Raw genomic sequence first — 144,179 nt, forward strand, 5'->3', positions numbered from 1 at the left:
AAAACCTGAATGAACCACAAAAACTACAAAAGTACTTTTGTGACCGCTCAAACGAATACTATGCATTCTGAACGAGCATGAATGAGCCGAATCCACAGCCATTAATAACTAGCCAAATATGGCCGGCCAGACTCGCTGGAACCGACGATTCATCCATAACAAACGATCCAAAAAAATGCACCATTATTTATCTATCCCGACTTGTCGTGTGTTCGGCACGATATTAAAATACAAACGCGTACAATGACACTTAATTGTTGAAAGACGAAAAAAGGTATAAGGAAATTTATATCCACCGCCCCCGAGCCACACAATGCGGAGAAAAAAATCGATGTAATGCAACAATGACGCATTCCCAGAAGCAACCAGGATCCCGAATAAGCTAGCGTGAAATTCGCGGCTTTCACCGACCTAATTCTCATTAAAGACACAGAAGTAGCTGGCAGCCACTGACGCCATTGTCAAACAGCCCTTTGTTGCTCAAGATGAGTTTAGAAATTGAAATTTAATGGAAATATCAAATGAAACTCACACAAGAGAACTCTTGGACGATGCTCCGATAATAGCAATTGTGACTTGAGACGGAATGAGTCGTTTTATAATCATTGATGCTCGCATCATGATGTTAAATTAAACTTTGTGAAGGCATAATGTAGAGTGTCATTCCCGACGGCTGTAATTGTGCGTCTAAGATTCAATAGATTGTTATTAAACATGAAGGAACGCGTCTAAAGATAACTCGCGAGCAGGCTATGGGAAAATACTGTTATTACGTTTGTGTATTTGAATACAAATTGTATTATGTAATTTAGATTTTCGAAAGTTATTTAAAATTTTCCGTGTCGGTGCATTATCCATTACGACTTTAAAGCAAACGGACCATGTAAAGCGGCATAATGATATCCCCGTGAGATACTCCTATGTATTCAAAATAAAGTATGATAAGATCATCAACATAGGCGATTTAATAATGACATCCAGTTGCCATCCTTTAAACGATAACGATCTAGAGAGGATAAACTTTGGGTTTGGCCTCAAAACTGTTTCCGTTTATGAATGAGCATACAAATGGCCGCACAATGCGGGGATTACACGAGTAAAGATTTGCTTAAGGACTGGTCAAACTTGAATGAAAATAATGGCGGCGAAGAAGAAGGCGATTTCTGGAAGAAACAAACTAATACTCCTGTTGTAAATATTTGTGAATGAACATAAAACGACGGTAGAGATGATTCTACATACAGCTTCATTCAATAAACAAGGCCTATTTGTAAAGGAAGTGCAGTAGAAAACCGAATAAAAGAGACAAGATATCTGAAAAGATGCAGCAAGGAAAGCAAATACTAAATCGGTTTTGAGTTTGTCTATATAAAAGCTAACATACAGATGTTGTCCGTTCACAGGTAAAAAGCGACCCCAGTTATTTATTGTATCAGAAAAAAGGGATAATTAATAATAATAAAAATCAACGGTCCACGTTGGTCAGTCCCGTAACTCCTTCAAAGGAACGAAACAATAGTTATGGGGTAATCTATCGTATTTATCACTGTCCAGTCACCCCCTTCTTTAAGGCGACAGACCGTGACGGATCCTAAGCAAACGGCTTGCGGCTAGGATCAGGAAACAAGTTTCAATTATCCTAAAATGCATCGTTGCATCTCTTTTCTACATACGACATGTGACAGAGAGGGAAGGGATCGAGCGGTCTAAGAAGGAACAGGTTTCTAACAAGACACGTAGGTGCTTATTGTATTTTTAGTGGGCAATTGTTGGAGCCCTGTGGAAGAACCAGAATGACGGCTTTCGAACGGACTGTGAGGAAGAATAGTTCAATGGTAACCTTGACGTTTATCCTTATAATAAGATTCATTATTTGTGAATGTAAACAACAGTGATGAATCTGTTTTGTTAGTAGTAAGTTTTGATTCAGACGTTCTATTGTCAATTCATCGGTCAAATTATATCAAAATGTACTCCGTTAAGCTAATTGGAAACGTTGTCTTTTAAATGACAAAAAATACCTTCCATAAAACGTATAAGCAACAAACTCAAAACTTTATAACAGTATACAATGTAGGTCATTCACCAAAGCCCGTATTCACTCGCAAAAATGACCTCTCATCCTTTTCAACTCCTTTACAACATCATTTGAAGGCACTAACTGGACACCAAAGTTGCTCACACACCGTAAAATGCTGTCAAGTGCTCTCCAGGCCACAGAGGGTCTGTTCCAAAATGCTCCATGATTTAGCTTACCCGGATCAAAGGCAGTTTGTATGGCCCACTTGCCGTTTAGCTTTGACTCCACTATTCAATGGGCCTTATTGACGTTTGAAGCGATGTGAGCCTCGTTTATTAAGGATTTTGGTAATTTTGAATTGGAACTTCATATGGGATTAATCGTGTTTGTATTTGGAGTAATTGACTGGTTTGATGGCGAGTGTTTAAGCTTGGAAATACTTGATGAATAATAATCAGCTTGTTCACTTTCAGATGTCTTAGTTCTAGGGCAGTTAATAAAAAAAGGAGTCGAGGAAATGGGTCAATTTTAAAAATGCTGTTTTACTGTTCAAAATAAAGAGTTGATAATAGCAGGCATTTTTATAATTCCAATCTTGGTGCATTATCTGTCGATACAAAAAAGGTACACGATTATATCTCTCTAATGCTCGTCCCGAAACAGATGCTTCTGATGTTCTGATAAACCAGTATTGATATATCGCTCCATCAATTCCATGAGTAATTAAAAACATATTCTTCTACAGCATACTCAAAATACCATCGTTGGTGCCTTTCTGTCTGCGTTGCCAGACACCATGGCACCTACCTGGCTCGCTATCCCTCTTCCCTCCCGCTCACACCCACGCTGGGTACGAATAAAAGAAAGGGACAACAACAGCAATCTTTGAATGGAACAGTGAAAAAATATGGCGCGCGCATAAGGTTGTTTGTTCTAGCCGCCCGCGCTGACCCACGTCATTATGGAGTGTTATAGTCGATGAGGGTTATATTTTTAATGTTTTTTCTTCTTTTCAATGTGTGAGGAATGATATTTCTTGAATATATTGAGTATTAAACCAGCGCAGTATATGCTGGGTTCTCAGATCTGTCAAGGTGGAATTTCGTGGCAGACTGAGTGTCTCCAGTAGGGATCAGTGATGTTACAATGGAATATAAAGTGAATTTTAAACTTTTATTTCAGTTCAGATTATTTACGGCCTTACGTTGATGAAAATATTTGCTTTCTTTTTGAACTCATTACCATGTCCTCCTCTGAAGAGAAGATGGAGAAGGTTTATTAAAAAGCGCTCTTAAAAAATCGTCTACTAAAAGTATACCAGAAAGATTTGTCTTGAAACTTTAATCCTTCACTGTTGCTATAAAAATCATGTAGCAGATGAGTTTAGGTTAGGTTAGGTTAGGTTAGTAGTAATTCTTATTTATGGTAAAGATGTATTCGTCAATCTCGTTTCAAGTAAAGAAATGTACTGTTTTTCCTCCTTTACCCGTTAAAAGCTATCTTTTTCATAAGTGCCAAAATAATGGTCAAAATATTTTTGATCGATTTTAATTACCGTAATTATTAACTTAGTTGCTGCTGCTCTGTCTCAAACTTTTCCGTGTACTACGCCCACACCAGCGCCCGCGCATCGCAAAGTGATCAGACCCGTTTTTATTAAGGGTTTTATTAATGCACAGCGTCAGAGGCATTTTTATTTCCCCGCGGCTCCCGACGTGGGAAAGGAGCGCGGTGACTTAACAATTTTTGTATTGTGCTCCCCATTATACATATGGTCAGGATTTTATTTATCTCCGTTTGAATTTGGTCACTTGAGGATAAAAAGTTTGGAATCTAAAGTGGTAGGTGTGATTCACCCTGTATGTTTGAAGGAAATTTATTAAGCATCTACAGCTTTCATTCATTTCTGTCCCATCATAAAAAAGTTTCTGTACGAGATGGAGATGGGAAATAGTTAATTGGCAATTTAAGGGGGGCCCATTACACATTTCATAAAATGAGTTAGTTAGCCAAAATCTTGCTTTAAAGTAACATTATATTATCCGTTCTTTGACATTTGAAATACGAGTACCTATAACTGCTGCTAAAATTTTGATCTCAAACTTAAAATTTAAACCAATGTTTTGTTTAAATAAAATTGTTAAAATTACCCCAACAAATGCTCTTTTAAATAAGAATACGCTTCTTACAAAGATTCTTCGATCTTTTTCACTTCCCATGTTCATTATTGTAGATAGTAATTGCCTAATATTCGCATGCTTTTCACCATGTGTCACACCCTACCGGACAGCAAGAAAGGCCGGTACATAAACCGCACCTAATTAAACTGCTTCACAGTGTGACACAATAAATAATGCTCCTTTATTTATGAGTTCCTAAATCTTACTTTATGGGAACTGCGGTCGGCCGGCTTAGCGACGATTTAGCAGGTGGTTAGATACCCTGTATGTCCGGTTTGGACAGGGGAGGGTGGGGTCATACGGTGACTATTAGAAATGACAAGACTTTTTATGGGTTACATGGCAATAGTTTGTAAGTCAAGATCGTTGTATTTTAGAATATTAGGTGACAATGTTTGTCAAACAAATCTTCGTCTTCTATGCCACTTTAGAAAGTAGTGATCGTTAGCCAAGAATTGGTTAAGCGTGTTAGGTGAAAAAAAAACATAATTATAATAATTATTGGAATAATTTCGAAATTTTTGTAAGGCAAATGTAGAGTTTGCTGTGAACTAATAAATGAATGAATTAAAACATTGAGAAATTTCAGGGTATCCATACAAGAATAAGGAGTAACCTACACGTACCTACTTAAAATCTTATAAGACTGTATTACATATTTGTTACCAAATAAAAAGTCGTCATCTTAGCTTTTAGTTATATAATATTTAATCAATAGAGTACTAAACCAATTTAAAATTCAACCTTTACCGTGACTATGTGAGATTTATGATATTAATCACCTATCGATTTTATCATTCTTATAAGAAAATATTAGAATAATGTCTGGCAAGAAAACCTAATGACATTTTTAATATTTTATTCAAAAAGCAAAAATATCCCTTTTTTTTAGCCATTTCTATAATTATTTCTATACTATAATATAGCCCGTCTAAATAGAAAAGAGAAAAGGAAGATTCGTACAATAAGCGAAAGACAAATTTCCTTTTATTTCACTTACTGTGCACGAAACCATTATGTCAAAGAAGAAATATTATTGAACTACAATAACTGAGCTATATCTTCCGAGCTATTTATTAAATTTGACGGCCAGCTACGCCCACTTTCCCCTAATGCATTTCGGGACAAATCTACCAACTATTATGGCAACCCTATCGTCTGCCCTCTTTCTCCTTTCCATATCAATGAAAAAAGAGGTGAAATAACCCTGTACTAATAATGCTGTCAACGAATTTGCACTGTTGACTTTTATTGCGAAATTATACAGAAACACATCCTTGGTTCTCTTTTGTGAGTTAATGTATTGAATTATGGTTTATCTAAGTATAATGTTTGAATGATAGGTCTGTTCTGTTGTTAGGAAAAGTGACTCTATACGGCTTCTAACTAAGCTGTATAAACGACAATACAATAAAGTGTTTGTCTATTCAGTTATAATTCTTGATAGACTATTAGAAACTGTAATCCAAAAATATTGCACATTAAAATAAAATAAAATCATATGAAATTCAAGAAGTCATTTAAATTAGATATAAATCAGCAAATATAACTAATTAGGAAATGGTGCCGTTTAATTTGATCGCTACATTTGACATCCAATATCCGTCGCCAATAATTTTAATAAGTTGTAAATAAAACTAATACAATACAATTTTAATAACGTCTTCGACATTAATCGATGAATCTAATTATAGTGTGATCACACATTTATTAATCCAGGCCTATTTCATCAAGCCTTACTTGCAGTCTTTTAGACAGTGTGATAGACAGGGTATTAGAGTAATTTCTAATGCATTGCATTTATCCAAAAGTTTGCACTTGTACAGCATTTGTAATAATAATACTTCCATCCAATCCAATCTATCTTCGGCCTGGTCATCGCTTTTCATCTACTAGTGAGATGAAGGCCAATAGCTTCCTCGTTTTGGATAAAAAAATAATAATTGTGACTGTCTTCACGTCAAGACATATCAATATCAACCATAAGATTGTTTTCTATGCTTTTTTCTTTAATCATACTTACAGGGACACCCTGTATACATAGAGGCAAATAGTAAGGAGTGAACTAACTGCCAATATCTTACTTTATGTTTAATACATAAAAAACAAAACGAACTGGACTTTCTCTCGAAAAATTCCTAGAGAGTTATTACTAAACGATGTTCACACTATTAAAATGAGACAAATTGGACGCCGTTAATTAATATTCATTGAATAAGCATAATCCTATGAGGTATACTATAAAACAGAGAAACTATGATTAAATTATGTTATGAGATCGGTTGTTTACGACCGGTAGCTAATACAGGGTGTCCCAGAATGGGTGAATCAAACTGCTAGGGGAGGTAGCTCTACTAAAGTATTATCCCTAAAAAATATGTTTTTTTTTTTAAATAAAGTGCTCTAAATTCGAAGTCATTATTTTCAAAAGTTTGTTTACAGATAAACGAAGCGATCATGTACAATTAATATTAGTAAGAAAAAAGCAAAGCTGATTTAAATTCACTTTTAAAAAAAAATTTTTTTTGTTTCCTTATTCGCTTTATTTTTTTCATATTTTTTAGGGATAGTACATTAGTAGAGCTACCTCCCCTAGCAGTTTGATTCACCCATTCTGGGACACCCTGTATATCTGTGTTATGCTACATATATTCATACTTCAGTACGAGTAGCTGTGTGGTGTGCGACATTTTAAGAGAACTGACTTGCCGGAGCTGCCCAGAGAACTTCGACTATAAATGTGAATACACCGTAACGTCCACCAAAAATATTGAATTGATTTGACTTTTCCCTCGATTTTGGAAAGAGGTTACTTATTATGAAGCTCCAAATTGACTTCTGAAACAGCCCAATAAGATTCCAGACAACCACTTCTCCCAAGTAGTATACTTATTAAGTTTACCAGAAAGGGATATCGCGAATATAACTACTATTTTTTGCTATTGCTGAGACAAGATAGTATGATTGTCTATCCTTCTTGCAAAAACTTCTCAAACCCGTTTTTTAGACCGTCGTCACTTCAATCTCCCAAAACTATCTCAAAACACTGTGAAGAATAAAACGCAAAATCACTGGCAGCTATTGTCGTATCATCAAGACAAAAAACACGCAGAAAATCGTTCAATCGGCTCGAATTTGCTGCTCTTGTTTTTTTTTTCTTATTGATCGTACCCCAATCATACCGATATTAAATTTAAAACCCTTTTAAATACAATCGAATGATATTTATTGCGTTTTTTGCAACGAGCGTGTAATGCTCCAGATCTACTCACAATGGCGGAAGAAAAAGAAAAAATAATGAATCCTCGGGGTGCGATGGGTAACTTGAGGTCATATCGACTCACACCCCTGTACTTCCTGTTTTGGGATACAGGGCTGTCAACATTTAATTGTGTTTAGATACTTTTGAAATTACATAATATACAAAAATATATTATTAATAAAATAAACGTTGCTCTTGTTGTTAAAAAAGATATTTCGTTTGCCTTTGGTGAATTGTAGAGTCATTTTCCTACAGTGCAGCCTAAATGACTTGATGATGATTTTTTGATATAGATTCTCAGGATCCCCTATAATATTGCTCAGACCTAGGTACCTAAAAGTCATATATTCTTTAGATCTTTGCATGAGCAAAGCACACGCATCATCTATTGATAATACAGAACTTTCTTTGTTGAAATTCAAGACGTAGATATTTTGCTTCATATTTACCCGTAGTAGGCTGGTGTTTATTATTTAAATAGCGACAAAACGTATGAGTATTATAGGTACTCGTAGCTAGCCCTATCGCCAACCCTACCGCCCTGCGCACACGCATTTCGCAAGTACACCGACAGGGTGACAGGTCACGGCACGGGCTGTAAGTTCCGTGAGAATCGCGCGCAGCTGATCGTAACGTTACGTATTCGTTGGTTACTCACAATCGCAACGCGAGACGATGACAGCTATGTGATTGTCGATTGTTAATAATTATTCGCGATCACAATCGGTAGGGAAGGTCAATACTTTGTTCTCATAGTCGTAGAGACGTTTTCGCAAATCAACAATAGAGCTCACCAGCAGACGGTTAGTTGTCGCCTTAGATTGATAAAACTGTAATCACCTGTATGACGATTTTAAAACATTTTAAGTACTAGATACGTTTTGCAGATTAATAAATTATTTAAAATGCGGCCTATGTATGCCCAAATGCAGCATTATAATATTATAGAATCAATTTTCTTATAAGTATTTTTAGGCAAATTCGGCTCAATTCAATTATTTATTACAGATATAACTATGATAAAGGTGAGTTGTGTATTTGAAAAGGTAAACGCTCAATATTAATGTTAAGTGATAGACATTGATAAAATCACGAAAGCTGCATTACTTAATTCTAAATAGTAACAGATCCTTTAAACTCCTTACAGCCAGGATGCATAGCACACACAAAAATCCACAGCTCGTTTGTTGTACCAGGATAGTAAAGACAGTTTAGTATTATGAGAATTTGAATCCTTTAGATAACGTTCAGAATAAGAAAGTATTGTAAAATGTTACAATTTTGTTTCCATACAAATGAGCTTAACATCTTAACATCTGCTAGAACTTATTATGAAACCACTCGACTTCCGAAAATGTGGCCAAAGCACTCGAAATGAGATCAAGGAGGCACCGCGTCTCCCACACGTGAATGGGATGGACGCACGTCCGGACTTAACACCATTGTGTCATTTCCAGTCAACTAAACGAGTCCTCGTTTCCGCTCGCGTTGTACTAATCAGCGCATACAATGACATTTTCGGGCGTTAGTAGTAAAGCCTTTGGGTTTGAGATTAATTGAAAATCAACCTTAAGAGTGATGGATAGAGTTTGAATTAGATTGGTGACGGTTTTGAAAAATGCTTCAGATGTGGCAAAGGAATCTCAATCATACAGCGTACTTTAATAAAGTTGGGAATAGATAAGCAAGTGGAATGCTATTCCATGTTAATGACAAATATGAATAAATGCATCCGTTTTTTCCGAAAGCACAGCGTTTGGGAGCCTTTGTGGCATTGTGGTGTGCTGTAAGCTGGCTATACAAACCGAGTGGTTTCTTAATAAACTGCCGACTGTGTGTAACTGGCTTAAGTGTGCTTTGGTTTGCTGATTAGGGATGATTTACACGATTGTACGTATTTGTGGAATAAAATGAGAATAAAGAATACATACAAGGACTTAAATACGTACCTAGCTGGTTCATACTTTACTACCTACTCAAACTAACTATACATTAGACAATTAATATTAAACTCTTTTTATTGCCTCTGGTTCATCATCACATTTGAAGCTAACCCCAAAAATCTTAGGCTGGGTTTCACCATCTTACAAACGTCAAAACTCTGTCAAACTCCATACTAAAAATACCGGTTATCGTTAAAGTAACGGTCCAATTTAGGTGGTGCAACTCAGCCTTAGTAGGTAGTTACTTACAGACTTGTGAAACTGAAATTAAATATTTCATGAGCACAATATTATTGTTGCTAAAAAATAACGTTCCAATCGAAATCAAATCCGCCTGCTCATTTGCCTCCTGTCAAGTAAAAAAAAACAGGAAAAGAAAATAACGACGAAATAGTTAATTTGGAAAAAGTTTTCCCATGCATTTTTTTTTCTGACCAACCCCAAACCAGCCAGAACGCAATGATAATCGGAATTCTGCATTCTCAAATTAGATGCTTATCTCCTTTAATACGACTTTAAATGCTTTTTCGATATCCGGTAAAAACCGGTAACCCAACAATGTGGGAATGCAGCTCGTAATCCTTTTGTTATAAAGGCTATTTTGCCGCATTCAATTGAAAGGAACTTTTGTAAGTGATACAATATTTGTCGAGTCAAGAGGAAGGAATTACTTCCATTTCTTTAATGAAGTGCCCATGTAAAAGGCTTTCATGTTTCGATTGTCCGGAATTTGTACTTTAATGTAGGGCAAGAAGGTTTGTAATTAAATGATGGGTAATAAAAGGGTTTTTAATCAGTCGCGTGTTTGTAATTGTGGCCAGGATTTAACAGCGGTTTGTATGAATTGTATGGAGTTGTATGAAGCAGATGTGATGGGAAATGTATTCAAGGTATTAAGAATCCTATTTTCTAGGAAATAAATGTGGGAAAGGGATTGACCGTTACAGTTAGGTCTAAATGTTTGTACAATGTCACATCTGCCTTTAATCCTCCATGGCGGATACTAGTTGCTACATTCTTATTACACGTTGGATGCCGTGGTGACCCACCATAGACTTTATGACAAAATATTTTCTATTTTGTTCAGTTTCTTAGGGCTATATTTCACCGGGACACCATGGCGGCGCAACCAGTCGCCGGCTACCAACAAAATGTATACAGCTCTATAGAGAGTTACTCACCTGGTGTCCGTTTGGTTGCGCAAAGCTGTATACATTTTGTTGGTAGAACCGNCAACCAGTCGCCGGCTACCAACAAAATGTATACAGCTCTATAGAGAGTTACTCACCTGGTGTCCGTTTGGTTGCGCAAAGCTGTATACATTTTGTTGGTAGAACCGGCGACTGGTTGCGCCGCCATGGTGTCCCGGTGAAATATAGCCCTTAGAGTTCGTTTAGCAGTTTTGACTCTATGACAAAAGATCTATCTATTTTGTTCAATTTCTTAGCAGTTAGTTTAGCAGTTTTTCTTCTTATTTATAAATATCTTATCACATCTTTTCTACTTCGTCTATATCGTATATTATTATTTTCTACTACGTCTGTATATACATTTAAAATTTATACGCGCACTATTATTATTATTTATGTATGTATATTTTATGCAGTATAGGTTAGTGTCCGTGACTCTCACTCGGCATGGGGCACACTGAAAACCAGCGTCGTGGCTTCCCTCACCGGGGGCCACGGCATATGCTGAGTGAGGTCCCATTGCGATGGGCATCGCTGTGCGACAGGGTGGCACTGCTTAGTTTATTCATTCATTTATTGTATGTTTTATGTCACCTCTGTCTTATTTGCTTTTTTTTTCCATTTTACCTCTTCTGTCTTTTGTGATGTCCATAGCAATAAATGTTTCTTTCTTTCTTTCTTTTCTTTCTTATCTTGTTCATACTTATTACCACTGCCTCTTTCCCTCGACTTTGTCTAAATATAACATTTCAACAATTTGCTATTCTGAGGTATCAAACTATGTTTTAAAATAACATTGAAAGTTCCGTCTCTTAGTTACTGCTATTAACATAATTTATTTTCCTAAGTTTTCTCTGTCGATACTTAAAGATCGATTTTTCAATGTAACGGACTCTATCCTATCGAAATTAAACCTTCAGCAACATATTTTATTAAACTATCACAAATTCAGCACTACAATAAAAAAACTAATAACAATGACGACCTGCCCTTTGCCAAATCCCCTATCTACCCTCATTATGTCAGCTTCAATTAAAACGAAAAATACATTACCCGTGTTATCTCGTACAGGTTTCAGAGACAAACTTATGGTGGATTTAACACGCAGAATGGCTTGGCACACAATAATTAACAGATGAAAGATAATTATTGCACCTAAACAAATAAATGCATTCAATTTTGACCCTTTTCGGTTCTAAAGATTGGAACTGGATTGATGTTTGTAGACGTGAGTTTTATTAAGTGGTATCAATGCAGGTTTTGCTGTGGTCTAAGTTATGAGAACTAGAGTATAAATCTACACTTATTATAAGTGATTTGACATCTTCTTCTTCTTCGGTCCCTCACTGAAGAGGATCCTCCACAGACTCCAGGATTTGCCATAACACTAACTTTAAAATTGTATCTGCCAAGTTTTTTGTGCCAAAAGAATAAATTAAACTTATTTTAAGGAAAAGAAAACTTATTTTCATTCAAGAAAAACATGTTTCGCTTTTTTTATACGACATTCTTTTATTTATTTGCATTTTTAGACTTAACTTGTGACTTAACTTAATCAGCAAGTAGGTCTACCTACAAGATGCTACAAGTTATTATTTTTGACACTGGCCAGTGGCACAAAACATACGCCTAAGCTAGCCATGCGGAAGGAAAAAAAGAAATGAAATAATTGCATTTTTTAAAATTTAAATTAAGAACATCAAGCAGTCTCTTTCTCGTAACTTGGACCTCACGAACGAAACCCCATAATCGGTTGCAAAAGATCAACCGAGATTAAGGAATCTCCGACAAGAACCGGCTACAGTTGAGGGATGACGCAAAACCAAAACCGTGTGTGCTGATTGAATTAGCGGGTATCGTACTTGAGGTAATTCTAGGGCTGTGGGGATGGGTGACATCGATGATTTTATTAATTAAATAATAATAAATATAAATAATATAATAATAAATAATAATTATTATATTATGGTTAGGGTTTCCACGACAACCGGTCCTGCGCTGCTACATAGCTCGTAGAGCTGATGGCAGTTGGGACAGAAAAGTTCTCGAAACCAAGGGCCGGAAGACATAGTGTAGGCAGTCTTCCCACTAGGTGGACCGACGATAATGATTACTACTCTGCTACTACTATTTACCCGACTGCGCCAGAAGGAGGGTTATGTTTTTCGAGTGTATGTATGTTTAATTATATTTTTTACGACTTGATTGTGGCCGTACCTATTAATTATGAGTTTACTACATTTATTTAACCTTAGAGTAAAACATTTAAAAATAAATAGTTTGGCAACATTTTATTTTTAAAAAACCTATTAGTGGAACATGTTAGCTATTTATTGATCTCAAGTCATATTGTTTGCCATTCATCTCTAATCCACTCCCCTAATAATACCCACCCCCCTAATCGCATCAATCGCACTCCCACTCGATGCCAATGCCAACATCGATATCGAACAATTGATAAGTGGCTCTTCACTAGCGCCACTACCGTTTACTTGTGAGAAAAGTAAATATGTAATGAGTTTTGTGACATTTACGTCACTTGTGGCATTACTTATTCTGTGCTTGTGGCGAGTATTGTTTGTACAATCAGCGTCATACGGGACTATTCCCACCTCTCGTTCCCACCACTGCAACCCCTGTGTAGCCAGGATCTACAGCTTGACCGCCACAAAAACCCAACCAATGAAGGTCAAGTTTGTCCCGGGGGAAAGTTAAACTGTCGTTGGACCCGCAACGAAATTAATCAGAAGAACATAGGAGGAGTTCGAAATTAAGGTTCGACTTCCCTCCATTGCAAAGCGGATGACAGGTGACAAACAAAGGTTTAAAACCTTTAAGAAAAAGATCAACAATCAGCGTCAGCCTATCTAAGGTTGTGACGGATGGTATGGATATCCGTAACCGTAACCGAAACTGTCAGATTTCCGAAATAAAAAAATATCTGTAACCGTAACCAATTCAAAAGTTTCGGATAAAAGCGGAGTCTAAATCTTAATGTTTTTTAAATATTTGTTACTTGTCTGGCATTCCCTGGCACAATCTGATAATCCCCGCCTGTTTTACCATTGTCATGATTAGGTGCCGTCATAGTGATAAAGTGTCTATATGGGTCGCGCAGCATCTTGCTATTTGAAATTTACATTTTTAAAATTCTAATATCCATAACGAAATTATCCGAAACTTTCGGATATTTCGAAATGATTTCATATCCGTAATCGTAACCGGTATAATAATAATATTATTGTTATATCCGTAACCGTATCCATAACCGAAACTTTATATCCTTATCATCCCAGCTGGTTGTGACGCCCAAACTGGCCAAAAAGTTGACAACACAACCTTATGCCAATTGCAAAAAAAATCGTGTTGCTTTTTAGCTACCTACTTTGGGTGTCACGAACCTTTTGACGCCGCTGTACTGAGCCTATTGAGACAATTCGGAGGTTTGTGGTATTGTCTGAGAGCTTAGTGTGAGTTTACATCAAACGTCACTAGTGAGCGGGTAAAAAACGACATCAAATGTATGACGGATTGTACAGCGCCCCTAGCGGAAACTTTCAAGGACTAAAATTTTCATTTTTTTTAAGCACTGGATGCCTGCATGTTGGATTGTGCTAAGTAGATAACACCAAGACCGCTTTACATCAATGTCAAGTCAACTACCTACTTAAGTAATGTGTAAGTAGGTAGGTACCTATCTATGTGTTATTCTTTTCAGGTAAGCTCCTGTTCTACTCCTATTAGATGGACCGACGATCTGGTGAAGGTCGCGGGAAGAACCTGGATGCAGCGCAGGACCAATCGTTATGGAAAGCCTTGGTCCGAGGCCTTTGTCCAGCAGTGGACGTCATTTGGCTGAAACGATAGAAGCACCTGTATATGCTACACTACACATTTTTTTCATGATTTCCCAACTCGAGGCAGTGGTTTTTTAGGGTTCCATAGCCAAATGGCAAATAAACGGAACCCTTATAGTTAATGATAAAGCAGGTTTCATTGTAGGTACCTAACTTTTTATTAATACAATACCTTTTACCAAGTAAGTATATGGGTAGGTAGGTCCTACGTACTACATTAAGTTCCTACTTAATTGATTCCTATCACACGTAGGCAGTGCTGTTGGTAACGTAAGAACGACAAGGTCGGTATTCGTTATTCCTGTGAAAATATTACCAAATCGGTGAACGGTTGCAACAATTCTGTCACTCCATTGACGTCTATTGTATTCCAAAGATTTGTAAAAGCAGGAATATCAAAATGTCAAAGATCGGTGTCAGTAACATCTATTTAAATAATAATAAATCAGAATCATTTTATTAGATTGTGCAACGCTTGTCAATCTGAACAGCCTATTCTAATTTTAAAAAAGTCATTGACATCCAAAATGGAACATCGAAATTTGCATTTTCAAAAAAAGTACAAAATAACGACCAACGTCATTCATTGCGCACTGTTCGTTCACGCCCATTCATGCAATAAAAGAACCAACACGAAATTGTATTGATTATAAATCGATGCAAAATGGGATTTGCATGAAAATATTGGTAACGGATTTGCACGCTGTACAAAACTGGGCACAATGCGGGACAAATTCGCGAAATGAATTTCGTTTCGTATCTACGTCAATCGAATTACCATATCAGTACGTTCTGTTCGCATAGTGTCCTTCTATGGCGAATTGCGTTTGAATGTTAATGTTGCTTTATTACAGCCGCGCCGTTGCATGTGTACAAATGAAAATTATTCAGTGCAATGTGTATTTATTGGAAATCCTTATGTCGTACGTTACGATTAAGCTAATAAATGTCTAATGCGATTTGACTCGCATATTATTGCGCTCAAATATTATGCATCTAGCAAGATCAATTAAATTGACTCAAAATTATATTTATATTTACGTCATTGTTATTCTTAGTCGATGATGAGACGAGATAAGATTCTACGTAAGTTATTATTAAACTTGATCATAAATTGATATTTAATCCTAAATCGCAAATCATGTTAATCTCAAACTGAAGCTGGATTCCAGCTGCTGGAACAATTATTATTCCGCAATTACTTCGAACAATGTAGACCGACATTACGTGTCCAAATTAATAGTTTCATAATATAAGTTATTATAAGTAGTATCTGTAGATAAGATAAGAGTCAAATGATAATGCATAACAATTCATAACATCATTATGAATATTTTGTTTGACAAATCAAATTGAAATTTACATTTAGTATCTTCCTGACATAATGTACTCATTTGCGCGGTACTAATTGTATTTACAACACATTATCAATACTCAAATTTGTAACGGTCTGTTAAACGTCGATGCAAATCCTACAATCCAATTTGAATTATACAAGCGGAGCAATAATATTACAATGCAACCTGCATTTACACATGTTACGAAATCTACATAATTCCATAGTCCCGGTCATATGCAAAAATCATTTATCGACATTTAAATTTCCTTTATTCCGGCACATGTATAACGCGTCACGAATCGCTGAATAGGATTTTTTTATTGCCGATAAAAATTGAATGCGTACGCTACAAATTTGCGTATGTTAAATCGCAGACCGCACATTGTGATGTTCTGTCGAGCAGTGCGCCGCCCTTAGGGCGCGACCCACTGCCCTCGTGTCGTCGTTTCAAATAACGTTACAATTCAATTATCGAACGCCCTTTTGTGCCATATTCATAAACATATTTTTTTAATAGCTGCAATATTATTGGTAGCCATATCGATTTTTCGACAAACACCTAATTTGAATTTCAACGAACCGTATGACAGTTTTTGATTTTTTTCAAATTTAGAACGTCTTTTGGTATCACTTACCAATTTGCATGTCTTTTGCATTGTATCGTTATTGGATCATATCTTGCATGATAGACGTATGTATGCTAATTTTTTAACTATTTCTTTGTGATTTTAACCGTTGGCAGTCAAGTAAAAGAAGTTATCGAATATCCCTTGTTCGATATTCCAATACTTTTGATATGTAGTAGAATGTTATTTTTCAATCAGCCTTCTATTATGCATTAAGATTTGATACCTATTGATGTGAAAACTTTCAGTAGTAAGTGCCTTGTGAATTTCTGCACCCTCTCAAAGTATACTAACGGATATTTTTATATTAATAAATTCAAGATATTTTTTTGGGTAATTGATTTTACAGACTCAGAAACGGGAGCAGAACCCACCAGCAATTTTATTCAAAAACTTTGAAATTTTATTTTTATGTTGTTTAAGAACACAATGTAACTTAAACTGCCTCTATGATCTAATAAGTAAGACCAACTGTTTTGGAATCCGATTTCCCAGGTTTAATTCCCAAAGGACAAATTTTTCTGCTTGATTTGGCGGCAGTTTAGCTACTACATACCATCTTAACTAAGTCTGTCGTCATAACAACATTACTAACACTGATGGTTTCCGGCAGTTTTAGGTAAGATAGTTAAAAATCGAATCAATGTTATCTGAATTTAAGTAAGTATCTTAAGTAAATGCTAGATTATTATCATGCCCTTGCCCAATTTGTAACCTAGTTTAAGTTTGGATAAACACTTCGGGTAGGTACTTACCTTTATCTTTTGGAAAAATAAATGATTGGTATGGACTAAGCTTGCAATAATAGTGGCAGACTATGAGATGCTCAATTGGACTGTCATTAATTTAACTCCTTTGAAGCATGTTGATGCAATTCTGAGATGTCCGATAGGACATCACTTAGTAGAGTTAGATATAACTCTACTGACATCAATAGCACCAACCAAGTGATGCATATTTCAACCTATGTCCCATTTGAGGATCAAACCCAGGAGCTAGGACTCACTCATAAAATAACATTCCATAGTTTTATGCTTAATTTTCCTAATCAATAAAATTGATCTTGAGTCTAATGAATGGCAACTGCTATTGTTTGTTATAGGTAAAGTTGATCTTATTAAATGATTAATATCAACTACTTCCGAAGAAAAATACATTTATATTTTCCCCCTTTGAGCCATTATACTTATTACTATAATTTTAGGTATAGGTTTACCTATTGGTAGATTTTTTTTTCATTTCTACTTGTTTAAATCTTTAGGGTCCAAGAAACAAAAAAAAAAAGGTATTTCCTTCAGGTATTCCTTAGATGAATTTAAATGCCTACATTGAAAATGCTTAGTTATAATTACTTTTAAAATATCATAATCAACAATTATATTTAGTGGCTCATTGAATATCCAAAGTAAAAAATTGGGCATCACACCAAATATCTTGCGCAGCCATACGATTGCATTCTTATTTCATTCCGCGAGCCATCATAACAAAATAAGACTAAAACAACGCCATCCACAACAGAAAGAGACCACGCGACACAACGCGCGCAACCAATTTGCATTGTACGCCTGCTGGTAAACGTTTAAATTCTTATTTCGAATTTCGAACAGTTGGTCTCGTTCTGCATAATAACATCCGTAAGGCAATGGCAACTGCTTGGCCAATGGCGGCGCTCGGCGCGTTTTCGTGGGCGTATTGGGGCCCTGTGATTGGCGGAGGCGCGCGAGCTTATCACTCGATTTGTCGGCAGCGTCGTCACCGCAGTCGCGTCGCGCCGCACGATTGTCGATTGTCGCCATTGTGCAGAGCGAGCGGTGGACGCGCGGTGCCGCTACGAATTCGCGATTATTATCGTATCGACAACGCTAATCGATCGTGAAACAGTTGAACAATTAATAAATACAGTTGTAATTTCCGTGTAAGACAGTGTTTTGTTTTTCGTGCAGTGTTCAGAGGACTGAGTTTTTACCGCAAGTGTGAACGGCTTCAAGCTGGAGCTGGACTTACACCAACGTGCCAGCGGGCACTTCATGAGGTACCTAACATAAACAAAGTTAAATAACTTTCTGAAGGGGGAAGGAAAGCTGGCTTTGTGTTTTGTGTGTGTCAAACTTCACGGTGTCGATGAACTTGGTGATCGATTTGAGTTTGCTAAGTTTCCTGATTGTAATAAACTTGGGAGCGGGAAATTAGGCATTCAAGGGCATTGATATGGGTATTTACATAATAAAAAGCTCATGTACCTACGTTGAAAATGATGCTTTGCTGCCTTTAAGGTTCTGATTTTACCTAGAAATTAGCTATAATCATTAATTTTTAACTGAATGTAGCATGTTTTATCACTAACCATCGCTTGATACCTACTTTCTTAACTAATTAATAAATTACCCAACTTATCTTTTTATTTAAAAATAGAATCGATACTTACCTGCTTAATAAGAAACTGCTCATTCTTTACAGAAAAAATCTTATAAGATTTTGTTAATGTTAAAAAAAAGTTTAGAAAAGAGTTACCATACTATTACCCAACTACTTAACTTTATTGTAGGATTTGTTGATTCTTTTCTATATTTCCTTAAATTTTCACATTAGCTTTATCAAAATAAAAAATAATACCGTCGGCACCTTAAAATAAATCTATTAGGTAGGTAGGTAGGTAGGGTAAGTGCGCTAGTTTTCGTCCAATTATCGGAGTTGCCAACTTTGTGATGCGAAATGAATATCTTAAAATACCCTTACTCATATGTATCATATGTCATTTTAGTCCTTATATAGTCTACTTTACGTTAATATTATATGACAATAAGTAAATACCACGGGTTTTTTTATAAAAAATATTTTATGCAAAAGAGGCGATTTCACTAGTTTTCGTCCAAAAAAATCAGTTTTCGTCCTAGTGTACGCTAGTTTTCGACCACTGTGTAGAAAAAAGGATGCAGTTGAATTATTAACTTAAAACCAATTCTACAACACAGTAACTATGGATTGTGGTATATCATTTGAAAGGTAATTTTATTAGCTTTCAAATGATATCAAAAAGATTTAAATAAGTTTCTTAGCTAAATTTAGGAAAATATTTCAATAGGTCGAAGGACAAATGGACGAAAACTAATCTACAGGAATAGCTAATTTTGGTTTTCGTCCACCCCAGTGCTTGCTCATGACGTCATGGACGAAAACACAACAACGTTTAAAGCTGTTTTTTGTTTTCGTCCACATCTTTTTAACGGTTTTTATGGGTTTATCACTGTTGAAAAGTGGACGTAAACTAAAATGTTTAATGTGATAGCAATAAAGATCATATTGGAAGAAAAAACATTGTATTTTGTAGGTCCATTGAAGTAAAATGATTATTAAAAATATTAACTAGGTGTCAGGGTTTCCGTCCACGTGGACGAAAACCAAATTCTTGCAAAATTGTTATGCTAGTATTAGTCCACTTAATTATCTAAGATTTCTATACAAAAACTTTAATAAACCCTTAAAATAGTATTTATTATGCTAATAATTAGACATACGTGCCAAAAACATAACGTAATGTAGCTAAAACAGTAATTAAACATACCATGAAAGTTCCCTACCGGCACGTTTTTTTTCTGACTAGACGGCGTTTTCCATTCACCTGTGTGCAGCAGCAACTTCCGTAGATTTTTTTGGAGTTATTACTTGTCAAATTACATTTTCATGCAGGCAGAACTGTTACTTAGATATTATAGATTGTAACAAGTCCAAACTTGCACGGAAAGTTAGGTTTGTATTCTAATTTTCCGTATTTGTTTGTGGCAAGTCGGTCAAATGGACGAAAACAGGAGCTGGACGGAAAACCGGCGCAATTACCCTACATTGGACATTTTATACCTACTTTTCTTATAGGAATTTGAATTATTTACATTACTACGCTACGCCTAACAGAAAATTTTTATTGTCATTTTTCTCCTAATATAAGTGCGTAGTTATTTGTTGCTAAATCTTATCCTAACATTTAGGTATAATGGTTTATTAAAGTACCTACGTTACAAAATAGGTTTTAATACAGGTAAATACCTACCTACCTAATTAATTAAATAAAGATTAGCTCTCGTCTGACTAAAACAAAAGAAGATAGGTAACTAAAAGAAAATCAAAAATCGAACGCGCGAACAAAACACGCTCAGAAACCAATTAGGTATTTTACAGATGGCCTAATGAAGGCACAATCGCTGCATCTTTATAATGCCCCTTGTAAAAGACCTTTTATATTTTTTACACGTTTACAATAGTCGTTAGTGTTACCCTTTGATATGAGCCGACTTCCAGCGGCCATTTCGGTTTAATTCTAAGAGTTATTGACCTTAAACACAGGAGATTTGGTGCAATAACGGCCCACTAAACTCACGTGCGAAGTTAACCTATTGTTAGAAGACATAAGACGCTTATTTGTTTTATTGCGTGCGTTTGCCATTTATAGCATAATGATGTTTGACAAGAAGTCATTTTGTGAAATTACAGCATAGTAGCGTTGTTTAAAGTGACATTAAGAACTTTAAAAGTTTTAGGACAAGCGGACGTTTTAGAACAAGTACAGAAAAGGCGTGTAAGAAAATAGAATAGGGAAAGGAATCTTCAGAACCAGAACTATTGTTTTCCTGGCTAAGATAGTTTTTTTGGTCCAAAGAAACTTTACCATAGGCAGTCAATACATGATATCCTTGATATGAGTCAAATTTATTAATACCTTAGTTAGAGGTTGAAACTAGATGATCCAGTTATTAATAGACAATTCGCCTACATCAGAGTAAGCGCCGCTTCAGTGGGAAAACTAATCCTGATTCCATGATATTACAACAGTGAAAACAAATGAATGTGATGTTGCTCAACATAGTCACTAGTTTCTCTTTTCATGTAGGTAACTAGACACTGTCTTTAGAACAGGCCACGCACTAGGTACACCGATGATCTGGTAACGGTCGCGGGAAGAACCTGGATGCGGGCAGCACAGGACTGTGGGGAAGGCCTTTGTCCAGCAGTTCGTTGATCATTTGGCTGAAACGAAATGAACAAACTGTTTTTAGAATCATATGCGGACCTTGCGCACCTTTATGAAACGAATAGGTATCGTACTAATAAAAAACAACAGCGCATCAAGCTTGACACTGCGCCTTCTTACGTAGCCTACATTAGGTGCAGTTTTGCGACAAAATGTATAGTCTAATATGCTATCGACTGTACCTTTACTTTGAACGGTAAAAAGCAAACCAATGATGATGTACAGAACCCGCTAACAAGCCCGGCCTCTGTTCTCGCCGCCGCAAACAATCGATCATGATGCGTTTGCGCAGGCATTTAGCAGCGAGCGGTTTCACTTGTTTTCACAGTTAGACAAAAGACGGTTGGGTTTTGAGCGACTTCATGTTTTTTTTTCTTGTTTGAATTGGCAAAGACATAAAGTTATAGTTCTTTTAGAAGATCACGTCATTAGTTGAGTATTTATTTAGCCCTTCCCCCGCCCCGAACTTCATCATAAGCCATTCATTCCCAAATATGCTACAACCAACTTCAACGAAAATTCCAATTGGAATCTGCAAAGGATATTGTAAGATGGATGTTACAATAGATAGCAAGAAGGCAGTAGCGGACTTATTTTTGCTGATCGTAAAATAGCCCTTATTTGAAGTTTTTTTGAGCGGCTATTCTAGTTCGAAGGAGTTCTAGTATAACTACAAAGAAATAAGTTGTTAGTATATATTTTTTTCTTGTTTACGGGCTTGTATGAAAGTGGGAAATAATCCATGCAGCTTAAAAGGACGATATTTGTTTACTAAGGCTGAGTTGCACTACCTAACTTTAACGGTAACTACCTATAACGACAACCGGTGCGTTTTGTATGGAATTTGGCAGATTTTAGACAGTTGTTAAAGCAAGATGGATGGGCTGTAAGATGGTGCAACATAGCCTTATTGTTTGCATTACACTCATCTCCTTAACCAGTTAAGTTACAAAACCTATGACAATTCGCAACAATAGCCATGCAATTATTATAAATCACACCTTCTGACACATCCAATTGTCACTTCTGTCAAATCCAATGTGTTTTCCAAGATGCTCCTCCGAGTTCAAATGCCAATTCCGACATCATAATAAGAAAACAAACAGAAACGACAATGTGTGATCAGAACAATGCCCCAAGCACGAAAAAGTCTCGTAGGTAATAGTAGAGCTGTAACGGTCATTACAACGGATTGTTTGCTGTCACAAGAAAAGAGACAGTATTTTTATCAATTTGCGTATACTGAAAAAAAAGAGCGATAAGCTTTTGTCAAAACATTTTTTTTGTGTATTTCTGAAAATTAAAACAATTATTTTCTCTTGTGACAGCTAACAATCCGTTCTCATTATGACTATTAAAGCTCTTATTACTATACGATATCGAGAGATTTTCGTGCTTGGGGTACTCTGATTGGCTGCGGCCGATATACGAGTGTTCTACGTCCCACCGCTAAATGGTTGGGCAAAGAGCACCAATGTTTGCGTCGGCGCTCTACAGTAGCGTGTTGAGGAATTTGTTCCAAGAAGCTGCTGTAGTTTTGTTTTACCTTTTAAGGCATCAGAGAACATAGTAAATGTTAAGCACCAGGAGTTCTGATTGAAATGTCAAAACTTAGATTTTTCGTTCCTTAGAAAATCCTCGAAGAATGTGCCAAATTGAGGCAAAACACTCAGCCTATAGGCTAAATGTTTCTTAATGATTTAAAAGTCATTTAAATGGTTGGGCAAAGATCACCGATGTTTGCGTCGGCGCTTACAGTAGCGTGTTGAGGAATTTGTTCCAAGAAGCTGCTGCTTTAGTTTGGTTTTACCTTTTAAGGCGTCGGAGAACATAGTAATTGTTAAGAACCAGGAGTTCTGATTGAAATGTTAAAACTTAGATTTTTCGTTCCTTAGAAAGTCCTCGAAGAATGTGCCAAATTGAGGCGAAATACTCAGCCTACATTAATAGGCTCATTGTTTTTTAATAATACAAAAGTCATTAAAATGGCTGGGCAAAGAGCACCGATGTTTGCGTCGGCGCTCTACAGTAGCGTGTTGAGGAATTTGTTCCAAGAAGCTGCTGCTTTAGTTTTGTTTTACCTTTTTGGGTATTGTTGAAAACAAGCAGATTCTGATTGAAATGTTAAAACTTAGATTTTGTCGTTTCTTAGAAAAATCCTCAAAGAATATGAAATACTCACCCTATAGGCTCAATGTTTCTTCTTAATAATACAAAAGTCATTTCAATGGTTGGACAAAGAGCACCGATGTTTGCGTCGGCGCTTACAGTAGCGTGTTGAGGAACTTGTTCCAAGAAGCTGCTGCTTTAGTTTTGTTTTACCTTTTAAGGCATCAGAGAACATAGTAATTGTTAAGAACCAGGAGTTCTGATTGAAATGTCAAAACTTAGATTTTTCGTTTGTTAGAAAAAAATCTCGAAGAATATGCCAAATTGAGGCAAAATACTCAGCCTACATTAATAGGCTCAATGTTTTTTAATAATACAAAAGTCATTAAAATGGTTGGGCAAAGAGCACCAATGTTTGCGTCGGCGCTTACAGTTAGCGTGTTGAGGAATTTGTTCCAAGAAGCTGCTGCTTTAGTTTTGTTTTACCTTTAAAGGAGTCGGAGAACATAGTAATTGTTAAGAACCAGGAGTTCTGATTGAAATGTTAAAACGTAGATTTTTTCGTTTGTTAGCAAAAAATCTCGAAGAATGTGCCAATCGTTCCTTAGAAAAATCCTCGAAGATTTACTTATGCCAAATTGAGGCAAAATACTCAGCCTATAGGCTAAATGTTTCTAAGTCATTTAAATGGTTGGGCAAAGATCACCAATTTTTGCGTCGGCGCCGCTTACAGTATTGCAGTAGCGTGTTGAGGAATTTGTTCCAAGAAACTGCTGCTTTAGTTTTGTTTTACCTTTTAAGGCGTCGGAGAACATAATTTTTAAGAACCAGGAGATTCTGATTGAAATGTTAAAACTTAGATTTTTCGTTCTTTACAAAAATCCTCGAAGATTTACTTATGCCAAATTGAGGAAAAATACTTAGTTTATAGACCAAATGTTTCTTAATAATTCAAAAGTCATTTATATGGTTGGGCAAAGAGCACCGATGTTTGCGTCGGCGCTTTGGTTGGAATTTGTTCCAAGAAGCTGGTGTTTTAGTTTTGTTTCACCTTTTTAGGTGTTGGGGAACTTTAGTCAATGTTTACTACCAGCAGATTTACAACCTATACCTACCTATGTATTTGGGACAAGTATCCTAAACTGAATAAGGTGCTCAGGAATGAATCAGCAGTGTTTTTATTATCCTCCTTCATATTTGCATCGCAGTAACACTGTACTGACTGACCAATCAATCAGTCCCCAGAAGATGATGCCTCATAATTATGGCTTTATGTCATCTATTTATTATACAAAGTTTAGAAGTGCAGGTGCACTGTGTTTCACTTCACATCACTCCATGAAAATTTTACTCTTTATAAAAATCTTTTATATTTTGTTGATCTGACTGAAACCAATTTGTCTAGCAACATAGTAAAAAACGCGTTTTAATATTTTTTTTTGTCTAAACTGTACGTACCTAACCTACACGCCAGTAATACTTTTGGTCAGTTTTTGTCACTTGACATTATCACGCAGCTTTCGTCGAAGATAACCAAAAGTATTTTCAGCAGATTGTTAGCGGATTCTCATTCATCATCTAATTGCCTCAGCAAAGAGTGGCGCTGCTTGCGGCTCCTCTAAGGGCCAAATACTACAGTAGCTTGTTTGGCGTGTAAACGCCTTCCGAGAATGTGCCTTTAGCCCTTGTAGGGCTTTGTAGGGTCTAATGAGTCGACCTTTTACGGAGTTCATGACAGTCGCTGATTGTGGGCTGAGGCTTGGTAATTTTGGGAGGGTTTTTTAATTAGTAAGCACCTAGTTGAGTTGTTATTTACTTACATTTCGCTATGTACGATGCCTATGTCTTTGTTGTACTGCACCTAGATATTACAACTCACGCCCGTATTCACAAACATTACTATGAGGTCTCCCAGTGCGCGTGGACGCAAAGGGTGACGCACGAATTAATCACAGAGCTCCATTCAACGCTGTGCGTTCGATTTGCTGATTCACTTAAGCATGCATCGTTTGTAATAAGGGCGTAAGTGCATTCAACGATATCTGATAAGTTTTTGTAAAACCAAAACCTACAAAACGAGAAGAAGGGGCAACTCACGGGTCATGCTTAAAATAGAGAGAGACCTTGGGGCCGTCCGTACCTTTGATGAATCGTGAAGATAACTAGTACAGACTTGCACCAGGGTAAAATTTGAATACAAAAACAACTTATTCAGGAACTAGTCTTCTAATATTATAAGGAAAATATTCCGTTCTTTTAAGCGATTTTGTGAAAAATTATTGTTGATGTAATTAATTTATTGTCCGTGGTGCATATTTTTTCTTAAAGGTTCTAAGCCTTTCGTTTGTCACCTGTCATCCGTTTTGCAATGGAGGGAAGTCATGGATGGGAATTTATTCCCCAAAAAGTAACAGGGTTACTTGTTTTGGTGTGACTCTTCTTTCTTGTATTCCGTAAAATTACTTCTTCAAGATTTTAAAAACCTTCCATCCTGTTTTGTATGTCAACTAGTTATGTCAATGTTTGTACAGGAGCCACCGAGCTACTGTTCAAATGACGAACCAGTAGTTCTGTGTCAACAGACATTCAAATAATATTACTGGACCGGCGCCGGCGCAGGAGACAGTGTCGTAGATTTTAGAAAGGAAATCATTTGTTGCAAAGATGTAGTTTAATTTGGCTAATCTAAAGAAATTCTTACAGATTTGTTTCTTTAGTTGACTTTTATAAAGAAAGAAAGAAAAATGTTTTATTTAGTTAAGTCAATTAAAATGAGCAATCTTGTAAGATTCAATCTTGTAAGAGACCTGTAGGTCTCAACATAACTTTCGAATGTGTAGCAGTGACACCAGAAACTCGGTCACTATTTTCAGAAAAAAATACATATTTTTCTCATCGTAGAGTAGAGATACTTGTATATTAAAGTTTTTGTGGGTTTTTAAAGGTGGTGAGCAATGTCATCTCAACTACTAATAGTTGTAAAGTAAAAGTAGTGTAAATAACCACATACTCCACACCATCCAAATATGTTTTACACATTAAAATTATCTCCCAATCCAAACCTTACGTTTCAACCTACCAATACAACTTGGCTGCGCCCTTCCCCAGCCCTGAGGGAAGGGCTTGCGCATTATCTGTCGTAATACTTCACACTCGGAGCTCCCAATTAGTTAATTAAAATCGCGTCTGTCACAGCCTTAAATAATAACGCGGTTTCGGAGATTGGAATTTAAAGTCAAGGGGAAAGGGCAATATTGTTCTCGACGCAGAATGGTTGCAGGATTTTGGTTTGTTATGTTGTAATCTTAATACCTAAAGATATAAGGATGTATCAATTTGTCGAGAAATGTCTAATAATGATTACAAGAATACTTCTTTATGTTATGTGTTATTGGTGTGGTCAGAGTTTTTAAGGTTTCGTTCGTTCGTTCGTTTGAGCCAAATGACGTCCACTGCTGGACAAAGGCCTCCCCCAATGTTTTCCATAATGAACGGTCCTGCGCTGCCAGCATCCAGGCTCTTCCCGCGACCTTTACCAGATCGTGAGATCTGATTTTAAGGTTTATTCCACTGAATGTCTCAGTAGTTCAGGTGCTCATTCCTTCTTTTCAAAGTTTATACTAATACTAAACTGAGGTCATATGTCAGACTTGAACCACTAACGCATTTGTCATGGTGGTCCATGAGTCTTTCAAAGGTTCTTGAAGATTCAGATGCTTGTATATTTGTAAAAAATATCACAGAAATATGTAAGTGTAGCGAAATATATCCCCATGTTAAAGCGTACAGAAAGCTCAAAAAAGTGTAGCTACCAGCCAATTTGCCAACACCCCATCTGCCTAATATTAATATCTTCCGCTGCTCTGAGCAGTATAATTGTCGCTCATATTAAAACTTACACGTGATGGCGGCCCTTATAATCCGCTACACAATGCCGGTGGGGTGGTTATTAAAATCTATGGGGACTTGCTTTTGAATTTTTCCACGGAAAATCGTGGGCGAATCTCGAATATCAAACATCAAGTTCTATTGTTTTTGATCGAGTCGAATGAAAAGTGATTAGATAGACTTGAAATCACAGGGCTTCTGGCAATCTGGAATTAACAGGACTGACTGAAAAAAAAAAGATGATTCTTCTTCATGCTGAGAGTGGGCAGAAAGCAGCTTAGCTTATGTCACTGTGCCGGTCCGATTGATCTATAGATGTCAGTCTCTTGTAGTGACTCATAGAGGTTGACACTAAGGAAAAAGCGGCTTTTATTATTGTAATAGTTGATAAATTTATCCAACGGCGATCACTAGAAATCAGTAGGGTCGCCATCGCCATCGCGCACGCAGGCTCATCGCATCGCACGCACATTGAAAATCGTAAAAAAAATTCTAGGTTTTTGATGTCACTATCTAAGAGCCATTTCATCTCGTCAGCTTGATTTATTTTATCTTTACTTTCTTTCTATTACTGCCTTACAACTCAAACAGGCTCCATGCTTACACACATAACAAATTCTAACCTAAATCCCTTTGATCCCCAGTGCCGCTGGTGCGATGTGCGACCGGCCGAGCTTCGGGAGCACGATGGGCCACTTCCCCATGGGCATGTCGGCCATGGGGGCCATCGGCTCCATGGGCTCCATAGCCATGAACGGGCAGCAGCAGAAGAAGGTCCAGGAGGAGCACATCAAGCGGCCCATGAACGCGTTCATGGTCTGGTCCCGGCTGCAGAGGAGGAAGATTGCCCAGGACAACCCAAAGATGCACAATTCGGAGATCTCGAAGAGATTAGGTAAGTTTTTTTGTATCCACAACGAGGAAGCTCTTGACCTGTACTGTATCTCTTCTAACTTCATGGAAAGTGATAGTCAGGCCGAAGGTGGAAGCGAGCTTCACCCAAAATCCACAACCACAGGAAAACTAGCTAGCTATCTTACATTTAAATGCCGAAAAGTTGTGTTCTGGCAGTTAGAGGTAAGATAGTCAGTTTTTCTATATTACCTGTAACTGTTGTTAACAATATTTTTATGGCGACAGACTTAAGTAAGATGGTGGTAGCTAGTTAGGCGGACTTAGAACTTAGAACACAGACTTTAATCTAAGTATTTTCGAGTGTATTAGATTTATTATACATTTCTATGTATGGTCGATACAGTGCGATTTTTTATACTCTGACTGAATGATACGTAAAATACATTATGGATTTTCCCAGACAGTATCACACTTTGATAGTCTTTATTACCACAGATTTATTTTAATATTATTTTATGGTGTTTTCTATGTAGAGTAGGTACCTACTCGAGTCGAGAGTAATTAATCTTCATCATAATAGGTAATAGGTGTCCAAATAAGAACAATGGTACCTGTACATACTTATTAATATGTAATCGAGCACTACAATGTGCTCCTATTCCCATCCAGAGTATTCAGGATTACCTCTACACCGTTATTGTAATGCAAAATGACTTCGGCGTTGTCTATGGCTCATTTTGATTGCAAATTGATCATTCACCCGGCTGAGTAGATCTTGATCTTCATTGGGTTAATCAATTCAATTAATTAATACCCCGGCGAAGTTATCTTATGATACCGGATTGTTCCTTATTTTATTGGACGAGGCAGTTTGATATTTCGAAAAGGCGAAGCATCGTTATTATCTTTGTATCAAAGAAATGTTTGCAGTAATCCGATCCTCGTATTTTAAAGCTACTAATAAGGGTTCAAATCACAGCAACACACTTTTTGTTCCAGCATGTTTACGATACCAATCTCATTTCGGACAAAACAACCGAATCCTAAAACAGCGTTTTGTGTCATCGCCGAATAACCACACCGTCTTTGACCACTTAATTCCTTTTTTAAAGCTGCTAAATTTAATGTGGGCACAAAAAAACTGGACGCAATCAAGCGACGGGTGCGACACAGCGGGCTCCCGCCACCGAATTAATCAACGGATTCGAAGTTTAAAAATATCCAGAAACGACCAGACACGGCGGAAGAGCATGGAAAAATAAAAACGCCGCGCCCGCCATTCTGACGGTGACGCGGGAGGAAACGCCATTTTCTATTTTTCTTTTTTTTTAAGTTGCCAGCATGGCGGTTGTAGCTCTGGAAACGTGTGCTCGTTCGGGTAGACCCTTGTTAAAATGTCGATATTGAAAGCCCTTGTTATAACAACCTTATAACAAAATTTGAATTACATATATTAGGTCTGTACTGTAGTCAACTTATGATATTAAGTTCCGCGTATCATTAAAAAAAAATAGACAAAAACTCATTTACTAAGTTCAGCGATATTTAATAAGAGAGCCTTAAAAGAAAGTATGTAAAGTGTTTTAATAAAAAAATCACAGTGAAATGTTAAACAAATTACACAAATACACGCCTACATAATTCTTGGCGTCTCCAGCACATACAACTACATTTCAAATCTCACCAAACAAAAATACTATAGAAAAAAACACTTGCAATTGAATTATCCGTACCAAATAGCCCGAAGCAAATAATTTGCTCCGACAAACAAACTAGCTGGTATAGACATGAATAATACATGCGCTTCGACTGGACAAAGGCTGTGCGTAAACGAAGCCCCACCTCCCGCAAAAAGAAGACACAGTGCTGCCAAAAGCTGCTGTAGATTGGACAGTGGTGCTTAAATAACGCTTTGAGATTTTTAGAAGCTTTTTTCTGTAGTTAAAACATTTCAGGACATGTTTCCGTCTCTATTTTGTTTGCTTTCGCGGGTGTTTACTGTGACATTGTACAGAGTTAGCAGTGCGCGTGAATCATGCGCATCTGTAACTGAATGAGTTTTAACGTACTTTATGACGTCATTAAAATATTTCCATATTTCCCAATACATGTCATAAAGTCAGTACAGTTGCGCTGTACTTTTTTTTGCGTTAAAAACAGCCACGTAACTACTCCTAGAGATCCGCAGTCCGAATCAAGCAAGAAAAAGTCAAGTAGAGTCCGAGGTTCTGAGCTTAAACTTCAGACCTGAGTTTATTATTATGAATAAAACTATAAATTCTATTCTTGTGTGGATTCTTTAGGGTGTAATGGAAATTATTTGAATAGGCCATAAATAACAATATTTGAACTTTGCGTGCGAGCAGGTACGAGTATTACTATTAGTGAGAGTTTTTATTACGACAAGTGTACAATTAATTATTGTCATATTATCCTGAATAGTATTTCAGTACACATAATTTTTCAACAATTAGTCACAGTATAAAAAAGGAAACTTTAATAAAAATAACCTGTTCTGTTCTTCCTATAGAAGCATTAGCCACGGCTGAGCACAAACCACTCTTCCGTGACATAAGTTGGAGTCAAAACAAGTCGGTTCGATTCTGCTCATTCACTCCGATTATAGTCATTACAGCACAAACACAATCCGCAATACAGCATTCACGGATGGCGAACAAAACAATGCACATCTGTACACAACCTGTCGATGCGAGCGTCGCACCTTTGTTGCCCGTTAATAAATCGAAGTACAAAACGCGTTTTGTTCTCGAAATCAATCGAAATGTCGCTCGACAAATGCCAATGCGCATAACAAAGGTATTCGATGCACAATAGTGCGTACGCAACTTTTTACTGCGGACTGCGGGGACACACGGGGATGTGGAACGACGAGCACTGCGACGAACTTGTTGGTTTGTGATATATTTTAACTCGTCATCAACATTATGTTTTTTTTTACAAAGTAGCATTGCTTGATACTTAGATATCTACGTTCCTGTAATGTTCAATCGTGTTCATGGAATTGGTGTCTAAAATGGCTTTCAAAACTTTCTTTTAATCGGTCTTGCTTGCCTACATGCGTCGTAATTTACGTTTAATGGATAAACTACATGTTAGGTTAATTTCCGATGCATAATCTCCAACGCGAACGTGCTTCCAACTCTTGACCTTTATACATCTTTAACTTTCTATTTGGTATCTGGCACTTCATTAATGAAGGCACTATATTTCATCTATGTCATAGGAAAATATTGCTGTTTACGTTTCCTCAGCATAAGCTTGACTATAAATAATTTTATTTCTGAGATAAACATGTCCAGTATTGTCCAGTTGGTATACTCTACAGAAACCTTTTTACAGGACAGAACTGACAGACAGAACAGAAGTATCTAAAGAAGTACCTATTTAAAATAAGTACATTGTAAACTTTCGAGTACCATTACAGCTAAAGAAGTGAATCACAGGTGACATTTACAGCTTGCGGCTGTGTTGCTACCTCAGATCATAGATTTCTATGATCTGAGGTTGCTACAGACAGCCATAGTTAAAAAGTGGCAAAAAATGCCGCTTCACACCTTATTTTAATTGAAATAAGTGGGATCAAAAGTTCATTACTCATTTATCCTTTTAGATATGAAAGATATTTATTTAGTTAGACCTTTTAGATATAGATTCAAAAGTCTGTCAGACAAGCATATTCTTTAACATGCTCGCCAACCTTCACGCCTGTAAACCCCCTGTTTGTGTTCAGTGTCTGGCGCATCAATAATTTTGTAGGGGCGTTGCTCGTTGCCTACGCAGTTAATATTAATTAACGGCCCAGCCATTGTGCTTCTGTAATAGGTTCCTGCTGGAACACAGCTGTAAGTTGGAGGTGTGAACCTTGGGCTTGGGGAGACGATTAAGCTCGATTGCAGTTTGGAAGCTTCACCATAAATGTTAAAAAAAGAGCTCAAAAAATTTTGAATTTTCTGGTGGATGATATTTTTTTATGCATACAAGGCAGGTATTTGACCACAATCGCACCTGATATTAAGTGGGATGCAGTCTAGGAATAAATACCTACCAAAGTCAAAATAACGAATATAGTAGACGATCTCAGAAATAAAAGCAGGGTTCGAGGATATATGTATATCAAGGGATATATATCAAGATATATATCGGATATATATCCGATAAATATCCAGCCGGTTTTGATGATATATATCAACTTTTAAAATTTGTTACTGTATTTGTACTTTTTGACATAAGATTTTTATTTTTTTAGTTGATTTTGCCGTATTTAACAGAATATTTTATGTTTTTGCTTTATTTGTCTGATTTTAAGTTTAAAAACTATAAAAACATGTTTATGTAACACATATGCAATAGTATTCATGAATAATACAATAAAATAATACTATGGCTTTCATACAAAATTGATATATATCAAAGTTGATATATATCGGATATATATCATAAATATCCGATATTTTGATATTTATAATAAATATCGGATATTTTCGAACCCTGAATAAAAGTAATCAAAAATAAAGGACCGCGTTATTTAGACATAGCAATCTTGTGAATAGAAAGTGAAAAAGACTGAAACAGCATTATCATGATTGTTTCTGTAATTTCAACCATCATTGTTTCTCAATGCTCTTTTGCTTCTTTCGGACAGAGGTCACAATCCCGATGTCAGTCTTAATGAATGCCATAGACCTCTGATTTAAAGTGCACTTAACGATTTTTGAAAACACTGGAGGCAATTCGCATTCGTAACGTAAATCTTAATCGAGTCATGAGATTGCCATTTAATATTGACGCAGATTTTTATGAAAAACAAAGTCGTTTAACGCTCGCCATCTACTACAAATACTACAACCGTCTTCCGCATCCACACCATGTTTCCCATTTCCAATAATGCCCATAACGTTAAATATGGCGTCTATATTTTTTATTACCCAACGCGAAGTAGGTAATTATCGATTTATTTACCAAATCCGCCACGCAACAGTTTATCTACCACAACATATGCCAACCAACACCAATTTACCCCGATTTTCCTCGCTCCACCTTATGTAGCGAGGGTTTTTTCGCCCGCTTTTTCGTCCATTTTTTGTTTCAAACGCTCGCTCCGCTTTTTGTGGCCGATGCAGTAATTAGAGAACCGTAGATACAATGTACAACGCCATTGGCTCCAACGTGGCATAGCATGAAGGCATGCCCAATGGTAACACCGTACCAAATCGTATAAAGAACTCTTCTGTCGCTATACAAAAGTCGGATTTTTTCACGGACAAAGAAAAGCTTGTACAGTCCACAAAATAACCGAGCATTGTGTGTAAGGAATCTATTAAGGTAGACTATAGTGCGGTAAATTCTGATAGAATGACTAACTATTTTGTCGAATAGACCAGGAGCTGGTCTTACAAATGGGCTATTATTGCCGATGTATCGGTTACATAATGGTTTTTTGTCGTGATGAGGGGTTCAATGTGATATGTGATATTGCATTTGGCTGCAAACCAGTCGTAGATCGTAGTCTTGACCCAAATACACAATGTCATCGAACTTCTCATTGCAAAAGTTTTTATTCAAACGTGATTAGAGTCGTAAAGGCTTAAGGCGCTCTAATGATCTTCAATGAAGACGCAAAGGTTTTTTAAGTAACTTCTAATGATGTCGGGAAAATAAAATTATCAATTTAATTATGCATCTTGAAACGCTTTTTGTAATAACTTTACAGATACGATGATTGATGAAGGCTATGCAGTAAAGTAGACATAATTAACAAAATCAACACGACGTTGATGAGCATTAATATTTTTTCTAGGATCTTGTTGCTCTTTTTAATAATATTTCCTCTCTATTGTGGCACGTTTCAAAGGAAAATGTGAGTAATGTGCTCCTGTATTGACATTTTCCACTCCAATATAACCACGATCTGTTCCACCGTATGTACAGTGAGCTGTATATACCCTATGTACCGCTTATCGTCCCGTCGCAGGCTCCCCGCCGCACGTAACAAAAATACTGTTGTTTCCTTATTGTGTCGTCTCTTGTCGCTTCCCGTTTGTCCCGCTAGGGGCGCTTGTGTGCCCTTGTTTAATTACTAGACGGTTTTTGTGCGGTCATATTTTCGTCGGCCTCCCGGGCTATAATGCCTTTTTGTCGACGTTTTTGCGGACCGAGGTGTTTTATGCACGGATAATTTTAGAATATTTGTTCTTTTAACGTAAAGTAACAATTTTTTCGCATTTCATACGAGTAACAGAGTTTTAGGCCTTAAATACAATATCGTGGTAGTTTGATGTTAATTTTAACAAATTGTAAGCTAAGTCGTTTACAATTAATTTTAATTAACTTATGTAGGTAGGTACCTTCACCTACTTTTCGTTAAAATACATTAATATCTAAATCATAAAATACCACGTATTCAGAAGTTTCCAGGAAAGACGGCACAAATTAAAATCAGCGACTAATAAAATGGGATGGTTACCAACTACTAACGCTCGTATTTTCTAAGGCCCTCGGTAGGTACTGATCGAAACGCCTTTTTAGTAATAAGTGGTTATCTCTCAAACCCGTTACCAAACAAAAAACCTCACAAGAACTTCCCCGAAAAGACCATCGAAGTAACAAAAAACTGAATCTATTAGCGCTTAATAAAATTGTGACCTAAATAAAGTTTCTTACCATTTCAATTTTCCGGGCGAAAGGGTGGCGGGCGCTCCTTCGCTATGCGTCTTTGTAATCCCCCTACCCACCCCATTCCGCCATTGTCGCTCGGCACACAAGCTTTCAAAGTAATGAAGAGCATTTTCGTCCGATTCACGTACAATGCCCGCTTTAATACGACGCACAGAGAGGAAACTCCTTTGTTCGCTCGTAGTATTGTGCCTAACGCGTGTATGTAACGTGCTCCGTTGTTTTTTGTTTTTGTTTTGTTTTCGCGATTGTTGACGACAATGTACACGGCTTTGCGCTGGATTCGGAGGATCTGGAGTATCAAAGGAGTGGAACTACGACAAATCATCTGTTAAAGGAGTACTTTGTGAGCGCTCTTGATTGAGGTTAAGAGACCGAGTTCTGAGGGGATTTTAATGTTAGGAATACAATCTAATCGGTTATCTGTAGCTTTATTTTGTTATTTCTCAGAAGAGCTATTTCTGTCACCATCACGGCAAAAGATTTTACTTAAATTCACTTAACTAAAGAAGATTAAGGAATGAAAGATTCGAGGAAAACGGTAATAGCCGACTCACATTTAGTATCTAAGATTAGTTAATTTTATTCAATTACTTGAAGATGTGTTAAGAATTGAAGACATTTTTAAAGTGCTATTAAGTATTTATTGGTATTAATCTCTAGCAAAGGAGCTGCTTCCAGTTTATGTAAAGGAAGTTTCAAAAATAGCTCAATAACACCACTTAAAAAACTATTAACAGTTATTTACAACCGTCATATGCTCTACATTATTTAAATGTACTGCAATTATTAAATACCCAACTTGCCTGCAGCCGGACGCCATTGTTAGTGTTGCCAGCATTGTCTCGCGGCGGCTAGGAAATAATTACTGTAGAGTGGCAATACTTTGTTGTCGACACGTGTCTCGGTTCAATTGCTAATGGTGATGTTAATTAAAACAAGTGGGGGGTAGATGGAGAGGTTTTTCAGGAATCGAAACTCTTAGTTTGTGATGGGAAACAATGAAAGCGGTATTCGGCATTTTTTGACAAAAAAAAATCTTCAATCAAAGTGTAGTATAAAAACTGAAAGTGACATAATTAATGGTAAACTAATTCTTCTTAATAGGTAAATAAGCCCGAATCATGGATATATCTACATACGTTTAAGTTAACAGTCACTTACATGAGAAATTAACAAATTTTATGTAGGTAGGAATTCCCTAGGTAGTTTTTTCCCTTGCAGTATTCAAAACCGCAACCGCAGCAGCTGGCCTGTACGAGTAGATGGTTCTCTATTCTTTGACTGATATTATTTGCTTTTCATGTTGTTGATTATTGCAGTATCTATCTACATTTAAAAATATACTTGCTGGATCACAATGTTAAAACCTAATGCTTATGTCTCTCACATTAATTTCATCTGGAAATGCAACATTTCAGAATTTAAGATTTTAAAACTTTCGCGTTCCATTTCAACTAAAAATAGAGAAAATATAAAAAAAATGTCGCGTTGAGAGTGTTGAGACCCGTGAATTTCTATTTCAGAATTTATGCAAAGCATGCATTTCCACAAATTCTGATTGTTTATTAGCTAATCCTGCCCTGCTCTACCATCACTTCACTTCGAGAAAAGTGCTGAGAAAAAGTGGCGGTAGAAACTCAGCCACCTGATGATGGAAAGAAAATAATGAAAAGAGATGTCACATTGTATGGAGGCTAAAATCGTTAGTTCTTTTACTTTTTCAAATATTGCTCTAATAATAAACATGCTCTGGGCCGGATTTGAGACAACTCCTTTATGATGGGAAACTCTTCAGAACTCTTCTTCCATTAATTGTGTCGATATTGACTGGAATACATAAAAATCGTATAAGATAATATCTGGTGTAAGGTTTTCTCAAGAGCTTCCTCGTTGTGGATAAAAAAAAACAAATTTTCAATATAAAATATTGTACATTAGCAATTTTCTCTCTTTAATAGAACAACAGAGTGCATTAATAATAATACAACATCCAATGTCGTTGAGGCATTACCATCACAATCACGACATTGTTTTCAAAAACAATAGCGCAAGTCTCCGACAGGGCAACTGACACATTGTCGTCCAGGGTTGTCGATAATATAGGTAGGACTTAGGCCTTCTCCATTTCATCCAGAGGTTCTCCTCCATTTACTTTTCTGTATTGTATTCGACACGCTTGTATTCAGCAACTAAGGGAGAGTCCGCTAATTTGGACCAGTTTTTTTCAATCCCATTTTACACATAGTTTTCTTTTGTTTTTGCTTATGTCCATGGTATATAATAAAAGATACATTATTCAACTTACTATTTCATAAGTATTAATTAACATAATTGTTGTATATTTAGCAAAAATTAACAAAGTACGAGTTCAGAGCTTCGGTCCAATTTAGCCAACCGGTTCGATAATTTGTACCACAGGGTTACTAAATTGGAATTCAATAAATTTCAAGCCTTTAAAAAAACTATGGCAAAACATTATACGATACATTCTTAACAAATTAGGAAACGAAGAGGAACAGTAGTTAATAACATAGACAATCGATATTGTTTTACACGTTATCACGATTTTGAGTACAAGTTTTGTAATTCCAATTATCGTATCGCACACTTGTACCTAATCTACTTTGCCAGTCTTTTGCTTTCATTTATTGTTAGTCAAACATAACTACGCTATTATAACTTCAAAATATGATTTACTAAAAAAAAATTCAAAATCCTTTGGTAAAGTTCCATACAACTTGATGTGGTACAATTTAGCCGACTAGGTGATAGTGCTTTTAAAAAATCGGTAAAAAATATAGCTTATAAATACCGAAAAATGTTTCAAATAATTGTAATCCACACTAATTTACGCTTCTAAATAATATATTAGAAACACCCTGTGATTAAATTTAACAAAATTACAAACTAAACATGTATTGTCAAAAGTTACTTGAAAACAATGAAAAAATACTTTTCAAAATAAAACACACGTGTTTGTTGTCACGGCAAAAACCACATGGCCGATATTAATTGATTTTAGTTGTGTATCGCTGAGTGTTGCAATTACAGACATTCAATAAATACTTTACGAAATATGAGGGTGGTACAATTTACCCGGCGGTACAATATACCGAACTCTCCCCTACATATTACGGTGTGCGGGAAGACTGAAAGAAAATTCCTATTAAATTTCGCGTGGTTAACTGCTTAGAAAATCGCTTCAGAAGCCAGTGGGACGCCAATGAGTAACATGACCTTACTTGCATGTTAGTGCTGCCAATGACCACAACCGGTAGCCCGGTAGCCCTTTTCAAAAAACTATTGAACGAAATTGACTGAAATATAGTCCCAGGATTTCGGAAGATTTATAGATCTTGAAATCTCGATCTTTCAATCGATAATTGTGTAGAACCTTCTTCTACTTGTGTAGATACTCTTGTAACAATGTACAACACGGGCCTAGAGACTTACCGATTGTTTAGGTATTTCTTCAAGCCCTAGCCAGTATCTTCACAAAGCATTGTCTCAAATGCAAGATTGACAGCCGTCACCAGGAAAGCGACCGATATTTGCGTGTGCGCCTTTGTGGCCAGATCATGTTTGTTTTGAACCGATTCTGATGTAAATCGACTGACGCGTTGAGAAATGACGCCTTTTGTTACGACAAACACTTGCGACTTGTAAAGATTTATTGAAGATATAGTAAGGCCATAGATGAGGTGGTTTTCTTCGATGTATTGTGATTGTTATCGCTATACATGCTGTTCATTTTGATCAGTCTGCGTTAATTACTTTGTAAATGCAATACATACATTAAAAAAATACTATCTACATCAAAGGATTTGTAAATAATTGTAGATACAGATACGATTGCTATGGTAGATTTTATTAAACAAAAATGTGTATTTTTCATACATTTTCCCACGAGTATTTTCGGGTTAGATTTCAGGCAGGTACCGATAGCAATACCTAACAAAATCTGTAAAATTAGTTACACAAGATATAATTTCATGTTATCACAATCTAAATAAAAACAAATTTGCATAATATTCGCTATGCCCATAAAGTATACGGGTGAATGCAGGAAATTATCTACAGGTGTACATAAAACTCGTGTTCAACGGTCATAAATAACTATTATGGAAACCACTGAACGGCCCGCTCGTAACGATATTAAGCAATGCATAAAACATAACTGCACTATGATACGAATACAAAATGCATCGGAAACCAAAAAGAGGTAACTCAAAGCGAAGGAAATTACAAAGAAACTTCATTCCGATAAATCTTTTACTTTCACACCGCGACGGTTACATTCTTATCATTGTCAGTAAGTACGCGATCCTTATCATCCCAAACGACAAAGCGCTGAATACCCTCCCCGTAGTATCGACAGAATAATGAGAAACCGGGAAAAATTTCTGTTGAGGAATGAAAAGCGCAAATTCGTCATTAGGCGGCGCTTTCCGCCATTGTTGTTGCTGTCCTGCTCGCTCTAGCGCCGAATAGTGCCCGCGGGAACGGGACGGCCGATGGTTCTCCGAGCCGGATTGTTCCTTTCTATGTTGGAGACATTGTTTTCGCTTTTATGTCCGCCTGAATCGGGATTGTCTTGTCTGTTTGTATGGACGGTGGCGCCCCTCCACGGTATCAACGCAGCCTTCTATAAATGTACGGAGACAAAGGGTTGGTCTTTTGAATCGACTGGGAGACAGGTCGTTCGTGCCTTCGATTATATTGTATCGATTCAATGCCTTTGTCTATGCAATGAGGGATGGTTAGAGCAAATTACTTTTCTGTTTTTGTTACTCCCCATAATGGCTTATGATAGACGTTCGAATGCCTTCTGTTGTGGATAATAGTGCTTTGTTTTGTATGCTCTCTTAATCAATCAAGCGGTATCACGTCTCCTTACCCAGATAAGTAGATGGTAGCATTAGAGCACTTCATTATGGTTAAGACACATCTTTTCTTTTTAAGTGCACATGAATCGATTCTCATTTCAATCAAATTTTAACTTTCTTCAGAAGTATCATTAATTGCTTTCTCTAGAATTTACTATTTGGTGTAGTCCTAGCTAGTCACATGGTTAGGGTATAGCAGTCGTTATCTCTTACTTAGGCGAATAAAAGAGAACTTATCAGAAAGCCATGCGTCTTAATTAAATGCTATGTAGCGACTGTAGAACTAGATTATCGACTAATTCAGAATTCATTATCAAGGCAGGCATTCAGTCGATATTGGCACTTGACGCCATCTATCTTTCGCTCGATATTCAAATTTTACTGAAAATTTTACCTCCGCGGGAATCGTACCTGCAACCGCAGCTGGTGTATTAGTTTGACCGCGAAGACCCAGTTTCGACTGCAATGAAGTCTGTGTTTATTCCGTGTATTTTAAAAGGTAGTGTTTCAATCTTGTATAATATTAACACATCCAAACCTTCCAGGTGCAGAATGGAAGCTGCTCACGGAAGATGAGAAGCGGCCGTTCATTGACGAAGCTAAGCGGCTCCGAGCCATGCACATGAAGGAACACCCCGACTACAAGTACCGGCCTCGGAGGAAGCCCAAGACCTTGAGGAAGGAGGGGTACCCGTACTCGATACCGTACCCCAGTGTACCCATGGACGCGCTCAGAGCTGGTAAGTGGATACTGATTTTACTACTTAATATTATGCTGTTTAAAAGTCTTTTATTGAGTGCTAGGCTCAGACATCGCTAAATAAGGAAGGAGGGGTACCCGTACTCGATACCGTACCCCAGTGTACCCATGGAAACTCTCAAAGCTGGTAAGTCTATAGTTTTACTATTAACATGCTGTTTTAGTTGTCTTTTATCGAGTGGCTGTTGACAACTGAGGTTAATGATCTTAGTAGGCTCAATAATATTAAGGAAGGGGGGTACCCGTACTCGATACCGTACCCTAGAGTACCCATGAACGCGCTCAGAGCTGGTAAGTTGATAGTTGACGCATGACGTTGAAGCATTTTGTTTTAGACAACTTCTACCTAGTTGCTAGTGACAACTGAGGTTTATGACCCTACTTCTAGACTTAATGGTGTCATCATAAAAGGGGCCCCTAAATCACACTAACAACGCTCCGTAAAGTGTGACCATTTCTTTTTTGGACCAGGTTGATTCTAGCCTGCAAAAGAGGAACCAAAAGCTCGTAGTCAAGTATCTCACTCTACCAGTGGATCACGTCTTATCATCATCAAGTGAACACTTTTGAACACTTACTCTTCCCCCTATTCAGAAACCTTGCGTCTATATTCCCTCCCCTCCACCCTATGGAGGGTTGTGTTTACTATGTGACCTTGGCCTGGGTACTAGCGTCCTGAGATTTATGTTCAAGGTAAGTATTTTAATAGAATCAAATGAGGGGTTTTTCACTTCAACATCGAAACTTGTAGTTAGGTCTAGCAGTAGTAGTAGATTTCCTCATGAAAAAAAGTAGTTGAATCGACTGAGACGCTATTTGGTGAAAATATTTCTAATGTCTTATAGCATGCCATTGGTCGGATATTGTTACTGTGAAAAGTAGGCACCAATGTAACGCGAGCCGCAACTTTACGTCACTGAACGCATTGCTGGTTATGTAGCACACCACAATAATATGACTTGCCAAATATCAAATAGTCGCGGTCTACTTTGCCCGTTGATGGGTGAAAAATAAATATTTTTGTCGCGTAAAAAAAGTTTACTGTACACTGAACGTAATATTTTTATTTTTTTATTGCAGTTTACAGCGTCATTATTTTTTGTAATAGCCGAAGTCGTGATTCTAATAAATCTACAGAATAGATCCAAATATCACAAGAACTTTACGACATTATGCTGAAATCATAATTAAGGCATACTATTTAGTTTTTGACTTCTCATTTTCCTATTAAGTATGTAACATTCACCAGTATGGCCTACATACCTATTATGATAAATAATGCAGTTAATGCTTTAAAATGATTTGAAATTATGCACAAAGGGTAAAGAACATTTACCACGTAAAACAATTTGGCAAATGTTTTAGAGATATTATTCCGAACATTCGACAGCCAGTCATTATGTCCCATAAGGGTCTTTAGGGCCCATTACAATGATACGTTAGGACAGCCGCCATTAACATTATCATGGGCTTTGTAATCACCTGCCCTAATACATTTATCAATTAATTATACATATTCATTGTTCAGCTGAAAATTCTTACATGTAGGTTATACTAAAGATCTCATTTTGCTTTTTGCCCAATAATAAAATATTTCTTACGGAAAGCAATACTTAATTTACGTGAATACATTATGAATTCTCTTGACTGTACAAATAACGCTCTATGTAGGTATGTTATATTGAATGCATTTTCGGCCAATTATTTAGCTGTAAATTATCATAAGTATGTTCAAGTAAATTCATAACGTTTGTTCACATAATGTGAGAATGTCAGTGTGCAAGAAAATATTTGCTAGCATCATACTAAAGAAAGACCGTTTATGATGTACCAAGTCGGAAATATCATATCAAATCATTTATTCAGTACTTAGGCCCTTTCCAGTTCGCTTAGATACAATATAAATAAAATATATTAACTAATATAGGAACAGTAAAACTTGCTGGTTGGAAACTTCAGATTCCGAAATATAATTTACGAATTGAACCTCCGACAATCACGATTCGATTCCGTTACGTTCAATAACATTGCCCCAAAATAAAAACTGCACGAAGGGCTTTTCTGTATTGTAAGCTGTGCTCATTCGATGTTAAATCTCATTCAACTCATGCTGTGTTAAGACAAAAAGTCGGACAAGTAGACTGAACTCACTCACATAGGTAGTACCATGATGATAAACCATTGCAGAGGGGTAAATCGATTCATATGGGTACAATGTCACGTTTAAGTATTGACCCAGACTCGAATGACCGACTATCACATAGCTGAGTGAAAAAAAGAGGTTGTGATCCAACCGCTCGTTGGGGTAGGCTTGCTTTCAGCAGTGGACTGCAGTTGGCTGAAATTATCGGAACAATTTCGTGATTTGTAAATTATTGCGTTGGTAGAATTATTTCCTGATTTTAACCCAGGTCGCGGTCACGGGCAAATTGACACTGGATACGTTTCTACTGAAGGAAAACGTTGTCAGACGAGAATTCTGGAAATGGCACTAAGATGATGAATATTTTAGGCCCTGCTACCACTATTCTGAAAATCATTTTCCACGTACACCAAGACGCGTATACACAGCTAGTTAATAAAACAGATGTGACATATAAATCAACATCTGCTTAATTAGCGCTCCTGCACACGACGCCGCCACCGCGCCGCCGCCGCGCCGTCGCCGCGCCCCTACACTGTTCATACGCGCCGAGTAAAGCCGGTGGCACTCTTCAAAGAAAGCTTTAAATGTAAAAATATAATCGTCTAGTTTTAATGGTCTATATCAAAGAAACAACGCCCCTGATCAGTAGCCACAATTTAGGCAAAAAACACGGCTCACGATTTTGTCTCGTGACTCGGGCCCGACCCGCTGTTCAATTATTCTATGCCCAGTGGGAGATACGAATTTCTACACGTAAACGTTTTTATTGGCGCTAGTAATAGGTTAGCTTATAATACATTAATATTATAAATTCGTAGTGGCTTGATTTGTCTGTTATGTTTTCACGCCAGCTGCACCAATTTGGATGGATTTTGGCTCAAAGATAGAGACCATGTCGTATGGCCTACATAGGGTGAAATAGGGAATACATTTTATATGACGAATCTTATATTATAACTTTTGTGTATAAAATTGATTGTAGTAAATAAATGCCCATAGGTATTTCAGTCTTTTTGAAAAACCGACATCTAAACCACTGAACGATTTTTGCGAAAAAATATTATGGATATTTATAAACAAAACAATTAAATCTTATTCCTGAAAATTACTGTTTTTTACCATAAAAAAACTAAAAACTTTTAATAGTGGAAAGGGCTTTTTGAAGTAATTATTACACTCAGTCGAAGTCACGGGCCCCAGCTAGTTTTCTTCTAACGGATGTTTTGCAGCAAGCCCATTGTATCGGACCGGCCTATTTTATGTAACTTTGTTTTTTGTGCTTCATTTCTGAGACGTGGTATATAATAATAAGATATACATTTGCCTAACAATAAAAAGATACTTTTTGCTACTTATTATTTCGTTTCCTACAACTTTACCTACCTACTTTCTACCGTTATAATACCTACATTAGGAAAATGTGCCACATAGGAAATGTAGCATTTATGTTTTCTTTCTCATATAGCGTAGCTTATGCCTTCGGGTTATTATGCCTGCGTAAATTTATCTGTCAAAAAACATATTCATGACACTTAGGCCCAGAACACAACTGCAACTTCTAGTTACGCTTGCAGTTGCGTTTCACCGTGTGTTCTGGGCCTTACGAGTGTGTGTTCCTGAAATTATAAGTTTCCAATTACAAACTTTGCCAGTATTGAAAGACTATAGACAGACAGGCCGCATATCTCGCTGAAGTCATAGTTTGTTCTGTTAAAAGTTTCAATAGATAAAATAAATAAATATATATATAAATTATGAGTGGCACGCGCCACAGACTGACTAAGCTCGATGCTCCAATAATTGTAATCGATGCGGCCATTCGATTCAATATGTCCACTACAAAAAGCTCTCGATTACGGCTATTCGATGAAAGGCATTGATAAAATTCAGCATAGACGTGACAGTGTATTGTTGCCCGCGGAGTTTTGGCCGAATGCTGGATAAATACTTTTTATTAGTTTCAATGGGATTGCAAGTTACTAAAAAAGCTGTAATATTCTGTATTTATCGGCAACTGAATAACGTGAAAGAATTTATTTTTTACTTCTTGTTTTTTTATTAAAGAGGCTTTTTGTGTAGATTCACTCAAAAAGTTTGTACTTCCCTTGGCTTCGTCTGTATTTTTGGGCACGAAAATTATCGCGTATTCCACAAATCGGTGTTTACGGTCATGGTTTCCATGATACATAACATACTATAAAGTAAAGTAGGCGGGTAAATAGCTATCTAGAGCCTACGAGTATAAATTTCAAGGCCTATGACTATCACGGTCAGTAAGACTCAAAGCTAGGCTACATAGATTGTTATAGTAAAATATTGACGTATAAAATATTTAGCGCAAAAATCGTTTTTCACTTATTCTGAGCACGAGTAATATAGCATCCAGCAATACTACATCTGTTTACACGTAAGACTACATCGCCTGTAATAAACGGAATTATTCCGGCAAAACGAGCGTGTAATTTTGAATGGGATCTTCTCTCATAACTTTATCAATCCAGTTTTAAATAAGGCTCGGTGCACACCACCGACAATGGCCCTCTCAAGAGATTGAACGCCCACAGGGGCGCAACAAAAGACTCAAAACATGAAAAGCGTTCGAAAATGGAACGCATAGTTTAAACCGTCTTCGCTGCTTTTGACAGTTGACAGTTTTAGCTGTCAAAGCGAGGGGGCTAGTTTTGGGGTGCGTCAAATTTCACTCCAGCGGACTTTAGGTATTGACGGGCGATGGAATTATTGAATGTCGCGTTTTAGAGGGATGTAATGGTATTAAAGGGTTGTTTTGCGGTCTATTTTTGTTTTGTCAATAGAAAATCTTTCGGTTTATTTTTTCATCGATAACCTTTGATCTTGTTCAATCGAAAATATCAATGAATCTACAAATAGAGTTTAGTAAATGAGAGGACGTTTGGTCAAATTCTGGTCGTCTCTTTACCGTCGATAAAGATCACTCAATGTTTGCCCCTTCAGTATTTAGTAAGTAGATGACTAGGAAAATGCATAAGTACAGAATGTTTCTCGAATTCAGGTGTCTTTAGAGACTGTGGTCCTTTGTCTTATTGCTCTTTAGCAAACTAACTTGTATAAATGATAACATGATGTCAAAGATTTGTTGAGTGTGTGTTCTGTCCACATTTCTTTATGCAAGGTGCCCGAAACCCGTATCCAAATGTGAAGTCTGTTTATACGCACTTAACTTAGTTTCACTTTGAAACACGCCACGTTAATTTCCAAAAGTTTCCTTTGTGAAACTTCTTTGTGTATCACAAAGGACGATTGTTTGAATTTCGACACTTGAACATAAGTTCAAACAAAACCGTCGCCTATTTCGTTTGTTCCAACAATGTTTTATGTAAGATTAAAACAAAAAAGTGGGAACAATTGAATTCCCAAAGGACCTATTTATTTCGGAAAGTCATTAGCAGTCGTTATTTACTTCTTATTTGTCTACTTTCGTTAATGTTTTCATTGTGACTGTAATACTTCGTGAAGTTCATGAAAATGCCAAATGTCACGGTGATATTTACACCGGAAAATCATTACGTGTTCTTACGGCCTTTGCCATAGAAATTATATAATTTCTCATTTCTGTGGCTCTTTTATTCCTCTGGTGGAACCCACTTTAACCATTGCGCCAAGATCGCCATCCATATAATTATGTATTTTGCCGATTTTGTAGAAACATTTATCATCATTGTAGGTACCTGATTTTTTTCTTTTCCTACCATAATGAGAATAAACAGCAGTATCTTTTTAAATTTTTTTATACATCATCAATAAAAGACTGGGTTTTCGTATTCACAGCTTTTTAGTGATCATTTTGTGCAATGTATTTTTGGAAAATACAACACTGCTCAGTATTTCCTTGTCCGAAATGAGCATAATTCTATACATTACCTTCCATATATCTTAACGCATAAATCGAGGATTAAATTATTAGTCTCAATAACATGCCTCAACACGCACCGCGGTTAAAACGTAGGCGGGGCGCGCGTGTGTCGCGGCCCTTATTTAAGGGTCCCCGCACGCTTTCAGCTTAATTGTGGACGCGAATTTGTGTACGAATGAAACGAGGGTGAATAATTAGTGTCCGAAGTGCTTTTGGGAGTGGGAAATCGTTTTATAGTTGCAACTACAAAATTAAATTGAAAATGTGTGTTTTGGGGTATTTTATTATGTGATTGTATGTAACATACCTACTCGTAGTCTTCTATTTATTTAAAAAATATATCCAATTGTTGTAATATATGGGCATTTCTCTGTAAGCTCGTACAGGTCCCATACAAATGCTGTCCTGGCAATTATTTTTAACATTTTCCAAAAAACCATGATCCATTTCAAAGAAAATTGACTATTATTTTAGTTAGATAAGGAGTCCCACTGAAATTATTAATATTTTCCGAGTTATTAGCGATTTTCCAAGAAATCATGACAGGGGACTGTTAATTGAGACAGAGGACTGTTATACTTTAAGAAAAAGTCATTTTAAATTGATCAATTATTTATTATTTTATAGCAAATCAATAGTAAACTCTTGTCTAACTAAATATCTTGTCGACGAAGAAGCATATATTCAATGATGTCTCTGTGATCAACTCGGTCAAAACAGGAAGCGATCACCGAATGGTAAGAGGCACATTGAATATCAGACCCAAGCTCGAGAGATGTCGACTGATGAAGTCTACGCTCCGCCCAGTGCCCATCCAACTCCAAAACCCCGAAAGCTTTCAGCTCGAACTGCAAAATCGTTTCGAATGCCTAGGAGACTGCGGAAATGTGGACGAATACAGTGACAGGTTCGTGGAAATTGTCCAAACGACTGGGTCTAAGTTCTTTAAAACCCGTCGTTCAAAAAGAACCAAAAAGATTTCTGACCTCACCAATCAACTCATNCCCATATGCAAGTAATTAATTTCATATTGCATAGGTATGGGTACGAGTCTTCCTTCGACTGAACGGTCTGACTGACTTACATATTTTTTATAATGTCCGGATTTCATCACGGACGCAGGATTGCCCCGCATGCGTGACACCCGCAAGTGTCATTTTCATACAAGTACTAGCTTTTGCCCGCGGCTTCACCAGCGTGAAATTTAGTTTGTCACATATCGTCATAAATTGTAGCCTATATGTTATTCTCGGTTATAAACAATAATACTGTAAAGTTTCAACAACATCCGTTCAGTAATTTTTGCGTGAAAGAGTAACAAACATCCATCCAGAGATCCAAACTTTCACATTTATAATTTTAGTAGGATTCATTGTAATGCGTGGAATACGCACGCGGGTTCGGCGACTGGAACCGCGGGTTCAGTTCGAAGTGAGGTCAGTCGACGGAAGACTATAAGAATAAAAATTAAAAACATTACACAAATTACCTCGTAGTTCAGGTTCAGTCTTAAGATAAGCACTGGGGTGTGACGTAGAATCAGAGTTCAATGACTTATTTACAGAATGTGAAGTTCAATTAACTTAATTAATACCCTATTTAGTACACTACTACCATTGCGTTACTAACTTCGCTCTTAACCTTAAAATAGGCCCTAATCACCCAAAAACATCAACAACATCCAGGAAACACTTCGAAGTGCAAACTTATAAGGGCCGGCGCACACGCGGCGCGCACGTGGCGCCCTCTATAAAGGCGGGGACGCACTGCGACGTTTGGCCTAAGGGCGCGGGCGCACGCGTCCACCCCGCCCGACTAATGCCAATTGCCAATTTTGGGTTAAATCGAATGTGTTAATGACCTTTGGTTTGTGTACTATTTTGTCCTATAACTTCTCAATAGTTCAGCGAATCAGCTAACCTTGACAGGTCATCATCGTTTCAGCTATAAGACGTCCATTGCTGAACATATACCTTCCCCAATGATTTCCAGATTCACTGGTTGGTATCGGCCACAAAAACAGGTATTTGACCGCAATCACAACTGTACACAAGGTGGATCGACGACATCATACAGGTAGCAGGAAAGCGCGCAGCGCGCACGCAGTCCGCTACCAACCGGGCAACATGGAAAGCATTGGGGGAGGCCTATGTTCCGCAGTGGACGTCCTATGGCTGAGATGATGATGATGACACCTGATGTTAAGTGAAATGCAGTCTAGGATGGGACACACATACATGCCTTTACTTACAGCGGTTGTAAGGGCCTGTTCACTCTCACTTTGAAGATACCGGATTATAGTGTTCAGGAAAGACAGAAGCAGGCAGCGATTAAGGAATTATCATGATGGATGGATGACCCACCCACCCCTCACGTGTCACTGAACTCTACCTAATTGTTCTTCTACGAGTACTTAATCCAATGTTAGCCATAGGTCTATGTGAGGCTGTCATTGGACCAGCAAAGAAATTATGGGATTGACAGTTGACGACATTGACTAATGCAAATAACAGGAATGTTGTTTACATAGGGGTCACTTAAAAATTAGGGATTGATGGTGAAAACGGGCATAAGAAATAGAAACTAAGCACTGACCACTTTCGAGTATTTTGTATAAATTATAGTAAATTACGTTGCATTGTTGAACATTAATATTTGTGCTACAACAGAACAAAAGGTCCAACAATCCACTCCCGCGCAGATGCATGTGTTACAATATAACTAGGCTGTTTGCACACGGAATTCCACCTCGTGTGTGTATTATAATTTGGGAACAATGTCTTCGACGTCCCAATAAAACATGTTTAGTTTAAACTAATTGTACCAGACTTCGAAATAGGTTTAACATCAATTTCGTTACATAGCTGCATAATAGCAAAACAAGTTCGTTGATATTTTAGATAATAACGTTAAAATAATGATCCTAGGTATTAAAATTAACGTGAAATCTTACTGATTCGAAGGTATTTGTTCGAACTTGCTAGTATTATCCCAAAATTCATTTACAATACGACAATAACCACAGGGTTTGGCAAACCTATACCGTTTAACGCCTAAACTACTGAATGAATTGGGGATTTTCTTCTGTCGCAAAGAACAGTCTACTCGTATGACGTGTTTTAAAAAACGTGTCCCACAATGTTGCGACTGCCTGTACTCTACCGGGTCACTTGACACAGCTGAACCTTGTTTTACCGCCAATATTTAATTTTGTCCCTTTATAGTATGTTTGCGTTTCTATTCCTCTTCTGGGCTAACTAGGACTATATGGTTTCTTTACTGCTTTGAGGAAAGTATCTCCTTTCAACTTAAACGCTCGGTTACGTTTCATTTGCGTTTCAGTTTGTTTCCAGATGCCAGACGGCACGTCGCTGTGCAGATCACGTTTCAGCTGATAATTTTACTGAAATTAAGGTCCTATGTCGCCAATTGGATTGATAGATTGTAGTAAATTTTGAACTTTAAACTAAACATTTAAAAATCGTAATCCATCAGGCTTCTCATTTACGTTCTGACGTTCTGTCGATGTCGCCAAGATTGGGCAAAAGTAGGTACTTATCAAACTACAGGTGATCTAGTTTTCAGTGTCTTTACAAAACTTTTTGGATATGTAGATACCTCTAATAAATTCATGTGGAACACAATACCAGAATATAATAAGGTACAACCTACCATTAATTTCATTATAGAAAAACAATATTTCACCGAATATTTTTAAACATCTTAACTCATTTGCATGACAAATACAATAAAATAAACTAATATACATACATACGCGTCCGTTGACAATAAAGTATAATTTGTGACAAGCATTATTCCCTGCTTTATTTGATCAACTGGTACGTCCAACGCAAACAAAGTTGAACACACAGGTATTGTACAATACAATAATTAGGTTATTATTTTGCAATATCCACTCTTGTTTCAATACCTCTTACCAAACTATTGCTTGTCATACAAATACATATACATAGTTTGTGAAACAATGGCCGCTTCGGGACAATTTACGTGTGTTGCCTTTTCAATATAGTCTTCGTATATTGTTGTTCGAATATTAATAATGCTAATTGACGCAGAATGGGCCATTATTAGCTTGTGTTTATTCAAGATGTCTGCTACACAGGTTGAACTTGGAATTGTGTAATCAGGTACAATTAATTGGCTGCTGAAATACATATATGTTGTACCTACTCTATATTGGTAACTAGCTCTGCCCGCGACTTCGTACGCGTTAAAACCCGTTTTCGCAACATTTTTCATTATTGCTCTGCCCCTATTGATCGTAGCGTGATGTTGTATAGCCTATAGCCTTCCTCGATAAATGGGCTATCTAACGCTGAAAGAATTTTTCAAATCGGACCAGTAGTTCCGGAGATTAGCGCGTTCGAGTAAACAAACAAACAAACAAACTCTTCAGCTTTATAATATTAGTATAGATTAGTAAATACGAGTATAAGAAACTGGTTTTGTAATTTTGTTTTATGTGTAAGGTTATTCGATTCGATAATCCTTTGACTAGTGTGTTTCATCTTATGTAGTTGTATTGTAATATAATGTGGTAGGTACTTATGATGCCACAAAAAGTTATCTGGCGTGCTTTTGACTACGTATAATACATTACATAATTAAAAATGGACATAGGCATCTATGTTATGTAAATTCCCTCCACCAAAGCCCCAGGGAGATTCTCTGACACAAAAAACATATATCTGAGATAATTTACACAGCGCCTTAAGCCGCCTTAAGGTCGAATGTTAGATGTATAAATCGAATAATGTACTAGAATTTCTACCCATGGGTTAGCAAAATAAGAAAAAAGAAAAACATGCTAATTCTTGCCACTAATCCAAAACACCCTCGGCTAATCCATACAATATGCTAACAATAATCCAATAAATTGCCTCATCATGATTACCATATTATGTACCAGCAGTTTGTTACCGAACGGAAGTGACCAATCGCGTGCGCTGCCGGGAGTCCCCCCACCAAACTGCTTCCGGTCACGTGACGTCATTTACATGACAGTTGAACGTACGACGCTCGAGAGAACGGACGTGCGGACGTTTTTGTTTATGGTTTTGGGAAATGATACGTCATCTAAGTATGTTTTTGGAACAACCTAAAAAATCTTTGTCAATATTATTATTGATAGAATAGATAGTTCTTTTTTATCCACAACGAGGAAGCTCTTGGCCTGTATTTCACCTGATATATGTGTATAGATACTGGCGATTTAAATTCAGTACATTAATTTTTACTTTTCTTTTTACGAGTAAATAACTTGAAATATTTCTTCTGACTATGATGTGGGCTGCAATTACCGAAGGTTACCAATCCCTGGTGTCAGACTTCATGACTTCAGACGATCTGCGTCATCTTTACGACATTGAAATATTATTTTAAAACTTTTAATGGACAATATGTTCGATTTAATGATAAAAAGCACGGATTTTTCATATTAAACGAATTCCGGAGTCCAATAAAATCGCTCAATATAAACATGGTCTTGCATGATTTGCGAAAAGTGTAACTAATCTATCAATTTAACCACGGTTTGTTAGGTACGTCTGTGCTAGGGTTGCCATCGTTCTTAACCAATAAAAATTGGTACTGTGTTTTTTTTTTGGTGTTGATTTCCTTAACTTTACTAGCTTAGAAGCTTATCATGTTAGTTAATACCTAGGTACCTGCGGCTTGGTCTACAAAATTTTCTAAAAATTATAAGCATGTGCTTTTCTAATGTTTTCATTCAGATTTGTCGTGTAGGATTTGCTTTGGTGTACAAAGATCATTGTAAACTTGTAATCAATTTTCAATTAATCAGTCCATCCATATCAATACTCTTACTTACGGTGAGTAGATTTGAGACTATTGGCTAATACTTACTTACATGGAAAAACTTCAGTCATTATTGTCCTACTCGCATAATACGCACGTTGTTTAAATGATTTCAAGTAACGTAAGCTAACTGACCTTTATGTGAGGCCTTTGTCCAGCAGTGGACGTCATTTGGCTGAAACCAACGCAGATAACTGACGTCCACGCTCTACATTTTTGGACAGTTTGTATTTTAAGAGATATTGATACTTCACTGTCGATCTACATGTACTAATTGGCAGCCCTACACGTGCCCAGGGGTGCAACGCACTATGAAACTGCGAAAATTCTCGCTTGTCATTTGTTGGGATTCGGTGCCGGCGTGGAGAATCGCGGGCGCTTCGCAGATTACGTTCCCGGGCAGTAACGTAAAAACGCCATTATGGCCAACTGTTTTCGGCGGTTGTTTTAATCGTTTTACCTCAATTCGGGTAATTCGCCGGTAAATGCTCTGAGAATTGCAGCTTTGTGAAACTGGCCGATGTTTTTTAGTTATTTTAATTGTTCCAACAATCACAACAATCGAGCACCGAATTAAACAAGGCTTGTATTGACGCCAGCTTAATATCACAATGCACATTTTATTGTTAACCTTCATCGCATTTTTACTTGAATTACATTACTGGTTTTGGTATTAACTCTTAATATAACGTTCAAACTAAAACAACGCAGAAATTAATATGATAAACGTAAAAGCCTACACCGAAAATCCGTTACGAATCGAAACAACTTGCAAATCCCTTCGTTAAGATGTCGACAGAATGTTATTATTTTCCACGATTCAATTACGGCGATCAAATTGAAAATTGAAATTTCAATTCTGTTATCGATACTAATTTCGAATCGTAATAACTTAACAGTTAATCAACTGGCACCATTGACGAAAGGCTTGCACCCTCCGTGTCCAGAAGCCTTAGATCAAAGGGCATGGCCGACACGAACGTAACAAAAACTCAATTATAACCTTAAAGGGTTTAATTTACTACGAAACCGTAGATCCAAGCGAGGACTCTTAAAAGTCACGCTTTGTTCAAGTTTCAGTTGTAAGGATGCGTGAGACGATCGCGGTTATGGAACTTTGGAACGTATTTGGAATGCAAAATTGACATTGGCGAAATCATGGTTCTCAAAACCAAGCCGTCGCCAAAATAAAAGAAGAAGAAGAAGGAATGCAAAATTGGAATGTCAATTCGAAGTTTGATGAATAAAAAATAATTGTAATAGGTACCTACATGAGTAGGAATTATCAATGAAAAAGATAATTCGTAATGCTTTGTAAAAGTACATTATCTCAGCATTAAATGAAGAAAGTAAATTGAATTGTCGTATGCAACCTTGGAACATTCTCAAATAGTTTTTCAATTTCTGGCTGTCCCATCTGGTAATCGAACGACCTCCAAGTACTGAGTTGTAACAAATGAAACAGAGAACATCAGATCATCCATAAGCCGAATCTAAAACAGCTAACGGTTCGGAAAATGGGAATTTTCCGGGAAATTTAACGCATTCAAATGTACCCGCGGACGTATTGAAAAGGAAACCCAAATTTCCCATTTGCGCCCTGTGTCCGACCTTTTTACACAATGACGGGAACTGGGAACTATGTATATGTATTAGTATTATGTCGGGAAGCCGGCTTTGTGCCGGACAGTCGGTGCAATTCAATGCGGAATATTGTTGGCCAGATTAGAAAAATGATGAGCTCCCCACGACCGTACCTGGCGAAATATGGCAAGGTTGGAGCATTTCATTCAACTGCAAAAGGTTTTGTAAGCTTTGATTAATGAAAGTGCGGGATATGGTGAAGATATATCTTGGATAATGTGAAGTACTTTTATTTCTAGTACTATTTTGATTAGTATTGTGATTTTTCATTAATCCTGTCAAACCCCGATGTAGGTCAGTCTATTCAAATCCAAAATCGCGCCCATCAAAAATATTCGCTCTATATTTTATTAAATTAAAAAAAATCTCTTGAACAACTCCCAAAGTGAAATTTCCATCGTTTTCACGCCAATACCAGACAGAGACATCGGAAAATACCCACCAGAGATGACAGCGAATTTAATTATAAACATAATAAAAATTCTCGAACATCCCTTTGAATAAGCGAGCTACTTGGTGTTGACGAAAAATAAATTGCCAACCAACAACGGACCTTATTACTCGCTTAATAGGACAGACGCTCCCCAATGGCGTCGTCATCCGACTGAAAATTAAAAGTGCTGTCTACAATATATTGTAGATGCGATCGACGTCAGAATAAGGGTTTCTCCTATATTTTTATGTAAATTCAAATTGCGTGTATTTCACACGACAAGACATCGAGTGGACGATTTCGATTTGCTCATAATGCTAAACGGGTCCTTGAATTGCGATGACATCCTAATTCGATCAAAAGGTTCTTTATTTAAATATTTGTTGATATTTTATTAGACGTTAATGATCAATTCGAACGCTAAGGGTTTCAAAATCTCATTTGAAATCAAAACAGATGACGAGCTCGGAATAATCCGATTCGTAACTGAAAACAAATGAACTAACCCGGGGTAAGGGCGATTTAATAAACACCTCTAAGGAACTGACCGTTAGTTAATATTACTCGAGGGCCGGCAGATTATTCATGGCACAATGAAATAATTAATTGGTGCTCAAATCCCGGGTTCCCGGCGCGCCATTATGAGAGTTGTTGTTGGCTCAATAGACCTCTGTCCATACACAGGCCACTTGCGGACTGAGGTGTGAATTAACACTTCGGATTCCGGCGGGAACTATTTCGAATTTGGAACGCGGTGAGATTATCTGAGTTATTTTTTTATGGCCAGTAACTTAAAAATAAAATACGAAAGGTCGCGCAACATGTTACCTAATGATTTTAATTTTATGTGATTATGATCTGTTTTACTATTCACTAATATGACCTTTGAAACTCGTAAAATTCTTAAATGCACTATAAAAGATGTAAATCAATGCGCACGCAATAACAGTAATTTTTCGAAGTTGCTTAAAAAAATCATTAATTTTTGAAGAAAATTTAATTAATCTCGCTTGTATGTTTAAGTTTAATTTTTTTGGTCTACTAGTACAATAAAACAAATATTTTTATGTCGACTAGTTTAAATAATTAAGAAATTAGTAGGTGCATTAAGTCTTTTTTCGTAACATGGATTTGTTGTCAGTAATTGGAATAAGGTTGTGTTATCAACTTTTTGCCACTTTGGGTGTCACGAACTGTTTGGCGCTGACTGTACCTGACGCCAGTAGGTGCCAGTTTCCATATTGCTCTTTTTGTGTGTTTTTCTTTGACGATCGATGTGACGAGGCATGTGACGATCGATCGAGACTTAAGCTGGGTTGCACCATCTTACTTTAACTTTGACAAACGTCAAAAATCTGTCAAATTTCATACAAAAAACACCGGTTATTGTCAAAGTTACGGTCAAAGATAGGTGGTGCAACTCAGCCTTAGTGATCTTCTTTCGCCATGGCCGGCCGAGGAGGGTTATTTTATGTACCATCAAACTTGTTTTTGATAAACGATTTACCATTCTTTTTTTTCACCAGGCATGGCAGGAGGTGGCATGGGGCAAGCCATGGGCGGCTACTACGGAGCGGCGTATGGGCCGCTTGGAGCCAGCATGGCCGCCGCCGCCGCTGCAGCTGCCCAGCAGAACGCCATCTCTGCTGCGCTGACGCCTAACGCTCAGGTAAGAATTATCAGGTCATTTATTTATTTATTGATAAAGGTACACCAACAGCAATACACATTTAAGACATTCACAGTCTGTATACATCACATATTTTATTCTCCTCTAAACCCAGGTAAGATAGAAAAAGAAAAAAAAAGATATCAACATCAACAGATGATTTAGTCCCTACTGCAGGATTACTACGCTGTCTAATTTCATCATCATCATCACTAGCAGATCATTTATTCTCCACTGTAGGAGAGCGACCCTCTTCATTTTCATCGTCATCAAATGAGTTTTGTTTTTAAAAGTCTTAGTTTTTAACGAAATTATATTGTTTCCAACCATACCTTAGCGACCTCTATCTTCCTTTTCGTAGCCTTCGTTGGGACACAAAGGCTTATAATTATACAGTCAAGAGTAAAGCTATAAGTACGTAGCATTAGCATATTTATACAGGGTGAGTCTTGATGAAGTGCACATATGAAAATAGGTGAAACTAGACCTATTTTTATCGATGGAAAAATGACAAAAATCTCAGATATTTGTTGTCCTTCAATCTTCAATAAAAATGGGTCTAGTTTTACCAATTTTCATATGTGCACTTAATCAAGACTCACACTGTATAGCTACGTAGATTGTGACGAGAAGAGATGAGACCAGTACCGATGCACAAACAGGATACAAGAAGGTTTGAAAGTTTCTTTGTAAAATAACGTATAGCGTAGTACCGTAACTGACTAACTTAACTTCCAACCCTCGTTTAAGGGTAAGACAGCACTAAATGATTTCGTCAAGTATCGAGGAAGTGGCGTGAAATTCCACGGCGTTTAAGGGTTGATCCGTTTAGGCTGTGAAATTGGGAGGTTCGTGCGAGATGCGTTTCATTAGCTGATAACTAACAGGAATTTAATGCAGTGTAGAGTTGCCGTACTGATAGAGAAGATATAGAAAGATTATAGATTTTCTTCGTGCAATTAAGTTCATTTGTAGTGGAGCTTATTACTGGTTAAGTTAATCTTTTGCTGATTTCGTAGAACTGAGTTTAAGATAAACTAACTGGTACCTAATTATCTAGTAACCTCGTTCGTTTCAGCCGAAAGACGTCCACTGCTGGACAAAGGCCTCCCCCAAGGATTTCCACAAAGACCGGTCCTGCGCCGCTTGCATCCAGGTACCTCCCGCGACCTTCACCAGATCGTCGGTCCACCTAGTGGGAGGCCTGCCCACGCTACGTCTTCCAGCTCGTGGTCGCCACTCAAGAACTTTCCTGCCCCAGCGGCCATCAGCTCTTCGAGCTGTGTGCCCCGCCCACTGGCACTTGATTTTAGCGATTCTGCGGGCTATGTCAGTCACTCTGGTTCTCCTACGGATCTCCTCATTTCTGATACCTGTAACCTACTTAGTAGGTATCTATTGATTGATATTTAAAAATCAAACTTAGTGCAGAATATACCTGCTGTTCACTTTGGCAAAATAGACCCTGAAAAGTGCTGACACACTGCCTTAAGAAATATACCTACCCTCATTAACGATCACGCATTAACACGAGGTGGCGAGAAGGCGGGCCACCGAAATTGATAATAACCGTTTCATGAACTGCTAAATTAGAATTTCGTTAAAACTCAATATTTCAAAAGAATCTAATAATCATGTCCTCATAATTGCCGTGTCTTATACAGGGTGGCGAAAGCGAAATTTTTAATGCACCATAAAATAAAGTGCGAAAAGTATGAAAAAATGTTACGGTTATTATGAAATTAACCCGAACTTGCTATTAGCTAAATATGCTTACGCATGATCCTGATACTTAGTTACTCTCAAAATTTAATAATCACCATATGGCAGAGGGTTAACGAGCCGGAAAATAAAGTGCTAAATTAGTTAATTTAAGAAAATTGAAAGGTAAAGATTTGATAAAAAAATGTCGGCAACTTACAAAGGATGAAATGTGATAATGACCGTATGACGAAAAAAATTATTTTTCAACTTAGGTAGTTACAGTCAGTCAATGCTTCAGTATATTAACTGCACTCTACCGTTCAGTGCCCAAATTAAGAGAAATATAAAATCTCTAAATAGAAATCCGTCAAACCGTCCAGATTAAACAAACTCGCTAAGGCAACAGACTTACGAAAAACTTTCGAACAGCTAGGGACTGGAATTCGTTGCCTGCTGCTGTCTTTCCCGAAGACTATAATCCGGGTCTGTTCAAGGCGAGAGTGAATAGGCACTTACAGGGCAGATATGTACCATTCTAGACTGCATCCCACTTAACATCAGGTGCGATTGTGGTCAAATACCTGCCTTGTTAAGCATAAAAAAAACATAACCCTCTTTCGGCATTCGTCCAAAACACACTTCCACCACGATCTTAATCAAAATCCCACTTGTCACCTGACCATAGTAATACCAATAATGTTCCGCGACAGATGGCGCTGGATTCCCATTACTGGTGTCTCCGACCAGCCCCTGCTAATCATTTTGTGACGACTCACCGGCCCGGGTATAAACAATGCCTGGGGCTGGTAGGGCGGCCAGGGGTTGCGGAAAATTTGGGACAGTAATGAAAGATTTTCTGATTAATTTTATTTTTTTCTCAATAATAGTAAGAAAGTCCTTGTCACTCCAAATCAAATCAAAAATATTTATTCAATTTTGATCAGTATTTTGGCACTTATGACTAGAATATTAATGTAATGCATTCAAAATCGAGTCTAAGTTATAATCTTTCTTCTTAAATAAAAAAAGTATCGTGGCGCTTTATAAAAAAACACGGATTTCTATATTAAGATCAAGGAAATAGATTAAGGTAGCTCAGGGAAAAACACGTGTAAGAAACGAGTGTTGTACGGTGTGCGAAATACTCTATTACTCTATGTAGTTGCCAGTTACAAATCTCATAATAACAAAGTCGGGAGAGTTATTACTCTCGAATCACCGCTAGTGTGAATAGCGTAGGTACTCTATGTTTTATTTATATTTTCGTTGTCTGATAAATACGAGTATACACGTAACCTGCTAATAAAATGGCACTTGACTAAAACGTAGTATTTAATAAAACCTTTTTTTACGATTTTTTGATGATTTTAATAAATGTTCTACTCACTCACTTTTATTAGTACTGATGTTATGATGAGTCTTTCTAAGAACTGCAATTGTAATATTTTTATTTGGATTTTTTTTTGTGCTTATGAAAATAACTTTTGTTTGACACATTTCTACCTCTTAGATTGAGTTGCACCACCTAACTTTAACGGTAACTATGAATGATGATAACAGGTGCTTTTTGTATGGAGTTTGACAGATTTTTGACGTTTGTCAAAGTTAAAGTAAGATGGTGCAACCAACCCTTAGTTAATTTATAAAAAACCAAAAGGACACTGTTTGAGCTGGATACAAAACAAATCCACCATGATCTTTCAGAAATACAATCCCACACACAAAGTTAATGTAGGACACTTCCTGAAATCAATAAACCATGGAGACCCCATTGGAAACCGTTTGCCATCGCTCCCTTCCTCGCCATGACGAGTAATGGGAGGGATTGAACAAGCGAGGCTAATGTCGTTAATTTGTTGTACAACATGATCATTAATTTTTAATATCATAATTCAATTTCAAATACTGTTATGTCATATGTTTAAATCAGTGTCCATTAATTTAAATAAAGGTGACGCGCGGAGTTCGTCAACGTATGTTTTTTGGTTTAGTAATTGTTTTAAGTGATTAAAATCCTAGGCACAGACCATCGATTTTTCGTCGGTCGATAGTTTAGTCGGACAGTTGATCAGTATGGGCATGTATGGAAGTGCGCACATTACACCGATTCGATTTGGCCGATTCTTCAAACAATTTAAAATCGGGCGCAACTATCGGCCAACTAAAAATCGGTGGTCTGCGCCTAGTCTTAAGGCGATCGAAAGTTGCTACATCGAATACCTATCATGGTCGAGAACGCGATATCGTAAAACGACGCGATGGTACGTCACATCGAATGTCGTGACAGCGAATGAGTTGTGATATTTTTGAATAGACAGGTGTGGGTCGTTAAGAAATTAAATTACCGAATGAACACCCAAGATTTTGCATTGGATAAATTGGAGGATTTCACGCTCCGGTCCTCCGGTCCTCAGGAGTCCTCGAGTCCCGGTAGTCGCTAATAAGCCGATTGTAGCCCCGTCAGCTGTCTTGCAGCTCCTTGAGGCACGGTTATTGCACTTTTTAATGCCGCAATTATTTTTCTTTCAACGCACGTCAATGCGGAGCGTAATCCTTGATCCAATAACGCTGTGAGATGGCTTTTGTAGCAGCTGGTGTTGGGAATGCTTTGTTTATTTTAGTCCTGTTAGTTAGATATATTATTTTGTATATTGCATTGATTTTAACTGGGTATTCCCGAGCAATAAGAGTTATGTTAATTTCGTTGTGGCTCCAATGACAGTTTAACTATCCTTCGGGACAAATTGAGTACTTGACCTTCACTGGCTTTTATTGGCGATCAAGCTGTAGATCCTGGCTACACAGGAGTTGCAGCTGTGAGAACGAGAGGTGGGAATAGTCACATAAATAATATGAGTTATTTGGCTGCATATTTATTTCAAAGCGAAATAACTTCTCGATGCGTTGTTAACGTGTGATTTTGTTGAAAAAATATCGCTGCATAAGCACAATCATCTTTAAGGCATATCCTCAAGAGCAACTTAATCAAAATCAACACACAAATCTCAATCCCAAGACTAATCCAATAAATAACCCATAAACGGATCTTCAGATCCCCTGTTTAGCGCGTCTCCGTCACATCCACGAGATTAAACGTCAAATAAAGAGGGGAGTTTTAAATCGAGGGCGAGCCCTCCGACTTGTGTGTCAAGTAGTGTTTTAATTTGAACGGTTAGGGAGTTTGAAGGAAGAGATTTTGTAATTACGCGGGCAAACCTTGGGGCAAAAGAAGTCAAGCTATGATGTTGACTTTACGCGTTGGATGGGTGACCGAGTATTTTGACCTAGTTTTTATGGTACTTAATAGTCTTACTATCTTGTAGTAGGAATTTGGCCTTGAATTTGAAACTTGACCTTCCTTGGTTGGGGTTTTATGGCGGTCAAGCTGTAGATCCTGGCTACACAGGAGTTGCAGCGGTGGGAACGAGAGGTAGAAATAGTCCCGTTGTAGTAGTAATTTATTATTTAAATAACATGAAAGTGTATTCTTTTGTATCGGTATTTGCTTAATCGAAACTAATTACCATTTTATAATTCAAATCTTTATATTTTGCTATAAATTTCCCATTAATGCGCTTTTTACCTTAACTACAATTTAAGCACTTAGTTCCCTATTTAACTACCATAGTTAAAACATGCTTACATGCCCAGCAGTTAACTATCACTTTAACTACAACTATTAATAATGTACTTCACAATTACATGGCCACTTTCTACTATTACTGTAGCGTATCGTAAGTTGCTTTTATAATTTTAGAAAATCTTAATATCCATAAAATGTTCATTGCTTCTACTGTATCATCAATTTCTGCATAGAAATAAATAACGGTATCAATATCTTTAGTCAGAAATAGACGCCAATTTTAATGATTCTATACACATCAAGTTTATAACCGCTTCTAAATGGTTAACCTTTTATAAACTTAAAAAAGCCAATCGAGTGTTTAGTATACATGTTTATAGCACAAATAACATTCATTTATCATTCAGAAAGTCATTACAAAACGTTTTCAGCGCGTACGTAATTCTGACAGTTAACTCTTCACTTCACATTCAGCTGTCAATCTGACAGATGCTTGAAAAAGGTTTGAAAGTTTCTCAAAAACCATTGGCCATTTGGACACACTTGTCATTGTATTACGGTAAAGAAATATTACAAATGCTCAGTAAACAAAAGATATTTCGAAAAGGTTATAACAATAACATCGAAATATAATTGCGAATCAATTATTGAGTTATTGAATACAGGGGCACGATTCTGTAATTTTAAGTCTCTTTTTTTACTGACTCAATGGTAAGAGATCGAATTTCAATTTAATTTAATGAATTAATAAGTCGTATTAATTTAAATTAATTAAAGTGTCTTGTGAGTTGCATGTAATTACTCGTATACTGAATAACTCCTGTGTTTCTTTTATTATGAAATTATGTTCAGAAGAAACAAAAAGTCTTGCAAGGCCTTGTAAAATGCTTTACAGCTTTTCTAAAGCATATTATTGGTTTTCCATAATAACCTCTTATATTTCTAATGAGCCTCCTCCCCTTCTTCTTGTCGTGTCGACAACAAACCTACAAAGTGTCATCCCAAGAGTGGCCTCCTCCCCAAAAACAATAAGAATTTGAACATTCCTGTCTAGTTTATTTACTTACGCCCGATTCCCATAATCGATCCTTGTCCAAATCCGGATTACAACTGTCAAATTGAATTCAGTTTTAGATTATATTTCCAAAATGTTCGATGCATTTACACTTTAATATTGTTTAAATAGTCTTATAAACAATATAAAAATGTAAAAACATCAAAAACCGCAGTTATTTTGGACAAAAACATATTAAAATTTGACAGTTGACAATCCAAATCCGTATAATTTGGAATACTTTATAGAAATTTTTATAGAAATCCAGCATTATAGTCTATCCAATATAGCTTGATTAGAATGACGGCTGTCAAACGAATGTGACTAGTGCTGCTGTGTATGTTTCGTACGGTTCACATAGACGTATCGATAAGTTTTCGAAAAAAATATATAAAAATATGCACCCAATTTTTCTTCATATCTTTATTCATAAAAATGACAATTATGATTTAAATTTAAAGACAGTAAAATTTAAAATTCATGTCAAGGGTGTACAACCTAAGTCGTAGTCATTATCATCAGTGTTCTTCAGTGGTTTTTTCCTCTCGCTAGAGGGCGGTGGGCATCTCTTCTAGAGCAACGGTGCTATGAATACCCAAAAAATTACCGGTGATTGATTTCCGATGTTTGATTATTTAAGAATGAAATGTTTTTTGGTTTTTAATAGTGAACATTTAGAAAAACGTATAACTTGACTTAAATATGTTAAAAAATTAGTTAGAAAAAAAATTTGTTAAATATGTTAAAAAATTAGTTTTAATTTAATATGACATTTGTCGATATGTCCCAACACTAACATTTTTGTAACTCGAGATAACCTTGTAGAGACGTCGTTAATACTCTAGCTTGATTTTTATAATTTCGAATTACTACTTATTGGTGTAATTTAACGCTGCATTTACACGAAATTAACATTTTTATTGGAAGCACTGTCGTCGAAAATATTGTTTGTAGGTCAGACGTGAATTATTTCTTGTCCGCCAATATTTAGCTCTCATTGATCGCTACTACAAAGTTATGTCGTTACTTTTGATGGCAGCTGTCATTCTAATCAAGCTATATTGGATAGACTATAGTGGACACTGATCTTAGCTTTAGCCTAAAACCAGCTCAGAATCGGACCCATCATCGTATATCGCAAATCTTATTTAATTAATCCGAACGAAAGTTTAGGTTTCAGTCCCCTCGCCGATCCATCAGGCATTGTGCACGTAATAGACTCCCGAAGTCCCGACTATCGGATGAAAACGCATTTTTAGGGGTCAACGGAAAGAGAACCATTGTGATATACGTGACCGTATTAAGGTCTTTTCTTGGTCAAATGTTTGTATTTCAGGTTGAGTTGCACCATCTTACTTTGGACTTTATCAAACATCAGATATGTCAAACTCCATACAAAACACACCGGTTATCGTTATAGTTACTATTAAAGTTAGGTGGTGCAACTTAGCCTCATGCCAGTTTTCTTGGCCATAATTTTACAATAAGACGTGAAGGAAAATTTGTCATATATCAAAATGCAGCTATAATGCAGTATATTGTAGGCGTGAGAACATTCTTGTCAGAATAGATAGGTTTTACAATTATAGGGCATTATCAAATCAGTAACTTCATGAACATAATACTGGAGAAAAGTACTGATTAGGACTCTCATCATAATAGAACCCTAATTTTTATACCAAGGTTATAATTTCAAGGAGCATCATTTTCTTGACCACAAATTCATCATCATCATCATCATCATCATCTCAGCCATAGGACCACAAATTAAGAGTACGGAACCACCACACCTTTCGTTGCTTACATTATTGCCCATCGTTTTTCGATTAACGTCCCGATCGGACCCCAAACCCAAGAAAACAATATAATCAGCTACCATTCACGGTTTGTATTAACACGTTCACTGCGACCGTTTTGGTCCGTATTAAAAATAGTGATTGGGCGTTTCGCGCACAGAACTGACGCCTTTAACGAAGCATTGTGATTTTAGTGTTCGATTATGTCCGTAGGTGATTTATCGAATAGTAATCCACCGTGAAATCAGGTGCATGCGTTGCACGTTCGCTAATGGGGTATCTACCTACATCACGGTGGTTGTTGCAGGTCAAAATAGTGGAGTTCTTTTTGTATTTTTTTTTGGGAAAAATCTTTAGGCAGTTCGATTTTTTTTTCAAATTAAATTAAGCCCTTAAAAACTAGATATTAATTTCAGTGAATATGCATTACAAAATATTCATGTTTGTGTCTGTAGTAGATCTTAGGCTGGGTTACACCATCTTACTTTAACTTTAACAAACGTCAGAAATCTGTCAAACTCCATACAAAACACAGCGGTTATCGTTATATTTATTTATTTATTTATAATTTCGCAAAAAAAACTGTACAGTGGCGGACTTAATGCCAAGTGGCATTCATTGCCAGGTATAGTTACTGTTAAAGTTAGGTGGTGCAACTCAGCCTTAGTATCCAAATCAAGAATACCTAGTGTTATTCATAACAGTTTGTGTTAGTTACTTAACATGATAGGTATCACAAATAAACAACAATAGACGTTTCAAAGGACACCTATAACACATTACAAACAAAACGTAAACCTTATTCACGCCGCCACGGATGTAAATATTCGTTTATTGGTCACTCACACCAGAGACAACTTTCGATATGACATACGGCGTTTTGTCGTATAAGTTAGATGGCGTAAAATACGAGCGGGCCTAGGGTTGCCATGTCCAAAACACAAAAGGGACTCTGTGCTTCATTTGGCCGGACATTTTACCCTAAAAGCCGGACATGCATTTTTAACTAACGTACGATGCAAAGCAATTAGCGTCATAGCTCATGAGTGGGTCATCTTCGAACGAACATTATTCTATAGCTCGAGTTTGGACTGGCGCAGCAGCCACATAAAACGCCTAACAAAATCCGGACAGACCGGACAAGTCCCTAAAAAGCCAAACATGTCCGGCTAAAGCCGGACACCTGGCAACCCTAAGCGGGCCCGCAATAAAGCGTATAGTTGATGTCATCTTGTCCGGCTAATCCTGATTTAGCGTGCTAGCTCTGAAAGCGGACCGTACGTTATGCGCGCGCGCAGACTACACACGCACCGCGCGGACGGCGAGCAAATCTAAATGGTTTACGACCGATTTATGATTTTTGAATAGATTTCGATGGAATATTTTGAATGCGAGTGAGATTTACTTGATACATTTTAAAAAGATTGCCTACTGCCTACTGGGTGGGCAAAAAGTTACCAAAACTATAATGGAAAAATTGAGCTTAGATGTCATTTGACTAAATGAAAGAAACTTTTATCGTTTCGAATCGTTTTAACTAAAAAGCTTTATGATTTTCTTAGATCAAATCCTTAGAAATGTTAATGTTATTTTCATTACCAACGTGTATTTTTCCAAAATCTTAGCGGCTGTATGTATCAGCATCGAGTAATATTTTCCTCAGAATATTGTATAGGGCTCACTTCATTAAAAAATTTAAAACTCGAGCCATTATCCGAGTCCTTTGTTACGATTGATTTGTGTGTTTGTCCGTGTAAAACGCAGCATTATGCTTTTACCAACACAAACCATTTTCAATCTTGTCACCACTACATAAGCTTCTCATTAGAACAATGCAGTTCAACCAGATCCCATTGAAATGAAAACGTTAATAAATATTCAGTGAATTATTTAATTTGTGAATTATCTGAATGCTTTACGAGGTTGCATCATTGTTGATTAATCTGCGTTACTGTAAATACAAACACCTGTAACGCCCCTGGGTCTGCGGGTGTCTATGGGCGACGGTAATCACTTACCATCAGGTGATCCGTTTGCTCGTTTGCCTCCTATCACATAAAAAAAAAAAAACTAAACGCGTTTCAATGTAATTAATTTGGTTGTTTACTTACTGCTATAGAAAACAACCAGCGGCCGCCCGCGACTTCGTACGCATGGATCTCGTTTTACTCCCTTAGGAGTGGAATTTGTAAAATTCTTTCTTAGCGGATGCCTACGTCACAACATCTACCTGCATGCCATATTTCAGCCCGATCCGTCCAGTGGTTTGGGCTGTGCGGTTGATAGATCACTATATTAGTCAGTCAGTCAGTCACCTTTGAGTTATACATATTTAGATATAAAACAATATTACACCAAATGCACCGAATAATAGTGTATTAGGGGGCGTCCATAAATTACGTGAGACAATTTTGGCCATTTTTCAACCCCCCCGCCCCCCTTGGTGAGATTTGGTGAGATTTTGCCTGACCCCCTCCCCCACCCCCCTAATCTCACGTGATATTTAATAAAATGCCTATTTTGCAATGTCTATGCTTCGAGTCTATTAGATTTATATGAAAAAATCAGTAACCCAGTGTCGTGCCATGCGCAGTGCAGGGTTCCGTAGCTTCCCGTCGTTTAGTAAGACAAGCAATTGCTTCAACCTTGGACCAGTTTTTTGATTCATAGTTAAAATAGCTAATTGTTAAATTTTGATACTAATGGTTAAATATTAATAAAATGTAAGTAAACTAATAGTTAAAAAATGTACTAAAAGTAAAGTTAAACATTGTTATAAAAACATTTTTTTCCGTTATTTAACCACTTGTCATTTGACATCTGTCAAATTTGAGTATTGGTTACTTTAACTACGAATTAGTACGAATGCATAATATTTTCATACGTACATGTAATGTCATTTTTTAGGGTTCCGTAGTCCTGACAAGGAACCCTTATAGTTTCGATATGTCTGTCTGTCTGTCCGAGGTTTCGCTTGGAAACTATTGGCACTGGGGAGCTGTAATTTTGTGAAGGTATGTACACAGTATATATATGTGGTATGTATATTAATCACGCCGACAAAACGGTAAAATAAAATTTTGAAAAAAAAAATTCTAATGTGGCTCCCCTGCATGTAAAGTGGGGATTAATTTTTTCAAGGAAAACTATAACGGTTAAGATACATTACTTAGTTTAAGAGTAATAGTCATTTGACTCATGTATTATACAATTTCTTGACCAGTAAAAAATCCTTAGAAGAAAATATGAAAAGTGACTTTAGATGAAGTAATTGCTTGCTTCTGAAATATATTGTGGTAACGACAGACAACTACGGAACCCTACACTGCGCGTGGCATGACACGCACTTGGCCAATTTTTTACGCAATAGCGATGCCGATGACGTTTTTTTTTAATTTCGAATTTTATTAATTTCGACATTTATTCTGCATCTTTAGTGTTCACAAATGCAGATGGAGGCATTTTTAGTTTAATTTGATTAGACGGTTTAGAATAAATTGTCATTATCATCATAAAAAAAAACATTTTTTTTACTTCAATAATCCAGTTTTCTGGCAATTTTACTCTATTTCTTGCGGGAAAAATTACGTGATATTTTCCGAGACCCCCCCTCTCCCCCATGTGAGATTTAGTGAGGTTTTCGTTGACCCCCTCCCCCCCCTAAAAGTCTCACGTAATTTATGGACGCCCCCTTACTAGTATTCTCACACCCACGACGAAACTTTAATATCAATGGCTGAACACTCTTTATAAAATGTTTGAAATTTCTGCGTCTTCTAATCCTAATATAGACCATGATATTGAGGTACAACACAAGTACCGAAACGTTAACCGAAATGATTAAAAAACATACAACCGAATTGAGAACCTCCACCCTTTTCAAGTCTTTTTAACTAGAATTATAGAAAACATTCATCAAACCTTCTTTTGTTACAGGTTGGCTCATCAATGGACATGTCCAAATACTCGATCGAAGCGGAGAAGTACAGGAGCTACGGCATGTACGACCCCTCCCGAGGGTACCTGGACTCAGCAGCGCTGTCCAAGGCGTACATGTACATGGACCAGCAGCAGCAGCGCTCCTACCCCATGGACATCAGCAAGATGTACTCCGAAGCCTCCGCCGCAGCCATGGCCGGACTCAGCTCAGCCGTCAACTCCGCACCATCCAGTCTCTCGCCGCGGTCACCGGCTGAGTCACCAGACATGACTACAAAGACCCAAGACAGGCCTGAAGGCAGCTCCTCCTCAGGGTCAAACCCCTCGCCTTCTCTTCCGTACTACCAATCCTCACCAAGCATCTTAATGCCTCAGTACCCAGGACAGTATGCGCAAGCCGCGCAAGGAGGATCAGAATTCAGGAGGCCGCTAACGGTCATATTCTGACCTGACACGTAAGCGTTGTTGTTGTTAAACTGACTTTTATTGTTGTTTTTCGTGTTCGTGTAACTATCAGCGGGTTTTTAAACGCAGCGTTTTGTGCATAAACCAACTTGGCATCAGTGTTTAATGTACGCGGTTAAGGTTGCTGATTCTTACGTCAATGCGGATTTCGTTTATTGTTTAAGTAGAAATTGTTTAGTTTTTGATTATCTTATTTATGTTTTTATTTTCGCTTTAATAATCAGTGATTATTTTACTACTCACGATACCTTTCGTGATTTTCCAAAGTTCCTCTTTGATTTTCCTTTTTATAGTTTTAAGGATTAAGAAATATTATAAACAGAAGTAGGTAACGTTTCAATATTTGTAAAGTGTACATAGTAAATAGCTATCTAATAAATATTTTTAGAGTAAAATTGTAACTGAGCATTGCTGGGAAAAGGGTTTCACCTCCACTGACTTTTATCATTTTGAAATTAAAGATGATATTATCAGCATTAGAACTGCTTTTTACACTTTCATTTTGTTTTAAATCAGCCAAGATAATTTAATTTAATATATTTAATTTATTTTTGTTTCACTGCATATTGATTATGCTCTACATAATTTTCACAGCAAAGTTCAGTTATAGGATTTATACAAAAAGTCCAAATTAAATTACAACGACTATTCTATATTATTAGGTGTTTCTGTAAATATTCCGGCATGTCTCTTAAAAGTGTTCAATACCTACAATAAGAGATGTGCCACTGTATTATAATAAACGTAGATAACTATTTATTTTATGTTGCTTTTAGGGTCTTTTCAAATTTTAAAACGCGGCGTTTTTACGTTCGTACGAACGCGGCGGCCATAAAGTGCATTTATGTGTTGCCATAACAGAAAAATATTTTACATTTTTTTTTTCAAATTGACAGAGATTATTAATCTTGTGGGAAGATTCAATTTAATACTCAGGCTTTTTATCCTGTAAATGTAAGGTGTATTAAAATTCTACATATTTGTGAGCATTTTTCTTCGTGTACAAAATATTTTTTGTATGAAAGTCATACATATTTTATGTTTTTTAATGTCGATTGATGTTGACATGTAGAGCTTGGCCATTGGCCTTATTGTAAATTATATGAAGCTAATTAAAATTTGTAAATGAAACATATTTGTGGGAAGTCGATTGTTATGATGAGACTATTAGAACTTAATTGAAATATTATGCCTAAATAAATAATTAAAAATCTAATGGGGTTATTTTATTAACAACGAACTTATGCTGAGTTGCACTAGCTAACTTTGACGATAACCGGTGTTATTTGTATGGAGTTTGACAGAGTTTTGACGTTTGTTAAAGTCAAAGTAAGAGTCTTTGGTCCTCTCTTTGTGAGTTTTTTAACAAAAGCTGTTAATAATGTTAATAAAATAATGTTCAATTAATTTTATGTTTGTTCACAGGCGCCTATTTTCATGTTGCTAATTATTATTGTTGCAATAAAGAACAAAGTATTGTATAGTTCAAGATCTGTATTCAATTCAACAGGCTGCAACAGGCAATATTATTTTTATTAGAATTTTCAAATACAATGTGACTCAATCTTTATTTATTTTGTAATCGCCACCACTTTACTTTTACAGCTTTTTAAATTCCAAAAAATAACAACTTTCAAGCACTATCAAATAATTTCACCATAAAAACCCCCAAAATAAACAAACGCAATTCCAAACCTTATTCTGTAGGTCATAAAGGTCTCGTAATTATAACTTCAATCATACTGTACGCTTGAACACTCCCCTGTTTTTTAATAAAATATGCGCCTGATAGATATCACTGCGCAGGGGCAGTGATTTGGCATAAAATAAACAACTGCTGTCTTTTGTATGGCAAAATACGCTGGAATAACATAAACAATTGACGAACCCTCCGGTAATAGGTGGGAATATACAGGGTGTTGGGAAAGCGGTAAGAAAACAATCATTAATAGTAAGTATAACGAATTATTAAAGAAACTTGTCTGTACATTTTATGAATTAATGGTGACATATGAATCAATCACAGAGCTTTATTCAACGCTGTGCTTTCGATTGCTGCTGCTTCACTTAAGCTACCATCGATTGTGAATACGAGCGTAAGCCTACATATTTCTGAGATCACAAATTTACAATTAATCGATGGGGCAACAAGGTTCTGGAGTGGAGGCCACGAACTGGAAAGCGCAGCGTAGGAGTCCACCCACAAGGTGGACCGACGACCTTATAAAGGTAGCAGGAAGGCGCTGGATGCAGGCTGCTACCAACCGGTCATTGTAGAAATCATTGAGGGAGGCCTATGTTCAGCACTGGACGTACTATGGCTGAAATGATTATGAAGCAGGTAAAATATGTTTTATCAGAATCTACTATTCGCCCAGTATGTTTTTTTTGTTACATCGACAGATTTATTGCTACTACATGGCAATCACTAGGACTAGTGTAAATAACTCTGTCATTACTTAATCACAAAGAGGTTCAGTTAGAAAGAAGTAAGTGATTATTCGCCTTTTTCAAACAACTTTAGTATAAAACGATCGGACATTCAAAAAAGATAATTCTCAATACCCGATACCTCCTGTAGATACCAACTCGGCACCTCCGCCCCGTCATTATGACAAAACGAGGCAAAATAAACACCGCGTCGGATGCAGGGCCGATTGTTTTCAATGCAAACACAATCATGACTAATAAATACACCTATCCTATCCCACTACTGGCATGAGAAGGGTTTTGACAACAAATGAGAGTGAGACTTAAAAATCGGTGCGAGTTATGAATATTGTTTTTTGGTTTGAGAGGATGAAATAAGTTTTTATGTTGGTGACCAAAGATACAGGCTCTAAAAAGCTGGGCTAAACATACTTAGGCTGGGTTGCACTATCTTACTTTAACTTTGAAAAACTTTTTTTTTATGCATAACAAGGCAGGTATTTGACCACAATCGCACCTGATGTTAAGTGGGATGCGGTCTAGGAAACTTAAAAATCTGTCGAAATTCCATACCAAAAGGCACCGGTTATCGTTATAGTTACCATTAAAGTTAGGTGGTGCAACTCAGCCATAGTTGACCGGAGTAAGTAGATGAGAGATTGTACCTAAAATCATAACCCACCCTCCTTCTGGCGCAGTCGGGTAAATATTATTAAGACAGGCAATAAAGTTTATTCGATTGAAAAGCTGCATTTTTAAATTTTGGAACCCTGACAGGAATAATGATAATATTGGCCAAAGGTACCTACTATAATACTGTTTTGTAATTAAAATGGAAAATAAATTTAAATACCTATTTATTGGTGCCTAGTTAAATTTTTGTACTACAACAAAGAATAAAGATTTTGACCATCTTCTTTTAATAGGCAACTATTATTTAACTAGAATGTGTGTATGCAAATATAGTCTTCTAAAGTTATAGCTTAATACAACCTGATTTTCATTACGAAAATTGTCTTTCAGCCACAATACAGAGAAAATTACCCGCCTTCAGTAAGTATTCATTCGACAAACTTTCCACGTTTTCATCGTGAATAATTTCCCAAGGCTTATGTCGTAATTATTATTTACTCGCTCGAAGGGTGTAGTGAGTGACACCCACACACCATAATTACTGGCTAGACATTGTCACGTACAGTCAACATGACATCAGACTACATTTTATTGTAAAATCGAACCTAATACAACTGCTTAAGAAGCTACAGTGAGTACTTTGATTTGCCTTAGTAAGTAAGTATGTAGGAAAGGGTCTACGTGGTGAATTGTTGATTATAGGGTGGGTAAAGTGATGTTACAACCATACGTGGATAATTTCAAGACATTTTCATGTAGTTTCTTAGCAAAACAACGTATAATTTAAGCTTTGTCATAATTATTTCATAGATCCTGAAATGTAAACAGAAAGGATTTTCCTTTTTCAAATTTTCAAAGCCCGAAGAAAGCCAAATAATTTAAAAATGGAACTAAAATCAAACGTGAGTATTTTTGTTTTTCATTACTAAAAAGAGTTAAAAGCTTCGCAAATTGGCGCGTTAATTTTCCCCCGTATCACAGAATAAGTAATAGTACAGGTACAGAAGGATTACTCCGCAAGACGATTTAAATAAATGCGAGTCTTGCTACGACGCGATACAGTGGAATTCAGCTCGCACAGCACTACGTAACCTACAATTTTATTCACCTACAAGTTTTGTCTCTTTCTATCGCGTGCCTCTGAACTCTTCTTACGCTATTAGGGTTGCTGTCTAGTGAAAAAATATTTAATCTACTTATTTGTAATGACCTACGTATGTAGGTAAGTATGCATTCATTATGGTAAACCTTGGGAGAGGCCTTTGTCCAGCAGTGGACGTCATTTGGCTGAAACGAACGAACGCATTCTGAGCAGTAGTCATAGTAGGTTAGGTTTCTATACTATCCTAAGAATTATTGATTACCTACATGGCCAACATACCTTTCAGCATCTTTAGGAAGCAAAAAAAAAAGATGAATCCGGTAGATTACTTTTCGAATTTAAACACCCGAACGCCGCACAATATTTCTTTCTCTTTATGTCCATTTTTAAATAATACTTCGATCATAGAATTATAATCATACTACAACACACGCCAGCGTCCTGACGAGCGCGCGCGTGACACTCGACTGATATAATACCCGCCGGCGGGGCGCTTCGCTGTAGGTAATTATCGGATGTACCGCGCGGAGTGAGCCAGGCCTGCCCGTATTGCTGAGCCTGTCCACAGATTATAAAAATAGCACTGATAATGTAAGGTTGAGTTGGCGCGCAAACAGCCTAATAGAAAAAGTAAAAAACTTGAATGTAATTTAGGCAATTAAAATAAAATAATAAAAAGAGCCTAAAAAACTACAATACTTTAATTTTTTTAATTACCTACCTACAGTCACGTTCGGCTGTATAATTATGATTTTCTTTGTGTCACTAGACGATGAAATTTTTTTTGTGCTATAATCTGTGGTGTGTTGGTGTGGTGGTGTCATTTACGGTAAATTTTGAATTCCAATTGCAATGTCTACTTGACCCTCAGGAGAAAGTCAATTTGTGGAACAATACACTGACCGCTTGCCATTTTTCTCTGCCGCCGCTCAATTTGACAGCTCACCGCGCCTGACCTGTCAACTGTCAACTGCCACGTGCCGGCGCGTGCGCTTTAAACTGTTATCGGAGATTTTGACAGCCTCCTGTCAAATCCAACTTGTTTTTAGTGCGATAGTGACTCGGTTTTGTGGTGGTTAAATTAAATCTGAAATTGTTTTGTTAAAAGTGATTATTGTTCTCACGGATACTTGTGAAGGGCGGGCAGGAACTAGGTAAGTTTTTTAGTCTATTTTGTTTCCTGAAGTCAATATTGTGAAGGTTCCCACGACCCCCTTTAGACTCATAAGTCAAACTTGTTAAATTTGAAGTTCAATAATGGCAAGCGACATGTTTCCTCGATAATACTGAAAGAAAAATTTATCAATATTTCCTAGTACCTTCCTAACTAGCTAACTAAATTATAGGTTGACATTATTTATTGCTCCAATACTGCATATTTATACCAAATTGTAACCTTTCTGATGCCCATAAAACATGTTATACAAATGAAACGTTTCTACAGTTGTTGACATTACTATTCAGGTACTCTCCCGACGCTGCCGCGGAAAACGACGAGTGCGTAAAGGTAGGTGGAAATTTTTCGCATTGCAATTGATTTCTATCGATTTAACATAATAAATTGTCCAATATCTCTTGCACATACGAGGCTTGTTCCCACGGCAATCTAGCATGGCAGAATCCAGTATTGCAGGGTCCTGCAAACTGGGCTGTCGTGTAAACACACAGTTCGTTCGTTCGTTCTTTTCAGCCGAAAGACGTCCACTGCTGGACGAAGGCCTCCCCCAAGGTTTTCCACAAAGACCGGTCCTACGCCGCCCGCACCCTGGCATCTCCCGCGACCTTCATCAGTTCGTGAACACACAGGTGTGTGTGTGAAATTCGAATTCCAAATTTGAACGGTTCGGTTTTTGTCGGTTCAGTATTAAAAGTAGTAAACGGGATCCTGCAAAAAACGGGATGTCGCCGTGGGAACAAGCCCTCAACATGGATACTTGACTTCATCACGTTCTTAATCGTTCGCAGTTTATGTGAAATGGTTTATTCATAAGTTATGCAGATAGTAGGTAGATAGGCTCTAATGCAGTGGTTCTTAACCTTTAAGTCACGAGGGACCATTTTACCAAATTCCTATCTCGTCAGGGACCACTTTTTTTTTCAAAATCCTATGAAAGGGGAGGTCGATTTCTCGCCCACTGGGCGGCGTTTGCGTTGCGTTAACTCGACTCATCACGTCACGTCACTTGTTTATTACGATGTCTTCGTGGACCACTTGGAATGCCTCCAGGGACCTCCAGTGGTCCGCGGACCACCGGTTAAGAACCACTGCTCTAATGTAAGAAACCGTGAAAAAATATTTAGATAACATTGACGAAATATTTACGAATCGTTCATTTCATACACCTAGGACATTTGAAAATCAAGTAGGTACTTATACTCGTAGGTTATGTATTCTGTGGTATAGGTAGGTGCAACATCTTCGTTTCAACCAAATGACGCGGACGTCAAGCTGGACAAAGGCCTCCCCTAAAAATTTCCTTAACAACATCAACATCTTAAACATTTTAAATAAATAATTTAACCTGTTTTGAGACAAATAAATACTTTCTATCTATTTATCTAAACATTCCCAAGCAGCTGCACTCAGGAGGATTTGATGAGTGCTACTGACAACGCCACTCTTGTGGCGGAGTTTTGGCCTGACACTGTGTAGGTTTGTTGTCGACACGAAAAGAAGAAGAACATTTGCATTTCACTTATCCCACTTCCTACTAATATTATAAATGCGAAAGTTTGTATGGATGTCTGGATGTTTGTTACTCTTTCACGTAAAAACTACCTACTGAACGGATTTTGATGAAACCTTACAGTATTATTGTTTATTACCCAGAATAACATATCGGCTATAATTTATGACGATCTGTGACAAACTAAATTTCACGCGGGTGAAGCCGCTGGCAAAAGCTAGTTACTTCATTATTACTACATTATATATTATACATACATTATTATATATTAGTATAAGTACCTACTTATCTAATCAAATTAATGAATCAATTAAGATTAATTTTGTGTTAGTTTACCTTTAAAACTACATAGATTCAAGGCTGTGTGGCTACTTGAGTGGTGTTTGAAGATTTTTAATGCGTCAATTATCTCGTCACCGCTAATGAGACAAACGGACGGTAGCACAATCATAGTTTAGACATGAAGTTACTCTTTTGTACCATGTAAACAATTGTTTTTGCAAAAGTCAGAGATAATTAATAAACGGATACGAAATGCACAGTTATAGGCTTGTAATTAATTAATACTATTACAGTTTTTCGGAAGTCTTACGATAAGACCTTATAGAGTTTAAATTAGGGTTGAATATTTTGCCTACCTTCTTAATTACGGTGATAATTGGGGTTTTAAAAATCATAATACTGTATTAATTAGCTAAATTAAACATCATTGGCGTCAGATAAATATTATGGCTGAATAGGACCGAGAGCTTATACATAATAGGCATATAATTATATGCTTAACTTTATCTTCTGCTGTCTAGCAAACAAATTATGTAATACAAAAACAATAGATATAAGTACATACTCGAATTTGCTATTATTTTGACATCACTTGCTACGACTACTTAAACTTTCGCGACCGAAAACGAACAAATAAATCCAGAACCAAAACCACATCTATCATCCGATCCGCATTATTGGGACCGCATTAAAACACAGGAGCAGAAAGAGCAATAAATAAAGGCCCGACTTATTCTGCAACGACGGAGTTTTCAACTAAACACATATTTCAGTCTTGTCCTGTCAGTCTGGCTGGATAGTGATGTACCCGGTTTTGCGAATTTTCTAGAAAAATTGCTGTTACAAAAGAAATAGTATTTTAGATTTTGTAGGATGGTAGGTACTATTTTATTAATAAAGCAAGTAAGAAATTATTGGACTACGGTGTTCTATTGTCTCGGATTGCTTCTTCCTTGAACTGGTTTTTCTAAGGTCCTCAAAGAAATTTCCAGGCTTGTCACTTTTCTGAATATTCTTCGAGCAATCCATCCGTTTTTCTTCAGTCATCGTAAAGTTCAGTTAAGTCTGTATCGTTGATGAATGTAAATTGATACGACAGTAAGGCCCAGAACAGACAGTGAAACGCAACTGCAACGAAACTGCAACTTTCTGATGATTCTTTTGAATGAAACTGAAACTGAAAGTTTTAAACTGGTCGCGTGGTCTCTCAACGGATGCTATGGCAGAAACTTAGATGCAACTCAAAAGTAACTAGCAGTTGCAGTTTCGTTGCAGTTGCGTTTTGCCGTCTGTTCTGGGCCTAAAACTCTTTCATGAAATTTACGGGATATCATTGATATCTAACAATCATTCTCTCCAACCACGAAGAAAAAGTACAAAAAATCTGTGTCATTTTCCAACTTTAATTTAATATCCAACGTACTTTCCATTATTCCTTCCCCACTGGCAACACTATTCCACAGAGGGACTGCATGGAAAACAGCCATTGTCCTCCCCCATGGAGGAGTTTAAAACTCCCTAAGATTACCCTCTTATTGATTACGGGACAGATTGTTTGAGTTATTGACAGGCGTATTATTATTAACGAATGGAGACTTGTTTTCTTGTGAATATAAAAAGTTTTTTTCGTCAATGAATGGGGAAATGAGATATTTTCTTTTTAAGGTGGCCATGGAGAGGGCTTTGAATGTCTTGTATCTCTTGGTTTACGGCAAGCTCTATTGATTTGAAGTTTATTTGATAATATTTATTTCTTAAAATTAATTTCAGTTTTTCTTGAAATTAATTGCAAAGTTCGAGGAAACGATATATGTAGGTAGGTACACTGCCTGCATATTAAACTTAATATTTTGCACAATTATACTTACTTTAACTTAATAAATTAACTAAAATACAGTAGGATTTGGATTGAAGTTACCTACCTTCTTCGTAGATACAATGTTTGGTAATTAGTTACTCCTACCTAGTAAATTTACGTAGTTAAGTATATGTAAATATCTATTTGCACATTCACATTTCGTAAAGCGATTTTGATCTTACCTACCATTTTAATAAATTTAGAATAGTTCTGAGTCCTAATAAAAAAAAAAACCTGAAAAATTTAAAATTAGGTACACAAGTCTTACTTACGCCTACATTTACAGAGTAGATATCATAGTCCTTTCACAACAATTCTAATAAGTAATAATAATTATCGTAGAAATTAAGCTTCGTTTCTAAAGCTTTGCTCATCTAGTAGTTACGTATTCGATAAAAGTACAGCCTATTCTATCACACACAATGGCGTTACAAAATCATAACAATTGTATCACGATTGTTGTGGTCGGTGGGCGGGTGCGCGTGGGCAAGTGGGATTCTACGAGTTACAGAAGATGTAACGTAACTATGCTATCAAGGGCATGGGTGTGCAATGCTGTGTGTAAGCCTCGAAGAAAAAGCCATTCAAATTCGATATTTTGTTTAATAAATAACCTTGAACAAGGTGCTAGCAAGTGCCTACTTTCATCGTCATCATCATAATTTCAGCCATAGGACGTCCGCTGCTGAACATAGGCCTCATCCAATGGTTTCCATAAAAACTCGTTCGTAGCGGCCTGCAAACAGCGCCTACCTGCTACTTTCATATCTGTGGCTGAAATGATGATGATGCTTGATCTTAGTTTTTATCAAATATGCTTATGTACAACTACGGCATATCAAGCTAAACACTCTGGCTTCTAACAGTATTGATTGTTTTTGAAAAATTGTAGAGTGCGAGACGAAGGACGACCCAACCCAAGTGCTAAGTCCAAAGGAAAGTAATAATGTTTTTAATTTATAAAATATCAAATCTAGAGACGATTATGTCTCAGAATATCTAAAAACCAAGATAATAGGGATGATGACTGGGTAATGAAATCGAAATTCTATTTAGTCCGTTAGACAGATAATTAGAAAATATAAGACTTATATTTTTTATTTTTTTTCCATAGTCGAATAATTACAGTATTATATTGAGTTGAAATGTCGCGTGACGTCACTTTTGAGTAAAAATTCTACTCAAGCGTGACGTATCGCGCCATTTCAAGTCGATGTAGCACTGTTATTATTTAATTATGAAAGAAAATAAAAAATATGAGTCTAATATTTTCTAATTATCTGTCTGATGGACAAATAGTTAATTCAAATTTTGTCATCTAGCCTATTGCGTCTAATTTTACAATATCATTTGACAGTAAAAATGAGTTTACAGCTACGTAAATATCACAAAACAACTAAAATACTTACAATACAGACATCACTCGACTCGTCTTTTTAAAACACAATCTAATAAACATCGTTATTCAGTATACCCCGGTAGGCGTGATGCCCATAATTAAATAGTAAGCAAGCCGACGCACGCGCGCGATACGCATCTATACATAATAATGTATGTCTGTCCGGGCGAGATATGCACTCCTAATTCACGTGATGGACTATTGTAAGGTTTTAAATTTGGTTTTTAATAAACTTGCGAGGGAGAGGACAGTGAGTGAAAAGGATATTAGGTATTATTGTCATTTACATTTTGAGGTACCAACCGACTGTTGTAGAAATCATTGGGGGAGGTCTATGTTCAGCAGTGGACGTCCTATGGCTAAAAATGATGATGATGATGATGACATTTTGAGGTTGCGTTAGAGTAGGCGCACACCGTTGATTTTTACACTCGCGAGCAAAAGTATGGAATCACTTACACGAAGTTGTTTCCACGCGATCTTGTGTACTAACGAATTTGTTAAGAACATAAAAAGTGGCACCATNCCTAACAAATTCGTTAGTACACAAGTTCGCGTGGAAACAACTTCATGTAAGTGATTCCATAGTTTTGCTCGCGAGTGTAGTTGGTCGATAGTTGTGCCCGATTTCAAATTGTATGAAGAACATGCCCATACTGATCAACAGCCCGACTAAACTATCGGCCGACGAAAAATCAACGGTGTGCGCCTACTCTTACTGATATTATAGTCTTGAAAGTAATACGTTTTCTAACTTTGGAAGTGATAGTGGACAGAAGCATGCCACACAAACTGTCAAATAAGTATGAAACAAAACATAATAATGGTTCTATTATGAGATAAGAAGTTAGTAGTTTGTTTGATGCGGCGTTTTCTTTTAGCCAAATGTTTCTCTTGAAGGGCTGGTTATGGAAAAAAGCTTATGAGACATTCATGGGTTTTTAATGCTACGGTTGTAGGTTTAAATATATTCGCAGTGTACAAGATGAGTTTACTACCCTTATTAACCTACTTAAACTTACATTGTTCAGCTTCACACTACACACAAAACACCTCAGAAATACTTTTTACAATATTTATATGCTCCTAAAGAAACACACTACCTGCACGTAGAGGCGAGTATGTAAATAAAGTACGTCACACACATTCAATACCGTCTATCCATTCCCAGCTAAATTTTCAAGCGACGCTCTGTCTATTGCTACGAATAATAGGGCGGGAGCACACTGGGCGCAGTAAAAAAAACTCAAAACTCATTTTAGGCTTTTAGGAAGCACTTTTACACATCCCAGTATTAACCCTACCACTGCTTCAGGACAATAAATGGTTGTCTTTGTTCAAAAATATTTATTTTACAGCTAACTTCTACAAGATTTAGCCTTTTGACATTTGAGTTCTAACTTTTACTTAAAAAGTAGTATAAGTAAAAAGTTGTTTATTTGCCAACAAAAGGTTTACAAATAGTCTGTTCTTCTAGCGGCTGCTGCACTAAGATGTGTTTATGTCGCGGCAGCCATGAGTAACACGTAGTTACCATGCGAATGGTGAAGGTAAAGGCTTTCCTGGTTTTCCCAATTTTCTCGCAGCTAGGTGAAAGTTTCTTTAGGTGTATTCATAATAGAGCCCTATTATTCTGCTTTGTTTGTTACCTACTTATTTGACAGTTTGGGTGGTGGTACCACTTTCTGTCAACCATCACTTCCAGACGCAGTTGAGGTACCACTTTGGAAGCTCATAGTTATGTCAGGTGTCATGTCTGTTATAGTGTTACTGATTCATGAAAAATAATGGTTCATCTTCTTATTTTGGGAAAGTTCATTCTATCGTAAATACTTAGATCATACGAAACGTATCTACCTAATAGGCACCTTTCGTATGAACTTCGAAATGCTATGTTTTCTGTCTTGAAAGTCAATTTGATTCCTCTTTCCTTAAAATCGTGCCCCCTGGTGTACCGGTTTGATCGGGACAGGCCTCGTCCTGGCTGGGTCGGCACTATCGTGTCGTATCGTATCTTGAAAGTCAATATTCCTCCTAGAGCTTTTGATTTGTCGAACTTATACCTATCTCACATTTTTTATCCACAGCTTCTAGTGTACACCGGCCCTTACGCTTTCCTACCCTGAAAACGGTCACAGTCTTATACAGGACACAATAGCTGAAAACGATTTTATGTCACTAACAATAAGATTGAGTTTCCGACAGCACCACTTCCGTGGCCGTCACCTCTGTGCCTCGGGAATAAAGCCCGATTTCCAGTGGCAATGTGTGTGAGTAATGCCTATGTTTGGTAGACAGCATTGACGTTCACACACGACGGGAGCATTGTCAGTTTTGTAATATTATATGAGTTTCATGTATGATCGTGGTGTATTGTTTGGTAGCGCTTCTGGAAGAGACAGCTATGTTTATTACGTTGATGTGACTTTCTTTCTTTTATAAAATAAATTGCGATAGTCCTACACATAACGTTAGCCAAAAATGTTGGAAACAAAAGACTACTAAATTTTTCCTTTTCCTTTCATTCCCTTTAGTTTAAACTACAGGTACATGGTTTATGATTTCATGAAAATAATTTGTAGAGAAACTAAGATATGATATCTTACGCCCGTATTTACAAACATTACTAAGTATGAGGTCTCATAGTGCGCGTGGATGCACAGGGTCACACACGAACCAATCAAAAACACCGTCAATTTGCTCGTTTGTGAATATGAATGTTTAGTTTCACTACAAAATATTTTCAGATTGCGAATGAATTTTCGATTTTACAGTCGAAGTAACTGATACCTTTTAATGGTAGTTGAAGCCACTTGCGAGTGATAAGACCTTACTATACCAGTAGGCCTAAGATGCGCGCCGCGATAAGCGGTAATCACGCCATTTTATCGATTTTTCCCATACATTTTGACGTCGATAAAAATTATCAGTGCGCGCATCTTAGGCCTACTGGTGAGTGCAAAAATATTGTAGCCCTTATATTGCATGCTATCATCCATACGTCTTTTAAAAAGATTTATAATCTTTTTCTATCCAAAAATTTCACATCCAGCGTCTCTAAATCTCCGCGGCATTATATTGAATTGTGATGTAAAGCATTTGTGATGACGGTCTGAAAACGCTCGTCTGTAATGGAAACATTGTTTTATTGTGCGCCATTGTGCCACTATTGTCGCCGATCTGTACAGCCCGCTGATAATAGCTGAATGGCACAATTTTTGGGGTAGTAACAAGTAAATTTGGTGGAAATTGGAGACGGTTGCTACGCCTGTTCCACAATTACCTGTTAGCTAGACTGTTACGGGTATTATTGTGGATCCTTGTAATTTTCGTCAGAGAAGTTATTGCTTGATGGATATTAGTTACAGTCGTTGTTCTAATATTATACATCACATGTATACTAATATTATAAATGCGAAAGTAACTCTGTCTGTCTGTCACGCATAACTGTATGCCTAACCACTGAACCGATTTTGATGAAATTTGGCATAAAGATAGTTTGAGTCCCGGGAAAGGACATCTATTTATTTAGTTTATATCCCGGTTTTTGAAACGGGGACGTGTGCGATAAAGTTTTTCTGTGACAAACAAAATTCAACGCGGGCGAAGCCGCGGGCGGAAAGCTAGTTTTAAATAAACTCTGTTTAGAGATTCTTAATTTTTATAAAATGGATTTTACATTTGTATACTTATCTGTAGTTACTTTGCTGGTTACTGACACCATTTTTGTAAATGCTCAATCTTATATTTATGTTTTCTCACCTAAACCATCTACTAAAGTGGTGAAGATATTTTATGGGAGGCACCCTCTCTTGTTATCTTTAAAGGGGGGGAATAGGAAATAAAATCTTATTAAATAATAGAACATAACTATTGAAAACACGAAGTATTGTTTCCCTAAAAGAGATACTTGAAAGATTTTAACAGTGTTTTGCGACAAAACAATGAAGTACCTCATCATCATCTCAGCCATAGGACGTCCATTGCTGAACATTGGCCTCCCCCAATGCTTTACATATATTGCCCGGTTAGTACGGACCTGCGTCCGAAGGCCTGCGTCATGAAATACCTAGATATTTTTAATGAAAAATCGTACTTTTTAAACGACTTCAAAGACAGGAGGTTTTATGTTTGACTGTATGAGGTTCTATGTAACCTGTAGTCCAAAAAATAGAGATTTTAGTTGTTTCATTATCAGACTTTATCTCTCTTTATTTGAAGCCTTGCCTTGTTCAGAAATACCGAACTATTGCTATCGTTACCGAGTGCGCGACTCAAGCGACGCAGACGCGGATTTCCCTAACAAAGCGTCGCCTAACGCGTCGTCTCGCACTCTGGCTGGGGTGACAACACGTTAGGATGAATGCAGGACAAATTTTGGAAAAGTATTATGAATAAAGTAGCCTAGATACTTTAAATGAGTTAATTAAAGGCTGAGCTGAGTCTGAGGTCTGAGGCTGCTGCTCAGTTCGGCTGCTTTTGCAGTGAGAAAGATAAGGCAATTAACTGACATTGAAACGGCAAGGCTAGTATATTTTAGCTATTTTCATAGTATAATGTCATACGGCATATTGCTGTGTGGCTCAGCCGCGGACATTGAAACTGTGTTTGTTCTGCAGAAGAGAGCAGTGCGGGCCATTTATAACCTTGGACCCCGATTTTCCTTGAAAGATTTTTTTAAGGAAATNAAATCGCAGTAAGGAACCATAGACTTGGCACGACTTTGTCTAGATTTCATTACTTTTTAGAGATAAACAAGCAGCTCCATCGAGACTTGGCTAGTTTTTTACAGAATGTTTTTGGTGGGATAACTTTTTCATAAAATTGCGTCTTTTGAATTATTGTTTTTGCAACCTACTGACTGTGTACTTAAATTACAAAATAAAAAAATCTGTTGTTTGCTACTAAAAGAAGTCATGACGAACGTTGACTTAACACAAAAGTTATTTATTTCTTCAATCGATAGAGACAATGAAAATGTTAAGTCAGATAAAAAAGAAAAGCTTAGTTGCGTTTAGAGAATAAATGTAACATAATTTCCAGCAACTAGGTACTTGGTAGGTAATTGAAACTAACGAAGTGATCCATTGTCACCCTACAGGGAGGGAGGGGCCCTCCTCCTCACAATGGCCGTAATAATATAATCAGGACGACGCCACTTGCCATTAATTAAATTTAAAATTTTCATTGCGCCATTGTTGGTTGCGGTGGTTTCTTGTCTATGTACCTGCTGTGGATTTGGTATTTATTAATTGTGAATGGAAGTGTTAACGCACGTTGTTAAACTAGTAAGGTTTAATAAAGTTGTAAGTTATGTTAAATTAAGTATACAGGGTGTTAGGTAAATGGGTATATGAGCCGACACTAGCCCATGTTAATAAGGGCATATAAATGGTATGGTGAAGTCAGAAATTTGATATCATCATTTTATTTTTTTTTATTTTCATACAAAATAAATTTTATAAAATCCGATTTGTATGAAAAATAAAATAATTAAAATGAAGATATCAATTTTCTGACTTCACCATACCATTTATATGACCATGTTAACATGGGCTAGTGTCGGCTCATATACCCATTTACCTAACACCCTGTAGGTAAAGACGAGAAACCTTCAATAAAGAAAATTTACTATAATAAATCATTGTAGTTTAGATTCTTATTATAGATTGGGATTCTCTATTTCACTCTTCTTCTCGTATCTTATCTATTCACACAGTTCTGCGTGTACGTTGATTTATGATTGAGGGTTTTATTTTTAAATGAAAAGTAATGTAAATAATAAGTATTTATGTTCACAAATAACATTAATAATAAATATTACTCATAATACTTACTTACCTCTCTCAAAAGTCATAAAATCCCCGCGACTCTATATTAAAGTATCAAATTAAGTGAGCGTATTGAAACACTTTCACAATACCGAAGATACAATACAATAAGAAGTCGTAATTCTCTTTCAAAACTTAATCCTGCCGTCTATCAAATTATAATGACTCCCACTCACTGCAGCGTTTTAGCCGAGTCACCACAAACAGATTCTTTCACAAGGACATTTAGTTACGGGTGCGTAAAACACCAAAAAAGCCATGGGAGCCGAGAATTCCTTACCACCATTCATTGTCAATGGCTTTTTTTATCCAACCTCCTTCGTCCGACCGATTAGTTTTATACTTTTAACCTGCCAGACACAATTACGACCTGCTTTGTCAAAACGGTCCACATCCAAAAATTTAAAGTTCAAAATCGAACGCAAATTCAAATTCGGAACATCACCTTTGCGGTCAATGAAATTTAAAAAAATAAAGTCAAGATGGCCTCTGAGGTGTTTTATAGTGTTATGTTAGGGTTACCGAAAAAGTTTTTTTTATCACTTCCTCTTCTTTCAGAGGTTTTTTCTTTTACCATTTATAAATTGTGTTGCGATAATAAATGGGCAGGTGTTACGTTATAAAGTTGCAGCCAATGATAAGGCAAACGGTGGGTTGTTAGTTGCGTTTTGTTGTCAATGAAGCTCTTTAGGATCAGCCGACATTTTTTTTTTGACTGAACATTTTATGAGTATTTTATAAGGCTGTTTTTTGGGATTAATTAATATGGATTACATGTCACTGTTTGATTTATTTTATGTTCGCAAGGTTTAGTGATTATTGGGTGTTTTTATAGTGATTTAGCGTTTTAATTAAAATGTTCTTTATTACGAAATATTACTCCTATTTTTTTTAAATCTTCATCGTATAATTACGCCAACCGTGCCCATTATCAATGAAAATCTCTCCGTTTCAAAATCGAAAATCATTGTGAAATTCATTACTTTTGTTATATCGAGGCGTTACCGTCATGAATACTCTAACCGGCTGGAGCCAGTTTGAACCGGTATAAACAAGAGTTTCTTCGAACCGCGCATTTTCTGAATCGCCCGATTGGCAATTAGGCGCTGCGTCGCGGCATTGTCGTTCGAAAACTTTGATTGGTCCCAAGCCGGAGAATGGAGCCAATTATAATGAATATAGCTCCAATTATTCAGCGCTACGAAGTTTTATTGTAGTGCGGAACCGTCAGTACCAGGCCCGATCAATGGTCCAATAATTAAAAGCGACTCCTTGCGGGATTTGATTTTTAATTAATTGAATTGTCCCACTTTTCGGATTTGCGCGCGGATTGCTGTTTAGGTGGTGTTGTTTGTAGTTTTTACTTTGGACAGCTCTACATCACTAGATAGTTTTAGAACTCTTATTCTTTGCTTTTATTGGCAGTAGGTACTGTATAAAGTAGGAGGTTCGACAAATTAATTGAAATTTAGATCTTATTGAACAAAGTCACAAGTAAACCAAAATTTAATCCGCGATTCATTATCATTTTAGCCATTTAGCAGTTCACTACTGGACGTAAACCTAACAAGGTTTTTCTTATTTCATCTGAGCTGATCTAAATTCGTCTATTTTCAAATTAAAAAGATGTGGACAACAACTGCTGTAGCTCTACTTAATCTTAACGTTCAAAACATACTACGAGTAAGTAGGTATGTACTTGATACTGTAAAATTTCGTAACTAAAAGTAACCTACCAAAAATTATGCAATAAGAATGTCACAAATTCATAAAACCTCAAAATCAAATCGATATTACCTATTACCCTAAGTCGAATTTAACTCGCTTCACGCATAACCGAGCGGGGGTTCGAACCCTAGACTGTTGAATAGGCAACCGCACCTGTGAGTATTGATCTGCACAGGTTGGTGACAAATATTGTGGAGACAAAACTATTTTGTTGAATTTATTGACCGGTGCGGTGTACAATAGTTATTCAAATTTTTGCATCATAGAATACCTTCTGACCCAGCGAACTTCGTACCGCCTATGTTCATCATAAAAACCAGGACCTGTACTTTTACCGTGTGTCCTCCTCACTATATTTTATCAACATTGTTAACCCGTGTTACTTATGGCTGCCGCGACACAAGCACAGCTTAGTGTAGCTTAGCAACTATTTTAATTATTATTTATTTGTTTGTTTCTCTGTTTGAATTGATATGGTTTACGTCCATTATCTGGACTGTAAGGTTCATACTACGCTCACTCCTTCATTTTTCTTTCGCCGCCTGTCTTCCTCCATTTTGATAAGTCAGCTGGCGTTTTACTGTGCAAAAGTGCTATATCTTATTTGGAAATTGTACCTAGGACAGTCTTTATTCTTTATTGAGTCTTCCAGTGATTTGGCCCACCTTCAATGTTTTATTAATAAATTAAACACCAAATCAACAAAGAAAGTTAGAGTTGGGCCCAGTCACTGGAAAAAAACTATTTAAAAAATTCCAACCAGTACCTTGGCCCGTGGAGCAAGCTAAAAGTGGTCCAAGTCACTGGAAAACTCCTTTCTGTGCCTATGATTTCTGGATCAAGACAGTACGACTAGCACGAAAAACTTCAGAGTTCAAATCGTTTGCGTACTCGAATCGCCATCAAAAGATTTAGTAAGAAAACTACAACAGCGCCCTTGTGAACGTGTCGTAAAGTGAACTTAGTATGAGATGTGGTTGCACGAAACTTATTTTGAGAATCAAAATTGTCACGTTATCGTTTAATTCGAAGATTGAGTTTCGAATTTTATCGAATACGCAAACGATTCGAAGACGAAAGTTTTTCATGCTAGTTCTCAAACCAAAACCATCGGAGCCGTTCCACAATAAGATCAACAGCCTCCCTTAGAATTTTCCCTCCATCTTTCATCCCAATTTTATTATTCATATTTCAGCCTACCTAGCTACCTCCATTGTCGGTAATAGGCGCAAACCCCAACCCTGGGCTAGGCTGAAAACCTTAGCAACCGCGCCCACAATGCCTCCTTTGCTATAATACCTATTCTTCCCTTGTTGGCTTTTGTAGGGTGACCGTGGTTAATGAGAATTTTGGTGGGGCATCTTCAAAATTAGGCTCTTTTATAGGTCTGAAAGCTCCAACCGCATGCAAACTATTATCCACTATACCGTCTTGACTTGGCGGTTTCGTTAAGGTTAATGAATTGTTTAGACATGCAGAAAAGTAATGAAAAGTGAATAACATTTTAACTTTTGACACCTTAGTATTAGTTAATTCTAGTTTGCGAAGTTGAAGTTAGTGCTTGTAGATTTAGAGGCTTGACTCTACATGAGTTCTGATTACTTTTTCACGGTGCGAACCAATAGTCTTGTCTTGGCAACAGACATTTCACATGAAAATGTTTTGATGAGATGTTCTATTCCAAAATAAACTACCTATATTTTATTTTTATTCATCCACTAGGTACTTCTTCTTCTTCTCAGTCGGTACACTCTAGTCAGAGTGTGTTGTGAATGTTCCACGCAATACGGCGCCATTCCGCGCGGACTACAGCTTTCCGGGCAAGTGCCCTAGTACTAGAGACTGGTTTTGTCCCAGGACAGCCTGCCGTGTGGTGGCCCGTGCCCCAAATGTGCCGTCTCGATCGATACCATTGTCTGGCCCGCGTGCGCTAGGCTGTTCTCTGCCAATTTTATAGAAACGATTACATTTCGTTCGTTTTTAACGCGGGCAGATTTACAATTAGTTGTAAGTTGTAAAGGTGTGTGCCATAAGTGGGCCGATAGTAAATGTTTGATAGATTAGGGTTTGGGATTTATAACTTGTATAAAATTGATAGTTATTGCTGTGAATTCGAAATGGTTTTAAGGTTGTGTCACATGGTACTATGTAGATCTGCTAGAGTAGGCTTGTAGTGTCAAAAGGTGATTGAGTTTCTTCCGCCACTTCTTCTCAGCACGGCCCATATGTTATCCTGAAGTAGTGATTGAAGCCAAGCTATATTTGGGACGTATAAAGAGCCCTGGAAAGGGCGGGCCTATGTACTGAATAAACTAGGTATTTGATTTGATTTGAATAAAAAAATTGTCTTTAGTATGAGTAGTGTATGTGAATGTAAACTATGCTTAGATATTGTTTTGAAATAACAAAAAGAGACAAAATTGAACTATTTTCGACTCAAAATTAAATTAAATATGCTCTACATTCTAATATTTGCCCCCAATGGGATTAAAACAAAACTAAAGGCTCATTCTTGATATGACCGACGGATCTATTTATATGAATTTTATCTTTTTACCCGACTTCACCAGAAGGAGGGTTATGTTTCACTATCAGATAATTTTGCCCTACACATTTCAACTGCAATATCTTTCAGCGCGCACCCACCATTGGCCAAGACCGCGTATGCCAATCCCGTCCGCGATGTTTAGGTAAAAACAACGATTTTCAGAGCACCCCGCCCCTTCTTCCACCCACAATGGCATGTGTTCGCGAACAATGCCCCAACAATGCCCCGGCCGTCTTCCCATTGTACCGAACAATCGAAGCCCCGCCCCCAACAAAGGCGGCTTTGTTTCATCTCAAACGCGGCCCTCTGATTGGAGCAACCGCAACTATCCGTCTTGGCCACCCGCCGTTTGAAAAAAGAACGAAACACACATATCTTCGATCTACCCACTTAATTTTAAACGCACTCGATTGACGCCTCTAACCCAAACACAATACAATCGAATTTTGGTATCACGTATGAAATTGGAACAGATGCTCCTCAAGCTGTTGTGATAGGCATTAAATTGACAGTTCTTTAAATAGTGCAGTAGATTACACTTTCGTAATGCATAAAGGGCTCTATAACTGTGACAGTAGAGTCCAAGTTAATGATGAAGTCGATATGGAAACAAAATATCTTTGTCATACAGAGCGGTCGTCAAAGAGTTACTTTATAAAGGACATAATAATTAATGAAGATGCAAACACGTTTGTGAGTTTGTGACTTTATTTCATAGGCTTTGATTGCGTACAAAAACTAGAGCGGACAAGGTTCGTTATAAAATACCTTCTAATTTGGGGATTTTTTTATCGTTAATTTCATTTATTTTTTTCTCTTTAAATTATTGGATTTGTTTTTTCAATAGAGCGATAGGTAATATTCTATTACAAGCTGGTGCGTCCTACTGATCTGATTGCTCTTTTCCACTAATATCTGTCTCTCGTTTAGTACTTAGTAAACAATCAAATGACAAAATAATTATGAATTGTAACTTTTAAAATTGTTAATTATTATTACTGACGGGATTGCTACCATGTACCTTAATCTCACCCGCAAGTTTCCTCAGTTATTCAGTGACCATGGCGCTTGCAACAGTGTCGAAATATCGGAAACTCAAAATTAAGGTACATGGTAGCAATCCCGTCAGTAGGTAATAATAATTATATGAGTGATCATGAAAGTTTAAATTGTTATAATTGTTATTTAATATTCTAAAAAAAAAACTAAAAAGAAAAAAAGAAAAATACAAAAATGTGCAGTCCCAACAGAACCACCCAAACAAAGCACTTACAACAACAGCACTACATTTTTCTCAAATTAGCTAGTTATTGATATGGCTCTCCCCAGCTCGATTGCCAGAATCTAACCAAAGTAGGTAAGCTCAGGCACTCCTCGCGATCATTAGTCCTCGCGTGGAGAGGCAATTTGGCGACGAAACACTTCGGGCTCCGGCCCTCCGCCACAGGACAGGGAGAACGGCCTTTCCATTTTCTGCCGGGTAGCGCTGCAGCTCCTGTCAAAAACTATACTATCTATAGCAGCCTTAGGGAGGTTCCACCGACTTCTGTCCCTGGCCACACGCATCCAGTTCACTCCAGCCTGCTGCCGGATGTCGTCTGTCCACCGCTTAGGCGGTCTTCCCAAATAAGAAAGAAAAATTGTTTTTGTGGTTCATATTATTGCACAGTTCAATAAAAAAACAGATTTTGTTGAAACCAAAATAGCAACCACTCAGCATGTGTTTATCGCTAGTATTTTCGGATATAAGTATTTATAGTAACCTGGAATTTATCGCTAGTATTTTCTGAATTTTTAAAACCATTAGAGGACTTTTTATCATGAAGTCTTACTATTCATTTCAACTTTAGGTAAAGATACGTTCACACACAAAATAATAGAAATGTCGTATTTTAGGTTTGGAATAGGTATTTTGGATTGCGTGCATTTGAGCTAGAGTAATTTGAGATAACGTTGCATTCGGGCCAGCGATAATTGGTTTCACGTTTTAGGGGTAGAATGAATCGAATATTATGAGTAAAATTCGAATCACCGCCTTTCGGACTACTTTTTTATCACCTCAAGGACTCTTTATGAACTGGCTGATCATGCTGACCTGTGGCTGTCCTCACTCGCCACTCGCCAATTTCGCCATTCTGGAGGGTCTTGAGGCGCTTGTGACATTTCTTCGGCCTAATAGACCCATGCACGGCTTAATTTGGATATTGTATGATTTATTTTGTATGGCTGAAGAGATCATTAAGATCAAGTTCAAACTCCCTTAAAAAAGAAACCCAGTTTTTGCTTTTAAATAAAAAAATATACCAAACTACGCAAGTTTTGTAACTACTTAGTACAGTACATTGTCTACTGGAAAAGGGTAAGATAAAACTGTGCTTTATGAATAATATGCTTCTATTTTTAACCGACTTCAACAAAAAGGAAGAGGTTAAATAAAATTCGATTTTTTTCTTCATTTCAACTCTCATACACACACGTTATAAGTCGGGCGTGTTAACAAGTGCTGTTTAAAAGCTTATTTATTACCAAAAATATTTATTTTCTAAGTAATAAGATCATTGTAATAATTTTTATCGTTTCTTATTTTTCAATTAATATATTTTTATCGATGAAAAATTCAATTTTTTTCATTAAACAAAATCTAAACTGCAGTCTTCATGAGTTGAATAGCAATACAACTAGCGTCATCTAACAAAGTTTTGGAAAAACTACTAACGCCATCTGTGCGTTAGTCTCAAAACCATCAGTATCAGCATTCGGCAGATAGTCAAAGTTTGACGTGATGGAGTACGACGTATTAGTTTTATCGTCTATTGATAGATGGCGCAATAAATATATTTTATTGCAGTAATTCCTTTCAGCATACAATATTATTTCAGATACATAGATACGGGGAGATTTGAAGATGTAGGTGGATTTGGAGATGTAGTTAAATATTGAAGAAATTTTCAAGAGTCAACTCACTAATGCATCATATTCTACTATCTCTAGTAAAAAAATGTTACACTAAAAAACTTAATACCACAGGTTATTTTGTTAGAAGCTATTCTATTATTCTAATATGATGAGTTTAGCAGTTTACGCCATTATTTTATTAATTTTAAGTCTTTTTAACAGGTTAAAAATAGCTAGGTTACTTATTTAATTTTTTATTTTATATTGTTGTAATTTTTTACTTTTGCTCCCATTTCTTATTAACTTAAAATTACAATAGGTGTTATTGCTGCTATTCATTTGTATAGACTTCAATACAATATTCTAAATGAAATAAAATTGCCGCGTTCACATCGTTTTCGTGATCATGACTAAACCACAGAATAATATTACGTACCTACTGCGGTACTATTACTTATTCTGTGGTACTGCTAAACTACATGCATACTACAACAACAACAGGAACAGTACAGAAACGCCAAAACAACGCGGTCAAAATGTTATCTTTAAAGTTGTCGTACGTGTGTGTACTATTTACTGCTGTAGTGGAGTGTACGTGTAAATAACCGATCGATATAAATAGGCAAATGTTGCGTAATTTTGACTCAGCAATGCAAGGACCGTGTGGCCTAATGGATAAGGCGTCGGACTTCGGATCCGAAGATTGCAGGTTCGAGTCCTGTCACGGTCGCATGAATATTTTTAAATTTTACTTTTATGAAGTCTTCCCATGCGTTTAGTTTTTCGTTCATAATTTTCTTATTTATTTATGAAAAGAAGGAATAACAATTTTATCAAACACGTTTATTATGAAACAATAATAATTATACATTATCTGAGTATAACAGTCACTTGACTGTATATTTGCTGATTATGATCCAGTCACATCCAGTGATAACTCATAATTAATTTGTTTTAAAATATCTTAAATTATTTAAATTAAAGTCTTTATTTTTTACTTAAACACGCCATCTAGTAGCTCAAATCTACATTACTGTGTTAAGTTTCTTCACACGATAAGCATGCTTATTGTCTGTGACGCACATTTGCTTTAGTTTCTCACTCTTGCAATAGATGGCGCTTTTATTGATATCTATTGTGTTCTCAATATGTAATGGCTTCAAGAAACTAAATTAACTTTATTATCGGCATAATTAGACATGAAGATGACCTGTTTTTATCCTGATATTATTTTATTCGGCATAAGGAGATTTATTTGCAGAAAATCTTTCTTTCATAGAAAGTTTTCTTTCATATTCAGACGAGACAAGAGAGTGAAAAAGGAAAGGTAACTTCAAATCAAAAGGTTCGAAAAATACTTATTAAAATAAAATAACTGACATACCCACATAATTTCTAAAATACATAAGTAGTTGCAGCTAACCAACCCCACCTGAAAAAATATTGAAACGGTATTTCGATCAAGTGCTACGCACTGTAGCGAGGATACTCGAGTATGAGCGATAAGTCAGGTGTATATTATACAAGTATACTCGGTTCATTGCTCGCTATAACACAAGTATACTTCTCACGCCCCAAAAAACCTGCGTTCGGAATATTCGCTTCCCTATTTACTTTTTCCTACGAAATGATGAATCTTCATTCAAGTTACATGTTTGTATCAAGTATTAAAATATGAAAAAATATTAGAGATGAAACGGATAGTTGTTTGGCCGGATACCGGATACCGGATATCCGGCCAGCTGCTAGGCCGGATAGCCGGATATCCGGCGGCCGGATAGTTGGTCAATTGTCTCGTTGCATGTCGTGACGAGTTTAGCGCCGCACATGTGCTTCGAACGCGATCAGTGGGTCTATTAGTAGACTAGACTAGCACGTCACTACCTTGTTTAATAAACCACGCAATTTTGTATACCCATTCTTATAAGATACACTATACAAGAATGCTTGGTAAATTCAGTGAACTGCTCCTGAATCGAATGTACCTACTACTGCTATTTCTATTTATTTATATTAACCGGCAGACAGTGGTGACTGAGTTTGTTGCGGCGCTTCTTCTCAGCACTTGCCAAATGTTGATCTCGAAGCGCTGGTAGGGTAAAAAGATTATGAGACATGTAGAGGCTCCTTAAGAAAAAGACACAATTTCCGTTGTTCTTGTAATTTAGGAATCAGTTTCCTATGTATAATTTTTAATTAGTGCCTTTAATTATGACAACCGTTTTTATTTAACAAAGTACAAGTATTTACTTATAATTTAAAAGTAAATTAAAAACTGGAAGGGTATAAATTTGTTTTGATCATCGGTTTTCAATTTACCACAATTCTGATGAAAGAAAATGAGTATGCTCAATGCATAAAATGGGAGCGTAACAATTTTATTTATTTATAAAATATGTTATTCCATTTCAGTAGCCCATAAATTGTATCACCAAGTATAAATTGTAGCCCATAAGTGTATGTTCACATACATCTTCGGATCTCAGTACGAAACTTCCAGATTCGCACTAAAAGTCATCTCATTTGACTAAAAGTGCTTGAAAATTTCAGATACCGTAAAAATCACGAAAAATAATATTTGTATTGAATTTTATTCAATTGACAAAGCTAAAAATATATAAATTACACCAAAACTGTTAGATTTTTTTTTTAACTTTTTAACAACGTCCCGTACCAGGTGGGGTGTGTGACACCCACACGCACTTTAAAGGCATGTAACTCAGGTGGTAGTTACCGCTGGACTGATTTTGCAACGCTGATCGAAGCAGCAGTGTCATAATTCCAGCTACTGAGAATTTCAAATTCAGCACTTGCAAATTTTTAAAATTGTGGCTATTTTTAAAGGACTGGGGTGTGTCACACCCCACCTCGTACAGCGAGGGTTAATAAGAGCAAAATGACGATTTGTAAGAACTATTTATTAGTCTAAACAAATAAAGAAAATTTTGACTTTTGACTTTGACTTTAGACTAGTCACACTTTTCAAAAATCGAATCCGTCCGAATAGAATGTCAGATTTTGCCACTTGTCTAGGGCACGGTAATACTATCTATACCGTATTCCAACTCGGCCATATTTTTGAAATAAATGTCAACAGCCCCGCGGTACGTCACGGTATGACAACATGCGATAGGGCTGCTCACTTACAGTACCCATTCTAATTACATCTGTCTACGTAGAATTTCTATCTAGTTTTGTGATTGTAATTTTTTTTATTTAGACAAACAAAATACTTTGTGAATGGAATAGGATAAAAATGCGTGTTGTTTTGTGATTAGTAGATTTAATTTAAAAAAATATACTAAAATAATTTTGAATCTACTAATCATAATGAGTATTGTAAGTACTCAATACTCATTATGGTTAGTAGATTCAAAATTGTTACTTTGTTAATTGTTAAATGACCTGTTACTTTAATTTCAGGCGGGCGAAATCGTTGGCAAAAGCTGGTTTTATACAATATATAATTTTTATTTCAAATCAAAATGACTGAACATGACCATTTCTGACAGTTAATGACTAGTTTTTGACAAATTTGACCGTAAATGACGGTCAGTCAAATTCAATCACCTTAGTCATTTTCAACACTAGGCCATCGACTTCCGTTCGGCACATTCGCGACACCCCTAATTTTTTCATCTCGACCACGCCACGTCCTGAAATTTGAAATTCGAAAGTAAGCTCGCGTTTCGTCGGTTTATATGAAGTTACAATACTGTATGATATTATTACCGTGTCTAGGGGGTAGATCAATTCGGGCGATTTCGGTTGCCATCGTGAATTGAATTAGTTTACTTGCTGCGTAATCTGACTGAACAGCATCATGTCATCAGATCATCAGTGAAAAAAAGATCGCCTATTTTATTTGGCAATATTTCGACATTAACAGATATTTACTATTTATGTATTCGTCATTAGAGTGAATAGCCCAGTAAAAGAAATTAGTTTTTTGAAAGGCTTAATATGTTTTTTTTTGTAACTTTTTGGACGTTAAATAAAAGCCGTCATTATTATAAGCCATTTTATTGACATTTACCTCAAAGATTAATGCATTTCATTTTATTAATAGGAAATTGTCGTAGTTTTTTAATATCCGGTATCCGGCCGGATAGTGAGTTACTATCCGGTATCCGGCCGGATAGTAAATTTAGGCCGGATATCCGGCCTACCGGATAGTTACCGGATATCCGTTTCATCTCTAAAAAATATCAGTTATTATTATTATTAAAATTATTGTATTTAGTATGAAATAAAAAAAAACCTGTAGAGTACCTACTTAGTAGAATTAGATTTTAAATCGGAAATAATTCCTACAAAAGATTTTATTGCTTGGACGTGGAAAGGGTTATGAATAATACATGTATATTTTCTACTTTGCCGAACATTTGCACGAGAACGGTTTGTCCAATACATTTGGTCTTATTTAATGCAGGATTAAGTGCCCTTCAACCGTCAGGAAGACCACTTTTCGATAGGGTAAGTTCTTTACGCGGTATGACCGGAAAACCGAAAAAACGCTCCTTTCGGGGGCCCCCACCCCCACCACTTAAGCACAACTCCGTTGAAGTCGAAAACCTAGGAGAGTCTATCGTTCGTTCGTTCGTTTCAGCCAAATGACGTCCACTGCTGGACAAAGGCCTCCTCCAAGGTTTTCCACAAGCACGGTCCTGCGCTGCCCGCATCCAGGCTCTTTATGGGCAACCAATGAAGCCATTATAAAGCAATAAAATCTTTTGTAGGAATTATTTCCGATTTGATTCATTTTTGTGTTTAATTCTACTGGCCACTGGAAAATCAAATTTCAATTAAAAATTGGCACGTTTTTTCTCAAATTGACTAAAGTTGTTTTGCTTTGCCTTTCATCTTTTGAAATATTGAGTTATTTATAGAGTGAGCAAATTATTACAAACACACAAAGAAATCAAAATATGTGCTCATTATCCACTGCGGTATCAGTGCCTCTACCATGAGTTTACCTACCGAGCATCTCGCTATCGAGGGCGTAAAAAAATGTATGGCAAATTGTACAGCGCCTCTAGCGGTTAGTAGCTGAACCACAGCAAAACTAAAAACACTACCATGAGTTCATCTCAAATCGTTAGGTAAAAAACCTATCTAAATGAATACGACAGCGACTAAAGTTTTTATTATGTTTCATACAAATAACTTAGGTACCATGAGTTGCAATTTTCAAAGANCTAGAATAGACCGTGAATGTCATTTTCGCATAGGAAATATAAAACGCATTGTGGTTTCTCGTGTCAAATCAATAGATAATGTTATAAAACAGGAGGGCCTTGAAAAAGACCTCATAAGATAAATAAAATATTACGAAATTGTTTTGTATAAAGAAAACTTTGAGGTTATAAAATAATATTTTATTTTATGCAAACGTTCTTAGACATTTATGCAACTAGAAAAAGTGTAACAAAGACGTACTTCAATTTAAATGTCCTCTTGATACAATATTATACGTTAATTTCAGATTTATTTTTTGATACACATAGCTCATAATGGCGGTAATTCTAATTCTTCTTAATGTAGCAAGAGTATAGAAGATTTTGAATTTGTAAGTTTAGTTTAGAAAGAGTTGAGTCAAGTTGTACTTTACATAGTATTAGTTTAGAAACATTAGATTTAACTTACACTTAAAATTCACTTGATGAAGTATTACTTAAGTGCATATGGTATCAAGTAGATCTTTAATTTTATTTAGTTAAAACTAGATAGTTTTCATTCTGTCTTAGTCTTGCTAAATTATTGGTGCTGCTATACATTAAAGAACAATTCATTTACTAACTAATTTATTAATTACATGATTTCTCCCTCGGATTGTCCGTGTGGAAGTCGAAAATGGTTCTAATAGGATTTTAATTGGTTTTTACGTTTTTAGTTTTGTTATAACATACACCCGCATATTATTTCGTAAAGTATTCTTTGAACTCTGTAATTGCAACACTCAGAGCTAAGCAATTAAATTTATTGAATATCGGATATTGTGATTTTTGCCGTATTTGTTGTGAAAAGTTTTTATTTAATTGTTTTTATGGAACTTTTAACAATTTGTGATTTTGTTAAATTTAATCACACAGTGTTTCTACTTTATTAAATGAGAAGATTGAGAAGCGTAAATAAGTGTGGATTACAATTATTAGAAACATTTTTCGGTAGTTATTATGTTAAGATTTTTTAAAGGTCACAGGCCTACTGTCACCTAGTTAGTTAAATTGTATAATATCATGTTGTACCCAACTTTACCATACAATTTCGAAAATAATTTAGACAATACTTAATTAGTAAATCATATTTTGAGTTTATTTATAATAGCATAATTTAGTTTGCGGGCGACCGCACGCATTTTGTATCAATAATTAATACGCACGCAGGTGCTCGTGCATTACCTTGAATTAATAGGCGTGATCTTGTTTTATCGAAATCGTCCCGTTAAGTGTATTTTTTCTCAAAATGTACTAATTCTAGTAAAAAAGTAATTAACTTAATCTTCAGAAAACTATTTCTAAGACAATGGTCTTTAAAAAGTCCTAAGTAAATCTACGAATACTTTATTTACTTTGCAACACTTAAATAATACTTTATCTATACTATTTAGTATTAAGTGAGCATACAAAAAAACTTAATTTAGTAAAATAAGATTTTTTTAACTTAAGCTTAGAATAACTTAAGACCAAATTATCTAAAGAATACTTAATAATATTCTTAATTTGCTTAAGTAGCGCTCGATGAAGAATATAAAGTCTTAAAGAAAAAAATCTCTATTCTAAGTTAATTTGGTTTTAGCTTAAGTGTAAATTTAGATAGAGTTAAGACAAGTAAGATTTTGCCATTAATACCAATTGCTACTTGGGATATTAAGTAGGTAGGATATGTATTTACTTAATTATTATTACTGACGAGATTGCTACCATGTATGTTTAGTGACCATGAAAGATTAAAACAATATAATGTATTTAATTAATTATAATATCTTAAGTTTTACAATAATAAGGTAGGTATATCCATCCAGTTACCCTAGGTCTTTATTATGGATTTAATTTACAAGTAGTTATTTACAAGCACTCTGCTCTAAATCCTTTGGCTTCAGGGAAGAACCTGGACCGCCACCAGTCCAGTGTTCCCTTGGCAGCTCTGTGTATGCGAGTTGCCTTCTTCTTGCTGTCACTCCACACCTTAACAAATAAACATTACAAATGATAATGACGAAATAAGATAAAAGCAATCAAAATGAATAAAGTAGTAGGTATTTATACACACTTTTCTCAATTTCTCAGTAGTTTTTGTGTCGCCGGTGGCATCAGCATTTCACGTTTGCGTGTCCGTTAGTTCCACCCACCGTTGACTATTGTTGGCTCTTTCTTGGGGCCCTTCAGTGGGCATACTCAGATCGCCATATCTATAGAAAAACAACTTTATTGTATCTAGAAAATATAAATCTAGCACTCATATTACTGAATTTTAGCTAGGCACGAGGAAGTTATGCTGGAAAGGTTGTATTTCTCCAAAAAAAACCAGCTCAAAATTATTCGTTTAGTATCGAAATTCCTCCACCACATAGTATGTTTATTTTTTACTTAACTTACCTTTCCATAAATTCTACAATCGGTTTAAACGGATAGGCGCAGGTTCTCATTTTCCTATCGTGGTTAAAATCCAATTTTTTGTGGAAAATTAATCATCAATAATCCTTCAACAAAACATGTTTTGTTATCTGTTGTCATGACAACAGCTGCGTCAAAGTCGCAATGACAAGAAATAAACAATACAAATTTAAAATCATCATGTTAATTCAGCTTTAAAAGCACTGTTCTAGGACACTTAAATTTTGCAGTGTTATTTTTGACATTTTTGTTATTTCCTACTCTATCTTTTCTATATAGTTAGAAAGGAGCGGCATTCGTTCTTTCATTCATCCATTCATAGAGTGTGAAGTTGGATACGTTTACATGTTCACCAACATGACATCACAAAACCATCGAATTATCGCTGGCGAGTAAAGTATACGGTAATTGAACTCATGGTATGATTTTAATGCAAACTTCATCGATCCACGTTTAAACTCTATCGACTGTAGTATACGAATACAAGTTTTCGATGGCAACTCATGGTAGAGGCACAGTACTCAACGTTCGAATAATCTTTAGTAGGTAGGATTGTTACAATCGCAAGCAATATAAGCTGTTAACATTTATTATGACGTCGCTGCTGTCATCATTGCTTTTACCAGTAGGCCTAAGATGCGCGTCGTGATAACTTTTATCGACGTCAAAATGTATGGGCAAAATCGATAAAATAGCGTGATAACCGCTTATCGCGGTGTGCATCTTAGGCCTACTGCAATGTGTTCTTTGTCACATCTCCCTTTAGTTTCTATGATCTGTGACTTAGGCTGTAGAGCCACAAAATAAACTAAGTAGTAGGTAGTGGTAGAGCGCTTCTTTTTAAGAACTTTCTTTTGTAGATAGGAAACACCTTCACCTAGTGTACTTATACTTAATAAGCAGGTATATCGTGACAACGTCGGTCGCTCCTGGGCATGTTTGTTTGGGAGACGTACAGATTAACCCCGTCAAAACATCATGGAAGCGTCTTTGTTACAATGTTACAGGGACGGCCATTGCTCGTAAAATGAAACAGGATATCATTATTCTTGGTAGTGAATTTGTAACATTATCGCTATGATGGACAGTCTTATTCAAACTAGTTATTAAGTAGGTAATCTTCATTTAAACGTCTTTATGCGTTAGTAGAGTAGTTGAGATTCTAAGATTCTAAGAAGACCATTTTGATTCTCGTTTTTCGCAATTTGCGTTAGACATTGAATGTTAGACTCTGCTTATTCTTATGAGAAAGGAAAAACCGTCCAAGTGCGAGTCGGACTCGCGCACCGAGGGTTCCGTATCATTGATTTATGAAATTAAAATTACTATTTTTTATTTAAGTTATTAGTATGAATGATTACGCGGTAATAAGCGGTTTACGATTTACGAGGTATTAAAAAAAAACTACTTACTAGATATCTCGTTCAAAACAATTTTCGTTGGTAGTTTTTATAGTAATGTACATCATATTTTATTATGTTTTTTTTAGATTTTTCATTTTCTTATTTTAGAAGTTAGAGGGGGGGGGGGACCAACTTTTTTCCACTTTGGAAGCGTCTGTCACGCAAACTATTCGGTTTAGAAAAAAAAATGTTTTAGAAACCTCGATATAATTTTTGAAGATCTATCCATAGATACCCCACACGTATGTGTTTGATGAAAAACATTATTTTGAGTTTCAGTTCTAAGTCCCCCAATATTTATTATTATTTTTTTATTTTTGCATCAAAATCTTAATGCGGTTCACCGAATACATCTATCTACCTACCAAGTTTCAACAGTATAGCTCTTATAGTTTCGGAAAAAAATGGCTGTGACATACGGACGGACAGACAGACAGACATGACGAATCTATAAGGGTTCCGTTTTTTGCCATTTGGCTACGGAACCCTAAAAATACAAATACGTTGTCCTGTGAAGCTCAACTGTGCTATATCCGATGCTCATGACGTCTCATGTGATCAGGAGTGTATGAGAAAAATCCTTTCATCATCATCATTTCAGCCACAGGACGTCCACTGCTGAACATGGGCCTCCCCTAATGATTTCCAGTTCAGTCCATTTCGCCCAGTTGGTAGCGGCATACATCTGGCGCCATCCTATGGTATCAATCTTTATTCCCTTTTTATCTGTAATATTTTAAATGTTATTTATTGCAATTTTATTATTAATTAGTATCGGTATCTCTGTCAGAAAATAGTAACCCCCTGTCAACACTGAAATTAATGGTATAATCCAGGGGATTATCGAATATTCGGTTTTGTTCGTAAGCCACAAGTTTTGGCACACCTGCTCAATTTGGGTGTTGTTTACCCAAATACCATGGAACTTGGTTTGTTTTCTACGCAAATATTTCATTGAAGAGGACTCGAGTATCCACAAGTCAAGTGCCCAATTTGGTGGTTGACTGTTAACCAATAGTTAAATCTACAGTTTCTAATAGTTACTACACTTTATTTTGGAACTATTAACCCGGTCCATTGTCAAGCAGTCTGAAAAGAATATTTGTTTGGAAATTAAGAAATAATTATTTAAATGTGTTAGTTGATGTAAGAAGCATGAAAACACATGTAAATTAAATTATTTAGTGCGATGGCCAAGTCAATATATTTATGTAAAACGTTAAAGATTTCCTGGCCTGGACTTGGTATTACATGGATCTCACAACTTTTTACCGTAGAACAACTGAGTTGCGAGACTTGTTTTTTTTGACAAGTATTGTTTTTGATGGGATTAATTTATATCGCAAGTCTTTTCAAAAGCTTTTATACACGTCTCAGTATTACTTTAACCCTACCACTGCTTCGGGACAATAAATGGGCCAGTGCTGAGAAGAAGCAGCGCAAGAAACTGAGTCACTTCGCAAAAGAGGTACATAAAAAATGTGATTGGATATTTGTATCGAAATAGAAATATGAAATCAATAGCCAGCCAACGATTTGGGCTCGTGGCCAATCTTCCAAAAAATGAAAATCGGAAAATCTCATCGTTCGTAAGACTTCAAATATCCCCCGACGGTCTTAGGTCGACTGTATAGTGTATATCCCGAATTCCCGACCCTCAGGATCCTGGCAGTTTGTTTACAAATGTCTGGAAATTTCTTTATGCGTCAACTTTATCGTGTAAATAATACCTCCCTGTGTAAATACGCCTTTAGTGCCGTCTCTATATCGCTTATGGGCCGACCCTTTTTTGCGGAGTGATTTCTTAATAATAGTGAGCAGTTTTGCCCAAAAAAGCAAAAAGTTTTTCGTAAAATTGAATTTAGTTTTTTGGTAACGGCATAATATTGGTATGGAATTGAATATGGGTTTGTTTGACGTTGATTTCTATCAGATTTTGATACGAACGATATTAATATTGATTCAATATAAATATAATAGATGAGCGTATGATCTGAAGGTTTTCCAAATAAAATAAGTAGATTTTTATGCGAAGGTGGCTAAAGGGGGAGTGAATAATGTGTCTTTTAAGTTGTATTGTAGGAGAAAGCTTGTAAAACCTACTTACTTAAATTTAAAAAAAAATGGTATCATGTCATTTATTTTCAGCCCATTGCACAACTCACTGCTGGACATGGACAGCTAATGTGCGCTAAAACCCACGGATCTCCCACTTTTTTATGTGTTTTACAGTTATCATCTCTACTAGAGACTTTTCTAGTCCTAAAATAAATTACAGAACTGTCCAAAAACAAAAATTATACGCGTCGAACAGTCACTTTAATCAACCGTTGTTAGCAGCCTAAAATGCTGATTCAAAGATTATTTAAGACTAGCTTTTGCCCACGGCTTCACCCGCGTGAAATTAGAGCCACAGATTGGCATACATTATAGCCTATATGTTAATCTGGGTTACAAATAATAATACTGTAAAGTTTCAACCAAATCCGTTCCGTAGTTTTTGCGTGAAAAAGTAACAAACATCCACACAATCTTTCACCTTTATAATATTTAGTAGGAAGTAGGATAGGCATGATGAAAGAAATATTGAGTCTGGGCTAGAATTGGGTCTGAAAATTTTCGTCCATTTATATTTCAGAGCAACCAAATAAACATTACATATTTTTATTATGATTCACAATACATATAAATAAACCAAAGCTTTTTGATTCATGTCTTGTAAATCTCCAATCACAGTTTTATCTCCGTTCTAGAAACGTCTAGAATACCGTAGAATTTTCCTGAACGTTCAGTTTGAAACAATGCGAGTTGAAGTGTGACAAATGCCGAGCAATTATTAACCCTCGGTCGTTTGTGGAGGACGCGATATCACTTGGCAGGAGAAACGGTGGTTTTCCATCAAACGAACCACTCTGATAGGTAGTATAAAATAGTAGATGGTATTCTGGATTTGGTCGCTTCATTATACTTTGGACTGGGATGTTTGAATTTATTGGCAGGCAAGTTCATAAGTGGCCTGTGTCGCTCGAAAGAGTGTGTGCTACAAATAATGCAGTTTTACTCGTAGAAGATGATTGTAACGTAATAACTGCTATCTTAGCTAGAAATCGGCCATTATGGTACTAGGCCTTAATTAGATTAATCAATTTTAAACAGCACAAATAGATAAAAAATGTACTTAGTAACTTGTATTTGGGTTACAAGAATAACGATGAGTATTACGTTCGTTTGTTCGTTTTAGCTGAAAGACGTCCACTGCTGGACTAAGGCCTCCCCCAAGGATTTCCACAAAGATCGGTCCTGCGCCGCTCGCATCCAATGTGAATGTGAATGAAAGATCGTCGGTCCACCTAGTGGGAGGGCTGCCCACGCTACGTCTTCCGGCTCGTGGTTGCCACTCAAGAACTTTCCTGCCTCAGCGATGAGTATTTATATACGATTTTATTATAATTCTTATCTTTCGCTATGTCTCTACAAATTGTAGCTACACTAAAAGCGGCGTCATAAAATAAATATGAACTTTTACGAACCCTAAAAACTAAAATCTAACAAACCGATCCCGCAAACCGCCGATTTCACCCTCAAAAGAAAATGCTTACCATCATTGTAAACATACAAACATAAAAACCGACCCTATTACGATTCACGGCCACATCACGACCTGGAGATTGGATCCTGCCACCTCGACATCCTTAACGAACCTCCAAACAAGGATATAAAAATATCCCGGCAGCGCCGCAGAGCCGCGTAAGTGCGAATATTACAAAACGCGGGCACGTGCGGGGCGCGGATCAACAAGAGATCTGGCTGGACTCATCGAACCGAAAAAACACAGGATTCCGCTGAAGGGACTATAGATGCGATTCATTATTCTTAGCTCGTTTTTCAGTTTTTGATATTATTATGCTTTCAGACACCTAGGTAGTAAATTGATGAAAATCGAAACATTTGCATACTTACTTTATATATCATTGCAAATAAAATAATTCTTACCCAAAACTGACACTGTTAAAATTAACGGGTAAGACCGAATTTTCAATATAATTACAGTTAAAGTTTAATTTCTTATATGATGTGTATAATTTATTGTTTAAAAGATGTAAGTAACTTAATTTACTATGCGAGTAAATTATAAAAAAAAACATCCCAAAACCATCTGAATTCTGACCTTCACTTCCACACGTGCAATCCCTTACTTGGAGCGCAAAAATAATACCCTTTGAAACAAAGTAGTCATGACTGACACGTCATTCCCGTCACGTCTGGTATCAGGTACCTACTCGTGCGCCAAAATACAGCCCTCTGAGAAATCATGGGTTTTTTACTTACACCCTTTTCGGTGGCGGTGAAAAATGGCTTCCGCGGTCCGGTTGTGAATGGTAATAAGGACCTGTTAAGTGGTGTATGTTAATGTTAATTCAATCAGTTCGTTGTTTTAAACAACATGTTTTGTCTCCAGTATGCACGTATTGCACGTTGTTTTATGTTTTGTGAATTATGGAATAAAACGTAAATTTAATTATACGCCTGCGTAAATCAAAGCGAAATTAACTCAAATTGCGTTTTTCACAACACACTCTGTTCTCTGCATTAAGTCACGAAATTATTTTCATGGCAGTTGCCCGAAAAGTTGAACGTTAAGAGTTCAAATTCTATCAGAGGCAGTTGATTTTTTCAAGTTTTAAATCATGTTAGTGATAGGTGAGAATTACAGGTATCAGAATAAACATTGAACATGATTATATCTATTTACAATTAATAAAAAACATCCAGGTATTTTAACATGTTCCTGTAGTAGTAGAAACTTTGCTTTTGATTGTAGCATGTAAAATGTCTTATCCCTCAATATTTTCTAGTCCGCAACCAGAAACTCTACATCGAATACAGACTTAGGAATATTCTTGTTATAAATATTTAACACCAACGATAAATACCTCCTCGTTATATTTATGCTACCAAGATGTCGTTGGAAGTTACACATTCGACATTGTGGTCCCAGCGTTAATTTTATTCATGAGTATAGAATAAGCGCGAATTCCCGATAGAATAACTTTACATAACGTTATTAGAAGCGAAAGTCATAACGCGAACGATCCTGACATGGCAGAAGGCACTGGTCCTCAAAGTTTTGTTGAGCCCTTTCTATCGTGGGGTAATCCTGTCACATAAAAAAAATCCAAGTACATAATTACTACTTTTGGTACGAGTAAACCACTAGGTGGACCGACGATCTGGTGAAGGTCGCTGGATGCAGGCAGCGTAGGACCGGTCGTTGAGGAAATCAATCCATTCGTCCAGCAGTGGACGTCATTTGGCTGAAACGAAAGAACGAGCGAACGAAACTTTGCCTGCAAACGCTTACTGTCAAACTTTGTAAAAACATGATTCATGTCACAGCAATTATCAAAGGTATCAGCAGAGTAAATACAAATGAGTAGGTCATCTTCATAGAAACTCACCGAGCGCGGTTTGTATGTGAGCGCGCGCCAATAAATAGCCTAGTGCCTATAAAATTTAGCGTGGATTAGCGGTGAGGTGCGCTGAATTTTGTCAGTGTCTGTGTGCGCGCCGCATACGTATTGGCGCGCTCACATACAATCCTTGCTCGGGCGTTTCTATGAAGATGACCAACTCATTTGTATTTACTCTGGTATCAGCCATAGGGCCTGATGTCTGAGGTTTGATTCAGTCTTCTTCTTGTGTTTCGCCCTCAGATCATAGTATGATCTGAGGTTTCGCCTTATCCCGTTACGCGGGGTATCATCATCATCATCTCAGCCATAGCACGTCCACTGCTGAACATAGGCCTCCCCCAATACTTTCCGTGTTGCACGGTTAGCGGCCTGCGTCCAGCGCCTTCCTGCTGCCTTTATTATGTTGTCAGTCCACCTTGTGGGTGGACGTCCCACGCTGCATTTCCCGGTGCGCGGTCTCCACTCCAAAACCTTACTGCCCCATCGACCGTCAGTTCTGCGTACTATGCCGTGGCCATTGTCACTTCAGCTTGGACTATGTCAGCGACTTAAGTTCGTTTACCGCCAAGCCTGATCCCTCATAATCCCTAAAAGTTTGGAAGCCAGTGCTTCACGAAATGATTTCCATTCTATAGTCGCCGTCTCGTATAACACCTGATCACTCCCCGAGGAGCCCCGATGTAACGCAACCGCGCTGTAACGACAGACGATTATGATTTTATGCCCTTCGTGTGTTGCCATGCGGCTTACTGCGGCACTCTACGTTCCTCAGTGTGTCAAGGCCCTAATAGCCGTACATCTTCAGAATAGACCCTGCTTTACACTTCTACTTGGCCGTTATGTTGAAACGCCAATCGTGCCAAGTGCAAATTGGTACGTGTTATCGTTGCTTATAAGCAATACATATCTTTTTATTGCGTTTTGTCTCATTTAGTGACGAAAATACGGTCTCACTGAGATACTGATGAAGTCGACGTGCGTGATAAATGATTTTGTGGCCATTCGTGGTAGTCGTAGTTCGTAGCACTTCGTAGCTTTATCGTAGTATCAAAAGTCAAAGCTGTTCATTATTAGAATAATATCTCTATTAAAACTTATTCTAATTAATGACTATGGTTTAAATAAACCCTATTCACATATACAACAATGACGGTCGAAAAATCACACGACAAGAACCTTACAACCGCACATAAAAATCTACATACCACGAAGAAAACAATTTCCAAACACGACCTCTAATTTAAAAGCTACAACGCAACAAATGAGGGTAGTCGGCAAAAGTAAGCGGTGGTCCGTTCGCCGCCCGAAAACGATCAGTCTCTCATCGACCGCGGCCGGGGGCAGACCTGCGGAGAGCGTCGCATTAAAAATTAACGCTAGTAAGATGTCCGACGTGCAAATATATCGGGGCTCCACTTATTTATGGTTGGTCCGGGCTTTTAGGTGATTAGTTCTCTAAAGTGATTCGGGGTTGAAAACTTATGTAGTGGCTGAAGGATAAAAAGGAGAGTGGGGTTGATGTATAGTTCAAGGGCAAGCTATTCATGTTTTGAAGCGGTTAAAGTTATTAGATTTACTTTGAAATTATGGATGGCGCATTCTTGTAAATTTTCGGTTTTCTATTTTGGTAAATATAGATTAGTGCTACGGAGAGGACTATGCTCGGTGTTTCTTTACGAGATCGAATCAGAAATGAGGAGATCCGTAAACGAACTAAAGTCGCTGACATAGCCCGACGGATCAACAAGCTGAAGTGGCAGTGGGCAGGGCACATTACGCAGAACTGACGGCCGATGGGGCAGCAAGGTTCTGGAATGGAGGCCACGTACCGGAAAACGCAGCGTGGGACGACCTGATAAAGGTAGCAGGAAGGAGCTGGATGCAGGCCGCTACCAACCGTGCGATGTGGAAGTCATTGGGGGAGGCCTATGTTCAGCAGTCCTGTGGCTGAAATGATGATGATGATGATGATGATGATGATGAAATATAGATTAGATACTTTTTTGCAGCATTATTTTGATTTTTATCGGAAAAGTTTCACACTTGAAATTTTAACCCGTTCGGGCTCGTTCTTCCACTTCTCACAAAAAAACGGTTTGCAGATTTTTCTAGCGACGCCCACCTGTCTAGCGGCACTTATGTCGCGGGTGGAATAGGGCGTAATCTGTATTGCCTGAATATGAGGAGGAGCTCGCGAGCCATCCGCGATGTTTGCAAAGATTATGGGACAGAGTAGACTTTGCTCCAATATTTAATTTTGAATAATGAAAGGATTTTTCTTGTCCAGATTTAGAAAGTGACATCGTCTAAAGCCCGATCTGTGAGCAAGTAGAATTTTGTACAATGACCCCAAGCTACCCATCCTAGAATTTGGGAAGAAATAAAATATTTGAAGTACAGGTAGGTAAAGGGGATTGGGAAAATTATTTTGATACTCTTAGAAAAAATATGAAAACAAGATTTGTAGTTTTGCACACTCTGTACACACGTCTGCTGTTGGTTAGAGCCTTTAAATCTCGTGTCTAAATAAACTGTAGTGTCCAAGTCCATTTCAGCATCCAAACCTTTTTTAGTGTGTACTAGTATTAGTTTATTTAACGAATTATGTGCGTCTCCACGCTGAATTATTCTCAAGATCTACATCAGACGAATGGCGTATCTACGTGAATTTTTAAGCCTACTCTATGGCGGTGGTGCGAAATGGTTAATATTCACGACAGTCTGCGGGCCACGAGTGGAATTGGTTCACATTTTTTATGTCTACCGACGGCACTCTACTCGCGTTTCTACAGTCAAACAAAAGTGTCTTTCTGGGGGCCGTGAAATATTTAGAGAAATAGGCACGTTCGTTACGCGGGGAGAATAGAGGAGCTAGTTTGAAGTTGGTTCAATGTTATGCATTTAAGGTCACAATTGTTCGTATAGTTATGACGGCAAAACACTGGGCACATGATCTTACCCATTTAGCTGTTAATATCGTCAATGCACCGCAAGCCCGCAAGCACATCGATTGGCACTTTTGGCTTCTTTATTTAATTAACTCGATTTGCATAGATCTAAATAAATATTTATGACTATGACTATTTCAGGCTAAATTCAACTTTTTGAGTCAATTAGCTCTCGGTGTGGGGATAGACTGGATCTGGAAAAAAGACAATTAGTTATATAAATCTTGTGCTGGAATATAGGATGGCAGGATATATGATAAACCCACCATTTCTCATATTGAGGGATATCAAATTTATACTTTGAAGGAAATAAGACTTAAGGTAAAGGGAGGATAGAAAGGCGCAGCTGCTTGTTGAAAATTGTATAATAAAATCTTTAAAAAAATCTACCATAAAGATTTCAAACATCTTCAAATCGTATCTAAATCGCACTTACAATTTGTCGCTACAAAATTATCGTTTTACGTTATTAATTTTCGATAACTTAACGCGGGCGGGCGATTTGATGAAATTTCCGCCCGCCCCGACTCGTTCACTGACCGGATATTACGACGGAGCCGTTCGCCTGACCGAACGAAATAGGTCACGAACGCCAGTCCGGTCATTCATTCACGATCGCCGATTACGCGGCAAAATATGCTCGCGGATTCCCAACTTTTTGCTGATTTTTTTCTGTATCTGTGGGGCGTGTTCCATATTTGAATTGGGCTGTCTTGTTTTTCTGCCTTCAAAAAAGGTTGTTGTCCTGATTCCATGGATGATGGGCAGGAGTATTAGGATGACACGGGACGAAAATCTACATAATTTTGGCAATCACGTATTAAGCAGTAACATTACTGTAGACAATTTGAATGTATTAATACTATTATTTACAATTTAATAATAGTACAAGTAAATGTAAGTTCATTGTCCTATAAGGCGGCTTGGTAAAGTTTTATAGCCATTTTTAATCTTAAAATATAAAAAAATCTTTAGGTCAGTTTCACTAAAGTATCAATTCCTTAAATCTTCTTTCTGTTGTTACCTACCAACTGAACCTTTCAAGTATAGGTTTATAGACTTAGGCTGAGTTGCATCACCTAACTTTGACCGCAACTTTTACGATAACCGGTGATTTTTGTATGGTGTTTCAGATTTTTGACGTTTCAAAGTTAAAGTAAGATACTCTTTAGTGAAACTCTGGTCGCATAGCAATGGATGACTCGCCACTACCGTCATTTCCAAGCCCAACTATCAGCAATCACACCGAATATCACTTCTACAGCACAATCAGTTCTTGCCTACAGCATGCAAATCTGTACTGTTGTTATTTTGCAAGCATCGGAACGGTGGACATTTCAATCAATGAAATCGCACTAACGGCCAGCTAGGGTGACCATGCTGTCGGGTTTTGATGGATATAATATGGAGAGTGTACGGAGTTTTCCGAATTTTCGAATGAATGTCGACGGTTTTGTTGAACGAGTTTTGCCACTCAAATTCGAATTGTGCTGGTAACATTCATTCATAAAATGGTTGGAAAATAATAGGAACAAAAAGTTCTAGCAATATGCAGTTGATTTTTCTGATACCTGGTGCTCATATGATTGTGTATCTTGAAATAGTCTGCGAATTATCTATTTTATTAATTTAAACATTTATGAAAAGAAACCGCGATCAAAAAATGGCTGTATTAAGTATTTTTTATGCAAGACAAGGCAAAGTTATTTTGCTATCGATGTATAATAGAGTCAAGAAACTATAGCAATTTTATTTAAAAAAAAAAAATATTTTCTTTCAAAATTGTTTTTCCAATTTTCCGAAACCTTGAAAAGACAATGACGAGAGTTTCTTAAGGACTCTCACCAAATGACGTCAAAACACTCCCAACGATAACATAATTAGTATTACGTCATCAATCGTCGTGACAGTTCTATCTAAACAGTCGATTCATAGAGCCCCTATCCAAAGCGATTCACGTATGCAAATTGTTCATCAGCTATTCAGTGTTTGGACATTCGTTATGCGCGACCGTCGTACGTCGGTACGTTATGCGTGCGTGTGCGCAAGGCGTGGGCGGTAGCGGGATTTTTATCAGTATGAAAGTAGGGATGTTATGGATATGTAGTTTTGGTTATGGATACGGTTACGGATATAGGAATAATATTATACCGGTTTAGATTTCGGTTACGGTTACGGATATCTGTGCTTTAGAATGCAATTTGCAATAGTTGTCCAACACGGTTCATTTATGGCCGCACACTTTACATCGAATAAAAAGTAATAAAAAAATAAAAATTGATACTGGAAGGTAAATCAGGCTGTTATGCCTTTACCTCATATAATGCTCATCCTCATATACAGGATGTTAGGTAAATGGGTATATGAGCCGACACTAGCCCATGTTAACATGGTCATATAAATGGTACGGTGAAGTCAGAAAATTGATATCTTAATTTTAATTATTTTAATTTTCAAACAAATCGGATTTTATAAAAAATATTTTGTATGAAAATTAAAAAAAATAAAATGATAATATCAAATTTCTGACTTCACCATACCATTTATATGCCCATGTTAACATGGGCTAGTGTCGGCTCATATACCCATTTACCTAACACCCTGTATACAAAAACAATTTAAACTGCCTACATCCGAAACTATCCGAAACTTTTGAATCGGTTACGGTTACGGTTTCGGATATATTTTTATTTCGGATATCCGAAAGTTTCGGTTACGGTTACGGATATCCATAACATCCCTGTATGAAAGTACCTATGTCTTCTGTCTCTCTTAATTTTATCTTATACTAGCTGACCCGGCGAACTTTGTTCCGCCTTAATGGCAATAAATAAGCAGACTTTTTTTTTATTTCGAACGGGATAAAAAGTATCCTATGTCCTTCTCCTGGCTCTAAACTACCTCCCTGACAATTTTCAGCTAAATCGGTTCAGCCGTTCTTGAGTTATAAGCGAAGTAACTAACACGACTTTCTTTTAATATATTACTAGCTGACCCGGCGAACTTTGTTCCGCCTTAATGGCAATAAATAAGCAGACTTTTTTTTTGTTTCGAACGGGAAAAAAAGTATCCTATGTCCTTCTCCTGGCTCTAAACTACCTCCCTGACAATTTTCAGCTAAATCAGTTCAGCCGTTCTTGAGTTATAAGCGAAGTAACTAACACGACTTTCTTTTATATATATAGATTATATTATATAGACTAGCTGACCCGGCGAACTTTGTTCCGCCTTAATGGCAATAAATAACGGGATAAAAAGTATCCTATGTCCTTCTCCTGGCTCTAAACTACCTCCCTGACAATTTTCAGCTATATCGGTTCAGCCGTTCTTGAGTTATAAGTGGAGTAACTAACACGACTTTCTTTTATATAATAGATTTTTGGTTGTTTATGGATCAGTTCTGTCTTTTCTAGTTTTGTTTTAAATAAATATTGTAATTCATAAAGCCCCAATTTTCCTTACCTGTCCGCTACAAGAGAACATTAAGGTTCTCATAAGTACCTATACAAGAAATAAAAAAAGTTCTACCCTTTCAATGACTTACTTATCGTGCCTGAAGCTTAGGTCTTAGGCACTCCTGTGATCTTATGGCTTGTGCGTCATTAAGTAGGCTGAAACTTTAGACTGTCACCCTGACAAGATTTGGTATTTTGAAAGATGAAACAAAATAGCTATTGGTGAAAATTCACATAATACCTACCTACCTATGTAATATAGGAAAAACAATGTTTTAGATTACAGGACGCGCGAACAACAATAATTAGTTGTGTGTTGTTGATATCCACTCGGGCAAATTTCCAATCAAAATATACTCGTACTTAAAAATATATAGGGCTAAAATAAGTACAGGCCTGTAAATTGGACCGGGTACCGCTTTTGAGACCGGAATGCTGTACGTCACCTGCGTCCGGGCCGGGTAAACTTTTGATTGACCGATTTTTCCGGATCTACGGCCCCGTCAATATACCGGGTTATTACCTGCTTTTACATGCGCGGAATACTTTATTCTTGTTGGTTTGGTTTTGATACCTTTTTTAGAAAACTCCTAACTAAGCCTGGGCACTTGAGTAAAGATTCTTTTCATGTGCTATAAAAAATTTGTAGCGTTAAGAGTCGCATCTTTTTTTTTTTTTTTTTTTTTTTGCGCTCATCTGCTATCANCTCATTCACCATCTGTCACCAAGTATATCGTGGCGCTTCAGTCGTTTAGTGTAGCTGATGGTTGCCAACGCAGTAGCCAACTGATTTGGGTGATTTTCCAGTCGCGTTTTATATTTATTCCCTGTCAGCTTTAGCTCCTCCCTAACAGTTCTCATGCTCAGAGCTTCGTGGATTTCAGTGTTGGTAATGAACCATGGTGCATTTGAGATGGTTCTTAGGATGCCATTCTGCAGTCTCTGCACTATGTTTATGTTAGAGTCACTAGCACTTCCCCACAGCTGTGCGCCGTACATCCATATTGGTTTCAGGATCACTTTGTATATCAACAGTTTGTTGTCGATCGACAGTTTGGAGTTACGTGCCATTAGCTAGTAGATATTCCTAAACCGCATATTCAGCTCGTCTCTTTTTGTTTTGATGTGTTTTTTCCAGGTCAGCCTTTTGTCCAGATGCATACCGAGGTATCGAACAGAGTCGTATCTTAAACTAAGTTTTTACGGAAACCGAACCCACGACTTTGGTCATGTGGCCGGAGGTTGCAGTTACATCCCCGCATAATACAAAATGAATTTTTATTCATATACTATAGCGGCCGCCCGCGACTTACCTCCTTAGGGGTGGAGTTTCGTAAAATCCTTGCTTAGCGGATGCCTACGTCATAACATCTACTTGCATGCCAAATTTCAGCCTGATCCGTCCAGTGGTTTGGGCTGTGCGTTGATAGATCACTATGTCAGTCAGTCACCTATAAGTTATAATGTTTAGATGGACGTAGTATATTTTTAATTATTTACTGGTTTGAGACTAAATAGAGTCGTGTAAATTATCCAAGGTATATTATTTAATTGAGGCCTCGCCCAGTATCAAGAACTCAATGGGAATTCAAATTATCTTGATCAGTAACCCTGTTTGTTTGCCAACATGTCTGTCAACCCTTCAACTACAATTAGTTGAAGGGTTGACAGACATGTTGGCAAACAATTGGGCCGATGAGACCCCAAAGTTAACCTGCTCACAAATGCGAAGCATCGCTTACAAATAATCGAGTTAATACTAATCGTGTTAATCGAATTCGGAATAGGATTGCAATCGTTATTTTAGTTTGGGGTAGAGCCTTGAAACTAGCGGGGATACCTAATAAAACTCATAAAAAACTCATAAAACTCATTTATTTCTGTAAATAGGCTTTAAAAAAGCACTTTTACACGTCCCAGTATTAACCCTACCACTGCTTCAGGACGATAAATGGGCTAGTGCTGAGAAGAAGCAGCGCAAGAAACTCAGACACTATTGTCAGCCTCTTTTTCAAAGGTTTACAGGCTTTAAAAATACATAGTTAATGATATGGTTATAGAAGGTATACTTAGAGAAGACATAAACATTTTTTTTTTAAATATTTGCAATTTGTATTGCACAAATTACTAATAGTCGTTAGCCCCTCGTGTTAAGCTAAATGAGCTTGTGTTACGAGTCGGCTCACCACAATAGTCGAGCGGCGGTGGGATTCGAACCCGCGTTCCTCGGATCTCGAGTCTGTCCGACCACTTCACCGTTGGGCTATCGTGGCTATAAAACAATTCTGTTTATGTGTTTGTTATGTATGTAAAGTATGAAAGCACTACTAATGACTAGCCAGCTAAGCTGTTCATTCGAGGTACAATTTATGTCACCCAGTGCAGACGTGCGGCTGGTTACCTAAAATAACTTACAAACTAAAATAACTGAGAATCATGATGAATCATTCTCAGTGTATGGCAGTCCACTGCTGGACGTAGGCCTCTGCAAGGACCACAAAAGCACGATCTTCCGATTTTTTCCATCTTCTATTAGTAGGACGAAGGGCCTCATGCTGCTATTCCTCAAACATGAGGTCCTTAGTCCTACACTCCGCTTGTTCGCTTGTTGAGACATCTCACTTCACCTTTTGTCGGTTCTCCGACAATTTTTTTATGTAATAGGTGGCAGACGAGCTAACGAATCATCCGATGGATAAGCAATCGCCGCTGCCAACCTTTTAACTCCTTTTCCGGTACCCTACCTCACTCGCTGAAACACAGTTTTTAAACTAAATCCATAAATAAAATAACTTAAAAAGGTTAGACTGTATGACGAGATGGCCTGAAGATGTCACTAGAGGGTTGAAGGAAGTTTTCACCACAATTCACATAGCTGGTGCAAACTGCGCATATTGTTTAATTAGGGGTACCTCTGATCTGACCTAATTAGAGCTCATAATATCTTTAATTTTGAGTCACATTTAGAATGTCTCATAGCTCTCCATCTACGCGTGAATTATATTGTGTAGGTATTACTATAACAAGTAGTTACAGTATTTATAAGGTGATTACATGGACTATTAAACTGCTAAATTCGGGTATATCAAGTTAGAAGAAAGAATAAGAAAGTCTTTATTCAGCAAAATATGGTGGACAAAGCAAGAGAAGACATAAATAAAACTTAAAATAAAATATAAGTGATATATAAAAATATGCCGAACAGGCGTCCGCTCAGCAAAAATCGCGACATGACACGAACATCATGCCGAGAAGCTGGTTGGTTTGGTTGAGTTGTTTTATATTTTTTTAATCAAAACAAATATCATAAGCTGCCTACGCTGTTTGCTAGAGGACCTCCTACCACAGGTTCAGTCACCAGAAGGGTCAAATGAAACATGAATGTTTGAAGACTTTGTTCATAAGTGGCAGCCCTGCCATAGCACAGCCCCATGTCCCATGGGTGTCGTTAATTCCTCCGGAATTATAGGGGCTGTGTAGCGGTATGGTAATAAGAACACCGCACTAACACTATAGTGGGCACTGGGACGTCCCAGAAAGTGTTAATTCATTATCCCAACTAATATTATAAATGCGAAAGTAACTCTGTCTGTCTGTCTGTCTGTCTGTCTGTCTGTCTGTTACGCTTTCCCGCTTAAACCTCGCAACCGATTTTGATGAAATTTGGCATAGAGATAGTTTGAGTCCCGGGAAAGAACATAGGATAGTTTTTATTCCGGTTTTTGAAACAGGGACGCGCGCGATAAAGTTTTTCTGTGACAGACAAAATTCCACGCGGGCGAAGCCGCGGGCGGAAAGCTAGTTAGATTATAAACTTGCGAAGAAATTAAAAAGTAAATACAATGTTACATATCTTCATAACATTTTTCTTCAAAGATATTTCTTATTTTTGACGAGTTCATGCCTCATCATGCATCCATAAATCGCCCTTTGGTGACAAAATCTAGATTGTGTTTATTCAAGATCCAATTCATCTCAACACTAAAGTTCCTCAAACTAGTGTCAGGTTAAGATTGTAGATACAATAAGTTAAAATTATACAAGCGATCAAGCAGATAAGAAGCAGAAAAGTTAGGTAAGTTATTAGGTACTTTATTGTAAGCATCGTAGTAACGCCAGTAACGCTGTTAAGTTATTATTTCGATACTTTGCCAATAGTTTGTCTATCTTAGTTCAACGCATAACATTTCCTTCTCAACTTCATACAGAAGATCTCGACAAAGACCTTTGCAGTAACATTATAATTAACCGCTAACAAACAACAGAACAATGTAGGATCTAATATACGATATTAGTTCTAGTCACAGCTTAACGTACGGCGCAATATGCGGGGAAGTTTTAATAACGCTCTGAAGGCAAATAAGTTACGGGTTTTCGGGAATTTGTCGAGCGAGTTTCAACTTTAAAGTTTAGAGGATAAGGCTCAAAAGTGTGAAGGTTTTGTGACTGCAAAAATTAATTCGCGCTTCCAGCGCGGAATAGCGTCGTGCCAAAACATGATGGAAGCGCTGAAAGGTAAAAGATTCGGGAAACTTAAATTTTAGCGGTCTCCATTCAAAAGGAAAGCAAGGTGCTAAATTGGGCATTGCACTGTTGATATAATATTAGATTATAGTTTTTTTGCTACAAAATTATACTTATTTTATAAGTAGGTGTAGTAGTTTATAAGTGTGAAGTGATAATAATAGAGTTCTGAATATTGGCATTTGGTAGAATTGAGATTTGTGGTTGTTTGGTAACATTCATGTCTTGTAATTTCCATTTCAATTAAAAAAAAACGACGCTGAAAAAGTATAAAACAAGATTTTCAGAATACTGAACTGAACAAAGTTGCTAATGTAGTTGCATAGTAATTTTCATGTTTGGAAAACCGCAGTCACACGGTGTCAAAGTGCTACGGTAGGTAGGTATATGTAACGTGTGACTACGCCTTTCCAAACATGAAAATTACTATGCAACTACATTAGCAACTTTGTTCAGTTCAGTATTCTGAAAATCTTGTTTTATACTTTTTCAGCGTCGTTTTTTGTCGTAGTTGGGTTTTAGTTTTTTTAATTTTTATTTATTATTTGTACTATTTTGGTGTTAAAATGTATTTGTGGCGCATAATATTAACAAACGTTAAATTGATGAACTAATAAGTAGTAAAGAAGCTATGAACGAAAAGATGTGAATTATATGCAATGCCCATGAATACAGGTAAAGTCACAAGCAAATGCTAGTAATATATATATATTCGAAATGTACAAGTAAAGCGCTTTCAAATGATTCCAAACACGGCATATTTATCTTAACTTTATTTTTTTACTCTGTATGTTTTGTCCGCTAGAGGGCGCCACATTAGATTTTGTGAAACCCCATATAGCCTATAACCAGCGGACAATTAAGACGCTTCTAATGATATATCATTTGTCGAATTCTGTTAAGTAGTTTAGAAGTTACGAGGGAACAGATGAACATACATACATACATACATACATACATACATAGCCTGTCAAAATCATAACCCTCCTTTTGCTTTGCCGTAGTCGGGTAAATAGTTACTACGAATAATCAACCATACATTTACTTTCAACGTGCATCGTCTAAAAGTTTAGATAATTTCTTCACAGACAAATTCATACCTTGAAATTCTACTGAGGTATGCAACTATTTCAAAGGAGCTATATCTTCGGTACATTTGTAATTTGGCGAATATTTAAGTATGTGATTTGTACACATAAACACATCAGACTGGAATGTTTATTGCGACTAACATTAAAGTCGTCTGTGCGATTAATGCAGCTTCTAATGCTTTCCTTACTATTGGAACTCGAAAAACCTTTCTTTTTGCTATTTTAGTTCAAGAAATTACAAAGACACGACACAACACACTTTATGGTTTAAGATATATTTTCTCAAAAGATTGCAATATATTAGTTAAAGAGCAAACAACAATTTAAAAACTGTACCTACTTAAAAAGCTCTCATATTTACTGTTCATAAACTATTCACTGTGGATATTGTCAAGGTAACATTAATAAAATCACAGTCTTAAATGTATCTATTTATTTTCTAATAAATATCTCAAGCTTGACTTATGTTGGAGCCGGGTATGGCTTAGGTGGAATGATTTCATCAAATTTACGTTTAATTCTCAAACCGTGAATCCTGAGCCGTTTATAAGAGTGGCTGATGGCCCGTTCTCACATCATTCTCGACACCAATCTTCCCAGTGACATAACTCCGAGTTCCACCAGTAGTTTCTGTCGAAACGTACGCTATAACTCAGTAAGCTGCTGCAGAGTGGAGTTGGCCGTTTCACTTAAATGTGTTCATTCATTGCGGGAACATTTGATAAAGTTGTTCTGGGTAAGAACTATGGACTTATTCCGATTTAGTTCCAGCGGATATAATGCTCAAATGTTCGATACTATTGTTGAATTGGATTGAAACGGAATGCGGTGTGATTTGTTGAGAGATTGCTTGCACATGACATTTTGGACGTGATTTTAAAACATTAAGCATAGAGAGTTTACTTGTTATTGGGTTGTGTTCTTTTTTGGGGTAATATTTAGTCGATGTTTATTTATATAATTAAAACTTTAATGCCAAATAAAATTGAACATAAGGCGAACTAAGGTTTAAACAAGGACTGAATTATCAAAATGGTGTTTTGTTGCCAGTAACAAAAGTAACAGGCTCTCTAACATTTTTGTTTAATCATTATTTATTAGACAGACAATCGTTTGGATGGAGCTGAAAAAAAAAAACCAACTTGTCAATGCAATCCATTTAAATAATGTTTTATTTTATCTAAATTATTTCTAAAAGCATAGGGACTGAAAAATCTTCCGTTCTGCTGATGTCGCAGCACGCGCGAGCGCGACGCATCGAAGCGATAGCGAACAGCGACATCTGGTGCGAGGATGTTATGCCTGGGAAGTCTGGGAGCGCGGGAGAGCCATGTCGGATTTATTCACTTGGATTTTAGATAGAATGTTAATGTAAAGATATCTAGTCATTATTCTTTTAGCTTCAGTCCGCAGCTTCGCGTTGGACTTCGGTTTGCCACAGAAATCATGAACGTTCGTTCGGCAACCGTTCAAAAACTTTATTTATACATATTTACACTTAGGCCCGATTTCCAGTAAGAAGTGGAGAAGTAAATAATGTGGAAATAAATAAATAAATAAAAGTGTCGGGCCGTCAAATTTTTCTATAGATTTCACAGCGGAGGCGCGGCGTGAAGCGGAGCTGTGCGGAGTGGAGAGAAGTGGAAATAATGAAATCTGATTGGTTATTCAATACACTTCACCTCTGCTCCGCTTTGATGGAAACCGGGCCATAACCGTGGCGACTGCTCTGGACGAAGCTACCTGAGGCAGTAGATTTTTTCAACTTTTTCGTGATGTTCTATCATCTTCAGTGGCATTATGTCACTTAGTCTTCGCTGTAGCCGCTTCAGCAGCATAACTTTCTCTACTTCCAGATAACTTGGCCTACATCTCCCTTAGTAAACACTTGAGGAGGCACGTTGATCGTTTTGTCTCTTAATCGCCTTTTACGACATTAAAAAATAAATTCATATAAAATAAATTTATTTTTGCAAATAGGCTTTTAAAAAGCACTTTTACACGTCCCAATATTAACCCTACCACTGCTTCGAGACAATAAATGGGTCAGTGCTGAGAAGAAGCAGCGCAAGAAACTCAGTCACTATTGTCAGCCTCCTTTTCAAGGGTTTTTTCGTTTTCTTTCGTTCGTTTCAGCCAAATGACGCACGACCTGCACCGCCCGCATCCAGGCACCTCTCGCGACCTTCACCAGATCGTCGGTCCACCTAGTGGGGGGCCTGCCCAAGTCTTCCGGCCCGAGTTCGCCACTCGATAACTTTAAACGCCTCTGTGGTCTAGTGGTAAGACCACCTGCTTCAGACGCAGAGGTCCCGGGTTCGATTCTCAGTGGGGGCAGACTTTTCTGTTCGGTTTGGTTGGTGGTAGGGCTTGTTCTAAGTCCGCCTGGCTAGCTACCACCATCTTACCTAAGTCTGTCGCCATAACAACAATGTTAACACGTTGAGTGCGAAACCAGGTCTATAGACCTTGTGTACGTCTCGCTTACCGTGCGGCTAAGAAAATTATAGTCTTCCTTGTCGTGCGAAAGGCATAACTTCAATTGGGTCCGGTGTAGGAAAGTGATGAATATATATCTATGATGTATTTTTAAAATAGAATCCAATGATGTACCTACCTTAATACCAGGTTTTTAAACCTGGTACCGCACGGAAGTAATAAAATGTCTTAGCAATGCGAAACCAGGTCGAAGCACCTTGTACCCTGCGCACCTGGTACCGCACCCCACGCTAGCTTCGTGCAGCCAGTGTTGCCTCGCATTCGTAAGAAACGCACATGTCGACATGGCGTCAAGAGAAACAAACAAAATCAAAACTGCAAATTGATTATAATTTAATTTGCTACACGATTTATTGCTAATTTAAATAATGTTTTTCGTGACAAACATTTGAAGTTGTAACTAAATGTTATTAAATAATATGTTTTCTTTAAATATAGCTTATTTAAGTATTTATGCACGTATGTCTTATTTGTAAAATATTTAGACTAAATTATTAAAACATCTTTGTTTGTTACTTTTTTAAATTTTTATTAAAACTTAATTTAAACTATCGATATTTGTATTTCACATCCCTAGAATACCCACCAGACTTCCCTACTTCAGTGCGGCACAGGGTGCATAAGCCTTGTATTTTGAATATAGCTATAATTTTTATACTAAACAAGTTATTCACGAACGCCTTCAGGTGTATGTCAATAAATGCATTATTATTAATATTCAAAGAAAAAAAACACAATATCTATTAACATGAAGCCAAAAATAAAATTAATATATCTTAAATATTACAAGGTCTTTAAGCCTTGTGCCGCCACAATGTAAGTTTTAATACCAGGTTTACTGACCTTGTACCGAAGGAATGGAAAGTATTAGAAAGTTACTGCCGCAGCAAAGGTGTTAACAGCATTGTTGTGTTCTGGCAGTTAGAGGTAAGATAGCCAGTTCTTCCGTGGTTGAGGATTCTGGGTGAAGCTCGCTTCCACCTTCGGCCTGATCATCACTTACCATCAGATGAGATACAGGCCAAGAGCTTCCTCGTTGTGGATAAAAAAAAACCTTTCTGCTCCATCAGCCATCAGCTCTGCGAGCTATGTGCATTCATGCAGTGTCTGCCTTCTGTATATGTATAGGCCATATATCCTCGGGCTTATAAAGCCAAAATCCCGCTGCTGTATATCAATTTATACAGCATTATATACAGGGGTGTGAATCGACTTGTGCATGATATAACAGCTCCGGGGCGACGCGGCCGAAGGCTGACTGGATCAGGGGTGGGCAACATTTGGATATTTTTAATGTTATTCATTACTTTAAATATCAGCGGCCTCGAATTTCTGCTTTTTCGATCATTGTGGTCTAAGATTTCTGGAGAATAATTATTGCAATCTTTCTCAGGGAAACATTTTAACTGTATTATGCCGCAGTGTTTTACACGATTTTCTTTGGGCATAATCTGAAAGCAAGCTGAAACTAGAATGAGCTTCTTAACGTTACCTAATATAGTGCCAAGAACTGACAACCGAATCCCTTTAGTCAGTGCAAGAGATAATTGCATGCCAGCTTCTAATGAACTGACCGGACATTTTATGTTTATGGGACTATTCCCAACTCGTTTCCACGCTGCAATTCTTGTGTAGATATTTTATATTTGTAAACAACTTTTATAAAACTCTTCATGCAAATAAACCGATTTGATTTCAGCAGCACCTTCCTTAGGAAAGATTAAAGTTGTTTAAATATAATAATAATGCAATAGCTAAAATAGTAAGGACACGTTTATTAATGAGTTACATTATGTACTCACAGCTTGAGGTTTCGGCTGCGATGCTGCAGCCGTGGTCACAAGCAGACTGTTAAACCGTAAAGACCCGTGTCTTACTATTTTAGTTGAAACGGAACGCAATAGCTAGTTTAAGGTGAAAATGTTGCCAAACCCTTCCCCATGTCCGAACTCACTTGACCATTCAAATTTATGGGTTGTCGCCGCCACCGCATCTCGCACGAGCCGTCTATGTTTAAACTATGCCATTACTGCATTCTGCGCGGGAACAAAGGCCTTTGGACCAGATTCTGTGCAGCGTATAGGAAATTAAATAAATATCGGGCTTTGATAAATTATTACACTCTGATTTATTGAAAAAAACTTTTTACAGTACGCATGTTTGTGAAAAAATAGCAAAGGATAGGAAGTTAGTTTTACCTACTTACATCACCTATGAGTGTAGGTGGATACGAGTAAATCCTACTTTCTGTCTAATTCTACCATCAAAAAGTTTGTATGAATGTTTGTTACTCTTTCTGCTCTTTCAAAAACTACCTAACGATTTTTTATGAAACCACACATTATTATTATTTTACTTCAAACTAACATAAAATGCTTCAGTTTGTAACGATATTTCTGCGAAGAACTGAATTTCAGGCGGGTTAAGGCGATTAGAGTCCTCAATCCGCGTCAAATGGGCATTTTGTAAAGCCTACTCCTCTTTTACTGCTGGACAGAGTAGTTGAAAAAAATATATGTTATACAACATAATACAACAGTTCAAGGACTACATTTGTGACGTTTGAATTTTCGCTTACGTCTCTTTGTTTTGGATTAAAAAAATAAAAACGGGACATCGATTTTTTACTTAAATTCCCTACTCGGAGTTAAATCGGAGTTTTCGTGCGGGGTACGCGGGTGTTGCGCGTGGCGTGAAGGTCAAACGCCCAAGGTCATTGAGGACTCTAATCGCCTTAAAAGCTAGCACAATATTAATATACAAGTATTTATTTATTTATTTATTCATTTGCAATAACATATTCAGCACATACAGGTATACATGCATTCATACATCTTTCTAAACAAAACCCGAAAAAACAATCCTCACTCTCATATCGAGTCACGTTGTGAAAATTAGCGGGTAACCAGCCGTGGTAGAGAAACTGTTGTAGAACTCGGCCCCCGCGCAGCCGACAATCTACGCGGTGGAAAATATGAAAAGCGACGGCGAGGAAACGAGTCACAAGATGTAGCGGTACGAGATTTAGCAAGAAAAAAGGTGACGCACCAATAATGAACGACTTTTTCTCGTTTTACTTTTTTTAAGCTTTTTTATTTTCCTCAAATTTTTCTTGCTTGCTCTTTTCCTTTGGTAAAAGTAAATACTTATTTTTTAAATTAGATTTTTCTTTCGGATTTTCCAGATGGAACGGGGATGAGGCTATGATGGTATAATAGTCCATTTGGGTAAGTTTGGTTTATTCTAGTCAGTCTAGAGCACTTCAGACTCTTTTTTTTGCAAAATAACACCTTTTACTATTAATAACATGCTATAGGGTCGTCTGCACTTTACCTTGCTCTTGATGATAACCAATATTTCAAAATGGAACTTCTACTGAAACTGCTACGATAATTGGAAATATTTATACTTTTATTTTAAAAGGGTTAACTTTTTTTACAATTCTTTCTACTCCGCACCTTCTTACCACTTGGGCCACCGTCAAGGTCTGAAATATTCCGATCACAGCAGCGGGGAGTGAGGTCCAACATGATAGGCCTGCTATCGTTTGTCGGGCTCTTAGCCGTGCTTGCCCATACAGGTGGGTAAAGGTATTTGGAACATTTTGATACAGGGAAACTGTTTGTGAGTTTTGGCGATTTGTTCAAGTGGCTGGAGATTGATTTGAGGTGAGAGTTTTGAGTTTAACTGGTTTAACCATAAAGTGATGGCATGTTTCTTGTAACGAAATATAAATTTTAGCTTTTGAACGAACCGAGATCTTATAAGATTTGAGATTTTCATGGGATCATATCAGATTTCTGAAAAATAACATAATTGCAACTTAATTAGTAATTAAAAAGATAGGTAAATGTAAACATCTCTTTACAGTTTACAGGTAACATAGGTAAATATTTATTTTTAAATCATTATCTTACATTACATAATTAGTTGAGCTTTTAAATTGATTCAAGCTGCACAGCTGAAACATGTTCAGTTATGGCTTTCAAATTACTTTTTCTTATTTCTATTCCTCTATATTAATTTAATTTGCGAATGCGGTCAAATACCTGCCTTGTCTTGCATAAAAAAAATGTCTTGCCTGAAAGCGTCTCAAGTGACGTCATTTCACTTAAAAGTGACCCCACCACTTATCGGTTCCTCAATTGTGATATTTGTGACTAGCGTGCAATCAAAATTTTCAAAAGCCTGCATTCCAGTGAGTCACAAACGAAATCGGTCAGGTGTATAGCATCAAACACTGGATGAGCCCGCGCTCAAATTGCAAGCGTTGGCGCGGCACAAAGCACTGCAACTTGTCATCCATTTTAAAATCTGTCACAAAGGTGTGAAAACCACTGACAGTTTGAACTTCTACGGGAAAAAAAATAGAAAAAATATTTTGCACGTACAGTCAACGTCCAATACTTCGTGACACCCAAAGTAGCCAAAGATTGAAAAACATTATTTCGTTGGTAATAAGACGTGTTGCGAACTTTTATAAATAGACGCATTATCTATCTATTATATAAAAGAAAGTCGTGTTAGTTACTCCACTTATAACTCAAGAACGGCTGAACCGATTTAGCTGAAAATTGTTAGGGAGGTAGTTTAGAGCCAGGAGAAGGACATAGGATACTTTTTATCCCGTTATTTATTGCCATTAAGGCGGAACAAAGTTCGCCGGGTCAGCTAGTAACTCATATTTTTAACGAGACAGAGGGCAATGATTTCATGATAAGTACTAGGTTTTTATTATTTCACATTTTCCTGTGATGTTTATCGCTAAAATAAATTCATGGCAATTGAACAATTTTAACAAGAATCATTATAGCCTAGGTATCAAATGGAATAAAATGTTATAGGAGTTTAATAATGTAAATATGGAGTCTAAATAATACTCGTACACGTTTCTCTTAATAATTGACTTGATATTGTTACAAAAATAAAAACATTCTAAGGTTGAGTTGCACCACTTCATTTTAACAGTAACTATAACCTTAACCGGTGTTTTTTTGTATGGAGTTTGGCAAACTTTTGACGTTTTTCAAAGTTAAAGTAAGATGGTGCAACCCAGCCTAAGGCGATGATATGTAACTACATTATGGAATATTTTTATGCGTGAAAGAGTAATAAACATTTTGACATTCAGACATCCAGACACCCATAAAAACTTTCTCATTTATAATATTAGTAGGATGCGATGGTAACCATTATATCCAATAGTGTTTGGAGCGTCCTTATCTCAGGTCGCGTGAAAAAAATTCCAAGTCCCCAGCTTGCCCAGTCGTAGGTTTTGATTTATGGAACGGTGCAAATGGGTTACCGTGACAGCGGACGCACCGACGTCATTATGCATCGCATTTGACAAATGGCGGCCGTTTTTGGGCGGAGGGCCCTTGCGGAATGCACCGCTAAGCGAGCGGAGCGGAGCGAGCGTGTATTGAGATTTCTATAAGATTAATGGTGTTTAACTGAAACTTGTGTGATGTGAGGTTTAGATAGGGAAAGCGGTTCAATGTTGTGTTGTGGGGATTTAGGACTCTTTGAATGAGGGGATTTTGTAAATATTTTTTTTAATGTTAAGGACGGCTGATACTAGCAAAGTTACAAGCCGCTTGTAGCTAGAGCCCAAATGGAATCGTTGTTGGACTGGCTGACTTGTGTTCCGATCCGAGGAACGCGTGGCAAAAACATAATAATATTTAGTTTACACGCGGGGTAAAGGGGACTATTAATAATTTCTTTTTATAATCCCACCTTATAAGTGTAAGTATGTATGATGGAGAATACATACCTACTTCCTCAAGTAGTCATCAAAGTATCTTTATTTGATGTCATAACTTGTAATAGGTCCTGCCATTATTAATATTAGATGGTTATAGCCTTGTCGAGCTGTTCTTTCGCTGTGGCTCGTTACTTATTAATAGAGGCAGCGACCGATCTCCGCTGTTTCGTCTGCGGGCCGTCTTAGCGAAATAAGATGAGCGGACACTGACGCACAGAATAAGAAACATTATGGACCGAAAATAAGTGATCGACAACAGATAACTAAATTTTTTCGGCTTAGTCATCAAAATGACAACTACCTACTCAAAATGACAACCGGGATGCAAAATGTCCACTTCTCGAAATTACAACTTCTTAAAATGTCAACTTCGCTAAAGACAACTTCTCATAATAATATTGTCTATTTCGGATATTTCAATTATTTGTGGACATTTTGCGTCCTGGTTGCCATTTTGAGAAGTTGTCATTTTGATGACTAAGCCATTTTTTCTCGTTGACACATAAAAAACAGATATTATACTCCCCGCAGATTATAATTTTAGTGTAATCAGTGTAATGTAAAAAATGTGTGCACTTCCATACATGTCCGATTACTGACTGATTAACTGCCAGACTAAACTATCGGCCGACTAAACAAAGACAAGGAAAGTAAGACAAAATATTTGATGAATATTTGAAAAATTGTTTCTACCCAATATCGCAGGCGTAGCGAGATTTTTGTCTGTCTTTATTGCTGAAACTCTTTCTATCATTCGATCATTCCTGTCTAATGACGTCTACTTCTGGACAAAGGCGTCTCCCAAGAATTTCCACAACGACCGGTCCTTTGCTGCCATCATCATCATCATCATCATTTCAGCCATAGGACGTCCACTGCTGAACATAGGCCTCCCCTAATGCTTTCCACGTTGATCGATTGGTAGCGTTGTATCCAGCGCTTCCCTGCCATCGTGCCATCCATAGTAGGGTAAACCGTATAGCTATTGCCCACTTAAGGATTTCAAACACATTGAGATGAAAAATTAAAGAAAGTATTTTAATTATCGACCATTTATGACTTTTTTCTTATAACTCGATAAACTGTTAAACAGAATATTAACAGTTTTTAGTTAAAACTTACGTAACTTAGAAAATATTTAAATAAATTTAAAATCCTCCAAAAAGTACAGTCATTGCCCATTACTTACACTAATTGCCCACATCAAAGCACAGTAATTGCCCAGTATCTTAAAACAAAATAATCAATCTTAAAAGACAAAATAGGCTTTAAATAAACAAAACAAAACATTAAACTTAAATTCTAGTAGTACAGTCTTCAAAATTTCAAAATAAATTGCGTTTGGGCTTATTAACTATATCATCAAATATTTCTTGAGCTGATGTTGATGACTCGGAATCGGTAGAGACAGAATCATCTACTCCAAAACATAGATGACGCAAAAACTTGAATTTTATGTGTAAATAAATTTTGTATGTATTTATTTTTTTATCTTCTTTGATATCAGTTCAAGTGGTTGCTCAGAATTTTCAATTAGTGTTGGTTATTCTTCCCAATAGGTGTGTATCTATTTTCTTACAATTAATATTTTCACTAGTAGATTTAACGTAAGATTTTCATTTTTTGTATTTGCATTTGAATTTTTATNTTTTCACCCGTCTCGACAAAATCCGCCATAACTGTTTTTTAGTGTTTCCTATTGTAAATTTTAAATCTACTGTACATTGATCTCGGAGCCATCTATCTACTTAGTAAATTCAAATCTAACTAGAGTGATTCAAAGTCAGCACCTGACAATATTATTCTTAAAGCGGGCAATCACTACCAGTGGGCAATCACTCTCTGGTTTACCCTATATCTCATGTAATCGCATCAGCGGTGAAACTTTGACAGATTTTCGCATAATATTAGGCTGAGTTGCACCATCTTACTTTGACCGGTGCTTTTTGTATTGAGTTTGATAGACCTTTGACGACTGCTAAACTTAAAGTAAGATGGTGTTATCCAGCCTTAGTATTGAGTGCAGTTTATGTCACTTGTACTACCTATTAATGCATGCGTAATAAAGAGTTTCTATCTCCTTCTTATCTCCATTATCTTTTTTTTTATCCACAACGAGGAAGCTCTTGGCCTGTATCTCACCTGATGGTAACCCATAGTTGGTAAGTGACGATCAATCAGGCCGAAGGTGGAAGCGAGCTTCACCCGGAATCCTTCTTCTTTGCTAATGTGCGCCGCCCCTAACAGGGTGGATGTTAACATTTCCCAGCGTTCGTCCAGCTCGTCGGCTTACACAAAGCCAGCTGTTCAGCCGGCTAAGTCGCCGACCGCTTCCTTGAATTCTGCTAATACCTATTTGCTTGAATACTTAAAGTCTTGTTACGCGAAAGTGTTGGTTGAGGACTAGAGTCCGGGCAGTAGGTATTATAGAGATTCTCATGTAACTAAATGTTCTCTTTGATTTGGAGATTGAATTTGTGGTTGCCTAGTTACAAACTAAGACGAGCATGTACTATGGTTGTTGTAGCTAGATCTACAACTACTTAACTCAGTCAGGGTTTTTTTTTATCCACAACGAGGAAGCTCTTGGCCTGTATCTCACCTGATGGTAAGTGACGATCAGGCCGAAGGTGGAAGCGAGCTTCACCCGGAATCCTCAACCACGGAGGAACTGGCTATCTTACCTCTAACTGCCGGAACACAACAATGCTGTTAACATTGTTGTTATGGCGACAGACTTAGGTAAGATGGTGGTAGCTGGCCAGGCGGACTTAGAACAAGCCCTACCACCAACCAAACCGAACAGAAAAATCTGCCCCCACTGGGAATCGAACCCGGGACCTCTGCGTCTGAAGCAGGTGGTCTAACCACTAGACCACAGAGGCGGTTAAAGCTTGAGGTATGGGAACGGCATGGAGGGTGTTTTTGAGGCGTCAAATGTCAGCGAGACTTCAGATATGACATGTATTTGTATGCTCTGTCACGTTATCATTATGGTCACCCTTCCCATCTTGCACCCATACCTCACACTGAAAAAATGGTTTGGTTCTTACACACAAAAAGTGACTTGCAATCTTGAGGTTGCTACTAATTACTAACTTTGGATATGAGGAACAAAATGTTGTGTAATTAAACAAACTATATTGTAGTGAGCTAAACCTGGTTTAGTTATAGGTTAACACTAAGTTTGAAAATCACTTTGTTAAGTCAGACTGATTTAAGCGCTAGTCATATAGATAAACGTTAAAAAAATCTCCTACTTATATACTTTACATTTAATGTGCAACTCATATTATAAACGCCTATGAATAAACCTGAAAAAATATCTAAGTGAAGTGATGCTCTCACTGCAAGCTAAATGATAGTGCGCTATCCCCTAAAAGCCAGCTAAAAGCTGGAGCAGTAATCGCGTAATAGCTTGTGGTCGCTATCGGGAAGGCCTTTTACCTCTAAAGATGTGGATTTGGTAAAAAGTTGCTAAATTTTGAGGGTATTTTATAGTTATCGTCAGGTTTTAGAAAAAACGCACGTGCCTAACATTTATTCGCGCATTTTACTCTGGGAATCTCCCATAATATTTTTTTTTTATTATGTTTTATTATCTAAGTTCGTCTGAAACTATTGCCTGTCATGTTTCTAAAGCTACGAGTAGTTATTTGGTGCTTTTAGTGAAAAATTTACATGAAACATCCCTCTGCATATAACTGAAATATTTACATTAAAGGACAGTGCCAATCCATGTATGGAAGTTGGACCAAGTGCTGCCCAGAATGAAACTATAGTGCATTTTGTTCCTCAGGCCAATACTAATTTGTAAACCGGAGCGCACTGTAATCTATCCCTGGAGTTAAGAGAAAAAAAAAGAGTTTTGTTTTGAAATATTTACATACAAAATATCATCGATGTATACCTACTACGCATAAGATTTCGCGATTTTGGCATTAAATAACACTCGCTATGTTGAACTTAACCATACTGCATCCGTACACCTTACTTTAGTACGACTTCGACATTATTTATAAGCGATCAAGCGCTGTTTCAGTAGTTTAGTTAGTTGACCGAAATTAATTATTTCCAAAATGGAGCAAGAAGTTTTAGCTTACAATAACCTCAATAATCGATTGTAATACACCAATAAATTGATTTTTCGCAAGGATAGAGAACTAAAACTTCTTGCTTCATTTTGGAAATAATGATTTTTGTCAACTAACCAAACTATTGCAACAGCGTTAGATCGCTTCTAAAGAATGTCTAAGTCGCACTAAAGTAAGGTGTACGGATGCAGTATGGTTAAGTTTAACATAGCGAGTGTTATTTAATGCCAAAATCACGAAATCTTATGCGTAGTACGTATATATCGATGATATTTTGTATGTAAATAATTCAAAACAAAACTCTTTTTTTTTTCTTAACTCCAGGGATAGATTTCAGTGCGCTTCGGTTTATACATTAGTATTGGCCTGAGGAACAAAATGCACTATAGTTTCATTCTGGGCAGCACTTGGTCCAACTTCCATACATGGATTGGCACTGTCCTTTAATGTAAATATTTCAGTTATATGCAGAGGGATGTTTCATGTAAATTTTTCACTAAAAGCACCAAATAACTACTCGTAGCTTTAGAAACATGACAGGCAATAGTTTCAGACGAACTTAGATAATAAAACATAATAAAAAAAAAATATTATGGGAGATTCCCAGAGTAAAATGCGCGAATAAATGTTAGGCATTCATGAATTCCTTAATATTACAGTTGCTAAGGACGAGAACCTTGACCAAAAGCACTCAGAGTCTGGAGAAGCTTTTTCTTATAAAGTTTTTTCATTCCGCACACTCGAGACGGGATCGGATTGTTGATGATGCCTCGTAACAGCGGTGCTTGGTTCGTTTCCCAATTCATTTTGGTTAATCATCATCATCATTTCAGCCACAGGACGTCCACTGCTGAATAGGCTTCCCCCAATGACTTCCACACCGCCTGGTTAGCAGCGGCCTGCCAGCGCCTTCCTGATATAGGTACCTTTATGAGGTCGTCGCGTCGGTCCACCTTGTTTGGTTATGTACGGCCGAATCAATTAGTTAATTATATAATATAGAGAACTAATTTCAGATCGAAGACTCAACTTTGTATCTGAAATATTTTGTCGAAGGGGAGTTTTGTTGGACTGATCCGACGATGAAATCGTATTACCAGACATAGACTTTGAACGGCACTAGAGGTAATACAATGGAAAACCTACCTTGCGATCTATTACGATACTAGTAGATGACGACACAAGCTAAAATACTTTAGCATTATTGGTAATAGGCGTGATTTGGCTAAGAAAATTAGACTCTACATTTGGTATAGGTATTTTTTATTGCATGGCATAGGCAGAAATATGTTTTAAAACATCTTGGAGAACCCACCCGTAGTGCCGGAGTACAAGCACCACTAAGGGTTAATAAAACATCTGACACGTCTAAATATTTGAAGTCTACGCGCAAATAAGCGGAGTATTGTGCAGCGTAGTTGCAAAACGTGCTCTCACCGGCCGTATGTCGCCGGCTCTCGTTAGGGCGCTGTAGGGCGCTCTAACAACACGTTCTTACGCGGACAATGGGCTGTGTAACTTAGCTGAAAGTGTTTAGACGACTCTAGTTTTCTTTAGCGCTGTAAAGCGCTTTTGGAGTGCGCCTAAAAGACTTATTTCGTGAGCGACAGGAACGTGTGAGCATGTGTTGGTATTTAGTTTTTTGAAGTGGCTGGTAATTTTGTACGCTTGTTTCTCATGAACTTCAAGCTACAACTTTAATAATGTAACGCAGGTCATGTCTCTGTCAGATAGACTTTAGCCTTTATACGGTTTCTTGTAAAGAAACTGCTTTTCCACATCTCAATATTCTGACCATAGCTATAGTAGTACCTACAGCTGAGCTGAATTATACTTTAGTTTTGCGATCTCCTCCGTTTTTATTTAGCAAATAAGAAACTGAGATTTTTGGCCTCTTGCACATTTCAGCAATTTAGATTTACGCGGGCCTGAAGTCTGAAGAAAAATTAGAAGAAGAAAAAGACGTCTTGTAAACTTTCTCAAACACAACTTATTAGTCAGCTAAATTGAGACAATTTCCTTCATTTCAGAAAATGTATTCGTCTGTCCTTTTATAAAGCAAATGTGTCTTAAAACACCTAAGTCCTAAATAAAATAAATTGGCTTCGCGTATTCCAGTGCGCGCGAGCACGATTCGGAGTTAGGAACAGCTATAATTCGGATGGTATCTGAGCTGTTACACTGAATACGGTGATGAAGAGCCGCATTTACATGCAAATACTTATAGCTCAGACAACACAGGGTTTTAAATAAGGACCGTGTGAAATAACGTTTTTGCCACACCCAAGTAAAGTAAAGTAAAAATACTTTAATCTACAGAGTAATATAAAAAAAAGAAATAGCTTAGTGGATTGAAAAATTAATATTTTTAACATAATTAATCCCAAGAGTAAGATTTCTCTGTTTTTTTTTTAGCCAGAAAGCTATTTGTCTATTCGTGAGGTCGTTGATCCATACCTTTAGGGCTCCGTAGTCCTGACAAGGAACCCTTATTATTGACACATGTTTTCAACCTTACTTATAATTATAACTCTTTTCTTTATAACTGTTCTATTACCATACGTCACAAGGAAACGTAACGTGGAACACAGTGCAGCAAAGATTAGTAGTTTAGTTATACTGAAAATAATGCATTTCATTTTCATACATAAGTACTTATACGAGACCAAGAAAATAATTTTGCCGCATGATAGAGCATGTCAATTATTTATAGTGCGCTCGCTTAGGGTTTAATCAGTATGGGGATAGTTCAATTTGTGATACCAGCACCAAATAGTAGTATGTTCATTAATGGTGTCATGTTTATTAATCTTCAAAAAATATCCCTTAACAATATATCAGTCCTTTTCACTTTTCAACCTTGAATTTCTACTGTAAAATGTGTAATTTTACCACAAATTTTTACCAGAGGTCATAGCACAGCGTCTAGACGTAATTCTTACTGACGGCTGTGGCGAATAAGGGCTGATTGGTTATGTAAATGACTGAAATAATAAGATTCAGCTCATTCTCATCAGTTTTATTAAAAAAACCTACGAAGCTTATTAGGAGTAATAAATTATAGTTATCGATTTGAAACCTCTTGATAGCTAAGGGTGCCCAACTATCTCATCATCATCATTTCAGCCATAGAACGTCCACTGCTGAACATAGGCCTCCCCCAATGATTTCCATGTTGCCCGGTTGGTGCTTAGCGGCCTGCATCCAGCGCCTTTCTGCAGCCTTTTTGAGGTCCTCGGTCTACCATGTGGGTGGACGTCTCACGCTGGCAGACAGGCAGAACCTTGCTGCCCTATCGGCTGTCAGATCTGTAAAACCTTCTCCTTTGGCAATTCGATTTTTTGAAGTTTTTTATAATTTAGTTTGAGAAGCGATTCTAAACGCTAAAATGAACTTCAGTAAATAGATTTTTGATTGCACCAATTACTAATATTCCTACTTGGAAATGGAACTCAGGACCTTACCGATTGAGTCGTGTCAAGCAATGCACTTGACCAACTCTCTAAGAACTACTATTACTTTTGTGCCAACTTTAATATCATATCAAAGTTAATTATTTTAAAATCGCAACCGCATTCTTTGTTTAATGCCAACACAAAAACAGACCGAAAATAAATATGCCACCAACTGGAATGGCTGGAAAGTGAATTTTACGGTACATTACCCGCCGACGGGCAACCCGAAACAAAATCCACTGGATGCAGCGTGAGCGGAATTAAACGATTCCAACTAACGCCTCACTGGGTGTGGATAAATCTAATCTGTTATACTACACCACGAAACACTTTCCTTGGAGGCCACTTGATTTGGGTTCTTACAAGGCCAGCTGTTGTTGTTGCTTGGTATCTATCTCAACATCAATCAATTTTCATCAGAGGCACTTTAAAAAGCCTTAATGTGTCATTTTTACATGATTTTTTTAAGACAAGGTGCATCTTACCTTATTAGTTTTAATTATATTATTAAAAATGATTACATAATAGTTATTTTGTGTTTTCATTTTACTCTTATACTAGCTGACTCAGCGAACTTTGTACCGTCTATAAATTGAAAATATTTTATAAACTATATTCAGCAGAATAAAATAGGACTTCATTGGTGAAAGATTTTTTCAAATCGGTTCAATAATTGCGGAGCCTGTTCTCTTCAAACAAACAAACAATGAAATCTTTTCTCATTATAATATTAGTACAGACAACCTATTATAATATTAGAGCAGGACCGTGCATTGTGGAAAACCTAGGAGGAGGCCTTTGGCCAGCAGTGGACGTCATTTGGCTGAAGCGAACGAACGAACGAATGAACAGACAACCTATTTTTCATCCTGGCGAGATAGACCTACACCTATATTTAACCTCTAAAAAGTTGTGCCAAAATCACAGGGTCTAATATCATTTCTTAATTTGGGCATTTAGTCCAGTCAACAAAAAAGGCAAAACTCTTTCTCATCCCCAATCTTAGCAAGTTATTAACTCCCTTAATAACTTGCTATTAATTTTTAACTTTTCCCATTTTTCTCCCCCGCCTGGATATTACGGGTCAAAACTGGCCTAATTAAAAGTTCGATGAACTCTGGTTTGACAGGTGCTTAAATGATAGCATTTTTTGATTAAAAATTTAGTTCAAAAAGCGGTATATTTTTTTTCCAATCGAATTAAAAAAGAAACTATTTGAAGACAAATCTTAAAGGCCGGAGGAGGTCTTATGTAACCTACAAATTAAAAAAAAAGTCATAAAGTCGTTTAAAATACAAAAAAGTTTCCTACATAATAAAGCCACGCCAAAAAGACTACACTCAAGTATTAACACTCCATTTTTCTTGCTTAAAATTACAAAGTGTATAATACCCACACACGACAATGTATTCTGGGGGTAGTATTATAAAACTGGGATCTAAAAACTGAGCTACTCCGAGCTTAATGGCTTCTCCATTAAAAGTACGGTTAATCCTGAAAGTTTTGAAATTTTTCACCTGAAAAATGCTGCGGCGGTGTTATAAACAAAGGCTTTTAAATCTAGAATATTTGAAAACTGAATGAATAACGAGTATAAAGTGTTACGACATCATTACGTGTATTTAAAAATTCATTATGTTTGATATTTTTAGAAGCATCAGCTAGTTAGCTACTTACCTCTTTAAAAATCCTAATACGCAACAAAAAATGCGTTACCTTCTATTTTATTGTAGAACTAGCTTTAACCCTTGGCTTCTTACATGTATAAACAATGTCAAGACACCTTTGACACCTTTTATTCTTCTTCTGTCGTGTCGACAACAAACCTACACAGCGTCGGCCCCAAACTCCGCCACAAGATTGGCGTTGTCAGTAGCCTTCATTAAATCTTCCTGCGTGCAGTTGTTTGGGCACGCAGGGCACGACATCATGTGCTTCGTCGACTGGGGAACAAAACCACACTTGCACTCCAAGAATCCCCACCTGAACAGATTGTCCTTACTACGGCCGACCTGCGTCGTTTTATTTATGGAATCGAATCGCAATCGTGACATCAGATTTTTTAAGAACAACTACCTATCCACACTTTTTCACTTCAGCAATACTTTTTTCTTTCTTTAGAAATATTTTTACGTGAATTTTTAGTTTACCTTTGGTGCGAAAATTCACTGAATGTAATAGCCAAAGCTCGACCCGAGCCGGGAACTAAATGCCTTTATTTTGAAGTAAAAGGTGAAACCTCTCACATGCTCGCATTATAATCTGCTGCACTTAACATTATTAAAATATGGTCCACATGCAAAGAGTTTTTACTGAAATTCCATTACGGAGCTAAAATAGGTCGGCTTTGAACTAAAAGTTAGGCCTTTAAATGGGATGAGATTTTTTTAGTGTGTTTGAAAATTTTAATAAAATTAGAAATCATGCGGGAAAGTACCTACCTAATAGTAAACTAGACTGCTGTATCTGTGTACACATTTGGTTATTTCTTCCTTAGGGCTATATTTCACCGGGACACCATGGCGCCATGGCATGGCGGCGCAACCAGTCGCCGCTACCAACAAAATGTATACAGCTTTGCGCAACCAAACGAAAGCCAGGTTAGTCTTTATAGAGCTGTAAACATTTTGTTGGTAGCGGCGACTGGTTGCGCCGCATTGGTGTCCCGGTGAAATATAGCCCTTAGGACTTAGGTTATAAGTTCCCGTGACCTATATTATCGAACTGAGTCATTTAAAAAATCAACAAAAACGTACATACCTACATGTACTCAAATATAAGGCTTTCTTTGCGACATCATAACAATACAACTAAAACGAAATTAGTTTAGCCGCTTAGGCTTACCTAAAGAAAAAACTTACAGGAAAATTATACGTGTACTACATACTAGGGATGCTATGGATATGTAGTTTTGGTTATGGATACGGTTACGGATATAGGAATAAATTATACCGGTTTCGGTTACGGTTTCGGATATTTTTTTATTTCGGATATCCGAATGTTTCGGTTACGGTTACGGATATCCATAACATCCCTGGTACATACAACCAACCTAGTGATAAAACGGATAACATCTTTCGAATTATCATTTATCACTAATATTTGCTGACACATTAAATGTAAAGTACCATACTCACTTGGCACTCTTCGGTCATGCTTGCACACGTTTATCAGAAATTCACAGTTGCACATTAGCCAAATGTTATAATGAATATTATTATATATTTGATAGGGCTTTATGAGCTAGTTGGAAACATGCATAGTTTTTACTTGTAAATCAATTAGTTTTGTGCATTTATTGCTGTTCCTTTGACGATAACTTTTGGTAAAAATATCTCAAATGTAAAATTGTTAATTTATTTTTGGAAACGTAATTTCTGATCACATGTTTTTAACGCTTAAAGATTGTATGGAATGCCACTAAGGCTGAGTTGCACCATCTTACTTTAATTTTAACAATCGTCAAAAATATTACAAAATCTTTACGAAAACACCGCTTATTATTATAGTTACGGTTAAAGTAAGTTGGTGCATCTCAGCCTAAGCTTGGAAACTTTCCTGAACTTTTTTCCTCATCTCAAAACATTTTTCAGACTTGGCTTATGAAACATGGATGTTTCATAATGTCTACCTACACCTATCTCAAAATCCGCGCACATCCAAAACCTGCCGCGCAAACTCGACAAAAAACAGTCCACACCAGAACCTGCATACATTAAATATTAAACGGGCTTCATACCTATTTTTCATAACGCAAAGAGCAGCATTATAGTCGTCACGGCAAGTTTGGGTTTTCGCTGCAAATTTAAACAGCGCAGCGCCATTAGTGGCCGCGGTGTGTGTGCATGGAATTTTATATTTAGCGAAACACCACTTTTGGTACTGGCATTTCGCTAAAATTGTCCATGCTTGAAAAAAAAGACACACAAATAGATATACAAACTCTGTCTGCTGAATTATATTTGGTTAATATAAAAGAGATAAAAATAAATAAAATAAGAATTATATAATACTAAAGTCGTGGGAGCAGGACAATGGATACCTTTGATAGCAGGTGAAATAATAATATGGGATTAAAATTTTCTTGTATGAGGAATATCTATACTTCTATACTAATATTATAAATGCGAAAGTAACTCCGTCTGTCTGTCTGTCTCGCTTTCACGCCTAAATCACTGAAGCGATTTTGATGAAATTTGGCATAGAGATAGTTTGAGTCCCGGGAAAGGACATAGGATAGTTTTTATTCCGGTTTTGTGTTGTAATGTTTTTCTGTGACAGACAAAATTCCACGCGGGCGAAGCCGCGGGCGGAAAGCTAGTCATCAATATGTATATTATAAGCTAATGAGTATTAAAATGTGGAAATCCTTGGGAGAGGCCTTTGTCCAGCAGTGGACGTCTTTCGGCTGAAACGAACGAACGAACGAGTATTAAAAAAATAGTAACTAATATGGATAGAGATCCACAGTTAGGGAGAAGTCTGTGCCTTTCTTGACGAGCAACTTTGAAACTTTCTTTGGCGAGCAAAGAGCTTTTACTCAGAAGCTAATGTCAAATTCAAACATTTTCACAACAATCAAAACGTTATGAAACGGCAGCTTAAAGCCTGAATATGATTAAACCATTACAAACCGAATAAAATTACTGAAGGCGACGTTGACGCCCTTCGCAGTAAATGTGACTTACGCGGCGATTATTATGTAAAGGCCCCAATTTGTCTCTGATGCGAGACACACAGACAAGTAGTTCAACAAACAAACGCTATAATTTTTCAAGGAAATTAAAAACGTAAAGCTTTGTCATGAACGTTTGTGCAAAATTAGTATTATGTTAGGAAAGCAATAAAAAAAATTATAACATTTGCAAAGTACAAGGTCTGCTGAATATTTTTTCACTGTGTAGTTCAAAACGTTAGTGACCACGTTCAAGTTGCAAAAATATTTATTTATTAATTCAATACTTATTGCGCATTGAATAAGTTTGGTATTGCAACAGGTTAACTACACGTCGTGATTTGTAGGCTACTCTGATTTTACATAAAAGTATTGTCAGAATATCCCCCCCCCCAAAGTTTCCTCGCCCTTACTCGTACTTTAACAATAAGTATAAAAAATAAAGGAATGACTAAAGCACACTTTGTACCTACCTAACTTGTTCTCCGTCCATAAGTATCGTATATCTCGCTACCTGCGTCCTTGAAGGAATCTCAAACCTCAAGCCAGGCTTGCGGCCCTTCATTCGTTATCGTTACGTGTAACGGCGACGCTACACGCCGTGACGGCGTTACGGCGACCCGAGAGCCATGTTTGATTATGGCGTAGTTTGCGTCTAATTGACTAGAGTAGATACGATATCATTTGCGAAGACGGAGGTGAGGATTGTATAATAGTGTTTATTGTTAGTGGTAGGTTTGGTTTGTTAGCTGTTAGATTGTGGACAGTTCATCCTGAAAGAATGAGAACTTTTTTTTAATTTTGAAGCACCATACAGTGGTGATTGATTTCCTGAAGTGATTTCTCTCAGCACTTACCAATTGTCTCTAGAGCGAATAATAAACTTTTTCATGCATCGTAACAGCCACAAAGACTTCACTTTGTTTAATGCACTGGGTCCAGGCTAATAATATAAAGGATGATGGGCACTTTGCTATGGAATTTGGGCGTAAAACCAACAGAAATATAACTACTATTATTTGTTAGGACTTGATATCAGAAATATATTTTCATATAAATAACTACCAAAAACTCCCGGGTTTGCTTGGAAATTGACATAATGTGTAATAGTAATAGGTGCTTTATTGCGCAAACAAAAATTATTATTAATTAATATACTTATCTACTTACATTTTAAATACATTAAGTTATTTATCCATTATTATGTCCAACAGTTCAGGAGTGGGGCCAACAAATGGTATATTTAAACCATGTTCTACATTATAAGCGTAGGACCATACCTAGGTACCATTTAGAGAAATGACATGAACACAGTCATGTTTCAATGAGATTTTTACCAGTTAAGTTGTAGTGTTGTCGCATAATCGATCACGGATCGATTATTAATCGATATTGCCAAATAACGATTTATCGATTAACAATTCGATTAATCGATTTTATTGATTTCCATCATTACTATCATTTGATTGATAATTCAATTCCTTATTTTCAGCAATATAATCGATAATTGCAATCGAATAATCGATTATGACTTATTCGGTATACATACTTAACAAATCGATAGAATCGATAGTAAGATATGATACAATACTCTCAATATGATCGATAAAAGCAATCTAATTGACCTAATACTATTTTTATTACCCTAATATGATGTGAAATACTATGGAAACCTTGCATATTCAACGACCTCTATCTCCGTATCCCCGCGTATTTCAGGATTGTTGTCATACTATGAAATGAAGTACTAGTATTATGCTTTAATTTAGTATACGTTTTGTTTCTGTTGGTTTAACGCCCAATATGCCCATCATCCTTTATTATTCAATAATTCTCGTCAAACAAAAACGAAAACATAAGAAACTCGAAGCACAAATTCAAAGGAGCATTCGCAAACCGTAATTGATCGTGAAAAACTCTGAAAAACAAAGTGCAAAAACCCGCGTCCCCGAATTATCCCGGAGGACTTTAAAAATGTACGCAAAAATGCGAGATCCTGAACGTTCGAAAATCAAATAACGTAACCGCATTTCATTTAGCGAATTCGCAACATTCAATCTCAATAAACGTATCAATGTGATTGCTACGTTTGAGTGAGCGCGTCGCTCTCATTTTAATACGGGATCGGTTATGCACAGGGGAGAAGAGGTGGTATTTGTTATTATGTGAGATGTCAGAAACATACATAGGTACTACATAGGCAGACAGGTACCCCCTTATTAAAAAAACGTTACACCTAGGATGAATTGAGGTTGAGGGCCATCTGCGCACACCCATTTATTGTCCGGTGAAGCTGAAAAAGCCGCTCACCGCTATCAGCATTGTCAGTCCGAAAAAAAAAACCTAGGATGAACCCTGGATTAAAATGTCATTTCCATACTAATTGACAATTTAAGCCCGAGTTCAACTAGGGTGTAACTTTTATTAATAAGGGGGATAGAGTTTATGTACTCTTTAAAGTCATGGTTAAAAATTGTTGAATTGAGAATTGAGAAGCATGACTCACTCTTCGAGTTTATCCATAAGTTTATACGTGTCTTATTTTGATTGTGTAATCAGTGTGACTTTCTTGTTTCAGATGATCTAAGAAAAACATGTGAAACGAAATTTCAAGAAGCAGATAGTTCGTAGTCACTGTAAGTACATTTTATTTCCTGGAACTACATTCTTAAGTAAACATTAGGTCACACTATAAATCCCTACTAATATTATAAATGCGAAAGTAAATCTGTCTGTCTGTGTCGCTTTCACGCCTAAACCAATTTTGATGAAAATTAGCATAGAGATAGTTTGAGTCCCAGGAAAGGACATAGGATAAATTTTATCCCGGTTTTTGAAACAGGAACGAGCGCGATAATAGTTTTTCTGTGACAGACAAAATTAAACGCGGGCGAAGCCGCGAGCGGAAGGATAGTATATCCCGAGAAGTTGTTTGTAAAATTCCCGTCTGTCAATTTGCGTTCTTAGTAGCGTTTTTTTTTTCAGAATTCATTACAGTATACAAAATAAAGTAACCCGCTCCGCTCGTGAAAAAGGTCCCTTACCAAAAATTTGAAGCAAACCCTCTCGTTATGTATTCCGTCAGTGAATAGTTTGCTTGTTATACGTTATGATAGCGTATTATCGCTCATGCGCCTTCATAACGCAGTTACCAGTTACAGTTCTGTTCGCCAGGTGTAATTCTGAATTGGTAACATTTTAACTCAGTAATTAAGCGTTGGGATATGTTTTATGAAAACATTTTGCTTTGTGATAACTTTTGTAAAATTAAATTTGTGTCCTTTCTGTTTTACTCAGGAACGAGGCTATGAAATCTATTTCATAATTTCAGAACTGAAAGTAAAGGTGTATCAGATATTTAACGCCTTAAATATGCAAGCTATACTGTTACTAATAATCTTTTGTCGTGGTTACAAAACTGAATATCGTGCAAGGATGTAAATACAGATGATGGCACATACAAATTGATGAAAAGCGCTACGACATTTGACCAGTGCTACGAGCTTCTACGATCGTAGTAGTCGTAGTATTACCGGCCATTTTACTATCCGGTGGGTTTTCATTTTCCTTTATGGTTTTATCTATGTCATAAATATGTACACTTGTAAATTTTTGGCCATTTTGTATGCCAACGAATCAAATTGAACTCTATTGAAGCCGCCAGTCAGGTGTACACAAATTGGTTCAGCGTTTTGCCGCCGCTAATAGACGCTCGTCTTGCCGAACTCACATTGTCTATTTGATGTATTATTCTAGGTTTGTTAGATAGTTTCGAGGCGGGAACAAATCGGCTGCGGGTATATGGAAATTTGTCTTTGGAATGGGTAAGTGTAGTCTATTTAAGTAAACGCTATTAGGTGGCAAAGTAATAAATAAATGTTGCTATTATGTTCCCACTTGAGTGGTAACAATGCAAAAGTTTTTATTTCTGAGGCCGTTTGTCGTGGTTTTTATTCCGGCTTTTTTGCTTTATGTTTATGAGTTATTTTTATATCGTTGCTAGATGTTTTCTGTGGCTTAATCCGTGTGAATTTCATATTTTTTTTAGTAGGGTGTTGTATTCCCAGAATAAAATAAAATATAGTACTTCGTTGTTGCTCTCTTTTTGATGTAGGTAGTACCTATCACTGCTATTGTAGTGTAGTCCAGTGATAAAACTTTTTTCTATTAATTTTAGATGTAATCCAGCACGAAGTACCTAAGATTATGTACCTTTAAAAAAGGAGATGAAATGGCTTCCCAGTAGCAAAACCGTCTAAATACCAAACTTTACTATTTCTTTAGTGACATGTTGACAGTCTTTGATCTATCTATCCAGCCACACCACTTCGTACTTCATACAGTTGCTATAGCATTAGCATACGACTCTATCTACAAGCCACCAGACACCAGAGCAAACAATATCAGCGCTGCAGATTCGTTAATGGCATTAGGAATTCCCGCGTTCGCAACAATTCGCGCCCGTTCGCATGCAATTAGAAGATGATCAGCGCTGAGCAAATACCGGATAGTATTTGAGTTGGTTTCTGGTTCCAATACTACGTCAGCATTTATGCCTGTGGATTTAAAGGTTAGTGTTAGAGCTGGCATAAGATTTGGGCTAGACCGGAGGCTAGCCTGAGGCGGATCTGCGGACGAATGTCCAAGCTAGGACAATAACTCGCGGCTCCATTTCTTTGGGCTCTGGTGGACAACGTTGGGTTTTAGTGGGCAGGCCCCGCCTTTAGTGAGCAGGTGGAAAGATTTCCACATAGCCCACTGGCCGTCCCCATGGACCAATGAATATGCACAAAGCATTTCCCGACGTTAAAAAAAAGTGACTGGGCTATGAAAAGGCTTGAGCAAGGCTAATGCTAGATTCGCCTGAGGCTAGGCTACTAGTCTAGATTACGACTAAGCTTCTGTATTTGTTAGTGCGAAAATAACTCTGCTTGTCAGTTACCTTTTCATGCTTAAACCGCTGAACCAATTTAAATAAAGTTTAGTAT

General features: G+C 37.0%; 1 protein-coding gene and 1 non-coding gene across 2 annotated transcripts; both read left to right on the forward strand.

The window, feature by feature from the left end:
* Positions 1 to 18,195: 18,195 nt before the first annotated feature.
* Positions 18,196 to 69,985, forward strand: Sox21b (SRY-box transcription factor sox21b). The gene is made up of 5 exons (XM_028311870.1): positions 18,196 to 18,449; positions 28,082 to 28,332; positions 40,420 to 40,614; positions 56,114 to 56,256; positions 68,330 to 69,985. The coding sequence occupies exons 1-5, from the start codon at positions 18,445 to 18,447 to the stop codon at positions 68,777 to 68,779; spliced, it is 1,044 nt and encodes a 347-aa protein (XP_028167671.1). The 5' UTR covers positions 18,196 to 18,444; the 3' UTR covers positions 68,780 to 69,985.
* Positions 69,986 to 92,847: 22,862 nt separating this feature from the next.
* TRNAR-UCG (transfer RNA arginine (anticodon UCG)) lies at positions 92,848 to 92,920 on the forward strand. Its single transcript has one exon. It is a non-coding gene; the product is annotated as a tRNA-Arg (tRNA).
* Positions 92,921 to 144,179: the final 51,259 nt, after the last annotated feature.

Source organism: Ostrinia furnacalis, unplaced genomic scaffold, assembly GCF_004193835.3.
Source record: "Ostrinia furnacalis isolate ACB-3 unplaced genomic scaffold, ASM419383v2 OfSCF3557, whole genome shotgun sequence".
Lineage (NCBI taxonomy): Eukaryota > Metazoa > Arthropoda > Insecta > Lepidoptera > Crambidae > Ostrinia > Ostrinia furnacalis.

Bases quoted from the DNA above. Each gene is read 5' to 3' on its own strand.
- Sox21b (XM_028311870.1), top strand. The intron at 40,615-56,113 runs GTAAGTGGATAC...TTTTTTCACCAG, and splicing joins CATGGACGCGCTCAGAGCTG to GCATGGCAGGAGGTGGCATG. The intron at 56,257-68,329 runs GTAAGAATTATC...CTTTTGTTACAG, and splicing joins CGCTGACGCCTAACGCTCAG to GTTGGCTCATCAATGGACAT.